Genomic DNA, 129,267 nt, shown 5'->3' with positions numbered 1-129,267 from the left:
TGAGCTAATTATGCTCAGGTGTTGTCCTTTATTTGGGCTGACCTACAAAGAACTTCATGTTAGTTTCCCCCTGAGAACTACTGTATGTCTACTACCAAAGCAAATGTCACAAGCCATTTTATAATTATAAACCAGCCCCCTAACCAGTGTTTCTGCCTCTCTTCATCCCTTCACATCCTTCAGGAGCTCTCCACGAGGAGTCTTCTAAATGCATCACCAAAAAGATCCCTTGTCCCCAAAGTCCCTGTCATTGTGTACTGCCTTTGCATGACCACACAGTCCTACTGCACTCCTGACATCAAAGGCAAACCCAAGCCAGCTCCACAGATTCTGCCTCCTTACCCCTAGCTGTTTTTCATGCCATGGTAGCACCTTCCTGTCCAGTTTGGAGCACAGTCTGGAGGGCAGCTGTGCTGTGAGGACACAGGACTGGGCTGCCTGGGGTTAATTAACCTGTGCAGGCAGCACAGGGCTCTGTATCCAGGTGGGTGCTGTTAGGAAGGCAATGACAACATCAATACTGCTCCAGTGACTACACCTTCCCTTTTTTATTTGGTGCTAGGTGCATTACAGGGAAAAAAAGGAAAGGAAGTGAGAGACAGAGAGATGCAGGGAAGGTAAGGGAAGGATCAATTGTGATCTGCTTTGCAAGCAGCCAGACTGAAAATGTTCCCTAGTCAGCCTAGTGATGAGAAATGGCAAGCTGAGAGCTACCCACACCATGGGACTATTTTAACACACATGACCTGACTGTTAACTGATCTAACTCTGGTTTGACTTAGCAAAGTCTTGGATTTAGGAGAACAATACCTATATTCAACTGAAAAAACAATTTGTGTTAAAAATATATCTACTAATTCTGGTCCAAAAGGTCAGATCCCCAAGCCATGCCATGTTTGGAGTATGCAGTGAATGCACCTGGTCCTGCTGATTTCAGCTTTTCAGTCCAGGACAGCAGCAAGGAGCAGTTCAGAAGGGAGATTTAAGAATAAACAGACAATTGTCAGCCAGTATTTGGAGTTTAGCAGTCAGCAAGCAGAAAGCCTCCAAATAAAAGAATTAACTGCTGCTTAAGGATTTTGCACTCTATCTGCTAGCTGACAACCAAATTTGTGCTGAGTCTGATGCAGCAAACTTTAATCCTGCTATGTTATCAATACTGTGCATTTCCAGGTTTAAACACTCCCAGTAGATAAAATGCCCTTGAAAACTCACTGTCTCTTTAATTCCCAACACTTTACTTGAAAATATAATCCTAAATATCTCATTAACCAATGGCCACAATGCCCTTCATCCACTCCAAGATCCTTTTCTATTTGGTATCTACCACATTATCACCATCCACTGAAGCAGGCCCAGAAGTGCTGTTAAGAGACTCTGTGTAACACTGCTGAAGCCACATGACAGATTGCCCTAAAACTACATATTCTGACATTCAAGGAGACAACTAAAGTAGAAATACTGCAGAAAAGGCAGTCTTCCAGAAGAGAAAAAAGATGACAAGGTACAGTAAAGACATTGTCACACGCCCTCACTTGATCACAAACTGAGACTGCCTGTAAATGAATCCCCAGAGAGTAATTGCATTTCATGGTTTTAAGCTCATGCAAATCTCAGGGTTCAGCCACACACTCAGCCCACTACCTTTTAATGTTATTGCACATCAGCTGAACCATGCCAGCTCACTGTGCCCTCTGCTCCCAGTGCCGGAGAGCACACACAGCTACACTGACCTAAACTGCAGCCATAGGTAGGTCAGCACCCTTCACCTAGGACAGGTCAGGCTGGAAATGCCAAGTCCATACTGTATCCCCTTCTGAATGGATGGGTCTAATCTGTCTCATCCTGTGCTTTAAAAGTTTAAATGTGTTTTGCAGCGCAGGAAAGAGGCCTAAAACAATGAGATAACCATCAACAAAGTAGTGAAAGGATTTCCATCAGATGTGCTGGGAGATTATATAAAAAGTGGGCATGATGGCCTGCTGTCAGCTTATTAGGTGGGAGGACCCTGCTCTCTGGAACTGGTGGATGACAGAGTGACACACTAACACATCAGGGTTCTGTTCTATCCTTGCACAAACCCAGACTGTGTAATCTCTCTTTGTAATTCTCCATATCCCTCACTGCCACATAAAATGGCTGCCTCCCCCCTCCCATTTATTATGACAATAAAAGGATATTTCAACTGTAGTTTCACATCCACTTCTGCCAGAAGTATAAAGGGGAATTTGAAATCCTCAGTGGCAGAGAATGAGAATATGACCCTACCTTGCACACAGATCAATTTGCTCTTCTCTCCTCCCTAAAGCAGGGAGCCTGTTTCATCAGATTTTGCCTCTGACTGCATTGGAGTATTCCCAGGAACACTTGTACATAGTGCTGTCCATTTCTGTTTTGCAAGTCTGGTGAATTTATCACCAGCAATCTGACAGTAATCTGTAACCTGCTGATCCAAGAAACTGCACTATTTGTGCATCAGTGGTAGTGAAGGTAACCAGACTTACAATGTGACTCACAGACTTTGTGCATTTGTATTAAATACAACCAGACTTACCAGAAACTAAGCCCAGCCATACCCAATCCCTCTGATCTTTGAGGATCAGCTGGACAGCAGGGGGGTTAATTTTTTTGCCAGATTTCTATACTTTTAACACAACCAGCTCTTCAGCTAATTTCAACTAGCTAGTTGCTAGTTCAGCTAGCAGCTTCAACTAGAAGAGGATTCACAGGAGATGGACCCACTCAAGCATCCAGTCACCTGCTTTGCAAGTTTTCTGAACACACCCCCTGAACCCACCTTTGCAACCCGTGTGTGCTCTAATGGCCAGCTTGGCTCAGAGCTCTGCAGTGCTCAAGAGAAGAATAAATGGAGTGTAATTCTGTAGTATGACCCACCAAGTTCTCTTACCAGTAGTAACTGAGGCTCCCTGAGCAATCTCTTCAGTGATGAATCAGAGATGTGGCTCACAAGCACACCCTGTCCCTCTCAGAAGATTTGAGGCTCTGTGAGCCTCATCTACAGCTCTTGCCCTGCAGACAGGCAGCAGCCTGGAATGATAATTGGGGATCATAACCTCAGCAAGCAGATCGCCATGGCTTTCATCTCTGGCTGTTGTGCCTTCAGCATTATCAGGAGTCAAAGAAAATCAGATGTGATGGCATCAGCATTTAGGGCAGGAAAGGACAAAAGAGTTTTTAGGAATCTGGAATAGGAAGGTTGGTGTTTGGTATTTAGATAATGAGACTACCAGTTTCAAGATAAATTCTCATGGGTTGCCAAAGGCCTCTTATTAATTCCAACTCTCCTCTTTTTCTCATCAGCTTACTTTTCCATCTGCTCCTTCACCCCAATGCACTGTAGTCTCCATTGCTTAGGAACCCTAATGGGGATGCTGGAGGAGGGAGGTCAGTCCCCTTATGCAACTCCTGCTGACAGAGACAGCATCCAAAGTGCGCAGGTGGCCTTGCTGTAAATAAGTGTTTGAAACAACCCCTTCCAGCTTTGTATATAAATGAATTGTATGCTACTGAGCAAAGTAATGCTCAGTCATGATCCTGGATTCATAGAATAAGACTGACCACAGTCAACATCAGCAGGGAAGCAGAAGATTCACACCTACTTATGACATGATCAACAGGATGGGCTGATGCTGGGATTTTCAGCTCTGCCTGCAGGAGCTCCCACCAGTCACATGGATAAACAGGATCTGATGGTCCAAATAGCATGTCTCTCCCTCCTCTCAACTGCTCACTTGTAGGTACTTGACAGTGAAAGGGTTAACTTGGAGAGAGTCTCTCGATACCTGTGTGATGGATATATCAAGTGACCCCTCTGGTCAAACACGTTCACTCAGACCAGAGCTTGCTTCCTCATTAGTAACAATAAATTCAAAGCAGATGGAAAAACTGCTCGATTCTCTGATCCAGCTTTCAAAGCCCTTTGATTTCAGAATCCCTTGGCTGCTCTTTGACTTTTCTTGCCTGTCAAGTTCCCTGGCAAGATTGATAGAAGGGTATCAGTGCAAATTCTGGTTCTGGTCACCTCCCTGTCAAATTTTCCACATCTGACCATGTTAATTGCTTCTCTCCTCCTTTGATTTTTTCCCTATCCTTTCTCCATCGGTGGGTTATTACAATGCTTTGAAAGGGTCAGTGGTTAACTCTTTACTAGGGCTGCATTACTTCTCCCATACACTGTTGCCTGCATCTCACCAGGTCAGGCTGGGAACTGCCCAAGGCTAGGAAATGTTTCTTTAGAGACCACGCTGTTTTTTCCCACACCACTGGCTGAAAGCACTTGAACTAAGTGGACATCTGGAAAAGACACCAAGATAACAACCTAAACACTGATGTGTGGAGAAGACTCCACAGCAAGCGTAACACCAGGACAGGATCAATGACTAAGCAGCAGTCAGAGCCATACCACAGCTCGCAAGGCAGGCAGCAGCTGCTGCAGAGTGACTTGGGCAGAAGGCACCTGAAGGACTCAGAGGACTCTCCCTCAGCTGGCACAAGACATTTCCTGCAGCCCAACCCATGCGTTGCTGACTTTTTCACAAAGGTATTTTTTTCCATTCCCCAGCCTGGATGCGATTTTTCAGCCAACTGCTTCTCATCCCATCCAGGTGAGATGAAGGGACCCTCCTCTTCCTGCAGCCACTGGAGTCTCCTCTCAGCTCCTGAGGCTGCTTGAGAGGGCCCTGTGAAATGAGCAGGCACTGACACACTGAATTCCTCAAGGTCACCTCAGGGAGCAATCCTGACCTTGACACCTCACCATCCATCTGGAGGCTAAGAGTCATCTGCCTTCCCCCTGCCCCTTGCCAGAATCTCATTTTAGCTGCTGCCATCCTACTGTAGCCATCCCACGCTGCCTCCTGTCTCACCAAAATCCCCTGAGCAATGATCACCCCTAAGAAAGGAGCCATTTCCACAGGTAGAAACAATGGGGAGCCCCAGTGGTAGGGCTGCCCTGGAAGCTCATTTGGCCAAGGCAACACAGACCAATGAGGCCTGGCAGGCACCCCATGCACCATCCCAGTCCCACTGCAGAGGGAGACCAGCTCTGCCAGTTAAGCCAGCTGCTATATTTTAATACATCACTGCTATCATTGATAAGCAGACTCCTGTTTCCCCATGGATCTGTGATCTTGGCCACAGAGGTTTGTGGTGCCTATTCTCCACTCGCCTTCTGGGCACTGCAGACACTGCTCCTCACCTGCAATCCAGCTCAGGGAGTCACTTGCCATCAGATGTTGTGAAGAAGTGCTTTGAAAAACTGGGCAGGTCTCTGCCATCCTGGAGATGTCCTGTCAGGCCCTGGCTCTTCAGGAAGACCATAGAAAAGTTTGTCTAAGAAGGTAAACTGAAATGAGGTTAAAAAGCAGCAGCATTGCACAGAAACCTCTAGGAAAGTGTAAGTAATAAATCCAACCTCAAATCACATTAGTCTGAGGTTTTGACCTTGGCTACTGGCCTGAGAGTCTTCCAAAGTACAGCAAAATTCACTTTTCAACATCACTGGAATGACTCTCTACTCCTTGCAGAAAGACAACAACACAGAGAGCTAGAACTAGTGAATGGCTGGTGGGATGCTTTGGCTATCAGAGCATGTGGCAGGCAGTGAACACAGGAGGAAAACTGAGACATTTCCTTTGCTAAAAGCAGCTCTCTAGGCACTGTCAGCAGGACTGAGCTTATAATGCCCAACCCAGCAAAAAGCTGATTCCATGTAATGAAAAATAACCACATGCTGATCAGGTTTTTGACTAGACACTCACTTATGTCCAGTGTTTGATAATCCACCTTCAGACCTCAAAACTATTGTGAGCAATGTATGTTTTTACACATCCTGTAGTAACACAGAGCTGCGCTAGTGGCATACTGAACATGCATGAAGTGCTACATTTTGGAGTACATAATGCACTACTAAATCCCTCAGATGCTTTCAAAAATATCTCCACCATCATGCCTTTAAGCTGAAGCCAGTGGACACAATCCAAATGCTAAAAGAGCAAGCCAGGATCCAGGGGTCCTGTCCTGACTCTCACAGCAAGCCTTGTGCTCAGGCTGTTTCACTATCCCTGACGATGAGGCACACCAGAGTAAAAGCAGGATCATAATTTCCTGCTAGCTTACACACAGAAGCTGAAAAGCTTTAGTTCTCTGCAAGAGACTGTATAATAGCCTGCATAAGGATTTTGAGGCAGACTGACTTAAGGATGTTTCAGTTTCCCTCCAGAGAGACAGGAGTGGGTGCATGCACACAGAACTGATGTGTGTCTGCATGAGAGGAATCTGCTTTTGCCTAACTTACATATTTATTATTCACTAAATCTAGTAAAAGGCACAAAGTGACACTATAAGTTTGTCTCTGAGACTGAGCAGCTGCCACAGCTGTTTTGGAGTAGCAGCAAGCCAGGCCATCAGGGTACCCACAGCTCCTTCTTGTTTCTGCTGCAGGAAATGATCATTACAATTTTAATAATCAGACAGAAGGAAGCTGGAGGGAACCAGAGAACTTGCCATAGAACCAGAGAACAGCAAAGGAAGGTGCAAGTTGATGCTCAAAGACTGCAAAACTGTTGTTTGATGATTATGGAGAGACTGAAGGCTGTTTTGCCTTCCTTCTTTCAGGATGCAACTGCAGGTACAGTAGAAATAAGGAAGCAAAAAAAATCCTAGCCAAGCAAAAAAAACTGATTTCTACTTTCTTCAAGTTGGAAGAGAGAAACCTTTGGCCGTGTGTTAATGAGGCTGCTGTGGAAACTTGGGTCAACAGAAGAGCACAATTAATTTTTACTGAAAGTATTGGAACATCCAACACTGAAATATCAAAGCTTTAGAGATGTGTGATGCTTGGATATTGATTTACTTGTCCTCTCCATGTAGTCAGAGCAGATGAGGTAGGGGTTATTTCTCCCAGCTTTGGTAGCTGGGCCCAAAAGAAGGAGCCACCTTCCCTCTTCCCACCCTAAGGGACTTCATCTTAGTTTAAATGAATCAATTCCAACTTCCCTAATTGTTCCACATCTAGGTAACTTCCTCCAGTGCCACGGTAAGGACCAACAAAGCAGGCTGTGATGAACCAGGGCAGGGAAAACATGTGTAAAGGGGAGACACTCCATTGCTTCAGAACCAGAAGCCTTTGAGAAGAGCAGAAATAAAAATCAGTTTAGGGTTTTCCCTCAGCCTGCAGTCTCTTAGGGCAGATTTTATTACCTTTTTTACTTTGAGCTTGAAGTAAGTAAATTAATTGGTTTTGTCATTCCCTCTCCTCACAGCAGCTTAAAAATTCTAAGTCATAGTGTTTGCAAAGCAGTCAGCAATTCCCAGAGAGAAAGTACCAATGAAAGGCCAACAAGCAGCCTCAGCCAGTGCTGTCATGAAGCACAAGGAGTTCAGGCACATGGCAAAGGCAGCAGAAAGAGGGGAGTGATGAAGCAACCAGCCCAAGGGCCATCTTCCCCAGCCCCTTCCCTGACTGAGGGATGCTCAGCTTGCCATGATACAGTTTAATATTCAGAAGGTCACAGTTTCAACTTTTGCCTCAGGCCTTCCAGACTCCTTGGCATAGCGTTTCAAATTGCATCAGTCTGGGAGACAGGCAAACAAAAAAACTTAGTTTTCTCCCAGGCATTGCTTAAAATAGAAAGCAAACAAATGTCATTGCTGACACGCACAGCCCTGGAGACAGCAGTGAGATGCACAGACAGAGACAGATGCCTGTGACTGGCCTCCACACTTGATCAAGACTACAACTCTTTAACTATCAGCCCAACATTTTCTGCAGAGAAAATGCTTTTTTCATATCAGATCATGGAAGATAATTAAACAGCTTTCCATTCACATGCTGAGCCATTTGGTGAACTATATGAATACTGTGGTGGTTTGCTCTCAGTTTTCCACTACTTTCTTTTCTAGCATCTCCTGCGTAATTTGTTCTGTCTGGCTGTTTCAAAGCACATCCTTATGATGTCCTTTTACTCTATTCAAATCACCATCTGTTTGTTTCATTAGCAGTCTCATTTTGGGGGTGGGGTGTGTTGAGGAGGTCATTCAACATTTCAAAATTAAAAGCTCGGAACTAATATTCTTCAACTAGAAAATGATAAAGTGCTTCTCTCTGGCATTTTCCAGAAGCTTGTCTAAAAGCAACCCAGTGCCAATTTCTTGATACTTCACCCTTTTCTTTTACCTTAACTGAGACTCACTGCTTTACTTGCAGACTAAAGACTAAATGCTTCACACAGTTCAAGGAGAGGTTGCTAAATAATCAGGCTAATACTCCCCAGGTCCACTTATTTATCTGAGCACAACAGCTCTCAGCAAAGAAATGTGATGTTACTGGACGCCCAGCCCCCAGAACCACCAGCTCCTTCTACTCTGCTTTCAGTGGGGTCAAATCCAGCTGGGAGTGCTCTAGGGCTGCAGATCATGGGCCAGCACCATGTTTGATTGACGAGAGGGCTGCCACACAGCTTATCTAGAAAAATGCACAACGCCAAAACATAAGCAGGCATAAGGAGGGAAGCGTTTGTCACCCACAGTGCCAGTGTCACATGAGAGACAAAGGATCATTTTTCATGTCTCTACCAGGGAGTGCAAGCTTGTTGGGACATGATGGCAACTCATTGATCTTGGAAAAAAATCTGAGTAATTTCTTGCTGAACCAGAGGGGGTACAACAAATTCAGCTTCATGTCTTCATGCCTGCCTTGTTCTATAGCACAGGATGAAAAACAAGCCTTGCCAGAGAAGGAAAAGTTGACTATTGCATTGTATTTGATTATATTGCCTTGTGTTTGATTTTTGGGTGATGTAGGTAGGCTTCAGGGGGAAAAGGAAGATCAGGCAGACTAGAAACAAGAAGGACCACACAGTGATTTGTTTATTCACCGAGTCATTAAGTCAGCAGTAGCCACCTGAGATGTTTTATTGATTTGGAACCTGGTTTTGAAAGGTTCTTTAAGTTGTGACTCCTAGACTCACCAGACTACAGCTGAAGCTATTAATTTCCCACTGGAAAAAACAAGACACTTGAAAATGACAAACACATCATAACTAATGCACTGCTCATCTTTCTGAATGCAGAGTACTTCTTACAGAGAAGTACAGTACCCCTTGCATGGGCTGCTGGATGAAAATATGGCTGCATTAGGATGAGTGGTACCTCAAATGCCAGGCAAGTCTTGAATTACCAAACCATCACCAGACTGCTGCTAGGAAGAGGATTTCTCAACCTGCCACTCCAGAAGAGGGCTGCTTAGTTGCTTCTTCCCACTGGCTGCCTAAAGACAGTGAGCAGAGACCCAAGAAGTTGGTCAAGCCACACAGTACAGCCAGTGCCTCCATGCTGGCAAGCTCTGGGACAACTAGTTTCAGCAATAGTGTGGCCAGCTGGACCAGGGCAGTGACTGCCCCCTGTACTGGGCACTGGTGAGGCCAAACTTCAAGTTCTATGCCCAGTTCTGGGACCCTCACTACAACAAAGATATTGAGGTGCTGAAGTGTGTCCAGAGAAGAGCAACAGGAAAGGGTCTGGAGCACAAGTCCTGTGAAGAGCAGCTGAGAGAGCTGGGATTGTTCAGCCTGGGGAAAAGAAGGGTCAAGGGGGACATTATCACTCTATAAGTGCCTGAAAGGAGATTGTAGCCGGGTGGGAGTTGGCCTCTTCTCCCAACTAACATGTGACATGGATGAGAGGAAATGGCCTCACGTTGTGCCAGGGAGGTTTAGATTGGATATTAGGCAAATGTTGGGCTGTGAAAATATCCCATAAAAGCTCAGAGGTTACTTTAATTCCTTGAATTACACTTCATCAGCAGGGCACTGTAAAGCAGTCATGTAAGCTGAAGAGAAAGCAAGGGCAGAAGGCAGCCTACAGACAGAGCATGCACAGGAGAACCAGATCTTCACTAAATGGACATGTAATACCAAGCTGACAGAAGAGTTCTAACCACAGACACAAATAAAATTCAAAATTCTTTAGGGCAGCTTAATAAACTCTCAGGTTAAACAGAGATAAAGGCATACATCCTCTAGCATTTTCCTAACAGTACATAGTGGTGAGGGGAAGCCTCCCCACAGTCTCAGGGATCCTTCATAGGTGTCTGATGGTGTGAAGTCAGACACTCACCAAAGAGTGCAGCACAAACCTGTTTCCAGATGACAGTTCATGCTCCTATACCCTCTTCCCCTTCAGACCTGTTACAGTCCATGGGGTAAAAATGATGTGTGCTGTTTCTTTTAAAAGAGATACTTGAATCCCATAATGTGCTTTAAGGGCTTTCAGACAGTTAGTCCTGGGGCTACCACAGAGGTTCAGCTACTGTACTCAGTCACTGTAAGAAGGCTGAAGTCCAAAGCCCCTGTACTGAGCATATCTAGCAATCCAAGATCTCTCCTCACATGGATCCCAGAACCATTGGCTACAGGTGATTGCAGAATGCCAGATCACATTGCATCTGCTGAAAGAAGTGCCTGTTTCTTCAAAGGAATGTGAAACCCTCAGGTATGCCTGTGCAGGCATGCCCTGTGCACTAAGAGGTAATGAACAGCCTCAGGAGTTGCTGGTGCCACCAGCCCACCATGCAGCAGGACTAACTTCTGCTTACAAGGGGTTATAAGACTCATTACCCAGGAGCTGAAGGGAGGCTCACCCTGACACAGCGGTATTACCTTCAACTCTTACCTGACCTGGGATTTCACCGGACATGTGGCATATACACACACTCCAGGGAAAAACCCAAGAGCAGGGCTGCCCTGATGGGACTAGCATGCAGCAACGCTATTAGCACTCCAGCTCCCTCTCTGCCTTTTCCTCCCCTGCCAGAGCACCATCCCCTTAGGGTTTTGCATTTGGTCCTCTGTTTTGGTGACATATCACACCTTCCCTTTCCAGCCCAGAACAGCTCAAAGCCCATTCGGCTGAGTGCAGCAAGTGCTTCCCTATGCTGCACCTGGCCTGCGCTGGGAACAGCTCCTCTGCTTACTTCATCACATTAACACAAAACATGCTATCAGCACATTGGCAGGCTCTTAATATCTTTCCTGGCAGGTTTTAATGGCCTCAAGTCTTCTAAGGCATTTCATTCATCTGGTGACTGTCAGGCTGCAAGAGCACCAGGGTGCTCTTCCCCCACACCCCCTTCCTCAAAGCAGAGATAAGAGCACAGCTATTTTACAAGCAGGAGGTGAGATGAAAGCACTCACTTTAGTTAGGATGCTGCTGCCATTCCATAATTAACTTCACCTAAATTTTCAAAGGAAGAAAAAAAAAACCATCCAAAAATCATTTTGAATCACTCTCGCCCACGTTAGCCATCTCATTCTTGGTATCAGTATCAAGAAAAGAAAGTAGGAACTTCTTTTCTTTTTTTACTAATATTACCCTTCAAAGTACTATCTTGAGCTAATTTTTCAAAAGCCTGCATGAAAGGCAGCCAGGTCACACTCTTCTCTCTGTAGTTCCTTGTATCTCTTTGGGCTACCTATAAACTCAGGGTCAAAATGACATTCCTCCCTCCCACCTCCTCCCCCTTCTTTTCCCAGTTCCGTACAGCAGAAAATGTCGGTGCCAGCCACCTGACAAATTGTTCCTTCAGGGCCTCTAGTACCTGTGGCCCTTCCCTCCACACACTGTAATTCCAATGTGCATCTTTAAACCAGCATTATTTACAGCAACCCATTTCCAGTACACTCTCCCAGCTTCCTTCTGGAGTCCACATATTTAAGCTACAAGCTTCCTTTGTGAAAACCTACAGAAATACCCACTCTAGGTTAAGACCTAGCCTAGAATCCTGTTCTAGAGCAAAATCTTCCTCCATGTGAAATAGAGTAACTGTTTCAATGAGTCTACAGAAATAACAGAGCTAACAAATACCTAGAAGATAGATGCAAATAAGGAATTCAAATATTTGTTCATGCTTTTTTGATGACTATGTGAATTTTCACAAAAAGAACTTAAAACAGTTACCTGCACATCCAGACTTACCTTTTTTTTTTTCCCCTTCCATAAATCTGCAAAAACTTCTGTTTAATGGAATGGATTTAAAAGATTTTAAATACATGGATAAGACAACACTATCCAGTGGTCAGGAATCTGGATCTTGGAAGATGCAGGTTCTGTTATTCCTGAAATTCATTTTGATGTCTCTCCCTGTCTCAGCTGTCCCTACTTAAACAGCTCAAATCTTCCTCCCATCTCTGCAATGGATAAAAAGGGAGAGAGAGAGGTTAGTTGTTTGAGAAACATGATGTAAAAAAAGCAGCCAAACAATTTCCACATGGCTTCCTGAAGTAAGCTGACAACTGGTCTAGAATGATTTTCACGTTTCAGGTATGAGATACTGGAGAGACCAACTCATGCTACCAAACCTAAAACAACCATTGGTTTTTCCTGTGAGTGCTGCACTTGCAGCTTCACTCAGGGTCACAATGCAGGAATTTCTAACCCTGACCTGCAGCCAGCTCCTAGACTGACTTTGCTGATGAAGATGTACTGCATCTCTCAGAGTCACAGGTTTGCTGCCATTTTTTTTTTTTCCTATAGAAGCTCAGGTACGATTTTATTTTATGTAACTCATGTCTTAACCAGCATATCTAACATGACACCTTGCAAGTGGATATGTAAGCCAGCTCCTTTATTTCTGAAGCAAAGCACTCTCCAAATCCACTTTGGGTAATTCATGGGTTCTGCTAACTCCTCTGCTCTGCACAGACTACCAAGGGAGAACAATAAACACAGCAACAGATGCATGGAGAATTTTAGCTCTTGACTATACATCATATTTGAGTAAACTGAAATTAGCAAAAGAGCAGCCAAGTATCAACCATACTTCCTTAGTCTGCAAATTCACTTATTGTGCAGCACTTAAATATTTTTTATTCAGGTACAAGAGCTGGAACACATAAAAAAATATCTGAAGCAGTAATATATATACATATACATTAAACAGCCAACCTTACTGTCCTCCCCTTGTCCCACACCTCTGTGAGATAGTGCTACTTTGGATGCAGTGTTGGGCCAGAAGCAATTGGAGCATTTTCTGAAAGACCTCTGTCACCAACAAATGAGAAGAAAAATCTACTCTGTCAAACACAACATCGTACTTCTTCATCACTGTGCCACTACAGGACCCGCATCTGTCAAGGAAATAACAGGTGTTGCAAATAAATGTAAGAGACTCAGATTTGTTCAGTCAAAATGAGGCTGCCAGGGTGCTCCTGGAGAAGTGAGAGGTTTGGGGGAAGCTGAGCTGTTACTCCCCTTGTTCCTGCACAGGTGAAGGTTATTGTACTTTTGTGTGCTGAAAAATGACAGTGGTTTAAAACTGCAGGCATTTCAGGCTGTGGTATCAAATAATGAGAGATTAAAGGTTTTACCTCAGGGTAACTGATAGGAATTAACCTTAGGTAAGAAAAAACTAGGAGGGAAAAAAAAGAAAAGCCACCTGTACAGTGGTTATTGGGAAGCATACAGGAAGTGATGGTCCCAAATAAATTCTCAGTGAATGGGGGTCTTTGGCACAGTGTCCAGCATCAAAGCAACTGCACCTACTGAAACACTTTGTCCCCATTCTCACAAAAATGCTAAGGGTCAGATCAGCCCCAAAACTGCTCTATTTCTTCTTCTCCAGTGGTCCCCACAATAAGGCTGTAAGGAATACTACTGAGATTTTTGGGGAGCAGAGAATCACATTTCAGTTTATCTATTCACAGTATGTTTGGCAGATAAACAGAAAAGTTAATTCCCTAGAGAGATCCATCCAGTACTTTTCCAAAGTGCTTTATGCAATATGCATACCGTCAACTTTGCTTTGAAAAGCAAAGAAGAGCTGTGAATTTACATGTGAAGATGTCTTTGCTTCAGTTAATAACAACACATCATTTTGGACTAAAGCTCCCCAAACAGTGAAAAGCTGCTCAGCTCTCTCTCCAACAGATAACTGAGGCTGACTGAATAACAAACTGCTTACAAACCAGCAAGAAAAGACGTTGCACTCGGAAATCACTGCTGCCTATTTCATTTTTAAGGTGTAAAACATAGGATCTTTAAACAAATCAAAGCAGAGAGAATGAAAAAGATTAATTAGGGAGCTTAGCTGGAAACTATAGTACTCATCATCAACATTTCTCAAGCACAGATTTTGCTGGGGTTTGACTGATTGAGCCAGCCCTGAGACTCCAGCATTCCCTCTCCTGCAGAGAGTCCCATTGTGGCAGCCTCAACAGCTCCATCTCCCTTGTGCTGCTGGTGTGAATTCTGTACCCACAGCAATTTTGGGGCAGCTTGCCATCACCAAAGAAAGATTTCCATCTGAAAATCTGAATCTGACTCAGGGTATGTGATTCAATTAATGAGGATAACAATAAAACTGGCAGGCCTCTGTGAAGTTAGCAAGTGGAGAAGAATCATGGAAGTGGAATATGTCAACTTCTGTATACTTACAGAGATTCAACTATTTAGACATAACATTTGAATTCTCCTTAGTCTGGGAAAAATTACTTTGTAACATCGGGGTATTCTTACAGCAATCCTTTCAGTGAGAGGACTTTAGACAAGAAGTGGGTCTGGGCTTTGATGGTTGCCCTGATAGTGGTGGTGCCTGCACAAGGCATCTGTCAGGGGCTGATCCTGACCCAGGACCACAGGCAGACACGCTGCCTCCCCAGAGCATCTGCACTTGAATCTGCCTCACGCAGCCGGCACGTGGATCACAGACCTGGAGATAAACAGGGACATTGTGCTGGGCACGAGTGCTGGGGAAGTGGCAGGCACAAAGGGGGAGGTAGAGGCTAATGCTGACAGCCCCTGAGCTCTGCTGCTAAATCCATATACAGCAGCCAGCACAGAGCTCCAACCTCTGCTGCGGCTTTGCAGCAAAAACGCTGTACCATCTGTACAACAAAACTCATTCTGATGCCTCATCTTTGAGAGCACAAACAGGACAGCAAAATGAGAAATTATGATATTAAGCAATTTTCATCTGTATAAATATGATCAGTAGTTTTTTATACACACAGGTACATGTGATTTCCAATATTGCTTTGTTTAAAAACTATACTTAAAACCCACAAAGAACTAACAAAACCTAACATGGAATGTAAATGAAATTGTAAGAAGCCTCATGTAGGAGGCTATAAAACTAGAACGATTGCGACTTTATGAGACAGGGGACATGCCCACTTGTGAACACTATTAAAACACCAATTTTATTCAGGAATACAGAATACATTTTTGAAGATTTCCAGTTTACAAAAGTTTAAGACAAGGTTGGCTTTCAACATACAACCTCTTTTAAAGCATTTAAGTAATTCTCCATTTCAAGTTAACAAAACCCCTCAAACCAGGGGAAAAAAATAAAAGACAAATGAAGGCCACAGTTCTGTACTGGGATACATTCAGGCAGAATCCAGCACAGTATTGAAATTATTCCTGCAGTCCATATTTTAGTCCACGGGTGTAATATAACCTTGTGTTAATAAAAAAATACTGCAGAACTAGTAAGAACTGCAAGAAAAGCCCTTGTCTTACCATTTTAGTTCCAGGCATTATATGCAAATAGCTTCAAATAAGCAACGGTTAAAAACAGTACTTGTCATTTGACCACCACATTAAAAATACAGTATTAACTTTTTTCTTCATTTATACAGTTTTAAATATTAATTAAAAATCAAAATCAGTGTTCCTCCATCCTTTTCATTATTAATAGTTTTGCTTATCTACTAAAACCATTTGTCTTGGCTACGATGTCTAAAAGGAAAGAGCACAAGATTAACAAGCTGCAGCTTTAATTACAGTGAGAGTCATCTCTTTCCTCCACTCAGTTTCTAAATCTATCACAAGGGCCCTATTAGCTGTATCAAAGTGAAGTGGTGTAAATAAAAGTGATTTGGTTTAAAAGTAGAGGAAGAAGGAATGCAGTTATTTAAAAATTGAATTCAATCAGTGTTTTTGTATATGTCACTGCAGACAAGAGCCAAGAGAATTATTCACAAGCTCTCTTTTAAAAGCATCAGTGCCAATTTTCCATTTCCAATACCAGAGATGTAAATGGTAATTTGCCTTACAAGGAATTGCTATCAAGAAGAATCACTAATGGCTTCATTTTAAATACACAGCACACTGATTTCAGCAGAGGTTACAGTTGAAGCTCCTGAATTTTACTTATTTGTTTGTATTTAAATTATCTTCTTTCTGACATGCCTTCACTTATTTCAAGTAGTCATTTCTTCAAAATCTTTTGTTCAAATATATTAGTAGCTGCACTGAGAAGTACTCAATACAGTGGTCACCATTCAGTACAGATGTGGAAACAATTTGGCTCTTGAAAAGAGCTTTAATTGATTTGAAATAACACCAATTTGTTTAAATATTAAGTAGAAAGGGAAAATCTTGGATGACTAACATAAAACTAAAAGATTAAGAACAATTGCAAACAATAGGATGATCAATTTCAATTTTACCTGCTACCATAAAAAAATCCTACCACATGGTATTGGATGAACATTTAACTTCAGCCTTACAAGCTGCAGGATTTTCAATATTCCATTTCATCAGCACATTTCCCAAAGATTCCACTGAATAATGCAGCGTAATGCTGTATTAACACACTAGAAATGAGACATCATAAACAACTTCTGTGTGATACTACAGCAATTTTCAAAGAAACCAGCCTAGCAAACCTGTTCTACAACCAGAAAACTGGAGTAAGATGAGCCACCCCAAGTTTTAGCACACCTTTTTGGAACAAGATACTGAATTGCTGTAGTCCTTGAAGTTCAGTGGTCCCCATAAGTAACAATGAAGAGGAGGACAAGACTTGTGGTTCTTTCTGGATCTCTAGACAATGATACATAACAACACCCAGAAATGCAGGTAACAGTTTTTCCAATCAACATTCAAATAGAAAGGCACAATCTCCTTTTTAAGATGTGTTCTCAAAAAACTAGACAATTCCTATACAAAGATAAATACACCCTTAGCTGGAAGGGAAAACATCACACCATTAAGAATGTTTTTTCTTTTTTTTCTTTTTGGTAAAGTCCAAATGTATTATCTTAATGCAAAAGTTACATGAATATATACATCCTGAAAGTATTTTTTTAATATATATATGTACATATATGACAGTGACTGACACAGAAGACAGAAGAAACAAGATATATTCACTCTTTTCCAACTTCTTAGCAATGTGAGGCAATATTTTTCAGATGCCATAGGCACATAGTATTTGGGCTGCACAACCTCTGGTGTCTCAGAATAAACATGGTGAAATGCAATACCCTGTGGAAGGCTTGTTTAAGGGGTAGTGGACACAAAGATTTAGTTTCACTAATACAGCTTTAGGCAACTTTAAAATTAAAAAGATAACTAATTACAATGAAACTACAGCAAACTCTTCAATGGTGTGTTTTCAAGACTAATAAAATTTCTAAAACTGCAACAGAAAACCAATAAGGTTAATTATGATACAGTCTAACACAGCTCTTACAGCGGCCAAGCAGAACCTTATTCAAAGGCAAGAGAGACAGCAGGGTCCAGTGATCACAGGAGATGTCCCTGCACCCATCTGTACTATTAACTCATTCACATAGCTGAGTCTGACCTACCCGTAAAATAAAGAATAGCTGTCTGCTCTGTGCAATGACAACAGTCTGCCTATGACCTTGGTCAGTCAGTAATAAAGCTAAATCCTGCTTTGTGCAGGACAGCATAATTACATTGCTCAAGTTCTCAGCAAAGATGAAATCTGAGCCACTCTTTTACATTACTTTGCAAGGACCTAGGAGCATCTTCACCAATGCACTTTACCACAGGCTGCCTAAGCCTGTAATGAAAGCTGCCCTTAATCTGCTTCCAAAGTCAGCCTAGCCCATCAGCATTAGAATTCTCCAGGACTCCCCACCATGTCCTCAGTCCTGGCATGACCTGTGCTTGTGTATCTATCTGGTCCCTGCCTCTTGCATAGTGTGGCAACAGACTCCAAAGCTGGAAATGGAAAAAAACCCCAAAAACCAATAACCCAAAAAACAACAACACCCTAACCCCCCTTCCCTAAAAATTCAGGTGTATTTATGAGAACTGAGACTGAATTTAAGTTGTTGCCTTACCTACACTCCAAATTCTTGGGCTCTGAGCATGTAACCTTTGGGCAAAAGAATCTACCTCACAAAGATGGGAGGAAGAAAGCAGAAGTCGTGGGCAGTCAGCTTCCTTCACTTCCTTTAAACAGAAAGGTCTGTTTAATGACACTGCTCTTTTTTATATAGAAAATGTGGGAAATGTGGGATAGACAAACATAAATCATTTTTCAAGGCAAATTTTCCCCCAGACAAGAGGAAGACGCTACACTTTTCTGTATACTGAGCACAAGTACAGCACTGCAGTGGCATATCAATTCACAGCTTCTTCCCTCTTGCCTCTCTAAATACCTTTAACCTCAGAGGTGCTTTCACAGGGTGATCCAACAAGGTGCACTGAAACATTTGACAGGAGACCATTACAAGACTTACGACAGAACAGACATAAATAATTCTGCTGCAGAAGCTAGAATTTCAACCAAATGAATGTGAATAATGCAAACTCTGTGAAAACCAATGAGTTTATCAAAACCAAAACTTTGACATTAGAGTTCTTGTGGTTGTAGCAGAACTAAACCAAGTGATACACTATGTACATACCTACACACAGTATTACACGTGTATCCATGCATGTACACACACATGCTGCAGATGGGATGCCAAGCCCACACCTTTCACTGCATGACCTACTTTCAGGTATTTTACAAACATAACAAACTACTCATAGACATTAAAGCTTTCTGTGCTGGGTGTTTGCCTCACCACAGTTTTGCTGTTGAAAATTTTTCTAGAACAATATGGGGGTTTGTTTAGTTGTGGGTTTTTGGTTTTTTTTTTTTAAGGGAATACATGTAGTAATGTTATGCCACACAGGAAAAAAAAGTCTTGCTCTGTTGTTTTGAGAAGCTTCAGTACTCAGCCTTGACATTTGACAGATAAGCCAACCTTTGTGGTGTTGCTGAGATAACCCATGCAAATTTGGCCTAGATATTGGCATCTGGGGAGAAAAAAAAAAACCTTGCTTATTTAGTTGTTGCATCCTCATAAGCTTAAACCTCCTTTCCAGTGAGAATGTTCCAGGCCACACAGAGATGGGTCAAGTAGGAGATTTTCTGCAATTTAGACACTGCCAGGAGGTTGGCATGGGGCACCAGACTTCCAAGCAGCACGAGTGCCTCTCATGTGCTTCAGTGACCACCAGTTGGCACCAGACGGTAAGAAGAAATAGCTCCCACGTTGAAAGGATGGAAGGCAATCTGAAAACAAGAGTCCTTCTGGCAGAGCTCTCATGTGCAACTTCTGTAAATATTATACACACGCATATATACATTCATATACAGTAAGCAGTCCAATAAATACACCGCATCAGTTCTTTTGACAAAGCACTGATGTTTCTCTTACTTGTCTGAACCAGAACTTGCTCACAGAAATACTGTGGAGAGTTGATGTGACTCTAGGTTTAGCTCTCCTTGCTCTGCCTTTGATGAACCCAAAATGCTGAATTCAAATATTAACTCAGTGTGAATTCAAAGCAAGTTATTGTTCAGGCACATGTCCCCCTGAAACCTATTAGCCACTGCAGATTAACCCACACAGACACAGTAAACGCCTTCTGACCATGCCAACTACTGGAGCAGTTACACTTCTCTTTCAGCAGTGTGGCTGACCAGAGGATCACTCTGATCCACTGTCCTCTCCAGCAGAGTTCTGTGCCCATCCATGCTGCCATGGACGTCTCTCGTCCAGCTGTCGGATGTGCCCACAGGACTTTCTGCCACAGGGGTGTCTGTGCTGGCCAAGCTCCCCGAGCGGGAGCGGTAAGGAGGAAGGTCTGGCTGATTAGGGGATTCCGATTCGGAACAATAAGGTGGTGGAGGAAGGTCAAACCAAGGTGGTCTGCTGTAAGACACACAACAGAGTAAGAAGTTACTGAAAACAGTGGGACACAAGATAGTACATGGTATTCCAATGATGAAAAAAACAGTACTTCTTAGCTTTTCAATTATGGTGTATATCAAGAGATCTCAGACCTGCTCACATTATTCAGGTCATTTCAAATTATCCACACACCACTGGGAAGCAAGGTTTCTGGCTAAGGTGCAATATAGTAATGACAACCTGTTTAACAATCCACATGCTGAATTAGATGGCTATGGACTTCCAACAAAGCTGGCTCAAAGACAACTGTGCAAGAGGTAAGAAACTTCTGTTTAACATTTACACCAGAGAAAACACTAAAAGAAGTAACATTAAGTGGTGGATTTACACCTATAGATAATGACATAAGCAGAAGAAAGCTCCAATGAAACCTCCACTAAGTGACAGAGATTAATGGCTTACAGTCTACAAATAAATAACAAACTGAATTCTCCACACTGACAAATCACTTTGGCTGTCATGGGATCACATGCAGAGCAACTGTTACATAGGCACAGGCAAGATGAGCACTGCATTCAGGAAAACTGTTCTGATAGCAAGCAAGGGTTGAGCAGATTGGTAACAGGCACTGGGAGCAATTTGCTCCAAAACTGCTGATGGTTTTATCAGCTCAGGTGAGAAGTGATTACAATCTGGACACCTGCTCATTTAGTTGTCCTTAATAACAAAAAGATATCATTATTATGAAAGTCCACATTAAGACAAGGGACCTACACCCAAAAGCAGAAGAGAATAGGAATTCACAATTACTCTTAAATCCCACAATTCGTACTGTAAGTACCAACAGATAGTGAGCAATCTGAACTGTTGTAGCTTGTACCATATCCCTTTTAGGTAGGGAGGTGTCTGCTTACAAGTTTTACTTGGAAAGACTTTACAGAGAGGTTAAAATGAAGGTTAATCATGTACAAATAAAACCAGTGTCATAACTACATAACCACAAAAACATCACATACAAGCCACACCCACACTGAACTTCAAAGCACTCTCAGCTACTTAAATTACGAAGAGTCCTTTCCATTCCAAAGTTCTGTTCTTTTCTTCTCTTGGTAAAAGGTAAAGCAGTGCAGAGCAGAAGAATGATACGGTTTCTTTATAAAAGAATTGAAGAACACTCTCACCTTTACAGACTTACCATAAATGAACAGGGCTGTATGTTTTCAGTGCTATGACCTACAACTTACCTGGGTTTTTTTGGTCAAACTCCAAATTCAGTTTTCACATTTTGATTTCAGACTAGCACAGGTTATCACTACTAGACAAGTGATACATTCTCTTGCCATTCTTAAAATCTGTGCTAAGAGATTTGAGTTTGCCTCAAATCTCTTTTAATACCAGTAGCAGTAAACAGACCTGAGAACCATGAATTTTTCATACACAGAATGAGCTCAGATTTACTTAAATTTCATCCTGTGCAGGCGATAGAAGTGCTGTACTGGACTTCTGTCAAAGCAGCAGAAAGTGAGGAGCAGCAGCACAGACCACAAGAGCTGTGACCAGCAGAGGGATGCTTTGGTGAGCCCAGAATCAGGTCCTGCACGTACCTTTGGTCGAGCACGGCCTCTGAATAGGACGGCGGGGAGTCCAGCTCCACTGGCCTGTGGTAGGGCTGGCTGGCCATGTACTGGATGCCATTGTTGACGTTGTAGGTGACGCTGCAGTGGTGCGGGTGGTCAAGGACCACCAGGCGAGACAGCAGCACGGGGTGCTGCAGGCGATGCACCGGCAGCGTCATCAGATTGTTGCGCTTGCGCTGGTGGTGCAGCACCAAGGCAAGGAAGGCCACCACGAGGACAAAAATGACAGAGCTGCCAATAATGGCATAGGTAATACTGGGGTAGTAAAGCAGCTGATTTTCGGAGGTCACGTAATCTTGGCCACTCCCTGCCTCTGCAAGACAAAAGGAAAAAGGAAGCCTGAGATCGGTTGAAATATAAAACTGCTTTTGACCTATGCTGTGTTTTCTGCTAACACACTGTGTGGCAAGAGAAAGTTTTCCCTTCAGATTCTGAAAAATGAGCTTATTAAAAGCACATGCATGCAAACTGGAGATTGGCAGAGTATCCCTCAGTCCATCCCCACCCACAGTAGTGCCAGCAAGTAAACTATAGAGAGAGACAAGCTGAGAAAGAGGAAAATACACTCTGTAGTAGCATGAGTATCTCCCCCACCCCACCTAACAGTCACAGCTTTTGTTTCCAGAGGTGAGATACCCAGTTCCAAGCCATAACAGCAATATCTCAGCTGTATCTGGCAAAGCTCACTAGAATCAGAGATGTACAAGGTGCAACACTTTTTTTTTTTTAACTTTACATTTCCCTGACACCATTTAAGCCTCGTGTCCACAAGGTCTTGCAGACATTGAGCAATATCTTTCTGTGCAGCCTGTAATTCCTTACAGCCTCAAACAAGCTATTCTGACATTCATCCACCTCAAGAAAAATATGAGGCTCAGTAAAAACCAAACCAAACCAAACCAAACAAACAGAACCTCAAATCCACACAATTACAAGAGCATGATCCATCCAAATTTGTAATTTCCTACTGCAGAAGGTTGGCACAGTAAGTCCTAGCATATGATTTTCTTTTTTTTTCCTTATCAAGCAAAACATCTTTTCAGTCATTCAGAATTGCAACAGAGCCACTAACATATTTCTCTAACAACAGATAATGAAATACACACTGACTGTGCCCAGCATAATGGAAGACCTTTACTCACGCACCCAATTGCTTCCATCCAAGATGCGTTAGGTATCTCTCTCAATATTTGATTTTGGTAGTTCACTTAAATGTTTAAACACCAAGCCACAATTTCCAGCATCACTAAAAATAGCTTCTGCATTTGTCAGTAAGATAATACAACATAAAATGGCTAATCCTTTAAACATCTTCATTTTAAAGCATAGATACTTTCATAAGAAGATATGAGATGGGGGGGGAAAAAAGACTGTAACAGAACAAAGAAAACATAATTTCTTCATTATGAGAGTAGTGAGGCACTGGAACAAGTTGCTCAGAGGTGTGGATGCCCCATCCCTGGAAATGTTCAAGGCCAAGGTGGATGGGGCTTCGAGAAATCTGCTCCACAGCAGGGAGGTTGGAATGAGATGGTCTTTATGGTTCATTCCAACCCAAGCCATTCTGTGATTATTGGTCCTGCCACCAACTATGAAAACTACCACTCAGAACTGCTTTACTGATGATGCCACTACAACCACAGACCAGAGTTTTGCAGGCAAGCTGCAAGCCAGACTTTTCTGATATTTAGTGTAACACCTCAGGGGGGGATCTTTGCTAACTTTATTTCCCTGTGCAACTGTGCTAGAGAAAGCAGAAATCACTGTTTCCAGTCAACAATTGGTCTATGGCTCACTCAGCAAAGTAAACCAAGTCTGCAAGAGAAATGTAAATGAGAACAGAAGGAAGGAAAGGAATTGACATGCATTAGTAATTTTAATTACAGCTCATCACGTATTACTCTGGCTCCTTTCATACACTCCCTAAATTCAACAGCTGAGAAATGAATTCATGTCACACATCACAGACAAGGGCCAGTGCAGGGAATATAATGACAAGCAGACCATTTTTATGCAAGCATCAAGAAGTTTATTTTCAAGGACTGACCGTGGATGAACACTACTACCTGCAGCAAGTGCGAGGAAGGTAAATCTATTATGACATCCCAGTAAAATACCACAAGACTCTCATTCAACTTGGCTCACTGGTTACAGTGCATTGGCATAAGGCTGCAAACAGGATGCTTTTGCAGATCAGATGAGACCTAATTATTTACCACAGGGTCATTCTGCAGCAGCACAGTCTCTTCTCTGTATAATCCCCATATTACTAAAAGGGGAGAAAAATGAGAAGTGAATTATCCATCAACTTTTTTCCCAAACTTTTAAAGTTATCCACCTGTTTAGGATAACATCTAGGTCCTACAAGAACCAGTTCTATAAATCCAAACAAGTTAACTAGATTGCTGAAGAAAAACTCCGTTGTCAAAATTCAGATGGGATCTGATGATCAACTTCAAAACAGTGTGAAACAAAACATCTCTTATCTGGTTTTACAATCCTTTTAATACGACAATCATAGACATACTTTGCAGAGATTTGGGATAACTTTGCAGTTAACACGCTCTTTTGGAGATTTGGGATTACTGTGGCATCATTTATTTACCAGTAACTCTATTCCTTTTCGGGTGTTTAGATCTGTTTCTCGTATTCCCATTTAGTTCACGGTCTTTCTGCAACCTAGAGCAATCTAAAGGCATGCCTAGGGATCTGTATAGAGGTCTCTGAATCAAAAGCAGAGCTATTAGGGTATTGTTTTGAACAGTCTTGTCTGGTGCAACCTTTGAACCAGCCAACACAGCAATATTGCATTAAAAATTGTAATTAGCATCTCTGTCAGTTCAGCTAATTCTAGCCCACATGTCTCTAACATGAAGCAGCAGCACAGAGGAGTACACACATATCCTGTGAAGAGGAGGCACCCTCCCCATACAAATAATCCAGCTCCCTAAACACACGTAGTCTTTATATCTGTCCAGGAAAAGACTGTACATGAGATGGAGTTCTAAATAGGAAGCTTCAGCTACGACTGAATTTAAGTCTTCTTTCACCACAATAACAACATTATTCTTGCCTTATTGGTGGGTTTTCTGGGTGAAGAAGACAATCTGAAGTTCTCTTAGCAATCCACACTCACAAGTGAAGTCCAGTGGCATTTCACTTTGGCTGTGATATAATTTATTCCACGAAAGATCAATATCTTTACCTAATCTCTCTTTCTAGCAAGGCCAGTAAATCCAATCCTGAAAAAGATGAAAGTAACATTACCTGAGCCTCTCAACACAGCATGGCTTGCAGTCCTAGAGAGGTGAACTGCCCTTAAGGGTCTTCTAAAGTAACACTTTGACAAGAAAATTGCTCTATGGTGCTGCTAAAACAAAACATAGTAGAGAACTATGAGACAGCTTTGCATATAGGAGACTTTTAAATCAAGTTTTTGCTTTGTCTTCCTATATAGCTGATCATGTTGAAATAAGCAACTTTCTAGAACTCCTTGATAACATTCTGGGTTTTTTTTGTAGAGCTTGGTGAATATTCAGAGGTTTGGAAGGGAATGAGGGGCACTGAGCTGAGACTGCCTGATGAACCTCTATCCATTTTGCACTCGATGTAAAAGGGAGGAAGTGAGATACAGAGAACACCTGAAAACTGTCTCTTGGACATGCACAACTACTTAAGGAAACAAAATCCATGACTCTTTAGCTCTGCTCTAATAACTTTCAGCAAATGTTTACACATCACAGAAGTCATTTAACTGAATTTCTTGGTAATTCAGTTATCATCTCCCAGGAGAAGCAGGCATTATCCAGGTAGGCTTAAAACGTTCTGTCTGCTCTGCTACTAAGTGCAAAGGCATGAAAAAGAGTGAGAGGGCAAACAAATTTCATTTAAATTCATGGAGTATTTACTATTTAATGCCTTTTTTTTTCCCTTAAGAAGATCCATTTTCTATCATGCCACATATAAACAGTTTATCAATGCCACTTATGCCTATTAAACCCCAGTATCGGGAATACTGAATTCACAGATTAGAGATTTTTGGAGTGTAAAAAGCCTTGTGAATATTTAGGAAAACACTGATAAAGGAAACATAGCAGGTTGTGCTTAGAGGTCTATTTTATTGACTGTGAACAAATTTGCTGTCTTGAAGTTTAAAAAAGATCTGAGAGAAACTGCATTAAGTCTGCCAGACATAGGGATGAGAGGCTATTATTTTATCTTTCACAATCCTCTGCTCAAGCCTGGCTTTTCACAGTTCATTGGAGAAAAAGCTTTTGAAATACATAATCTGAGCAGACATCTGTAGCCTTAATGAGCACGAGTCATGGTCCATCTCCAACAAAGATGCTACTGTAACAACACATTTAAATTCCAACTGGTTAAAGTGCAGAGCTGCAGCTTGGAAGGTTAAAGACTACAAAAATCAAATGCAGACAGGCAGAGCCTCTGCACATTATTTACTTTCTGTGTTTGGAGTTCTTAGGGCATCCAGCTAAGTCTCCCAAAACCCTTATTAAATTTTTCATCCTTGATGATTTTATTGCCCTTAAAACAAATCTTTCATAGATTTTGTGCACTGAACTCTTAGAATGTTCTTTATTCTCATAATGTTTTTCTAACTGACTTATCTTTTTTCCCTATTGCCCTTCTCAGTGTTACAAACAAGATCTCTCACGGACAACACAGCACCTTGACCTCATGAAACCTCCTGCTAGGTTACCACTGTTCCCCTCCTGAACAGCTTCACAGTTCCCATAGACACCAGAGACAAGGATTTGTTTTCAACTGCATTCAAAGCGTGTTTTTGCCTTGCTATGGCTTTCTCCTTTTCAGGCACAGAAGAGAGATTCACTAATGGAAGTGTTACACATACTAAGCAGGCCTTATCTATGGGAATTGGCCAGAGGAATACAATATGATTCCATTTTTGCTTAACAGGTATTCGGTAAATGGGGAAGATTTCTGGGAAGGCACCAGGATGAAACTCCTTCCAGGTATGTCTATAACAGTGATGGCTTCACAGACAAAGACAGACAATGGGCATCTGCACAGATGTTGTGGCTTCAAATGGTACCAACGTTATCCTGTGTTTAACTCCCTGCCAATCACACAGACAGAACCACAGCAAACAGAACCATCTTGATCTAAGAAGCTGGAACAAAGGGTGGATCTATTCCCAGCTCTTGAAATTACCCATCAGGTAATTTTTGCCACCTCTGCCTGGTTCCTTGCCCGGCTAGCCCCACCTGAAAACTAGATAGTGATGGTCCCACATTCTCAGGACATTCTCCAAAATTTTAATACAAGAACTACATTTTCCTGAAAAGTCCAAGTGTTTCAAATATCAATCAGAAGCCTTAAATACCACTGGATGCCCTGTCTTTACCTATTCCTTCAGATGACTGGAAAGACAGTCATGACCTTGCCTGCACAAACACAGTAGGATCTCTTGATATGAATAATTTGTTAGCTGTACATAGATATATGTATATATATATATATATATATATATTTACATCACTATTGGTATTAGTGTAACAACTTGAGCTCTGAGCAATGAAACAGAATTGCTCTGTATAATGCACTTTAGAGGTTCTGAGCAAAACAATGGTTATTGCTCCCAAGAATGTAAAACTAAGTGTAAGACTTGGAACTATATATAGTTATAAAAGTAGCTAGCAAGACACAGATAAACCTAAGGACAGTACCAGTCAGCAGAATTAGAAGCAGTGCCAGCATGTCTCATTCAGTGCACCAGAATGGGTGCATTACCAGTGCCTTCCTCCCTCCCTAGACTTAAATCCTCATCCTGACCACGCTCTACAAGAGCTGTGCTTTCAAGTCTTTGCAGCTGCTCTAAATGAGCAGCTGAGTCAGCCTGAAGATCAAGAGCCTCACCTCTCACATGCCATCCTGTTTTATCTTCTGCAGGGCAGGATAATTACTCCATGCACTTCACACACACACACAAAGAAAAGAAAATCAGCAAACTGAGCAAATAAGTGGAGAACTAAGAAATACTTAGCAGTAGTCATAGCAACCAAAGTTCTAAAATTAACTTGGCAGCAATGTAAAAACCTGCAAAGCCAAAACCTGCCATAAAGCACAGAAACAAAAGGTCCAGACTTGTCAGCTGGAGGGAGCCCAAGGAGGAAATTAAAGTGTTACTCATAATTTAGGACTACTCCAGCATTGATCTATGCAGCAGTTCCTAGACACATGATCGGACAGTGGTGTACTTTGATTAAATCACAGTCACTACAAAAAACAGGCCCAAATCAGGGGTAAAACATAAACAGGAAGAACTTTGTCCTGTCAGTCGCCTCTATCTAGTTTGTCAATGTAGGGTCACCATCAAGAAGGCTACCACAAAATTAGTTACTATGGACTTCTTGTAACATTTTATGACAGGAAGAGTCTGGGGCACTAAAAGCTTTTGGGGCTTGTGCTACTATTGGCCACTCCCAAGCACTAAATTAAACCTGCTCTGCAGAAGGAAAATCTCTAACTGCACACACCAGAAGGCTCTTTGGTAGACCAAGTTTATAAAATAAATCAAAAATCTGCTTCAAAGAAAGAGCAGTATAATCTTCATAGCATAAACATGCTCTGGTGCTCTTGCTGAGACACACAACAACTACACACCACCCAGGCTCTAGTGCCATTACACGAGAGGTGCCTAAGTTGGAGATAATAGCCACTGATCCTAAAGCATAGCCTGCTCCTCCCTCCAATCTCCTGAGAGATATTCCAGTCTCACACAGTATTCCCCAACTGCATAAACGTCCAAGTTTGAGGTCTTTGGTTGCTGTGTAATCTCTTGTGTACCATTAGTGAGTAATACAGGATAGTCTTGAAAGTTAAAACAGTATCGTGTTCTAATGGAGAAGTTAACAGAACTGTGAAATCCAGCCAGCAAGACCCAGGCATACTCATTCTCCAATATCTAAGGAATAATGGAAATACACTAAAATACAGTAAGTTCCACCTCATCATGAGAAAGAACTCCATTACATTGAGGCTGTCCAAGGAAATCATGGCATCTCCCTCTCTGGAGACATTCAAGAGGTCCCTTCCAAGCCTATCTGTAACATCAACTTCATCTTCAGTTCTCTGACTAAAGCATACTATCTTCTATCAAATAACCTTGGCATCACTGGCAAATGTATGTGCAAATGCACTGCCCTGTCTTCTGCCAAAGTTAATTGTAGCTCTGAGCCAGGTAAGAGCCTGGAATAGTATCAGCGCCCTGCCAGTGCAAAGGCATGCCCTACCTTGATTAATTTTGAAAGGTCATCAGTACAATTCCAAGTCAAAAGTATGACAGAAAACAGGCTTAGCAAAGGCCATGGGTGGCTTTGCTTTTCCTATTCCCTAAGTGTTTAGAATCCAAGTTGCCATGACATACTCCACTAACATTCCTTGGAATCATGTGAATATCTAGGAGGCAGAAAAACCCAACAAATAAAAACAAAAAGTAAACTAATTAAAATGAAAATTTGTGGATTAAATGCTTGTGTTTTTATCATCTATCAACTCTGAAAAGAGATTACACCCATTGCTAAACTGTTATCAATTTATCTTGAGTGATCTACATGCCTGAAAAAAAAAAAGCATGTTATTTCAAGAGAATGTCTGGAAAAAGCCGAATGTAGGATGCTGTGCAGGACAGCTGAATTGCATTTTTACAGCTGGCAAGAAGAGACACACAGTGCTCAGCTAGAATGTGCACATTAACTTTTTCCTGGGTGCTGATTAGTGCTATGAACAGCTGGAGCGTAAGAAGGATAATAAGCCTTGAAGAAATGCAGTGCAGGATTTATGGAGCCTGCAGTCAGGTATACGTGGCAAGAAATACTGCTCAAATGTGATTTAAATCTATTGTAGAGTAAGTTTATAATCAGTTTATAAATTTAGTCTAATCGTTCAAGAACTGTATTTTAATGGCTCTGATTTTTGAAAAAGTGTTAGTACAACATCCATGTCCTGCTTTACATAACATTATTGTCAATTCTACTTATTTTCAAGAATTGCGAAGAAGATATGTTGCCAGATACACAGTACACATAGCTTCACTTGTTCAAGAAGCTACTACCAATCTAGAAACCTTGAGCAGGTGTGATCCTGAGTAAAAAAAGAAACAGATCCACAGAGACAGACAATACCTTCCAGGTCACCTAATCCCTTTCCATCACCCATTCAGTCATACCTACTCAATGCCCCTTCAGTGACTGCCTCCTCCAGGATGCCACAGAAGGAACCAGCAGCAAATCCACTCTAGCAAGACCCTGCAGGACACCCTCTGGCTCTAGGAATCAAGAGAAGACTGGAGAGGAAAGCAAGACTACAACAACTGAGCAATGTGGGTATACAGTTCAAACCAAGATAAGCTCAGTGCTTGGTTCCAACAAACAATACACCCGTGTGAAGTTCCATTATGAGATGCTTTCCCTGTTAAAATTATCCTGACTTTGCATTACATTTGTTTTGACATACAAACTAATGTTTCCTTTTAGCTGCAAGATTTCTAAACTCAAGAAACTCTTGCCAAACAGTGGCCTCAGTAGCTTCACTGTGTTCAAAGTTCCACCTTTAGGAAGGTCTTCACGAACACTGTACTTGGCTGCAAATCAAATTCTAAATATTTCCTTAAATATTATATGTACATATAAAAAACAGAAAAAAAGGAGCAAAACACAAAAGCAGATAAGACAGCAATTGGCTGGGAAAGCAGCTATTTTGCACAGCCCTTTTTGGCCTTTCTGATCACAAGACTCAGACTGTCAAATGCCAGAGAAAGAGAGAGGGAGGAAGAAAGAACAGAGACGCAAATGACGCAGAGAGAAGAAAAACAAAAAAGCTGCATTTGAAAGGTAGTGTACACAAATGGGACACTAACAAGCATCTGGAAGGCATTAACACAAGGAAGAAGATAAACATGTGCTTTTCACCCTCTGATAAAAATCTCACTTGATCAGAAAAGATGACACTGAAAATAAGGAGTTGGGAGGGAAACATTCAAAGACTGTGGCTGCTGTGGCTCATTAGAAAACTGAAAGTTTTTCAGGGGGGTCCAAAAGCCTCTGCTCTGAACCTGAAACTATTCAGTAATTACCTGAATGACAGAGAATGCTTATTCAGCTTGCTCTTAGGCAACAACAACCCTGCTAGATGAGATCAAAATTAAAAATTATTTTAAAATAGCAGGAACGGTCAGGATCACATGTAGTCAGGTGTCAGCAGGGAACAGCATGTTCACTAGCAGTGAAAAATATACCACCAACAGAATCCAGCAAGGTGTGCGCTTGAGTATATACCTAGCTCAGGACATCACACTTTAAAAAAAAAAAAAAAAAAAAAAAAAAAAAAAAAATAGCAAAGGTGAATCAGAGCTTGATGGAGAAAAACATGAAGTATCAGATGCCCACACAGACACAAACTACCAAAAAGAGATTGTTTAGGCTGAAGAAAATATTGCAGAGAAACTCTAAATATTTTTAAATACAGAAGTTTGAAATTAATGAGAATCAAAACCAGGCCTGCTCTAACAATGTAAGTGCAGGGCTTTCAAACACTGCAGGGAAGTGTCCCAAATGACTAATGTGAGAAATCACAGCTTTATTTCACACATCTAATTGATTAGAGTTGTCACCTCTGCCAGTGAATAAACAGTAGTAGCACCAAGTGCCTCCATGCCTATAGACTTCCACTTACACAGACCACTCCAATGGTTTTACCACAGGGACTATCATTCCTGTATGTCCTCAGGAGAGTTTCACAAAGTTTTCCTACCTTATACAAAATATCCTACAAATTTTAAGTATGGCAATCTTGGTTGAATTTGAACCACTTGCTTCCAAAGGCAAAGCACCACAGTAACTTACTACTCTACATGTGTAGCTCTGGTGTGAAGTGCAACTTGGAGAAGTGGCAAGGAGAATGCAGCACTGGAACAGATCCCCTCGAACTAGCAATGGTCTAGCTGTGCTTTGGGAATATCCTGAAACCTCTGAATGTATACAATGACTTGCAGTCAGAAATAACACCACTCTCACCCTGCCAATCAAATAACCCAAAACACCCTATAAAGTCTAAATTTGGGTTATTTCTCCTAGTGAGCTGACAAACCTATGTTTGTTTCACCAAACCTGTCTTCAGATAAACAGAAAAAAAGACAAAAACCACCTCCTAACAATGAGGATGAAGGTCCTCCTATAAAGAATTTTATATCCCTTGTTACTTGATCCCATTATTCTCCCAAGTTCAGTAGGAGTTCATACTTCATTGACAAATCAATAAATTTGATAAACCTTAGAAGCTAAGCATGCATTCAGAAAGGAAGAAGGAGCTCATCTCCTCCTTTAGAGTGCAGAGGACACTTGGATACCTTTACCCCGTGGATGGACCTAGCATAACATTTCAGACACTTAATCAAGATATTATAGTACCTGGGACTTGATCCAGAATATGTTTTTGAAACATGCATTATAAAAATTTTGGTCTCACTTCAGCAAGTTTTCATATAAATAAATTAAGCAAAAAAAAAAAAATCTTTAATTACAGAACAGAAAATTGCTGCACTTGATGAAAGGCTGTTTATTCAGCACTGACAAATGCAGTCTAATGAACGTGAGAGTGCCAGATTTTATTCTTGCTGAAGATGTAGTCTTGCTTTTTGTTTCCAGAGATTGTGGAAACATTTATTTTCCCTTTGACCCTGGCTGACTGACTAAACTAGTCATACTGAATTGTGCAATTCTTGATATGAAAAGCATGTGTACAATGCAAGAAAGAAAAATGTATTTTAAAATTTGTTTTAAGAGGCAAGAATCATAACTATTAATCACTTTGTCAAGATAATTACTGTATGCAAGGGCAAATAAAGAGATTTTTGGTGGCATACTTATAGTTCTCGTTCTGCGTGAAAAGACTGGAGGCAAATAATAATGATTAGTACAGCTTAGCATAGTTTAAAAGGCACTGAATTAGCTAATGTGTCACATGAGAACGAGCCTTTATTGACAGAAACTTCAGCTAATGCATAGCAGTGGTAAAGAAGGTTAATAGAAAACTGGCTTATCACAAGGAAAGGATATTAACTGTATTATGGCATGATTCTGCAAAACCCCAATGAAACCATGTTTGAACACTGGCAGCCTATTTTGGCCAGCTTACTTGAAGACAGAATTAGGTTGATGGAGAGTGCAGCATGAGAAACAAAGATGATGAATGGGGGAAACAGAGCTTAAATATCAAGAGAGAAAAAAGCATGCTTTATTTAGTATTGAGAAAATATTATTAAGAGGAGATATGACTGAAGTATTTATAATAGCCACTGGTTATAAAAAATAAGCTCAGTGACTAATTCTTAGATAATTGGACAGATTAGAACTAAAGGTGAAGGAGAGCAAAAGGGAAAAGATGAAAGAAATTTAATGAAACACTTCTCAGAAAGAAGAGAAAATAGGTAAAATTATGCTTCATGACTAAATTTAAACGCTGGGGGACTGTGTGGGCTGGATAAAAGCTTCTAGGGAGCATAATTTGTAATAGCTGAGACATGTTTCCATTTACACACACAAGCATCTGCTGCAATTTTAAAAATCATTCTTAAAGGTTAAGAGTTTATGTAATTTGAAAGAGGGAGAAACAAAACCATTTACTACTACTCCTTTATATACAGATGCAAATGGCCAACTATAGTATATTTTTAGTACTATTCCTTTAAGTATTTAAAGGCAAATCACGTAAATGTTACCGTAATCCAACAAGATAGGTAAACCTATTCCTTACCTAAAAAACAAGACCTAAATTAATAAAACTATTCACTTCAAGTTGCTGAGCTAAAGATTGCCAGCCAGGATCAGAAATTGGGAGTGCTCAGCTTCCATCAGCCATACCCTGCTCTCCAAACACACAGAGACTTTAATGAATTATTTACTTTTTCTTTACTATCAAAGAGAAGGCAGCTTTATTACTTTACTCTTAAGGTGCATTTAATTATCCTTGAGCAACCCAGTCCTGTCCTCCCCAGCACTCTGTGGTATTTTAACAAGCTGTCCACATACAGTGTTCACATGTTAAAGATGGAGGCTGATTTAATATGCTTATATCTCAGCTTAAAAACTTGTCTAAACACAAATTAGGAAAGAAAATTTAAATAAAAACAACCAAATCACACTGGATTCTAGTCTAAGTGGAACATACCAAGTACCTAAAAAATACTGAATAAAAATGCAAAACAAACCACAGACACACACTGGTCTGCATGACTCCTTGCTCCCTTTACGAATAGCTTCAATTTTTCTGCTAATTTTGTTCCTGTAGATAAGCACCCCCTAAACAAAGACCTCTGGATGCTGAAGGCCTGACTGATCTTCACATCACTCTGTTTAGCACTCACTCTTACCTTGTGCTTGATGGTTCCTCTGCATCATGCTCACCTGTGCAATTCTACATCCTCTTTGAACATTTTAAATACACAAACAACAAATGGTGCAATTTGCTCTCATCAGGCTTTTCACAAAAGTTTCAAGAGCTGTAAAATTGGAACATAGTGGTTACCTGTGATTCATAAAGTGACAGATGACCTGGGATATCTCTGCCTAGGAAAAATAAATCCTAAAATGCAATTTTCACACTCTGGGGTGTAACTACCCTGCATTGGGAGTGTCACTGCAGTTTTGAAGGGATTAAAACAAAGAGCAGGCTCCATAACTAAGCCAGCTAAAAGTTTAATTAAATACAATTGCTTGCTGTGCTTCCCTTCCCCAAACAGCCTCATACATATTTATCACTGTAATTACAGCAGTAAAAACCTCCACAACTAATTATGCCATGCTTCTCATCTTCTATATGCCTGGAATTTTTTACATAATTACTACTGAAATTAATTGCAAGTTAGTTAATATTGCACTTTGTCCTTTCAAGCTTAATTGAAAATTAAAATTTTTCAAACCAGTCATTCTTGAAAGCATGGTGCTTTTACCTCAGATGGTGCCATAGCCAAAATGTTATTTTAATGGCTTTTAGTAATACAGCATAGGGGAGTAGTATAAATGTTATCATTTAAAATAAGAGAGAGTTGCTCTAATGCATATATACCATATGCTTGGTAGTGCTACATTTTCCAGAGAATATTCAGCCTGCCCAGTGCCACTTGGCCTCTCATGCAGTGCATTAGCATGTCATCCCTTGAGACAGAGACTGCTATCAGCCACAGTCAGCTTAGATAAAGCTCAAACCTGGAATTTTATGTGACTGTGGTTTAAGCATTGTGCCTAATAATTTCAAGGGTGACCAATGATTTTGGATGTCCAGTTCTACAACTGATTTTGAAAAAGTAACAAATATTTCCTCCTTTAAGAGATAGGGGAAGAGCCAAAATTTGACTTGGTCTAGAAAAATAATTGCCTGAAAAATTTTGACTTAGCCCAGGAAGCACACAGTGTCCTCATTTTCTATGGCAGTTTCTGTAATCAAGTGTGATTTATTGATTTGGGGGTGCCTTTAATCAAGGACATTGTACAATACAAAATCTTCCTCTCAAATAAAGTAGTATCTAAATGCCATGCTGTGACCACAGACAGAAGATGCAGAACCCCTGGATGGCAATCCCAGCAATTTCCAAAACACAACTGGCACTCAGTGACACATCTCTGCAAACCAGAGGACATTTCAGGAGCCCACGCCATACAGCCTCATGTAACTCAATCTACTATTTTTATTATTTCACTATTATTTTCATTTAAATCTATGTCCTTAGGATCTTACAACAGTGGCAATGTTAGTGGGTTTTACCCATTAAAATAATTCATTATTGTTTTAAACAAAACAAAGTGTATTTAAAAGACCTTTTCAATCTTAATTTCAAAGCTTCAATCTTGCTGTGTTTGTTTTTTTCCATCTGTCAAGAAATCTTGCAAATTTCTAATCAGAAGATTTTCAAAAGCACAAGAGAACTTTGCTAGGAGAACACTTGTTCCTTATTCCTTCACTATAAGTCTCCATAAACCAATGACTCAATGGGTAATTTTTCTCTTACAATATTTAAATTTCTGTAGATTAGTTCAGCATCTTGTTGCAACAAAAATCAGGGCAGTTGTGAGTAATTAAAAAGGTAATTAATAAGAAAAAGCACTGAAAGTCAAGAGTCCAAGAATGCCAAGAAAGCTCTTTCAGCAATGTCATAAAGACCTATGACAAGTGATCCCTTACGAGTAAAGCAAATGAATGCAGCATTTGTTCTGCCTCGATAGAGTAAGAGCTGCCTGTGAGTAGCTGTGAACCTGTGAGCCACATGTGTATTATTAGCTAAGAGGTTCTGAACAAACTAGATTGGTACAGTCAGAAACCAATGATTTCTGTTTTATAGATAATTTGCAATTCAATGAGGAAAAATCCCTGCTTGTTTCCCATGTCCAGTTTAAAAGTGAACCAAACACAAATTCACTTGTGCATTTTTACAGACTGACTATAATTAAATACTTCTACCTACATAAAATTGCAAAGTTCTTTGTAAACCAGTCTCATATTTTCTTAACCAAAGAAACTTCCATTGTGCTAATGGCTACCAAGTGTTACACAGATGTATACACAAAAATAAAACTAATGATTTGGTGTGAAATTATTTTCTTTTTTGTACTCTGCGCCTTTATCTGATGAATGTCTTCTATGCTCTTATTTGAACCTCAGAAAACACGGTTCAAAAATTTCATGCTAGTTCAGATGTTCTAAGGGTTTCTCAGTGCATACCTACATGCTACACTAAGAAGCATTTTTTAAAACCAAAAAAGAACATAAAAAAAAGATTCTGTCAGCGTTACAAATGTTGACAGTCATTTATTTCAACTACCCCACCACAATATTTCTGCTTTAATTAAACACTAAATCAGTCAAGTAGGCATGCAGATTTAATTATTGCTGTGGTTTAAAATGAGCTTATTTTCCCTTGAAGCCAGTGAAGGTTAGCAGGATGACCTCAGTATAATGGAAAATCCTCAGTCTGGCAGGATGCTGGCCACGAATTTGTCCCTTATGGCACAGTTTAAATATCTTTCTCAGTAATACAATGCTCACAAAGAAGTACTGGTTTTACAAGTTTAATCCAAACATACCTGAGGTCTATAGCAACTGAATATTTGATGGAAATAAATCAACCCATTTTAGGAAAATGGCCTATTCAACATTAACTTTATCAGCTCAATAAGAATGGACCTGATGCAGAAGTCCCCAAACATCTACACGTTTGATTGATACTTTTCTCCTCTAACTCATCACTGTGACCATTTCACTCAGCCACCTCGGTACAGGAGTCAGGGTCAGGTCACTTCAAGTGAAATGGTCAGAGCTCTCATAGGGGACAAGGGGTGGTACAGGGAAGGGGAAAGAAAAGAGGAGTCTTTCACCACATGGTATCAGTTCAAAGCATTTCCCCTCAGACATGAGCATGAGGATTGTCACCTTGAGCAGAGTCTCCTCCTGTTCACAACAGGGGCTTGGAAGATACCAAGAACACACCCACCACAATGATGGCAAAAAGTTCTATTCTCTCCTGAGTTATGTCCTACAGGGACTTCTGGGATAGCTGTCAGCAATCTGAAACCCACCCACTGATTTCCAGACCTCTATGAGGGAAAATTTGTCTTCATCCTTTTTCTGTACTGAGATTTTTGACCAAGAATCTCAAAGGCTTTATGTCAGATGCAGACAGGGATTCTTGTTCTGGGCAAAACCCAAGCAATGAAAGCAATTACCTGCTTAGTGATAGATCTGAGTAGCTGAAAACAGGGCAAAGCTGTTTAGTAGGACACAACTACAGATGTTTGTATTTATTAAAAAACCTAAGTATGCAGTGAAAAGCAACTGGCAGCTGAGAAGGTACTTAGTAATACAGTCCTCTTGCATTTAAAAATTGCAGATGTTCCCGAGTATCTCTTAGACTGTACTCTAATACTCTGTCTAGACAAAAACACTATAGAATGTATAACATATGACACTTGCTATATCCTCTGTGGGGATTAAGCAATAAATCAGGTTTTCAGACTCAGAAAAATTGCATTCTTTGGAAAGTGACTTGCCAAATTTCAGTAAAGGAAAGGTTTTCTGCCCTTGGGAATAAACCCATGATGCTTTAAGGATGAGTACCAAGAGATATATCCAGGAAAATAATTGAACCAGTTTTGAAGTAAGACCTGTAGAGATCAAGGAGAAAACAATGACATTCTACGCTGCACACCCTCTTTTTAATGCTGCATCTTACACAAACACTCCAAACTTGACACTCATTGTACAGAACAAATATTATGCATGTTCTTCATTGCATGCTAATTCTGTAACAGAACTGCAGCATTATGACATTCAACAAAATCAGTATTCTTCTATTCTCCTTCTTCACCGGCATCTGATAACAAAGGCAACTGGGGCTGTGCGATTCTTTCATCTCCCCCAAGTTACTGAACCTAGCCTTTAGGTTGTGGCCTAACAATTACAGAGTTCATCCAGGAAACAGGAGATACCAAGTCTCATCTCTTCTGCAAGGACTGCTTTTTCTTTCCTATACAGTGCAACATATAAATACATGAACCCTACTTATGGAAAATGGAACACAAGGCTACCTCCTCCCACGCCTCTTTTGGATCATCCTTCCTCTTTCTCTCCCTTACCGGCCCAAGGACTCTCCAAGTCTCTCCTACAGAGCAATAAAATTTCATAAAAGGAGTGTTTCCACCCATACACCCTGAAGCTATAGAGCTCAAGGTTCTCTCTTAAGATGTTTTGCTCATAAACATTTTAGGATGAGGGCAGTAAGGTGTTCCATTCTCCAACAAACATTTAACTAACCATGATAGAGGATGAAAGGGAAAATGAGCTTATCCTGGGTATTTCCGGGGTAAGTGAATGCAAATGTTACATTTCTGGTGGAAATTAATCCTGTTTGGGCATGTGAGCCCTCCACCTTGGAGGTCTTTGATAAATGAACTCCAGCTGAGAGCATCTCAGTCAGATACATGTGTGAAACCAAAGTCAAACTGCTTTGCTCCACCCAAACAGAAGCAGATACAGAACACTTCAGCTGTATTAATCTAGGTCCCTCTTTGGACTGCTTGCTATGCAGTGGCACAGATCTTTCAAAACCACATCCTTCTCATGCCATTGTCTCCATCATTACCATCAGTGTACAGCAGATAGATTACCAATAAACTTTCTATGTCTTTGGCAGTTTCTTTATTGAAACCCTAATGTAATTATTCATTTGTTTACTAGTTGCTTGTTGTTTCACTGCTAACAGGATATAGAGCATTTCACTCAATTAACTGTACATCCTTATTTAACAATCCTTTATACTGCACTGCTTTTAAATAAGGGACTGAGTGAAAAATCTTCTGCATTACATCATACAAGGCAAACACTTTCTTAAATAAGGAATATTTCCTTTCATCTGAAGCCTACAGACCAACTTCATTGGTTCTATTTACTTATACTTGGTGAATGCATGCCACAAAGCATAAGTATTTGCATGGCAATACATGGTGTGTGATAAACATCTTAAATACTTCATGCAAATTCCTTCTTTTCCAGCACAGGAAAGCTCCTATCCATCCTATACCATGAATTTTTAACACTTCAAGGGGTGACAAATAAAACGTAACTCAGACTGAATTGTATGGAAATAGCCCAAGGCTCTTTCTCTTGTAACTAATGACACCCTTATAAAACACATAGAACATGCTCTTAACTATTTTTCTTGATACCCTATAAGTAAACCAAGTATCCTGGAATTTTCCTTTCACCCCTCCATGCTGACAAACTCCTGATCACTAAAATATCAGAAAAAGATGCAAGCAAGTGCTTTCATCTCTCTAGAAGAATATTTTGAACTAGGTTGAAAAATCAAGAAACAGATTATACAGACCTCCACTATTCAAGCCACAACATGTTCATGGATGAAGTCTGCTGTTCATTACCAAAAGTTTTTTGGCAGGAAGAAAGCATGCCAGGAACCTGTTCTCCAGTAATATATGTACATGCATATGAAAAAAAATGACATCTGTTAAGACTGCATTAATATTCACATTTGATTGCTCTGGACAAAGACTTAATAATTAACCTGTACTGCTGACTAAAAAAAATTACTTTCTACCCCTTCTAGTTAATACAGATGCTTTCTCCTCAGGAAGAAAAACACATTTTTCTGTAGTACCCAGAATTGTGAGTGCTAGTTTGCTGTTCTGCCTCATGGTTATACGGTGCATTTAAATCATACACAATTTAATATAAAATAATACGAAATTTATGATTCTGTTGGTTTTTAAAAGCTAATGATATGTGCTACTTAAAGCAAACTGCAAGCCCAGTGGGAGGCATTATAATTAATACAGTTTGTTCAAAGAAAAACAAATGCAATTCTCCCTCATCTGTCAGCCAGCTGCACTGCAACCTGAATGCAAGGAACAAGGAACAATAAAGCAAGAGTGTGAGAAAATCAGACAGAATTGGGGCTCAACAAAAACAGTAATATAAGCCAACTGCATCAAAATCAGGCAGAAATATTTGAGTTTGCAACATCTATTTAATAAATATAAATTTTCACCATCTGTTCTGATTTCAGGTTTATCTTTCTTAGCAGAGATCACAATGCAATTTTGAAATGTTCTCTCCTAAGGAGAGCTCTTCAATTGTACTTATAAATTATCAGAACTTGCAAATTCAAGCATAGAGAAAAAGCACAGTAGAAAACAAGGGAAAGAACAAAGAAAAGTTTACACAGCAGAATAGGCCGTAGGAATTTCTCCCCAGTCCCTGAAACACCATTAGCCACTAATCCAATATTGATTTTAATCTCATTTACACCAGATTAATTGCTACATTTGAAATGGTGTATGTTATACTCAGATCAGGTCCTTAACATTTTGAAAATCTTAATATTGATTCCCCCACAGCATCTAGTCTTGCAGAATTCCTCTCAGTGACATCTACAAAGCCATTACTTTAAAAAAAAAAAAATAAAAAAAAAAAATAAAGCAATACCACCAACAAAATTTCAAGACTGGCTGTCAAGCACTCACAACAAATTTGATCAGTACTTGGTAACATTTTCATGCCCTAGTACTAGTATGGTACTTTTTCCAAGCACTTCCTGAGGCTTGAAACAACAGAGAGATTTCATTTTTTGCACTGACGCAAATGTAAATTTTTTAACGTGCTGTGCTGCTGAAGTTAGACAGCCTTCATCTGAGTGAAAAACCAGTCTTGTGGACTGCAGGTTAGCCAACAGCTTCCAGCTAGGACATGTGAACAGGTATCCTTGGTAGAAATCTACCTAGACAACAGTAGGGACACAGCCCCCTCCCCTCCTACTGAGCCCAAGTGATCCAAGAGCTGTCAGCTGAATATTGAAGTTGAGGTGTACATAAATGTATGGCTGAGATTAAATTACTGTGTCAGTAACAATGTATTGTTGGGCAGCTCTTCATACACATAAATGTGCACAGCTTCATTTTCCTTCATCACTGGGCTCTATTTATGGCCAACAGCTGTTTCTGTCTTTAAATTATTAATATTTCATTTTCAAAGACAAGGAAAATAGTCAGCCAGGTCTTCTCTACACTATTATAAAATTCACCTGGCCTGTGAGAGGAGTAACTGCAAAAGGGTAACACCAAGAGCCTTCCTCTTAGCACATTTCCCCTTAAAGCACAAGGTATGTGTTTCTTTTAATTGTATTAAAAGGACATGGGTGGATAATGGCATGCACTGTAGATCTACTTAGAAAGAAAACCACTCAAAATTTGGTATTCATGAAGTTTTAAATAAATTAATTTTTTCTTGCTCTGTTTTTTCTCCTTCCCTTCCCTCACACCTCTAAAGATGTATAAATTAGATTTAGGTTTTTTTTTTTCACAAGTCCAAACATTTATCTTGGTACAAAACTTGTAACAATATACTCTTTTTCAAGCAAAAAGGCAATTCTGAGACCACACAACTCAGAGGAACTCAGGATGGCTTCCCTCAGCACCCAAGTAGGTAACTGAAAAACCACTGTCACCACCAGCATCCGATCTCCTCCTCAGAGCTGATTATTGCATTGCTCTAATTTTTGCTTAGCTCAGTATCATAGAGTTGTGCATATGATATATGCATCACACTTGTTTGGAAAATAGAAAACTGTTTTATTGCACATTGACTACTATAAATGTTAATAATTGTTCCAGCCTCTATTCTTTTCACTGCTTTCATACTCTTGAAGGGAACAGTGCTTTTGCCTCACACAACATACATTTGCTGGTTTTCAGCTTGACTAGTCATTCTTTGAACTGATGATTTAACGTGGTAAACACTGTATTTCTACCACACTTATTTCTGAAAGAATTAATGATATCTTTTAAATTTGGGTAACCTGAGGACTATTCCACTTAGCTATGCAGAGAAACTGAGCAGAAGCAGCTGAATGAGCAGCACTGAACACAGAATTCACATCAATGAACTGCATAACCCACTCAGTATTTTATGTGATGTGGGGTTTACATTAATTTTCTTCACTATGTACAGAATCGTATAAAATTCACAATTGACTTCCGAATAGTAAATTATTTTAAATTTTAATGGCTTAGAAGTATCCTTTCAGACTCCACTTCTGAAGATGCCAAAACAAAACAGTGTCTCCTCACATATTGATTATAAGCAATTAACAAACAAGAGCTGTTCCTTGCTGAGCTGAGGGGGCACAGAAGCGTGCCAGGTTTGGATTGTCAATAAATCAAGAACCAATGAGTCTCCTCTCCCTAGCACCTCCAGAGCACTTGTGTCATCCCCCAAACTCCATGGGGGCTCTATGTTGTAACTTCAGGGGAATGGAGGCCACCATATACACAGACAGTGTGAGCATGATCATTATGAAGATACCAACAAAAACTACTTTCCAAGTAAAAAGCTTCAACAGAACACCAGATGCTTCTTCCTGCAGTTAATTAGTAACAGCAAAAATTCTCCCCCACCTCTGCAATAGAAAAAAAGGCCTCAGTGCCTTCCCTGTTCTCATGTTTTTTTCATGTTTGGGCCTTCAGCACTGATCTGCAACAAAAATTCCTCTTTCTCTATTTCCATGAAGAGCAGATCTGAATGAGCATAAACTTATCTTTTGAGGAAGCACTCTCTGGAAACACTTTTAATTGCACTGTTTTAATGAGAAGGTATTAACCTCTTCCTGATAATTAGTAGATTTAATTAATAAGGACAGTCTTTCAAAGAACTAAAATCTGACTTTCTAATGCACACCAAGCTTATGGAAAAAAAAAAAAACTACATAAAATCAGAAGCAGGGATAACATACCTAGAGTCATTAAAAAAATATGTCAAGACTACAAAAAGGCTATCCAAGCCCTTTATTTTCGAGACAAAAATTACCTGTGTAAGCAAAAACTACCCCAACAAAAAACTCCAAAACAAAACAGAAAATAAGAGACAAATTACAAACTTCAATTCATCATTATTTAGTTACACAGACAAAGTAAAAGAGTGACCTCATCATATTCTGATACTTCCATTTAATAACTGGACTAATTTCAAATGGAAATATAAAAATATGAAAAGGGATAAAAACATTTGATAGAGAGATTTAGAGGCCAGAGTTTTTCGAGATCATAATGTAAATGCTTATTTTGCAAATATCCTCTTGTCACCACATCATTTTTTACACAGCTCTAAAGTGTTCTTATAGAAATTTCTAGGTGAAATGGATCTTCAGTAATAAACTCTTCTTGCTGCTCAAGAGGAATAACAAGGCATAAAAGAGTCACGCTAAAAAACAAAGACTAATGTCTACAATCAGACTGTATTGATCAGAAGGGGAACTACATTTTTCCTATTGCACTTCAAATTGCTGATTGATACAAGCATTTTCCACATTGAAAAATGCCCATTTCAGCCATGCAGAGTTCACACAGCAGTTCTGCTGGCAGTCAGCATAATAAAGTATTAAAAGCTTTTTTGGGAAACTCCACATACAGGAGCTCCACATTGCCTGAAGTGAAATAATCTACTGGGAGAAACGTGATTTGAATTGAACTGCAAACATACAGCAGGATCCAATCAAGATCACCCTATTCCAAAACACCTTGTTGGAGGTGCCCTGGGGAAATGCATGAATTAACTCCCAACCTTCCCAAGGGAATGTCCAAAGGAGAAATGGATTCCCAACTTCTTCCTGAACAACGTTCTCAAGTGAACTTGTGACAGTGTTTCTGTCCTGCTGGCTATAAAAGACAAGACACCAATGGTTACTGTCTTTTAACAAGGGTAGTGGCAGGACAAAGGGGGTGGCTCTGAAGTGAGAGCAGATTCAAATTACATATTAGGTAGAAATTCTTTACAGTGAAGGAGGTGAGGCACTGCAAGAGGTTGTCCAGAGAAGTAATGGATGCACCATCCTGTCCTTTGCAATATTTTTCCAATAGAAAGTGTCCCTAGGCCTGGCGGAGAACTTGAAACTAGATGATCTTTAAAGTTCCAACCCAAACTGGTGTTAATGATTCTATGTTTAAGTAAGCAATCAACAAATAGTTTACATAAATCTCTAACTATACCCTTTGAAAATAAAGGAAGTGCTATTCCTATCTTAAAAAATTTGGGGAAAAATTATAACAACAGAAACTCACTAAGTCACACAGTAGGATCACAGATGATCAAGGAACTAAATCCATTCTCTCAATTCTTTGATTAGATGGCCCAATTGTCAAGGATGCCCTGTTTCATCTTTATGATCTCTGGTGATGATTACAGTGTGTCAGGAATCTCTAGCTAAAAACAGAGTAGGAATAGAAAGAAAGTATTTTTTAAAATAAAAACTGTATCTTCCCTGATTTGCAAAACCAGTTGCCAACAATGCAGATCCTCTTAGTAAGACTAAGAAGGATCAAGAGCAAGGAATACCTTCACATATTCAGCAAGTAAGCACTCTGAATTGCACTGTCAAATGCGTGACTAAATGTCCAACTCCCTCCAGCAGCTCTCTTCCTTCTCTAGAGGATGCATTCAAAAGGCTAAGCTCCACAAATATATCTAGAAAATCCTTCTTCTTAGGAAGATGCTCTGTTATAGAGGAATCATTATGATATCAATAAAACAGCAGATTAGACCACAAGACTTATCAGCAGTATCCTGCTCCCAAGTCTGTCAATGGCTACATCAGCACAAGCAGCTAGGATGTTCTCATTTACTCTGCAATTGGTCTGGAGTACAAATAACAGTAAATTCTGAAGCCACAATGGACTGGAAGATGCATGATAAAGAAATGACATTTAAACATCCCTCTTTATATCTCTGAAGATTAAGACAGCTCCTGCTGCTTTTAGGTGAAATCTGTTTAGCATAAGATGGCTAAACAGTAAATGAAGCATGCAGTGGGTATCTGCTCACAGATGGGGCTTCAATACCTTTCCTAGATTAGCAACTTTCTGCTGAGCCACTGCATCCCCAGCACAAGTCTGCAGTCTAAGATCAAAAAATACCTGGGCCATAATGCAAAGTGCTACTCTCAGTTAAGAAATTTCTTAAAAACAAGTGCCTGCATCTGAAAACATGGTGCTGATAGGCATCATCATCAGTCTTTCTTCAGCTGACCTAAACTCAATGCTAGAGTTAACAACAAAAATATTGGCCAAATCTCTACCTCTGAGTGACAGAACAGCAAACACTCCCAGGATTAACGATTCTGGAAGCATGGTCTCATACCGATCCTATCCTCTGGTACAAGGCAGTTTGAAGGAAGACAGTATTGATCATCAATGCCTTATCCATGGACATACATTTTAATTCTTTGGGGTTGAAAAATAGGGTGTTTGTATGAGTGCTTTAGGTTTGTTCATTTTTACAGTTACTGGCTACTATTAGAAATTCTGCTATTGTTCAGGGGCAATATTATTCCCATGGATCAGGGAACAAAAGAAACGGAGGGCAGAGAAACAATCAGAGTCATAAGGTTTGCATAGACAGTTATAACAAAGAAGGCAAAAAATATATAGTACAAAAGGATGCAAACACAAAAAGCTTAATGTTAATCTGATGTTATGCCAAAGAAATAAAATGGACTGAAAAGAAAATATTTGACAGTACATTCTCTGGATCATTAACAATGTCTAAAAATATCCTTGGTCAGCAGCTTTCCTTGACACAAGCAATCTGTTCAGAAAGGCAAGTCAGCCTCCCACTAAATCCTGATCAATAAAAAAATCCACAGGATACAGCAAGATCTTCTCTTGGCAAGTTAAATAACCAGTACTTTGAACATCTGACTAAGCATGGTAGTGAGAGAACTAACAATTAAAGCAGCAGAAAGCTGTGGAGGTACATGAGGGAGAAGTGCAGAGGACAAAAGCTGGAAATACCAGTGTTCAAGCTGCACATCAAAATGCCACTCATAAGCACTTGATTTACATAGCTGATCTGAAAACTCATGTAAATAAGTATTTCCTTTGGAAAAAATATCTACTTGGCATACAAGAATCAATCACATGATTACATGTTAATAGACAGAAACAGAATGCTCAGAATGCATTTAATTATAGTAATGGGAACCAGAAGGGAAAACATTACCCACTGGAGTGACAGAGGCTCTGGCAAGCTATTCTGATAGAAAATTCAAACATGTTATTCCAGAGTTTTCTATGTGTAGCCCAGAGAAAAAAATTATCTTCCCTTTGCTCTAACACAAAACAAACTCAGCACTTGCATGATACCATTAACAGGAAAACAGAAACTAAAATATAAACAGCATAACCCTGGCATGGCTGAAAGGCTGATAATCCCTCTCGAGTGATTGTAACACACCAGAAAAGCTCAGCCACAACACAACCTAGAGCTGGACTTCTTTATCTGCCACAGAGGCACAGCAGCTCTTTAAACAGGCACAAACTTACTTAGCAACAGCTCAAGACATTTCACTCATCCATGACAGCGGCAATGTAGTTGTCAACACAGGAAATTATACACAACTCTGACATCCAAGTGTGAAGTTTCTAATTTTAAAGGCTCATCTTGAGAAAGGTCTAGCTCAATTTTTACACAGGAAAGTGTCTGAAGTGGCCTATTTTCAAGTCTTAAAAATGTGATGAAACAGGAATATCCACAACAAAATATCTGGGGCAAAATATGGCAAGCATGCCAATATTATTTCAGCTTTCAAATCAATCTCTGTATTGGACAAGGAGCAAAACAAAAGCTTTGACTGTTAAAGCCCACGATGATGAGTTGAATATACATGAATCAGATCAGGGAAAATGAGCCCACAAGTAGCAGAGATGCTCTGGATCTGCTGCTTTCTGGAAGCCAAGACCACGCTCACTGCAGAGGGTGACAGGTTTCATTAGTGAACACTCACACTGTAGCCCAAGAGCCTCTCCCAACAGCGAGACAGCACTTGGGGTGTGACAGAAGCTGTGACGGTTCACAGCTTCAGAATGAAGCCTTATCTTCATCCCTACCCGGCTGCAGATGGCAAGGCAACAAAAAATGCAACTGATTTACCTTACTGGTATGAGGATGAAGAGCAGTGTTCAAACCAGACTGTGCTATAAAGACATTACAGAGGTTATGTTGAATAATTATCAAGTTACTGCTTTTCAGTCTAAGCTTAAAACCACATGGAAGTGATCAGATTTCACAGTTTAAAAAACTGACCCTCACCTCTAGCTATATAATTTATTAAATATTGTGCAGGAATCCAACTACAATTCTAGCAGTGCTAAGCAGCTGCATTGTCCATGCTCTCCACATAACACAGAGCTATGGAGGAAAGTTCTTTGCCAAACATAAAAACTCTCGATTCAACAGGTGAAATTCACTTCCATCCTGAGCAGCAATCCCAACTTCATCCATTGCAAGCTTCAAAGTCAGAATTCATGGACTGACAACCTTTTAAGGTTAAAGACACGTTAACTAATGTGCCTTGAAGTATGGTCTTGAACTATCTGCCTATTGAATCCCCTTCCCAACTGTGAAAAGCTAGAAGGAATTTGTTTTCACAGAAGGGTGGAATAATTTGTGAATGCTATTTATAATAGCACTTGACAGCACTCACAAAAAGTAATTTTGGTACCACACATTGTACCTTCACAGAAGAACACTATTCTCCCAGTGTAAATAAATCCTCCCATGCACATCACCCGTCCCTACCAGTACATGACTAACACCCACAACTAGACTCTAATGAACCTTCTAATTCTACTTTTTTGGTAGGTGAACTACCTGACATGGGAACTCCCAGAGCTGCCCTCCAGCCAGGAAGGTTCCGAGCAGTAGGATGTTCCATGGGATGGTCTCATTCCCCTCATGTTGGATCAGACATACAATCAAAACCAAATACAGCAGGTCTCCAGATAGAACAGGAATAAGGCTTTGTCAAACCTCATTTCCCTGGTCAAGCACTTCCTGTATTGTACTAGAAAAAATTAGGGACCCAACACTATTTTTTTTTTTAACCAAACAGCCAGAAGTTTTTTTTCTATATATTTTCACACAGCCTCACAACACATCCTTTTCCTTAAAGAAAGCCAGCAAATATGCAGCAGTAACCCCCCAAGCCTTAGTGGGATGCACACAATACCATGCAGGACATACTCTCATTTGGCAAACACTGCCATCACACTGTTAGATTTGTTCGATTTATATTGTCAAAATGCTTTAAACTTTTAAAGATTAGTTATAAATTAGAGCAACATGACTCTTTTTCAACAGAGCAGAGAGTCCTACCCAGCTTTTGCGAATGAATCTCATGCAGCTCTATAGACAGACACTAATTCTCCTGGCAGCTGCACAAGTTAACAAAACCACATTTACATAATAGGATTGTGTAATAAACTCCTGGAAACCAAGAATCTCAAAGTTAACAGTCGGCTCTTTGTCAATGTTAATGATGTGCATACTTGTGTGCATGTGAGTGGGCAACAATCATCTGCAAAAAGAAAAAAACAGCATTAGCATTAGGTTTTGAATTTTCTGTGTCTTGCTTGGGTTGCAGATTTAATTACTTTTTAATACAGGCTTCTTGTCCATTTTCTGAAAAGGGAAATAAATAGAGGGTTGTGAAAAATGAAATGCATCCACAGAATGTTATTGCTTTAGCCAAATGATTATTTTAAACAGTTTTAATGTTTTGAAAGCTTTGTCTCAAGTAATCAAACACCACTTTAAGGAGGCTGCTCATGATATTTACGAATGCAATTGCTACAGTAATTTATTCTTAAGCTCTTAGCTCATTGAGTCTCATGAGTCAAACACAGGATTAGGGTAAATAAGTTTTCTGAGATGCCTGTGACAGTGCAAGACAAAGAAAGGGAATCAAAAAGCTACGGCCAACAGTAGAAATAGGAATTCAGCAAGTTAAATGCTCACTTTCATCAGGAATACTGCCACACCACCATGCTAAAAGTGTCACAATATTAAAGGTTTTGTCTCAGATGAAAGCACAAGATCCTCATTGAAATACAGTCCTGCATTTAAAGTGTCAATACCTGATTTGCAGTTTATTGGCACTTTTCAGAGGACCCAGATTACAACTTCCCTTAGTCTGTGCCCCATCATTCTCAATGCAATTCCTCTGGAAAACAAAAAAAACCCCAGGACTGCCACTACCACAGCACGAAGTGCTCACAGAGAGCAAAGCACTTCTTTGCAAGCTCTCAGGATTCCCACTTTGCCTTCTGGACTTCTATGAACATGCCTCTTCTGAGCAAGCTCATGTAATGAATTTAGCTGCTGGTAGTTTGCAAGTTAAAACTGACATTAGGATGTACCTAACAGAAGACAGACTGAAAAACTTGAGCTTTGGAAGCCCATTTGGAAGCATTTTAAAAATGTAGTGGTAAGTTGTAAGAAATGATGGTGAGTCTGTAGAGTGGGAATTTTCACTCTCTCCTGTGGGAATGAGAGCTACGTCAACACTATGGACTCCTGCTGCAGTGACAGCTGTACCTCAATGAACCAAATGTGCTTCATTTAAAGCCCACTTGGGTAGAACATAGGTGGCATCATAATTCATAATAGTAAATGTTTTTAAATGACAACAGACAGGAGTTTTGTCCTTGCAAGGAATGAACCTTCACAACCTTGGTTAAGCAAGTGAAACTAGAGAAAGCAGCAGCTTTCTCCAGGGCTGACAGAACAGATGGCTAAGGTGCAGCATGAAATCAAGAGGGAAAAGACAGGTTGATAATCTCTTCTGAAAATGCTCCCACTCACATGTTACTGCCAGAGAACAGACCTCTCCCTCTCATTTCTTAGCCTACATAGTGGTAAAGGACCTTGTCTCCCACTTATATCTATCTACTTTTGCACCTTTCCCACTACTTCTTCAACAACAGAACGAAAACACATCAGCCAAACTGCAGCCATACCACACACCATTTATCACCAGAGGGGGAAAACTGCCAAGGGGAAGAGTGACACCAAACTGCCAAGCCCACAAGGCCCAGCAGAAAACCTAGAGCTTCTCATGTCACCAAGAAACACTGTGCATCAGTCAGCATTCCTTTCATATTAATCAGAAAACTATAAATAAGCAGGAGTAGAGGACACCAGAGAATTTTTCCCAGTTAGAGAAGAGAGTCAAGCCCTCAGAACGACCATTACCAACAATAACCACTCCTTTTTGTGTTCTGCACTGGGTGATATACTCCCATATTTCAGCAGAGCAGCCCTGTCTCAGCAAATGAAGACCACTGAACATCCAGCTGCACTTCCAGACATTCTGCCCAAAGGGCAGAGGAAAGGATTTTCACCAGCAGTGGTGAGACAGGGGCTGGTACAGCACTGCCAGTGAATGAATGTGAGATGGAGCAAGGAATGACAAAAGGAAAGCCTTTCAACAAGCAGCAGCAACAATTGGAAGTTTTAAGAGATACTGGTAGGACGGAAGAAAGGAAAAGTAGGACTCACAGATTTCACTATTATGGCCAAAGACATCTCCCTTTCTACCTCACTGAATTCCCTCTGAAAGTTTCTATTATTTTCTTCCTCTTCTCTTTCTACCCTCCCATGGAAGGTCTCCTAACCAGATTATTTTCTGGATGTTTCATGCAATACTTGGCTAGTATAAATGCTTTTCTGCGGCCTGAAATAATTTTCATGCAGCCTGAAAGTGCCTAAGAAAACAGACACTGTTGAGCACTTGCTGAGGCTGCAGCCACAGCAAGTGGACACCAGGCAGAGCTCCTTCCCTGCAACAAACCCTGGCCATTTTCCTGGGCCAGGTAGGGGACAAGGGCTTAGAACTGGATCTTACCCAAGGAACCAGCTAAATAGGGAGGAGGAAACACACAAGCATTTATCCCCAGGCTCGCAAGATCCGCTTTCAGTCTGGAACACTAAACGTCAACAATGTAGGGCAAAACTAAGGTTTAGAAATTGAGATCCAACAAAAAAAAAAAAAATAGGTAATAAATTCAGCAGGACTGAGGATGGATTAACATGATTTACCAGCCACTGAATGTAAAAATCAACCTCAGTTACTTCCATCCATGGAGAGAGACGCTAGTCCAAGAAAAATGAAAGAGAATCCTTTTTTGATCATTGTTTTGAGTTACAGAGATCAAAAAAGCCCAAACAGTATCATAAAAAATAAAAAATTAAGTCATAACATCTTTTCCCTCCTGTACTCCTCTGAAATGAAGCACCTATGCAAACACATGAGACTTGCAGGAAAAAAAAAACCCTCGTAAAAGATAGAATGCAGAAGACAGAATGAGATCAAGCCAGGTTGAACCATGCACAAAATGTCAACAGAAAGGTCAGTGTTTGAAGATGAAGCTATAGGGCAGCAATTTAATAACTTCCTAATGACTAAAATGGGCCTAAATGCAGCTGATCTAACCACTGGAAAAGTAACAAGCTAAAAGACAAGCTCAGCGCTACATGATCCTACCTCTGGACAATGAGAATCTTCTTGCAAGAGTAATTCAGCAAGACTCAGCAAGAACTGGTCCACAAAACCTTAATATTAAAAAAAAAAAAAATGCAGCTGGGATGGAGTGTTCATTAAAAGCAGGAAGCACATTTAATGTACATTTCACAGAAAGAGTGGAAGCAGCCCAGTGAAGGGCAAACCTCACTTATCTAAGCAATTTTCACCCAAAACCACTAAGGTAAAGTCATTACCCTATTCAGGATTAATCTAAGACCTAGAGAGTTTGTTGTGGATGCAAAAGACAAAGGAAAGGTAAAAATTAAGAGCCATTCTGCACTACAAGTTTGTAGAGGCCCTGAAACCACACAGGCTATATAACACTTCAGTTTTCCTTGGCTTTAGAGCAGAGGTGAGAGCTGCAGTTACAATAATCCCCCAGAAACAGTAATTAAATCTTCACAGCCTGAGGCCTTGAAACTTAGACTGAACAAAGCATAGCAGAGTGGTATAGGACAGGGCAAACTGAATTGTCAAGATTTGGTGATCCTTTTTTAAGCCTTTAACAAGGAAATAAGTGGAAACTTATTTCCACTTTTATTAACATATTATAGACTCTGTGATATCTGCTCCAGTCAGAATACTTTCAAGCAGGGAGAAGCCTTATTTGTATTAAGTTATCTTTGGTGCTTCATTATTTAGGTCCTTTAAAGAAAACCCCCACTGACATTATATAGGAGGGTGATCTTTTCAAATCTGCCTAAAAGTACAGAAGCTACTAGAAGTTGACCTTATTTGTGCATCTAAACATATGTTTTGGAAAAAAAAAAAATCCACTTCATTATTTTTGGCTTTCTTGTTAGGACAGAGCCATAGCACATGTAAAAGAGACACATTCCTTTCTCAATGTGAAAAGGGCAGAGGTGTGCAGCAACCTCTTCATTTCCTTGGCTTTCTCATTGCATAGTAAAAGTAGAAGGGAAAAGGGTATGGAAAAGAAAAGGAAGAAAAGGCAAAAAGCTAAATAAGTCTGTCCTAACTATCAGGAGAAGAGACAGAATATGATGTGATTTCAATTCCAGAGACAACTGCAATAAGAGTAAAGTAATGGTTTTGGAGAGGCAGTCCTGCAGCCCCTGGAAAGGAAGAAATCTGTTTTTTTCCCCTTCCCTATCTCCCACAACTGAAAAACTTGGGGAAGAGCATAGCAAAGAACTCCACCCTGTTACACATGACAAAGACTTGTGGTTGAAAAAAGCCAAGGGAGATTTTTCTCTGAAGCATAGCTCACAGATTCATGAGGAATGCTTCTGGACAGCTGCTGGCAGCAGCCTGCACTCAACCCAGCAGCAAAGGCTTCCTCCTCCCTCTTAATGTATGAGTGAGCAACAGTTCCTGCTCTGCACCCCAACCTCTGCAAAGCCACACTTGCTGCTGTGCACTAAACATGGCTGGGGTTGGCCAAAGGCTTGCCCCCAGCTTACACTCCAGAAGAGGACTATTAACCCAGTTCTTGTGGAAACTTCCTCCTCTAGCAGATGTTTAATGCGGTAACTTCTTTCAAGACTCCCTCCCCACCACCTCCTTCCACTGCAAGGGTTTGGTTCTGGTGTCCAATGGGAAGGTACTGCAGCCAACAAACACACCTCATGTCAAAAGCATCAGGACACTGCCCCCACCTAGAAAACCACAGGCAGGGAACTGCTAGCAGCATCAGAGAAACTAGTGACTTATGCTATAAATCATGGCCATAAAATGTAAGCAGTACAAATAATATGGTTAAAAAGGCAAAAAGGAAATTCCTGCACTAACAGTTACAGCACAGCCAGAGCAGAAACCGACTCCTTTTCTCACCTGATTGTGAACTGCAGACACCACTAAACTTACATTAAATCTCTGCTGAAAGAAACACACAATTGCTATCAATACTGCCAGCTAGCAATGTTCTTGTAGAGGGCCATGGTCTGGCAATCACATCGGATAGAAGAGAAAAGAACTTATACCCAGTCTTCTCAGGGAGATGTGTGATTGATCCTGCCTGTGGGTTTCAAAGGTTTTCTTATATTTATGTTCTAAACCTAGATGCTCTCCTGCCCCACCAAGGTGACACTAAAATAGGAGAACAGTGATTGTGTAGGAGATTTACCTGAATATGGTAACAAAACTTTGTGATGTTTTAAGTAGAGGTAGCAGAGTTAAGTCTGGATATGGCTTAGTGCAGAGGTCCCCTTTCTAAGACATTCAGAAAAGGCAAAAACAAACATGTGACAGAAAAGCAAGATGCAAAATCTGAGAACAGAAAGAAACCAAAGCAAACAAACAGAAACAAGTGAGGAAAAGCCCCTGATGTCTTACAGGAAAGAAGGCAATTAAAAAAAAAAAAAAAAAAGTGGGGGGGAAGCAGCATAAATTTGACTTAATTTCTTTACTTGAAGAGTTTTTTCCAACAAAGGAAAGAATATGGTGAGGGTGAAATGATGAATGAAAGAGCACAGAAACTGGAGAAACAGATTCAGTATGTTTCCTCTACTCTGTATTTACACCATGCTTTCTGGAAAGATTGACCATGTTGATGACGTACAGGTAAGAAAGAAACTAACCAAAGGCATTCCAGTACCTTGCTGGGAAATTCATTATTCAAAGGTTAACTCATTGCACAGTGCTTTTCCATGTGCTTTGTTTCCACCTCAGACAGGCCATATAGCTTGCAGAGGCATCTGCTGGGATCTGTCTCCAAAACGTTTCCTCAGGCACTTCCAGCCAGCTCTCCTTCACATACAGAGTCTTGAATTACATCCACCTTGGCCAGGAAGGCACTCCCTGAATATTTTCTTGCAATTATCAGTCATAGCTAGAACCTGATCTCATATGGCTGCCAACTAACCATCAACTGGGATTTACACATCAAGAGGTGCAAAAGGTAATCTGGAAAACAAGCAAGAGGCCAGAAGTGGCTTCCACAGACACTCAGTGATTCAATCACATGTGCTGTGAACCCAATGAAAAAAGCAAGAATTTGGGCTCAGAATTGTAAATCTTGGCAGCTAATTCATCACAAAACTGATTGTGTGCATACAAAGAGCACATTGCTACCACCTCAGTCTTAATTGTATGAGCTGCCTCTCACACAATTGGCAAGACTATGGGCAACTGACCCTTTCCCAAAATGCAATAAAATAAAAAAGTAGGAGCATGGTTTAAGCCTCTCTGATGTGCAGCTGCTATTTGCACAGTAAGCTCTGCTCACTGGACCAGGCCTCATCTTTTATCACAACATCTGCTTCCATCCTCTTATTCCTGCTGTCACCTCTCTGCTGTCTGAGCCCATCTCTGAAGAATCTCTCTATCAAACCTATCCCAAACACACCTGTTCCAATCTGGTCAGACAAATTCTGCTTTAATAGCAAGTAAAAACAACAAAGAAAATCAGCCTGGAATTTGTTCAGTTTTGAATTGAACATATGGTCTTCTCAACCCCTTTTTGTGGTTGATCACAGTTGACCAGTTTCTAAGCAAGGACACAACTTCGCTCACAGCATTGCTTCCCTGAAGTCACATACTTATTGTTTTCTAATTCTAGAGTATGAAGAAAAAAAATTAACTTTGATGGCCATTTACTGTAAGGACCCATACAATATTCCCTTGCAGTACTCCCACAACTATTGTTTCTTAAAGTATCAGCACAAGATGCCTTGCAGAGCTTCCATTTTAATTGCACATAATGTTCCTTTTCCCTCTAACTCCAAACCACATATTCACAAACCAGTCAGCCAGGCTCCAGCCACCACAGGCTTCCAAGTTGACTGACAGAACAGTTCAAGTTTTAGTTCAGAAAACCTCTGAGGTCTAGAACTTGTGCTGCAGCACAGTCCTTAGTCTTCTGTAGAGAGCCATAAACAATATTTGCCATGGAAAAACCGTCCCAAAAAGTTTTAAAGTGTTTTCCTGACAGCCATCAACCATCACTAAATCAAGAATGGTGTTTGCTTGCTATTCAGCATGAAGGCGGCAGAGGGAAATGACAATCTACAAAAAAATACTTGAACAAATGGAACAAATTAGGTTTTAATTCCCACAGGTTTTAGTGCAGTGTAACACATTTCCTACCCCTTAACAACAACACCAGATCCTCAAAATTATGTCCACTTCAGAGCTTGATAATAATTGCATTTACTGTAGTGCATAAATGCTGTTAGAAGCTTTGAAAGCCTCTAATTTGAAGCCTCGGAGAATGTACTTCAGTACCAATAACTACATGAAACATTGGCTGGTGCACTGCAACTGACTGAAAATATTCAGAAATTATTAATAATTTCTTTTCTTCAGATGACTTAACAATATTGTACACATCTTTTAAAAGGTAAAAGTTTGGTATTTTCCCCATACAAAATAGAGATGAGGCACACCACCCAGGATTATTTACCACATGGGTAGTGGTGACCATCAGATGGCTCCAGCTGCTGCCACCTCTGTGCTCAGGACATGTGAATAGGCACTCCCAAGCGTCCCTGCCTTCAGCCACATTAATGGAAACACTATTTATTCATAGTGTGCCACAGCATATGTCACAGTTGAGATGACCACAATATACAGAGTATCACCCTACAATTTCAGAAAGCTTCAACCCATACAGAATAACTCCATACCACTCCAGAAGGCTTCAGGTGTCCACCCATGGAGAGTAACATCACATCACTTCAGAAGGCTGCAAGCATCTGCCCCTCTTGTTCTTTAGCCCAACCTTTTATACCCCTCATGTTAATGCAGTACACCTGTGTGCCCTCTGCTCCCTTTGGTGGTTGGTCAGTGCCCTGGGCTCTCCATGGCTCATTGCTGTCAGTGCTGCTCACCTGCTGCTCACAGCTGTGCCCACTGGGGATGAGGCTCTGTCGCAGTCCCATCCCCAGTTACCACAAACTGTGTGCCTACACCAGGGCATACAAACCAACAGGAGTTCTGAAGCCAATGTTTCCCACTCAGCAGGTCATGACCTCCCTTAATAGCCCATACCTATTTTGACATCTGAACTGAACAGAGATGCTAAAAGCACTTTATGGTACCATGCCCTTAGCACTTCTCCCCATGTTCGTTCTCCAGGTTTTACTGTTTGCATAGACTCTATATAACAAATAAACAGAAAATTAATTATTCAGCTTCTAATTTGCATTGCACATTGATGTTTATGTAATTGAAAACCATATAATTACTTCATGTTTCAACATCCCTCATAAATATGGATTTTTAAACACAATGCTTTAGAGCATTAGCACCAAAAATCCGGTAACATGAGATGGGAGCATGAGTTACTTTGGCAATCTCAGGGAACAACACGAACACTAAATACTGGTGTAATGTCTCTCATCACTTCACAATTTTCAGCAGGCAGAAGAAAATCTGCTGCAGTTCCCAGCTTTGCTAGGAAGCCTGATCAGACTCTGGGACACAAGTTTGAATGCAAGAGCAGCAAAGAAGAAAAATCTAGAATTCAACAGCCTTATCCTTCACACATTTACAGGTATTGAAATGCTTGGCTGAGGATGAATCTTAGCTTAATCTAAAGCCTGGCAAGAAACTTCCTTTTTCATGATAATCTACTTACTCATCAAGTTTCATTTGCTAGTTTTAGATCAGGCAGTATGAAATACCTTTCTCTGGAACCCTTACTGGCAACTGGCTTGAGTTTTAACATCATCCTCAAGCAATGTGTGCTTCACAGTCTGTGAATACAGCATGCTGGCATAGCAAGTTAAGGGTGATCTACACTAAAGAAACAAAATGTCTTCAGCTGCAGAAAGTTAATGCTTCCATTGAGCTGGCTGGGACCAGCATTTGGAGGGAGTGGGCATGAAGATCAGTAAGGTCTGGTAGATACACTTTGACATTAATATCACCTCAGTGATTTGGTATCCCCCACAATTCAGTTTTCCATACCTTTATTTGTCCTATAGGATGATATAAAATCATATGTTCTGTGTGGCAGAATAAAACTGCAGCTAGGCTACCACAGTGAAGTGAAACCACTTAGAGAAAAACAAGAACCACCCTAAACAAGGATTTCTCAAAGTAATAGACACAAACTACCAAGGAATGTTGAGGTCCTGCACTCATGGGATCACCTGGACTTCTGGGGACAATCTGCATTTCTATATGTTCTCCTTCCTACAAAAGAAGTGCATTGCAGCAGCACAGATTCTAGCTAAAGGGACATCTGGCTAACCTTCAGTCACTGAAATTGTTGTTGAGCAAGTATCAGTAAAACTTCTCAGTTGGTAACCTTGCTCTAGGGGACTGTCTACGCTGAAAACACACTGTTTTAGGTCAATCACATAATTGGCTATGTACTAAACTGCTACAAAATCTGAATGGAGTCCTTTTTACATCTGGCCATGTTGGCTCTGCTTGTGGCATTAGCTTTGTGTAAGAACACATATACAAGCTCTGACAGAGCTCCCATGCTACAAATTATTCCCAGATACAACTGAAGTAGTGAAAAGATACAGATTTTAACCACATGCAAAACTAGTTACAGCTGGGGACAGAATTTTAGGACATTTTAGGATTCATATCTTCCAATTTTACTGTTAGCAGCTGCAGACAGAAAAATCCAAACCAAAATTAAAAATCTACCTCAAATTCTGATGCTCAAGTAGCTGAGATCTGTTCCCCCCCCCCCCCCCCCCCCAATATATTAAACAAAACTGGTCTTGCCAATTCCACTGCTGCACAAAAAAACAGTCCAAGTCCTAAAAAGAAAGAAAGGGACAGTGGTACTCTCTGCCCAAGTCCCAGGGCAAAGTGCTGAATGCAGCCACATTCCTCAGTAACTCATCTTGGGAAATCATTTCTAACCAGTGGTTACAGACATGACAATGCCAGACCAAGATTAACAAAGGCACTGAAGCATAAATTAACTTCACATCTTTTTCTGACCTGGTTAATACACACAGGCCTCAAAGCTAGATTTAGGCTAAAGCATTATTACTTACTGGAGATTAATGCAAATAATCAGGCTAAACAGTAAAGTTTAACTAGAAGTGCAGGGTTGATAGGGCCAGACCTGATGGGAGAGTCATGCAGACCAGCTCCCAGCTGGGCTTGAAAGTAGAATTACAGGTTGGGTCAGGCCAGTCTGATGAATGAGGGTTAGAACATGAAACAGAAGACACAGCCAAGCTAACTCCCACTCTGCTAGTGAGAGTGTCTCCTCAGTATTTAACCCAGGAAACCTCGTTGAGGCTCTTGCATGACATGTGTTTGCTATAACTCCCATTTTCCAACAAAAAACAGGTTATCCCAGTACAGAAACTGCACTAACAGAAGGTTTCATTTTAAATACAAATGCTATAATAATTTTCTACAGTAACTGTAGAAAATACACTTGGTCACCTTACCTGGAACTGATTTTGTTTCACAGCAAATCAAAGATTAACATCTGTGCCTTTTATTTGGATTCCCCCCAGTGACAGCAAAAAGACTTGGGTCTGGCACCTACAGTCAGGAGCCTCTTGCACAATTAAATCCCACTGACATAATGAAAAGTTAATTCAATTCAGCAGCCAGGGCATGGCATGACATGCTAATACATACAGTCTATTTCAAACACCAACATATTGTTATAAACTTGTGGAAAATGTATTTCACAGGAGTTTATTTATTTTTACTAATGAGAGCTCAAGAGATAATTTAATGAGCCTCAGGATCAATGGGGGAAAATATCCTTTATTTCACACTTGTTTTCCTCAAGTGTAACATTTTATAACCTGTTTTTGAAGTTTTGAAGCACAGGCAATGAAACTGGATATCCATGTCATCACCTCTTTCTGTAACTTTTAATTAGACATAAATGCCACAAAATGAAGGTAAGAAAGAATATCTGGACACAAGCGTTCAGACCTCACATTTCATCTCTACACAGGGAAAAGACCCCATGCCTTTTCAGGATCAGTTCCCAGCTCTTCTCATCAGCCATTTGATGAAAGAAAAGTATCCCTGCACCTCCTGTTTTTGTAAGTAGCCTGAGAACCTGAGAACCTCAATTGCAATTGCAGCAACAACAACAGAAAAAAAAAAAAAAAAAAAAAACCACAAAACAAAACAAAAACCCAACCAACCAAAATTAAAAATCATAGTATTACAATAAAAGTCCTCCTGTAAGGCACCCCAGTGAGACTGGCACTTCCATGAGAGGGTAAGCTGTGCCTTAAGGGAAAGCATTTTGAAGTACATCTGTCTACAGAACATACTACACACAAGCTGTAGGCACAATGGTAGTTCTCCATCCTTACTATCTTCAAGGAATTGCTTTCAGGTCAAGGTTGCCAGATCCTACTTTTCTTCCCTATTATCCCTGATAAAACTGTTGGTAAACATGGTGACTCCTGGTGACGCAAAAACCCCATTCAAGATTTGACCTAGATCATAAAACTGACTTTTACAGTAGTCAAGTCATCATCTGCTGGTAACTTTGAGCTTGAAGTCATCAAAGGTGAGCTGAGCAGGAGATTAGGTGAAGAGTCTGGACATCTCCCAGACCTAGAAACACCTTTTAAAGTAAGTTTGTTGTCCATTTGAAGACTTGAAGTCATTGTTTGTCTATTGCCACATCACAGTTACTCTTAATAGAATATCTGAACTCCAAGCAGGGGCAGCGTAACATTTTGGCAGCATGTCTTATTATTCTGCCAAAATGACAGGCCTGTAGAAGCAACATGCTGGTCTACAAGGAGACTATTTCTCATCTACATTTGCCTGTTCTGCAATGAAACCGTCATACTCACAAGCTCAGGGAGCTGAGAGACATAGCAACTCAAATCCACTTGTACCCACTGTCTGGACCTCTCCCTGAGATCCCCACATCTGTTTAAAACTGTTAATTCCAAAGCCTCCATGCACAGTGAAGTAAGAGTTCCTCTCTCAATCCCACTCCGAAGATGTTTCTGAATGAGTCTGGGCCCACCTATATAATGTCTGGGTTATTATCAGCTGTTCTTATCAAGTGATCAACAATCCATTTTACAAATGATGGCCTGCCCTGGGAGGCAGCACAGAGCACAGAGTCCACATGCTTATTAATTAACAAATTGACAAATTAACACAGAGATGAACTCGTCTGTCACCTAAAAGATCAGTACCAGCCACATGAACACCTGCCTCCCATAGTTCACTTTATCTGTTAGATCCCATGTTAGTCCCCAATGGATGGATACAATTTTTTTTCTTGACAAGAACCCTCTCAAAAAAATAAACTTTTAAGGAGAAAAAAGGGAAAGAAAAGGAAGCAGGGATTCAGGGAATGGAGAAACATAGGAAAGAAAAAATTCACAGCTAACAAAACCATTTCCATTAGTAAGTATTACAAAAGAAGGATATTAGAGAGCTAAGATGGTCAGGGAAAGCCTTCATTTAATAAAACATTCAGTGGCATTTTATTTGTGTCCTTTATGTTTCTGCTTCTATTCAGTCTGCGTCTGAGTACTAAATTCCTGCTGCAGGCTGAATCTGGGCTAAGATTATCCACAATAATTGCAAGTTGAGCTTCATTTTACAGACTGAGACAATAATGAGTCAGAGAGACTCAATAAAACCCTGTATACAGACAGGATCAGACTACAAAGCCTTGGGATGTCTAAGTGTTACCACAGCATTTTGGAATTTCAGAATTTCAATTCATCAAGTGCTAAGGGCTGGTTACAAGCTCCATACAGAGTGGGATGTTCTGGGAGCTATTTGTGTTTCATAAACTAGTTTTCGTGGTATTTCATTGAAATTTAGAGTATGTGTGTTCCACTTAGGTGTCAGTTCTAAAACCCACTTTGCATTGCAACTCAATCATGCAAACATTAGCAATGGCCTTAGTGCTTACCTCTACAGCCAGCCCACTTCCAGCTTTGCTTATAACTTGATCCACAGAAATTATCATCACAGAATTCATATTATCATGTGAATATTAATTTTAGGAAGTCAACATTTTCAATTATTTTCCTCTCATTCAACACAGGGTTAGATTTTTTGTTTTTTACTACATTGACAAGTTTTATATAAGCAGTTTATAAATGCCCCAGAGAAAAGAATGGAGACTTTGAAACTGTGTAAGCTTCTAAATGTGTCTTAGAATCATAATGCAAATTAAATGAAAAGATACACAAAAATAAAAGGAGGAGGTATCCACATGGACAGTAGTGGACATTACCAAATTTACAGGACAAGAATTAACATCCAAATGTTTGCAAAACATTTAGTTTTTAAGTTGACCACAATGGTACTGTTTACAAACAACTGCAGAGCTAGAATTTCAGGAATATTACTGAAGTCAAAAGCCTCTTTTTACAGCAGCAGACAGAGTGAACACAGACTAGCAGCAATAAAACTCCCTTTCCTAGGCAACAGTGTTAAAGCTAGTAAAGATATTTAGCAACTTAAGAGAGAAAAAAGAAGGGCTGTGAAAGAAAAATTGGTTTGAATTAAACTACCCAGTATGCTTTTGTTAGCATTGAAGTCTTCTAAACTAAAAGTACAAAATAGAGGAGAACTGTGAGAACACATTTAGATTAAAAAAAATCCCAAACAAATTAAGAGAATAAATTAAACACCATCCTAGAGTTGAACACATTTATATGGTTGCTGGAAGATACCAAGAAGGAGTAATTCCTTCTGAATTTAGTGGATGCCTGTCACAGAACAGGAAATCCCCCCAGCAGCAGACAGACCTGAGGAGTACACCCAGAGTAGATGCTATGAATGATTAAGATTAACACTGTCAGCTAAATACGTGGGAAAGAGAAACTTTCCTCTGAATTGAGAACAGTTAAACAGAGAACACAAGCAAAAGTTTCTAATTGCTGCTGGTGTTGTTAAACCTGGAGTAATACCCTAGAAAGAACAGTTCTTAACAGTTCTTATATTAAGTAATTAATATATTTGACTGGTATGAATAATTCAAGCAATTATATCCTCCATCCAATCCCAAGATTCAAGCACATTCTTTGATGAATACATCACATTCCAGATTAAGGCAAATATTTTGCCATGCTACTTCACTGCTGGAAAACTGAGATGACCAAAGTATACCTGGGAGGGACTAAAAGAATTGCTCTGAAGTTTATCATGGCAGTGACAAGAGCTACAGATAACTTCTGTGAGGAATTAGAGAATTCTTTGACTTGCTGCAAAATTGGCACTTTTTAATCTGACACTCTCCTCATGACATACAAACCTTTATAAAATACACAACACTCAGTTACAAGTGTTAGGGAGAAAGGAGAGCAGGAACACCCTCCAAAATTTGATCTTCTCATTTTCACAACTAAATATAGGGCCCTCCCTCCTGTCAAATTAATCTACTCTTATTTGTGACTAAAATTAATCTTTCTAAATGCATGTCTTCAGGTTCATCTCAAATTACAGCATGTTAGCAAAGCTGTCATTCATTGAGGATGGCACATTTTAAAGTGTTCCATGTCAAAGATGGGTCAGTATGTTTTTCAGTAGGAGGCCACATTCCTGTTTTCCTTGTCTGCAGAGTGACCCTTCTTGACTGAAAAGATCCTTATGCACGGAGGAGGAGTATCTGACAAAACCAAACTGATATACTGCTGAAGCTTTGCAGCAATGACAGCAGGATACAGGAGGCCTTTGAAGATCATGGAAGAGCAGGAAGAGGTGATAATTTAAAAAGCTTGTCAGTATACCCAAGAGCAGAAGGAGAGCAAAGTAGCAATTAATAATTCACACTTCTATTTCCCATGTTGTCCTAGAATCTCAAAACAGTTTGCAAACATTGATTAAGTCTAATGGCATGCCCCTGAAGCAGACAAGCACAGCTGAGGCTCTATTCCTACCAGCCAGGATGGCACTTTGGGAGCATTTCCTTTAGCTGATCTATGCCCTCTCTTCCCCATCTGTTAAACGGTGATAACGACACTATCATGTAGTGGTTCAGAAGCTTAGTGACTTCTAAATCAACACATTTACAGTTAGAAAAACACAGCACACAAGGAAAATCTCGTATGTCAGATTACACTCAATTACACTGAACTAAAGCTACCACATATGATATTACACAGCCAGTGTGTATCTTCATTTTATAACACCCTACAGATTTGCCTTGCCCTGTCCCTAAGTACCCAAAGCACTTGAGTTCTAGTTAATGACCAGGATTCATGGCTACTGTGTGAATGTGAACACATCGTAATTACAGTAATTACATCTGCTGTGGAAAGAATTGTGAGAAATTAAAGACTGTCCACAGCAGTGTCTAATTCCCAATTAACACAAAGTAGTTGCTGTGCTTGCAAGCCAGAACAGACATACCAATAGTTGCAAGCTCCAGAGGGAATTGTAATTTATATTCAGATGGGAAGTTGAACACATCACACTGTTTTAATCCTAGCTTTGAAAGACAGGTACCCACACATTGTCCACTTACAGATGGTGAAACAGCAATTCAGGGAGGCTGTGAGTTGCCAAAAAGAAAAGCCAATTACACAGGTTCCCCACAACCAGCATTTCACTTTGGGAACTCCTCATTCCCAACCCCATACTTGGACCATTTGTTTTTTAAATTAGCCCACAACCATGGCTGTTCTTGTCCTAGTGGAGAGAGTTTCTTCTTCCTGGTTTGGGCCTCTTTCGCATATATAATCAGAAAGAATTACTTTGCTTACCGTCTTACTAATCTAACATTTCCAGAAGGACCAAATATGAAGACAAAAGTAACAGCTGCATGAAATACAGCTCTTTTCTTCTCTTAAGCCTGACAGTCAGTTCCAAAAGCAGATTGTCATGACAACAAACAACCTGGAGGCAATCCAGCCAATTAATCTGCAGAGGAAGCAACCATCCCAATCTAAAAGAATAGCACTGCTGCTTTAAGCTTCAGAAGCCAAAAAAAAAAAAAGAAAGCAAAAGAAACCTTACCACCCAGATTAATGTGATTAGGCTGCTTTAGAGCCATAGTGAGGAGCAACCCAGCCCTGAGCACACACTGGGCCCTCGGCAGCCCTTTCATCCCGCTCCCAACAGAGAGCAGGGGCAGGCCAGACCCTCTCCCAGGCTCTGACCTGAGCACAGCTACGTTCCCAGGCTGTGATGTAGTTCAGTACACAGAAGAGACAGCAAGATGACTCCTCCAACCTTTACATGTGGAGCCAAGGAAAGAGCTCATAGGTTAGGCAAAGGTATGACACAGAAGAGACTGTCACACACCACTGCTATAAAACCCTGTTTTGTCAGCATTGCTTTTGTGTGTTCTTCCTCTTCATCTGTGAGTTGTCAAGAATATTTATCAGCATCTTAAGCTCAGGATTATTTTATTTTCCACAAAGGACAAATTCACCAGTGCAGGTAGATAGTAAAGTAATTCTCTTTCAATTTCACTAATTACATCTTCCCTCTTTATCTCTCTTCCTGCTTTATCTCTCTTCATCTGTCCTGCTTTCTACAGAATAAAGCACACCACACCTCCCCTGAAAATATCCACCGCTTCCCATATTTTTTATACTTTGGTAGGAACTCAGACATTAAATGTCTAACAGCAGATGCCCAATACATACTGTTTGTTAACCTTGAGTCATTAATATATACTTCTTGTTTTATAAAATACTGTGGTATTAAGTTACAGAAAACAAAACTGAAAAACATTACCTGTAGTTTTATATGATAGGTTAAAAAGAATAAAAATGTCACTGTGTTTTGAGATCCTCCCAAGCCTCAATACACAAGAATTTTCAAATAAAAATTTTCTTCCCTGCCTTCAGGAGAAGGGTAGGAATAAATGTCTTCATTGTAGACCTGTCCTGCAGTTAAACATGTCTTTCAGAACATAACTGAGCAATGAAGATCTAAAGCTTTAAGCATACACAAGATTTACTCATCTGGTAAACAGACAGATTCACTTTCAACTCAGGTTTTACTATCAATCCCCCCAGGTCCAATCCATCTCACAGAAGTACTAAACAGATTCCCAGCAACTTCAGTGAGCATTGGATCACAGATTACAAGTGCTTCCTTGCAAAACTGTGTTTTTACTAACCTGAAAAAGATACCACTCTTCTGAGAATGCAATGTATACATGTGCACACTCTCCACACATTTCACTCTCACTATCTGCAGTGCTAGCCAACACAGAGCAAGCCAATAGAATTGTATTTTCTGCTGAGCCTGTTGTGTGTTGAGTTGGTAGAATATTGCAGAAGAGAATAAAACCCCTGTGCCTACCTTGAGGGCTTTCGCAGCTTTCTTCATCGCTGTTGTCCTGGCAGTTATTTTGACTGTCGCACACAAAGCTTTTATCAATGCAAAGACCATTTTTACAGTGGAATCGGGCAGTAGAGCAAAGCAAGGGATTTGCTGCTGCAGAAAGAGAAAGTGAGACCTTTCATTAGGAATTCTCTTGCTCAGGCAGTTAAATAGCTGATAAGCATCAACCACAGGTCACAACTCAACAGCTGGTCAATTTGTTGGGTATGTGGGAGTAACTTGGCAATCAAACCAGTCCTGGCCCTCTAACCAGGGAGAGCTGAAATTTCTAATTTATGCAAAACTCATTACAATTAGCAGAGATTTAGCCCACCCACAGTTGTGATAAGCCTTCTGTTCATTTTCATGAGAGCCCAATCATGATCACTGCTCCACATTTGCTCACACTGAAGACATATGGAGGGTAGAAGTGCCTACCATAAACACTGCCTGTTGATTCCCATTACAGAAGGCTCAGTTTAGCTGAAGTTTCCTATTATAAGACAACAATTTTGACTGAGAACTGCCAGGCAGTGGTTTATTTACCTCTGATTCTCTTGCCATTCTCCTCACTATTTTAAATTGATGTAACAGCAGTGTTGAAATCTCTCAGCCTCTCACTGTTTGAATTTCAATTCCTTTTTAAAGAACAATATTTGCACCCTTCATATATGTCATATATAACCATATCCTTCAACACAGTCATCACTTAGCTGAGACATGCATAATTTAGCTGGTTTTAATATCTACTCATAAATCAATCTCTGTCCTTTAATACTTTTTGGCACTTTTCTCTGAACTCCAAACAGTTTTTGTTAATGGAGTGAATGAAAAAGAATGCAGTTTTCCAACTGAAAATCTTTAAAAGGCTGCTTAGATGCCCTGTCTACTTCAAACTGCTTCTTCACCACAATAACAAAGGGGATTAGTTTCCAAATACTAACTGGCTTCCATTTTTCGTCTTTAAAGTCAGAGCTACATTTAGAGCTTAAATAAATAAATAAAACTTTAAAGTCTACCCTGCATATAGCTTGCAGGACAAAAATACTCCCAATTTTTCCAGCTCCCCAAGAGTTTGTTTAGCAAAAACATGCTAAAGTCCTTTAGTTTGAAACTGCTGCACACTTGCATACTACACTGATTTTTGAGGTCACCTCAGAACCTAAATGGTTGTTCCTCTTCATAAGCAGTAACTAGACATTTAGACATGTTAAAACCACCAAGTGCCTCACTGCCATAGAATAATGGGGAGGTCAATAGCATGTTATCATCAGCTGTAAGGTCCCATTAGAGCTACACACTACAAGCTCACAGGAAATTGTGTCATTCCTAATGAACTCCATAAGCTGGTGCACTTTGAGTTGAGACCTGCCACTTGTCAGTCCACCACCTTAAGGATATTCAAAGCCCTTTTGTCAAATCTTATTTTTAGTCCACTTGTTCAAGTGTAACTCAGAGTTATTTCCTTAGCCTTCAATGCTTCTCTGGCTTCACTTTCTCCATAGAAGTGCTGACTCCCTCCCACAGCCACATAGTCCTTGCAGGGCCCAGACCAGACTCTACAGGACAACAACAGATGCCAGCTTAAGAGAGATTCATGCTGTGGAACTGCACCAACCACCAACAAGCACCAACCACCAACAAGAAAGCCAAGTCCTCCATGAAGCAGACAGTGACAGATCACTCTAAAGATTGCCCCTTTTGTTATCTTTGAAAGCTGCTGTCTGCTGTCCTCCTCATGACCTTTAAAAGTCATTGAAAACAAAATCTCAGCATGCCTCTGACAGGAGAATGAGCAAGTATTTTGCCAAAAGCTTTCACCTAGACACCTGTGCTTTTACCAGCTCTTGATAGTAACAACAGAGCTGCTGGATTCAACGTAACATTCCCCTACTGCTATGATATATCCCTGCTAGTCTTACAGATACAAATAGATCTGTGTAGCCACATGCAGAGGGTTTAGCCCAAAAGAAACAGTACTTCAAATGATCTCTCTGCTACAGCTTCCCCGCTGCTGTGCATTGGCAGGCATGTCTGGCTTCAAGAATCTGCCTCTCCTTCCAAGAACCTGTTTCACTCAATATACCATTATTTGCTTTTCACTAAATATACAATTTTGTTTCACTAAATATACCATTATTTACTTTTTTGTTGTTTGAGAACACGCATAAACAGAGAAACTCAGATGTGCTGATGACCATAAATACATCATATTCTTCAGTGACAAAAACCAGGCAAATAAAAATGGAACAATTCAAATTATATTTAATATTTGTCCAATCTGAGTTACATCTGAGTACAGAGAATATGTTCAAAGCAAACATTCAGCTTAAAACTAATTTCAGGGGCTTGGAGTATCACACAGGCATTATATACAAAGCAAGACTGTGATGGACCTTAAAAAAAAGGCAGACTCATTTTCATGAAGTGAAAAGCCAAGGATCATCTGGGTTGTAAACGACAGGGAGAATATTTGACTCAGAAACAGAAGGCTACCGAATGTTTCCTTTCTAAGTAGCACCAATGAGTTGAAATAAGCTGCAGTGCCCTCACTTGCAAGCAGGCTCACACTTACTGCAGTTCTCCTCATCGCTGCCGTCGGGACAGTCCTCGAAGCCGTTGCACCGGAAGCGGCCAATGATGCAGTGGATCCCGCTGGCGCAGGGGAAGAACGTGGCACCACATTTGGATTTGGCTTTTGCTGCGAGAAGAGACAGAAGTGGGTCAAGGTCAGGGAAACAATTTACCAGGGTTAGAGATCCTGTTGTAGAAGTACAGTTAAAAGGGTGCTCTATGCAGTGCTTTTGGCACTGATGTTAGGTGCCTTCCAAGCAAATTAGTGGCTTTGTGAGACTAAGAAACACAAGAAATCCTCATAAAAATATTTTTCATGCTGCAAACACAAATAACACTGCCTTTATTCCACATGATGTATATAAAACTGGGTGCAAAAGGACCACTGTATCTCCTGCTGCATAGCACAGCTATTCATAAAATATTAAATCCTAACAATAGCATCAAAATGTGTTTAACACATAATTACAGAATCTTATTATGAGCTCAAGTACTACACATTTCTTATTTTACTGCACAGCCACTCTTCATAGCAAGAGAACACTGCCCTCAGCCATAGTAATGCAGACGGTTCCACCATGATGCTCAAGGCAGACACCAGTTATGTACTGTTATTGTATCACCAGCCTAGAACAAAACAACTCCCAACAAAAAATGCAATTTTACAAGACAAATGGTTACATTTTTGCTTTTTCAAATTATCTCATGACTTGATGGACCACGCCACAGGACACTGAAGACTTCAGACAGTCCACTCTAAAGCAAAGGCAGTTTCTGCAGGAGTATGCTGGTAACTGCAGGGAGGTGAGTACAGTGCAATGTGGTAAGGCCACTGATGGGAGAACATCAGGAAAGAAGCCAGATCCAGAGCTTGCTGGCCTTTTAAGCAAATGTTTCCTATTCCTACACCAAATCTACCAAATCTAAGATGTGCTTTCAACTCACAGGTTTTGAACTATGACAGACTGGGTACCACAGCAAGAGCCAAGTTTTTTAATGTGGCCTTATGGCACATCAATACACTAACCTGCACAGTTTTACAAGGCCAGGACAAGGCCAGGGACTATCAGTGTACAGACAAAAAAAAAAAAAAAGTATATCTAATAGGAATAAACAGTATTAATTTGGAAGGAATCATCTCTTCCAGGATTAACTAAGTACAGCTGTAGCAAGGCCTTTTTCCATCACTCAACAGAGTACATATAAATTGTTTTAAACCACAACTACAGTAATTCTCACTTGCCTTAGTGTCCTCCAAAATCAAATTCTTTCAGTTGCTTTCTTACATGTTTTTCTTCATTTTATAACCAGTTTTCAATTAGAATTATGAAATACAAAGTAAGAGGTATCACTGAATTTCATATATTCAACTACCACTTTTTCTGAAGAGTATCCATGGTCCACTTGGGGAAAAGACAGTGAGCCATTACTTCACAGAAAAAGATAAATTACCTGTGCTTTAGACCTCTGGCAATAGAAAACCATCAGCAGAGACATTTGAAATATGCAATTCTTCATACAACTTCAAAGAGCAGCTTCTGTGTTAGAGTTCTGACACAGACAGATCTCAGCTAAATAATTCAGTAACCATAAGGTATGAGGCACCATCATACCCCCAAAGTCTTTAAACAAAGGCACCAAAACCGACTCCGTGTCATCAAGGCAAACAGTCTGTATTAATGCACTAACAAGCCAGCCAAGATGCTGCTGGAAGAGACTGATAATAGCACATGTATGTGAAGAGGTGCCCAGTGTTTCAATGTTGTGCTTTTGTTTTTGTTTTCCTTTCTATAAGAGCTAACATCTTTCTGAAACCCTACAGTGAACGCTCCCCAAATGCTTCTGGACAACTTATATTAGAGATGTATTTTGAGCCACAATAGTTCCAGAGGGAACAAAAGGAAGAAGTTCCAAGAGTTTCAAGAAGGAGAATAAATAAGTAAAGGGGGAAGCAACTGTACTTTTGCCTCTGTTAACATTTACTGGATCCCATTTCTCCAAGCAGGTTTACTATTGTCACTTGGGGCCTGAATTCAGAGGCTATCAATTTTCTGGCAAATCATACTCAATGATGCTCTTTGTCCTCTCTGAAAATCTTGACAAATTAAGGCTTCAAAATTAGTTACTTCTAACATTTCTAGCATGGACCATTCTCTTACTCTTGTAGCCTATTCTTCCTGACAGATTTCAGACTGTGAACCATCAAAACCAGAGCCTCTAGCCCTCTGAAGAGGTCACGTGGCTGCATGTTCCTAAGCAGAGTGAAAATGCAGCAAGAAGTGGCAGTGAGCATTGCAAGAGCCCCATTCCAGATGTCACAACATCCTGGCCTGCTCTGGCCCCAAAGGGTACAAAGCACATCTGGGACATTTCCTTGAGTTATCACAGTAAAGCCATAAATAGTATTTAATGTTTGGCCACACCTGGAAGAAAACAATGCTGGAATGGCCAGGATCAAAGTCAAGAACTCTTTCTTCTATATAAAGCATAGAGATACCCCACCAAAAAAGAATGAGAAACCATTCAGGACAATTATCTAATATAAGTATTACTTAGATAGTTGTATAATGTTTAGTTAAACATTTTATCCCCAGACATCCTTCTATCTTCTCCTCCTCCTCTGAAGACAGCAGCCAGAGAACAAGAAAATTCTGTCTTAGAAAAACTGTTCATAAAAAAAACACATACTAGTAACCACAGACCAAAAATAAACAAGGAACCTTCAACACCTTCAAATTATCTCTATTTTTTATCTCTAAGTTTTCCTTTTCTATAGTCCACTGATTTTATTTTTTTTAACTGGAGATGAGGAAAAAATAACAAAGAAAACTAAAATTCAATTCTCTATATTTGTAACAGACATGATATATAAACCAATCCCAGTTCAAACTCACACTTATATTAGAGACCCTAGGAATATAAAAGAGCATTTCAGCCACCAAGGTGATTCACAAGTAAGTCAGTCACTAACTAGACTCAAGTCTTGCTCCCAGACAGAACTTAGTTTTCCAAGTTCCAATTCCAGACATAAAATGCATTTTTCATATGCTGTACGCAAATGCAGGAAAAATTAGAAACCAGGAAAGGCTTAGTCCAAGTCATATCCCCTGACTCTGGAGAACTCCACAGAAGAATTTCAGCTTTATTTTCAATTTGACATCCTTCTTGTCCCTGCCATAGTTTCCCAAGATTTTCAAGCAAGTGTTTTTTTGTCACTGCTGATAAAGTTCCTATGGAAATGACAAGCATTTCTTCCAGAGCAGAAACCTACCTTCCCATTCCACAGCATCTCTGCAAATACTCTAAATATGAAGGGCAATCATTTTCTTCAGGTCTTTGGCACCCTAACAAGTAACAGATACATATACCAGGATCATGACAGCCTACAGAATATTCAAGTCATGTGCTGCACTATCCCAGCATTCCTTTGCAATTTCAACTCCCATTACATGACTGTTACAAAGAGTTTTCTTCTCCTTTGCCTATCATTGTGTCTCCTACTGCACAGGTTAAGAGTTTTCAGGCAAATCTGTATGTGAGAAGCTTTATGTTTATCTAACAGGAGAAATCTATTTGGCTATTTCAGTGATTTCAGCCTCAATAAGCTTTCAAGGACAGCACTGTCTTTGCAATCTGCATTCTTCTCTGCTACGCTTGGTTGCAACAGGCTCAGGGTAATCAAGAATTACAGGGATATCAGGAAATGACAGACCAGAAGTGAAAAAATGAACAGGCACATGTGGATTGTTTGACCTTATTTATCCAAGGTATTACAACCAGCTAAAGGAAAGGGAAGGGAGGAAATTGGTTGTTTTTAAAGGAACTTGCAGGCAAGTCTCCCTGAACCCATGTCTCCAGAAAGAAGAAACCCAGAGACCACACACTGGACAGGAAGGGGTGAAATACAGCACGAAACCACAGAGCAACTTACAAAACTGTCACTAAAGAAAGGCTATTCAAATTCAGATCCTGTGTTGATTCAATACAGCAAGTACAAAAAATAGCCCAAAAAACTGCCATTCAACCAATTTGTAAGCCTGTGGCAGAAAGGATCAATTCACTCCAGTTCCACTCTTCATTTGTTACTTACTCACTCGGCAGAAGCGACCCAGGACTGGAAGATTAATGTGAATCTGTATTTACATTACACAAAAGGGAATTGCCGCGGTATTTAAAAAGAGGTGTCACTGAACCACCATGAACTTGAGGAGCCTCCTATGACTCCATCACCCATGAGAAGAAATTGCTTTTCACTATAATACTCTTTTTCTTCTCTTAAAATTCAAACATGAAGCAAATGGCAAAGATGGTGGCAGAGAGTTGCTGGCCACAGTACAAGTTTGCCAAATGTTCCCTCCAGGTTGCTTCACTTAAGCTCAAAAAACTATTTTGGCAGTTGTATGTGTGAGTGCGTGAAGTCGCTCCTTATGCTACACAGAACCTAATCCTCCCACCCTGTACTTTCAAAGCTCTAAAAAAAATACTAACTTCCCATCAGGACCAGTAGTACACTCCACTGACGATGTGACAGTTTGCAGGCACAGCTCTGCAGCAGTAACAGAAAAACATTTTGCTATCTTTAGGATCCCAAGTGTGAAACTGTACTATTTTTAAAAAAGCGTAATCCGTTTTATTATTTCTCAGCAGAGATTCACAATAGCAGAGGAAAAGAAAACAGATTTGGCAATACTCTGTAAATCCTTATGCTGTACATAGATAACACTTTTCAATAAAATCAATTTTGATACTCCATACTACAATGACTTGGAACCTGAATAGAAGGTTACAACTGATCTACAATGGGCAGATGATTTTTATTTTCATAGATAAAGCAGCAAAGACATCAAATGCATTTTATAATTAACAGTATTAACTATAAGTTTAACAAGATCAAGTGTGAGGTGCTGCACCTGGGTCAAGGAAAACCCTGATGTGAAGACAGGCTGGAGGGTGAATGGACTGAGAGCAGCCCTGCCAAAAGGGACGTGGGGATTCTGGTGGATGAGACTGGACATGACCCGGCAATATCCACCTGCAGCCCAGAACATCAAATGCATCCTGGGTAGCATCCAAAGTAGTGTGGCCAGCAGGGCAGTGAAGGGCATTGTGCCTCTTTACTCTGTCCTTGTGAGACCCTTGGAGTGCTGCATCCAGCTCTGGGGTTCTCAGCAGAGGAGGGACATTGACCTGTTAGAGGGAGGCTGGAGAATGGATCACAGGGCTGGCACCTCTCCTGTGAGACAAGGCTGACAGAGTCGGGGTTGTTCAGCCTGACAAAGCGAAGGCTCTGGGCTGACTTTACTGTGACCCTTCTGTAGCTGAAGAGGATCTACAAGAAAGCTGGAGAGGGACTATTTACAAGTGTATGTGGTGACAGGACTTAAGCTGAAGGGAGTAGTAAATTTAGACTGGATATAAGGAATAAATTCTTTAATGTGAGGGGGGGGTGAAGCACTGGAACAGGGTGCTCAGGGAATGCTGAGCAGATGCTTCATCCCTGGAAGTGTTCAAGGCCATGTTGGATGGGTACTAAGCAAGCCAGTCTAGTGAAAGATATCCCTGCTCATGGCAGGACTGGAACCAGATGATCTTTAAGATCCTTTCCAACCCAAACCTTTCTGTGATACAATGACTGTTACAGTTGAGCCAGCTTATTTACACCTCAAGCATTTCACAGGTAGTTATAGTGAACTGCACACTAATTACTGCATGCAACATGCAAAGAGCACATAGCAGGCACCCCACACGATGTGGCCAGCAGAGAAGCCTATTTCCTTCTTTTAACTTTACAAACATTTCTGTTTTAAAATGTTTGTCAATTATTTTGTAATTGAAAGTGAGGAAACAGGACACAGCAGATACAACGTACAGATTGAAGTAAACTGCACAGAACTTGAGCGTCTTTGAACTACATTGTTGCCTTAGAACTTCTCCAAGAAGCAATCAAGCAAAGTAACTTTCTGCTGCTTCACAGCTACACATCTCAACAATGGATAATGATTTATTCAGCTAATCAAAACTTGATTGCTTGCATTCAACAACAGCAACTCTCCAGACAGAAACCACTGCGTGCAGATGCTGCATTATTGCACAGCCATTAGTATTTTCCTGACTTTGATAATAAACCACCTTAAACTTCTCTGCTGTGGTTAATTTTGGTAAGGGATGCTACAGCCACATCAGACAGCACTGTAAAACCAGATTCTTTTGATGAATGTGTGGTGAGATGCAGCATTTCAGTAAAGCTTTACATGAACGAGATAAAGGTTTCAACTTCAATTTACAAAGGATTGATTTGGTAACAATATGTAACACAAGCTGGATGGCATTAGGATATGATTCCTTTATATAAACCCTAACCCTGTTAACAGTTATTTTGCATCAGTTAACTGCTGTTTGGACTCTACAGTATTTTCAGTTCTGTTCCCAACAGGAAAGACACTGCTACCTGCAGTCACTCAGCTGCCTCAGCACTGAAGGCAAATGCATCATTTGTTGGTTCAGAGAGCTCTGGAACAGGGCTGCCTTGCAGAACAACACAGAAGTTTCACTTTCTCTGCTTGCTTTTTTCCTATCTAGAAAAAAGCTAGCACCTGAGTAATATTGTCAGTATAAAATGCAATTGACAGTCCACTATGCCAGAACTTCTCCAATTCAAAACTAAACAACTATTTAAGTCACTGAGTTATGATACAAAACACAGGCAACTGCAGAGCATTCATTGCACCCACAAAAAGCCCTTGGGTCACTCTTACTTTTTCTCACTGTTTAACAAGGCAGGTGAAAGAGTTGCTATTCTTAAACTGCTAAAGGAAACACAGAGAAAAAGAGCCTAAAATATGCTTTATTTTAAAGGAAGCAATTTTATGGGATTTTAAGTAGTGAAATTAGCCCAGTAGGAAGCATCAGAAGTTGCCTCCGATATAGTAAACTATCAACCACTTACATGAGCAATATCTACAATGTAGTTAGCAGTGAGACAGAAAGGACAATGCTAAAGCAAAAAAAAGCCAAGTAGTCTCCTGCCATGAAGAGTAAATGGTTTCCTTCTAAAAGAAAGCACTTCAGAGTTGAATTACTATGGTTCGGCAGCCTTTAGTTCTTGCAGACAATAAGGCCCTAAAATAATCTTTCATGGTCTAGGAATCTATGTTTTAGTTCTTCAAAATCATCACAAAGCAGAGATGTCAGAAGAGAGCACAAACAAAAACCTTGGTTTTCAGACATTCAGTAAAGCAGTTTCTCACTAAGAGAAGTATTTCAGAAGTTACTATTCACTAAACAACCCAAACAATAACATCATACTAAAGGATAAAGCACAATTTCGGAGCTGTTAAGTTACTCAGGATGCAAACAGGCAGGACAGAACATCACCCTTAAGGCACTTTAACAGCAGTACTTCTCAGGAACATCTATGTGTCTGATGGGCTACAATCCCTCACTCCATTCTGGGATACTACCTACTTGCTCTTTTTCTTTCAGTTCTGCCACTGATTCCATTCAACTGTTAAACTTGTCCAATTCCAAGTTCTCCAACTAGACTATTTAGTGACCTCCATCAAGAGGATTAAATAATTAGCATCACAAACCCTCTTGATCTCCCTGTATAAAAAGCTATCAAACATAAGCAGCTATTGCACTTCCCCTACTCATGTGTAATTGAGCTTCAAATGAAACATTTACCATGGTCACTTAATTACAAATCTTATTATAACTACTAAGTATTTGGTTGCTTAATCATGAGTAAAAAAAGAGCTAATTCCAGTTTGATATTCCAAGTTTGAGAGCCATCTGAGTAAGTGGCAAAAAGATCAGCAGCTGCATTACAGCATCTTCCCAATTAATGCTGATGCTCATTTCATGTGTTGTTTAATATCCAGCTTTGCTTAAGAATTCTGATGTTTTTTACCTACCTGCAAGAAATATTCCAGGTCAACCAGGAGATGACAGGAAGCAGCAAGAAACACAGGAGACTTAAAAGCACTCAGTGATTTTGAGATGTGACTAGAAGTCCAGAGGTCTTCCATGTGTGCATATGTGCACCTACTACAAAACATAAAACTACCTTTATTGAGAAATTCCTAGCTTTCTGCTATATATTCTAGCTGTCTGGAAAAAGAGGAGTTAATTTCATTAGATTTTTACACAAATTATTACTGGGTTCTAAGTAACTATGAGACAACAGAAGATTGATTTGCTGGAATCCTAGCATATAACAATGCTTATTCCACTAACATTAATACACAAAATCCACTGACAGCAGCTTTTCATTGCCATGATCCTTTCAGGATGCTAATTAGCATCTGGCTTCTCTCTTCCTAAGTTCAGACCCTGCTGTTAGATTTTCTCCTTCCATATATTAACACAATCCCTCCCGAAAGGTGTCAATATAAAAAGTAATCCCTATTTATCACCCTGTAAGGGATCCACCTGTCTAGAAGAGGCATGGGGATCTTTGGCCAACTCAGTGAGCAGGCATTAAACTGAAGGACTCAGGGTGTGAGCTCCATAGTGGCAACACTCCCTACATCACATCCAGCTGGGGAGTAAGACAGGCCAACTACAGCAGCAAATGTTCCTTATCTGGTTACCAACGTGAGAAACAGAAGGAAAAGCACCTCAAGGGTGTCTGTGGCTTTGGTGGATTCTCCCGCATCCCTACCTTCAGGAAGATGTGCAGGAACTATTTACCTGTCTGAAATGCCTGTACACGCACACACACAGCACGGGGAAAAAAACAGGCAGAATTAGAGATCTGTGTGCACATTCCCACTGCAGTTACAGAGACATGGTGGGATAGCTCACATGACTGGAATGCTGTCACGGATGGCTACATCCTTTCTAGGAAATTAGGCTATTTTCTTCTCACAGACCAGCAATGTGGGGTGGTGGAACTGCTCTTCATGTGAGAGAGCAACTGGAATGTCTAGAGCTCTGCCTCAGGCTGGGTGAAGAACCAGACAAGAGCTCACAGGTAAGAAGTCAACATGTAAGGGACAAGCTGGGTGACACCTCTGTGGGTGTTTGCTACAGGCCACCCTGTCAGGAAGGGGAAGTCAATGAAAAATTCTCCAGCGAGCTGCAAGAAGCCTCACAGTCACAGGCTCTGGTGCTCATAGGGAACTTCTGCCACCCTGATCTCTGCTGGAGATCTGGGCACATGGGAGCCCAGGAGGCTCCTGCAGAGCACTGATGGCAACATTTGGACACGGGTGGTGGAGGAGCCACCAAGGAGATGTGGGCTGCTGGAGAGGTGTGCTGACAAACAAGGAAGGACTGGCTGGAGATGTGAAGACTGGGGGCAGCCTTGACTGCAGCGACCATGAGATGGTGGAATTCAAGATCCTGAGTGGAGGAAGCCAGGCAGTAACTGGAATTACAGCCTGGACTACATGAGAGTTAACTTTGGCATCCTCAAGGCCAAAGGAATCTGAAGGAGAATCCTATGAGTTATGGCCCTAGAAGGTAGGAGGGTCCAAGAGAACAGGCTAATACTCAAGTAGTGCTTCCTCCTACCTCCAGATTGTTTAATTTCTTATTCATAGGGATGCACCAAAGAGGGCAGGTACATCCCTAAGAGTAAGAAATCAAGTGAAGAGGGCAAAAGACAGGTATGAATAAATAAGGAGTTTCTGGCGACCAAAGTTCACAACCATCTAACCCTCTGGTAAGTACTTGGAACCTTATCACAGCCACTCCACACTTCCCAAAGTAGCAGACAGAGGTTTGATGAACTAAAGACTACAAGTTCAGCTGTAATACTTTTTGTGTTACAATCATAAGGTTGTAACAAAATCCTCACATGTGAAAAAGTGGTTTCAATGCTGGAGTTCCCCTTTTAAGATTTTTTGAGTTTACTTAGTTTTTTTTAAGTGCCAGGTCACTAAAACACTTACTTGTAAATAAGCAACTAATGAACACTTATCTTCTCCAAAATGCAGTGAGCCTTGATATAAGACCACTTCACAGCAATTTAGCTCACACTTGCCTATAAGCTGTTCACTAGCAAGACAGAATACAACTTATCAGCAATGGTAACTTCTCCAAGCTAAAAAATGCACCTGGCTAGCAGCTATGGACTGCAGCAGCTGAGATGCCTTCACCTTTATACATGATGGGGCAGTGCAAAAACTTGTTGCAGGCATGCAAGGCTGGATCTTAATCCCAGGAATCTGTAAGGATCTCTTTAAAATATCACCCTGCATCTCATCTTCTGTAGAATTACTCTTAGTCTACACCTGGCTTTAATTGATGCTTTAAGAATAATTTTCTGGGGCTACTGAATATTAAGTCAAAGTCAGTAATCTTTACGGATGGGTAAAGTCCTGGCCCACTGCTGTATTTCTAGATCTCAACTGGTTTAGACAATCCCCTCTGAATGAGGCAGACATTTCTTTTTAACAAAACACCACATCTCTTCAGTGCACTGAGTTCTGCTTGTCTAACTGAAAACCTAATACTTAAAAGGATAGGAGCCAGAGTTACTTTGTGCCCTTTGTTCCTGTACATGAAAGCCATTCATTAGAATGACCCTGTTAAGTGGTTAAATCCAAGCAAAATATCTTCAGCTGTAATAGCTAGACTATCATAATAAGCACTTATTAAATACCTTATAAAGACTGTAGCACTCATTGTCTCTACAAGTTTTTTTTTCTCCCAGCTTTTAAAGTGGCTATTAAAGCTGGTTACTTGTTCTTAACAGTGTGGAAGTCATGATTTTGACTGCTCTCAGAGCAAACCTTAACAAGGTGAGGACACACATCTAAATTCAGAATGTTGCCAGAATTATGAATTATTTGAACTGTTAGTAATGGCCATTTAGCACTAAATTTTGCCTTTGTAGTAATTTTGAAACTTACAAAGGGAAAAGCATACATAATATGACTTAGTATATCAACTTGTGAACTTCCTATAGAGCAGACTCAAAGCGTGCTCTTGACTGAGGGCAAACTCCATGATTTACCCTTTTTTTTTTTTAAAAGCAGTGAACAGCAGCGAATCTAAAGGCCACCTCCTGAAATACACCCTACATCAAAGAGGGCAGAACAAGGCAGTTTGACAGTCCTCATTTGAGGCTTCCAAGCATATGACATGGCTTTGAAGCTGTTGCAGCACCCACTCAAACCACCTTCTTCCTACTGCAGCCTGTGCCAGCAAGTGTAGGAGTTATTGCACTCAAGAGCTTCTCCAATGACAGACCAACTTCCTCAGACGTGAATTTGGCTCCAGTGGGATTTTTTCTTTTTTAAATACTTTCCAGCCCTCAGATGCAGCTGTTAAAAAAATAACTCTTTTGTAGAAACTGAATGCAATTAAGCTAGTCAAAATTCACCTGAAGAAAACCTAGCTAATCTGCCTTTGTTCTCCAAGAGTTTCAGTTTCCCAAATGAAAGGGTTTAGAGCACAGTAAAATATTCTTCCCATGATCTAGGAAACCCGGGCTACTAATTGCAGAGCGCGGATTTCACGTGGCATTGCTGTGAAAGACTCTCTGTCTCTCCCCCAGGGCCGTGTGTAGCTGTTCATGACGAACCCGTGGCCTCGCTGCTCCTCAGCGTAGGGAGCTCCAACACCTGTTGCAAGTGAACACCAGAGGGAGCAGTAAACACTTGTCTGGTAAGAAAGAGTCATACTGGGGATGGAAAAAACAAGGAAAATAAGGTACAGCAAACCTCGGGGAAACTCTGAAATAGTTACTGTGTGCTGCACTTTCAAACTACAAGATACTGCTAATCAGGTTTAAGTCCCCACCAGAGCAGAGACAACGAAGATTTTAGAGCAAGTGTGCAGATACAAACACTGAATGATGTAGGCTTACTTGTGCAACGTCTCCCACCCCAGCACTCCACACCCCGATGACACCAGATCTATAAAATCTTCTGAGACTATAAAGCATTATACAAAACCCTGTGTGCATTTAGATATATTAAATGGAAATGCAAACATACTCAGCATAGAAAAGATACACACAGAATGGAATGTGACAAAAAAGGTCATGTTATACATAAACACACAGTTACAACTCTACGGGGTAAAAGCAAGAACATAGTTAAGAGACACACAAGAGACAATAAAATCAAAGATTAATATGCTAACATCAGCAATGAACAAGTAATTACAGGACTACCTCAAATGTAATTCCACTTACCTGACAAAGACAGTTAAAAGTGCTTGCAAAACCAGCAAAAGAAGCATGGTCAAAACTGTAACAAGAACACATTCCCACCTCATACCTTCATCCTTGCACTACTGTATGCAGCCTACCAGGTGTAGGAGTTCCTACAGTGTTTGTCACCAGACCCTGGGTTCAGCAGGGGTCCCAAGGGCTTCCGTTTTCTGACACAGAAACAGAAATGTCCTTACTGGATCTACTGGACACTTGGATTAAACTGTTTACTCAGACTGCCCAAATAGAAGTCACAGTGCTCAGGACCTTGAGAGTTAGCCTGCTACTGTGAAACTGCAGAAAAACTTGGCTCACCACACCATGCTGAGTGCAACCCAGGACTGCAGGTATTACAAAACCTTTAGTTCTGATTGCACTGGGCTCCCTGCAAGCACATGTGTCTCAAGAAAAGAGACAAAACTGACCTTTAGCAGAAGCCTGCTTGGCAGGTGGTTTCAATACCTGTCTGGGGAATCCTAATTATAATGGACCATTTTCATGCAGCACTTCATTTAATAAAGACATTCTCCCCCATGGAGGAGACTTGCTCTGTCTGAAGGACGATCAGAGACCAAGGTTTGATGACGATGGATTGCTGGTGATGAAATGAGCTTTTTATTACCACAGTTCCGGATGTTCCTACAGACCAGCTCTTGCTAGCCAGCCCAGTAGTGTGTTGGCAGCACATCCTTACAAGCGTGGATGATGCCCCATTGTTCAGACATCTATACAATCCAGTCACAGCTTTTAGCATTGACTCAGAAACCTGCTTTACCTTTATGTTTGTTTTGAATGAGCAACAGCACCAACCAGAAACAGAAACAGTGAGACATAGGTTTCAAACATGAGAACATGCTGCCCCAAGGCTATCCTTGCACACAGTTTTCTTCTAGCCCACAGCCTACACTCTTTAGCCCTTGGATTAACACAGATAGTCACTGATTAACTGTGTGCCACTATTTGCTCATAGCTAAACATATGAATTTGGCATCTCTCAGAAGAGCAACAAAGGAAAATCTAGACTCCTGGGTATTTGGTATGTCTCTAATTCTGGCTGCTGTCATGCCAGGCACTTAGCGTGGATGATGTGCCATGCTCTGAATCCCCACCATCTGCTGCTCGTTAGCTGACAAAGGCAGCACATGCCATCTCCCCACTAGCTGCTGCTCATTACTGACAAAAGCCATTCTGTGTTCACAATGTTCTCTCTGTAATAATCTAATACAAAGATGTACAAAGAGCAAAGAAAGAGGAAACAGAGATGACAGAGTAAATTATGAGCTTAACTAAGAATATTAGTGCACTCTTAAATCTCAAGATGAAAATCCTTTCAAGAGAGAGAAACAGGTGTTGGCTCCAAAGGAATAGGTCAGCAGGCAGATATAAAAGTCAACACTAGAGATAACCCATTTACCTCAAAAAGTTTCAAAACATGCAAGCACACATTTCTAGGCTCCTTCCATTCAGGGTCTTTTATTTTGCAAAGTTTTGTATCTTCCATACCTGATAAAAGAAAGATCTGAGTGCTGACAGCATTCAGCTCCCAACCTGACCAGGGCAAGCATTAACCCCAGGTATCTATAATGCTTGGGATGCAACCAGAGGAGGATTGAGGATCTATGCAATCAATCCCTCCAAGTTTCACAGGAAAGTCCTGTTGGCAAAAATTCTGCATTTGTTAAGAAGACCCTCAGCTTCTTTTATAAATCATCTACACAGGTAAAAAGCAGTAGTAATAGCAACACTTCAAAGAAATGTGTGTGACATATACTGGACAACAGGCTGAGGAGCAATCCAACTGATGAGAACCAGAAGATGGGGATGGACTAAAAAACAATTCTCCACTGGGAGATACACTGATGATAGCAGTTTACTCAAACTACAGAGAACTAGAAGTACTCACAAAACATTCACACTGATGTGGTAAATTAATCTTTTTCAAGCTCAATTAGTTGCTTGGAGGAAAAAACAAAGCAGGGTTGTCCCTCAAGTAATAGTTCTTATGAACAACAATGAGAAGTCTCAGCTTATTCCCTCTGTTCCATGGTTTTCCTCAACTCTCTTCCCCAGATAAAACCAGGTTACATTTTTCAGTCATCACAGAAGGCAAGAGTATGAGAAATGTTCTGGGCACTAAACAGCACAAAGTCAGCTGGCATGGGACGTGTTAATGTAACAGGTAAGGGCACAGAGGAAGCATGGAAGATGACAGATGGTATATGGGTATGGGGGTTCTGGCAAGTGTGGGAGATGAAGGAAAGGCCATAAGTGACATGGTTAACAGAGATGGTCCTGCAGAAGAGGAGACAGAAAAGGGACAAAAGGAAGAGACGGAAGAGACAAGACATGAATGGACAACAAGACATGAATGGACAACGTGCAGGTAATTCTGCTTTGCATCTTATTTCCTCCTCACATCCAGACCACTTTTCCACTTCCTGGCCAAAAAAATCCCGGACCAGACCTGGAGTTCAAAGCTTTCCTGTTGAAAGGGGGACAGACAGGAGGAGATGCTACAGCAACAGAATTGATAAAATATTGTTGGATATCCACATTCAACTGTAAGACAAATCAGAAGAGAAAGACTTTCCACATAACCACACCTGTGTGCATGACTGCTCCCTCATGGTCATGCCACAACACAGCATACTCATCTTCACAACAAATGAAGCCTGTAACCAAGCTCTTATTCACACACAGACATTTTTAAGCAAGGTTAACACTTTTCAGTGTGAAATAGTTACTTGATGAGGAATCACAGAAAAAGCAGCTTAAAGTACAGCTGTGAGTAGTAACACACTGGGAACTCAGCCATCTCATGCTGCAAATGCAACTCCTATGGCTTTGTGCTCACCATTGACAGCTCAGCTACTGCAAAGCAAAATCACAGCAGAAAACAAAGAACTCTAATTTCGCTGCAAGGTAGGTTTTAGGAAGTAGAGCCCCGTTCTGATGGAAGGAAACTAAAAAACTGTAGGCTAAAATGATGAAAAAAAAATTGTATCCATAAGGCTGCTTTTCAATACCTTATCTCCGAGCTAGGAACAAATTTAACACCAGATTTGGTCTGTATAAGCCCATCCAACTTCTGATTACTTTATATTGTAAAATACTGGTTGGAAATACTACAAATGTGGAGATTCAAATGAGCACTACTTCCATTCTGTTTTGGCTTATCTGACCTGTTAACAGCAGGCCAGCATAGGATTCACATTGATTCACATCCCTGCAAGTCTCTTTTGTATGCTAGTTTTACATTTGTGAGGGTGATCCAATAGCAGATAGATGTATGGCAAGAGGAAAGAACAGTCTAATTATCTCCATCAATTTGTGCAGCATCAAAAGGATGCTCATCCAGGAAGCTGTCAGCCAATCAAGCCGGATAAAAGTATTTGAAAAAAACCCAGGAAGGACAGTTCTGCAGCAATTTAAAATGCATAGCTGCAGCATAGCCTACATCATTGAGGTTTATTTGAGTCTGTGGTGACATGAACAGCTTTTATGAACTGCCATTTTACAGCTATTTATATTTTATTGTCAGTTACTATGTTTATTACTGTCTGCAATTCACCAGACCCAACTGATTTTGGTAAGGAAATTTTTGAACAGAGAGTCACAAAGCGTATTTTCTTTTTACTGATTCCTGAGTAAATACCCAGTCCAGCCTTCATTAAGAAAATCTTCATAAACATAATCTAATTGTATCAAATGAAAAAAATTATGCAAGGCAGACAACGACAACATTCTTAGACACAAAAACTCCTGGTGTACATCCTATAAATACAAAGAAGTACTGCCATTCAGCTTGTTTTAAAAAGTAGAAGCAGCACACCAAAAGTGATGCCAGCAGTCTCTTTGGGAGCCAAGTAATGAGGAACCTGAGTCACACAGCTGTTGTTATCAGGAACATCTCACTGAAAGGTATAGGTTGAACTTTAGGTATTTTTATTCTTGCCAAAGCTCCCACTGACAAAGCTTCTGCTAGGCTTTAAACAGATATGCACGACACTGATCAATCCTTGCAACAGGCCTATTCTTTAATATTAACATTTGTTAAGTGGGGAAAAAAAAAATAACCTGTCTTCAATGTTACAATACAAGTCTGATGCATTACAAAGACTGAAAAGCATTAGATACTTCATAGAGATAGTTTTAATTCTTTAGAAAGTGAGCAAAGCTCAATGGCTTAAAGCAAAACTATGTATGGAGATTTACACTGCACAGGTATTAAAGCCCCATTATTTAAAAGGGATGGATTACTGGGGTTAAAGAAGAGGAATGAAGTTTAAAAAAGCAGGAGTATTTAACAACTCAAGTATTTCCAGTCAGGTAATTTGAAAGAATCTATTCTTTTTTCCTTCTGCTCTATCAGCAAAGCTAATGCAGTCTTGGAAATGTCCTGGGAAAGGTAAGCTTCTTATAAATTCAGTTTAAGTGTAATGAAAACCCCTTTAAAGTATACACATAGAGAAACTACATTTGCTACGTGAAAATCAGTAATGCCTCAGAAATTTATCAGTTGCTCAAAAATCATATGAAATTTGATTTTTTGCGCTGTCAAGTGAATTTCAGATCACAGCATTATGCTACAGCATAATTTTGCTGTCTGGTTAGCACATGTAGGCTAGAAAGTTTCATGTTGTGGCTGAGTAACATCAACTAAATCTTCCTTAATGCTAAGAAAAAGAAGAAATCACGGACAAGAACCAGATCAGACTTTTTTAGCTCTCTAGAACTAGAAGTTCTTTAGGAAGGATTAAAACTTAAAAACACCTATTAGCAAATTAATTTAGCAAATTTTTTAGAAAGCTATTGTTAAAGTTCATAAAGAATTGGATTTTGATTGGAGAGAACAAAAATTGCAGGGTACAGTCAACAATTTTGAAATGGAAAGAACTAGCTTTGATGGTAGTGAAGGTCAACTTACAGCACTGCATCAGTGTGCTGAAGCAGTACATGCAGGATCCCTAAAAATCACAGAGCATCATGGAAGAAGTGTAAGTCAAGTCAATCTCAATTTAGCCATCAGTTCAGGTACCTCCCCAAGTGCTGTGTTAAAACTGGACACTGAAGAACATTAAAGACCTTAAAGATTAAAGCCTGCATGTTTTTTCCAACAAGATCTAAATGAGGAAAGTGAGAGCAGCTTTGTTCCTTCTCTAACACAGAACACAGCAGTAACACTAGTTAGCCAAGCCCTGTGATAAAAAGCATGATAAGGTCACAGCAGCAGTCACTTACGGCATTCCTTCTCATCACTGTCATCAAAGCAGTCTGGCAGCCCATCACACTGCCAGGCCCCTGGGATACAGCGTCCATTGCTGCACATGAAGTTTCCAGGAATGTTGCATTCATTCGTGAAGTTATTCCCAGGCAACAGTTGGCTGTCTGCGGCAAATGAGAAAGAGGTAAATTCATTGAGGATTTAACAAAGGCAGCAAAAGCAGTCACTGAGCAAGCTGTTTATCAGTGGTTGAATGAAGATGAAACAAATAGACCCTGATCCTGGTTATTTTGCAATTATCCTATCAGTATCCTGTGCCTGCTACTTGGTAGCACTTTATTTTTCTTAAATTCTCATTTTATCTGTTCTCCATTCTCACATACTATTTTGCAGATTTCCTCTTGCTATTTTCTTTCTAGGAACATACATGCAGCCTCTATGCTGGTCAAAGCAATGTTTGTTTAAAAAAAATTCTCTCTTCTTCACAGGGTCAGTCCAAAGAGAATTAAAAAAACGAGTCTACATGAACTCAGTTCTATCCTCCCATGCTTTTGTCAGATTAGTACTTAGCTTGCAGAGTATTTTGTTGTTGCTGTTATTAGTCAAGGGCTATGCACAAGGTAACACACTGACTAATTCATACTAGATTTTCAATTGAGTTTTAAATATAGTGCTTCTGATTGAAGTTAGAATTGAGCTTCTTAGTGTCAGTACAGTCCCTTGGCACACACTTTTCCAAAGGCTAAGAAGGCGGCTGGCACACTGAGTCTGCTAGGTGAAGGGAGCACAGTAGCAGGATACTGGAGATCAAGAGAAGAGTGTGAGAAAGAAACCTAGAGAACTGCTGTCAGGAGTCAGCCATTTGAATCTACCATTTTCCTCATTTGTGCATTTTTTTTGAAAGTAGGTATCACAGAAACATGAACGAACGAACTTGAGTGAAGGAAGGATAATGACACTCAGTGGCTTTAATAAGCATAAAAATGGCATGACCTGTCACAGAGTTCAGGGAAGCTGCAAGACAAAGCTGAAAGAGGAAAAAAAAATATCCTTCCCCTTGTCTTCCTGTTATATTGTAGACTAGTCCCAGGCAACATACTGGTAGGTAAAAACCCTAGAAATACAAACCTTCCCATGTCACAAAAACATGTCCCCCTTGCCAACCTGCATACCTTCATGGTTCAGAACCAGGAAGAACAAACTAAGTTGACAGTGAGCTTAACCACTCACCTGTCATTCATCTATTTTGAGGATAACCATGTTATTTGTGGAACTCTGGAGAAATGGCAGAGCTGTAGTTGGTTCCCTCCACTGCCCATCCCTACACCATCTTGCTTCCTGTTGTTCTTGGAGTCCAACTCCTTCCTCTCCCAGGAAGGCCTGAACACCAAGGGCAAGAAAAACTAATACAACATGGTGAGTGCCCCATTCTTCAGTGCTGCACAGAGCAGATCACAACTGCCAGCACAAGAAGTTTCAGGTAAGACCTTTTGCCTAGCTCATTCCTAAAGCCCCAGGAAGGAATCTGCTTTGGAGAACACATCTACCAAAATAATAAGTTTTATAGCATGAAACTTAGTGCATGAGGCTTTTCAGAAACTTCTGAATCAGCCAAATGTAGATTGTTCCCTTCCTCCCCCACAATGTATCACAATGCTCCATCCATGACACAAGCAAAACTACTAAGTTTCACATCACTATTTCAAAAGACACCAGAGGAACACTTCAGGGAGGCAGTCTCTTTAAGCCTATGTCTGTCTCAAACAATGTATTTCCTTTCAAATGTTACTTCTTGCAAATGGCTGACTTTCCTGGGGAGTTACAAGAATCTGCCAGCAACACAGCAGATGCCTTAATGGAAATTTACTCTGAGCTGTTAAATACAATGTAGTTCAGAAAAAAAAGGTAGAAATAGTGTCTCCAGAGCCACCTGTAACTCTCATGCTGTATGTATCACCTTAAAGAGAGTGACAGCCACCAAAAAGCATGTCCAGACATGCAGTTGGCAATTAGACATCTTTTAGCAGTGTCATCCAAACCTCAGTTTCATTCCCTGGATCACTGCTCTTCCCATGGAGAAACAGCAGGTTTGCTCTCTACACTGCTGCAGCCTGCAGTGGAACAGGCTCATCTCCAGCCCAGTCAGGCAGGGCCCTCACTGCTCCCAGCAGCTCCTGGGGAAATGCTACACCCAACTTTGCCTCATGCCCGAAACCCTGACTTTAAATCAGCAATGGCAACAGTTTGTCCTTGGCTACACCTGCCGTGAAACACTGAACAGATACCAGCCTGTCAATCAGCACCCCCAGCTAGTGCAGCTTTACAGCATCCCTGTTAACTGAGCTCTGCACTTCTGTGTTCAACCAGCAGGACTTTGATGTTGTTTATGGTGGTTTTGCCCCTTACAACAGTAACCAAACACACTGAGCTCAATCTTTGTATCACTGACGTGTACCTGCTAAGTAATGACCAAATGAAAATCACCACACTCAAAGAGCTGTAGGGTGAAGCTCTCAGCATTTACACAACACAACCTCTGCCTGCAACTGGCAGAGAAAATCTACCACAGTAATACAAAATTACAGGATGGCATTGTCAGATCAAGATAGGAAAGAAATAGCTTGGTATTCTTTGCAATGCAGAAGTTCAGTCAATGTACTCTTACATGCTGTATAAGGCATGTAAGAGCTTCAACAATAGAATCTAACTCCCTTCTACACAGTCCCCCTTAAAAGCAGTTTTAGGTCAGTATGGTACTACTGGGAGACTTTCCTGGTCATTTTCATAACTTTCATTAGAATTTACAAGTTCTCAGATGTTACAGAACAGAAATGTCCTGGCTAAGAATAAATCTCTGATATAAAACAGAGTTTATTCAAGCTTGACAACAGAACTAGAAATGACCAAGGCTTTTGCTCTTTCAGAACCTAAGCAACTAAGGCAGTACATTTAGGCAGCAACATCAAAAAGGTGCCAACCTCATGGTATCTCTCTCCATTGTCCTACACTACCTTCTTATTGAACCTCATATATCTCTCATCCAGCCTGCTCCGCCTTCCACATGGAAGAAACACCTATTTAAAATAAGAAGTCCTTCTGTGAATATTTTAAGCGAGATTTCTTTGTGACTTGGGCAGGTTGCTAGTTAAGAACCAACACAGGTCTCACAGCCACCTGTCCCAGCTACAGAACTGCTTTTGCTCCATGAAGCATCCTGATTTTCCCAACAGAAAACATTAACTGGATGCATCTCAAGCACTGTAACACCTTCTGTGCAGAATAACCAAACATCAACTCCTGTGAGATCTACTGCTGTTATCCTGCTGAAAAGTTTCAGCCATTATCTCCACACTCCTTAAATGAAAAAATTTTGACCAAGCTAAATAATTTTAGGAATTTTTAGAATTTCAAAAAGCAAAAAGCGCAAACAAAAAACAACTTCCCTACAAAAGCATTACCAAGTCCTTGTTCCTTTAAACAAATAAATACCATACTTCTACCCTATTAGAATGAAGCAGCATTCCAGGAACAGATATCAAATTTTGTTACCCAGTAAGTTGTTTACAGGATTTCCTCTGTCATATAACAACCTCATCCTCAATATTCTTTCAAAGCAAGGATGTATTACTAACTCTTTCACTGAACAAACAAAAGGTAGTGACAGATGAAGATACTTGCAGACAGCCCTGCTCAAGCTTTGCTGTGGAATGGGAACATGGGAACTCTGACTCGATCTGATTTCAAAGCAACCAATACTTCTCTTAAAACATGACCTTCATCAGCTCCTAGGAGAGTTGCATGTTACAGAGGGCAATTTGAGAGTCACAACCAATGCATCTAGAAACTTGTTTCATGCATTACTCCATGCCCAAAAAATTCATTGGTGGATAAAAAAACTATCAAAATAATGGCACATGTGGAACTGTTTTAAATGGTATTACTCCTTCTGCATCCCTCACACTTTGCAAGTCTCCCCTAATGGATTAAAAAAAAAACCAAAAAACTCAAAGAAATCCTCAGTGCAGTCCTCAGCTCCCAGCCCTCAGGAATGTGATGCTCCTGCCCACTCAGTACACAGCCCAGTGCAGGAGTGCACAGGCACAAGGAGAAGCAGTGTCACAGATACACTCAGAACAGGCATGGAAAGGACCAAACCACATCATCATGTCCATTTTTCTAACAAGGTCCATAAAAATGTCAGGTTTTGTGCAGCCAACTTGCTGCACTGCCTGTTGGCAGGGGCAAAAACTCCTTCAATCTGGCAGAGCTGGCATTCCGAAGTTGACATATTTACCCTGCAGCCTCTTTGATTAATTTTGAATCCAACCCAAATAGGAGCTACACGGATGTGTTCAGTTAAGCAAAGGAGGAAGGAAAGAAGGGGAAAGGAGTCCATTTTCACTGCAACACATTGCTCACTTTAAGCAGCATACCATCTGGGCTGAATATAAAAAAATGGACTCATGTTTCAATCTGAAGGGGACTGAGTAAAGAAAATCAATCTGTTTTAGCAGCCACTTGCAAAAATGTTGGTATCTAAATATTTAATATTCCCCAAAAAAGAATCAGGGAAAAGTAAATGAAAGGACAAGTCCTACTGAGCAAGCACTTCACACTGTATTAAGAAAGCAAGTCAAGGCTATCCTTTACAAAACTACCTTTACCTGAAAGCACTCCAGGGAATTGTGCACATAACAGAACAGATCATTACTAATCACACAGTCCCGTGTCATGAAGAGCAGGCAAACAGCTTGGCCAAGGAGGTTTTGAGGAAGAAATACTGGACACTTATGTGTTCATTGTTCTCATGAACAATGCCAGTAATGTCAGCCTCATGGCAAAAGGGATCTATCACCAAGGATGAAGCATGAACTCTTCACTGCCAAAGCTTTGGCATGTCTTTTGTGGGAATCATGGGATCTTCACAAGATACTTTCAACGGATTGCTGCTTAAAGCTTTACATATGTGAAGAGAATTATTTTGATCAGGATGGTATGTAGCTGTGAGCCTGAGGGTTACTGATGATACTTTCCTGTCACACCATGCACACATTATACTCCATACTCATTTTTAAATTCTGCTTAAAACCCTCCCAGGTATAAATCCACACCAGGTTTGAATTAAGCACATCAGAAATACATTTTATCTCTACTGATATCTGCAACATGTTATGAAAACAAATGAGAGATACTACAGCAAGTCAGTAACTGGAATTTGCAGCAAGATGGCATCCAAAAGACATACCTTCAACACCTGCAAATATTTGATCATCAGCAAAATACATCACAAATAAAGAAAAGCCAGCAATATTAGCAGACCTGAACAAACATTATTTGATCTTCCTTCTGTCATCTTAAAAGACTGCAAATGAACACTGTCAAGTGGCTGGTACGCTATTACAAGATTTGATTCCTCCGAGAACACAAAACCACTTCCAAGCGCTTACATTCAGGTCCAGTTGCTTCTTCAAATTTAGCCCCACAGGATAGATGTTTCTTTTCATACCTCTTTATATTGACATGAAGCATGTGACTCACTCCATGTCTACTTTACAGAGATCTACTAATGCAGGTGATGCGCTCAGAGGAGGAATTCAAAAGCTGAGCACGAAGAAAGTGCTTTGCCTATAAACTTCAGTTTAACATGTGTATGCACAAGCTCCACTGGCAATAGAAGTATGTTGTCAGCAAGGTAACACCAGTGGCATTAAGGCAGACTTGGATTAATGCTCACTGCACTGAAACAAAAGGCAGAGGCAATTTGAGCTTATGGGAGCAAGTCAGGACTCATGCAGTCACCCAGAGAGACTGTGGGACAAACATGCTCAATCTCTTTATTACACTTCACCCCTTGTTAAAATGAAAACAAGGCACTCTAGTTTTGAAGAAGGCACCCATACTGAATTCAAGCATGCAGGGTATAAAAAGATTGTTCATTAACAGCACCAAAAAGCTAAGGAAAATACATCAATGAGTGTGAAGTTTACTTTCCATCTCTCAAACAAACACCTTTGGGATTACCCAAAATGTTTGCAGCTCACTGTTCCCAAGTGTATCATGTAAATGAGCAAAAATGCCAGTCTTCAGTTTAATCTGCTTTCCTGTGCACTGCTGCAAAGATCCTTGCCAGAGCAGAAGAAAAGCATGCCTGTGCACATTCAGGCTGGCTTTGGGATGCAAAGAATAAGACAAGCACTCTCTTGCTCTGCAGTGAAACCTCAGACAATACCTAAGCCATCTGCCACAAGTAAAGGACACCTGCCATTAATTATCTGACAACTCCAATCCCCTTGAATAGTTTTAATCCCTATACTCCCCTATCCTCATTTAAACTGCCTGATAATTAGAGTGCTTATGCTATGTTAGAAGTTATGAGGGTTATTTATACAGGCAGATTGACAGTCCCACTGCAATACAAGTGTTCAAAAATGTTTCTTCATTGAAGCAACAGGTAATTAGTGATTACTCAAGGAACTCCTCATTGATCAGATTCAACTTGGTCTCCTTCAGTTTTACATGTGACGTGGTATATTTGGTATCTGGTATTTTCAAGATTTAAAATGAATCAGTCCTAGCCAAAAGATCAGAAACGCCTATGGTAACTTCAAATTAAATGCTAAATATTACTGAAGTCAAAGACAATGGGAAAATCATCCCTCTCAGAGCACTAAAATGGATAGCTTCTTTTAATTTAGACAGAAAAACTACTGCGGCAAGGAACACTGACTAATATCCAATGCCCATCATTCACCCATTAATTCCTCACTTCAAAATCTGACTTTGTCAAACTATATAGATCAATTAACCCATCACGGTCCCCACCATAAATAACACAATATGCATTGAACACAGTATCTTCTTTCAGTATCTTACAGCATTAGTTGAAGCAGCTGACACATTCCCTGTAGTAGGTGGCTGCATTTCAGCACTTAGCCATGGAAGCACCTTAATTAAATATGATCTTCTAAACCATTCCCTATCAAACAACCATTTGCTTTTTCCTTGCAACAACACATGCAGGAAGTCAGCAGAGGTGAACAGGCTTACTTTAATCCTGCACCCTTCATGGCTGGATTCTATATTTGGGGGACTGGGCATTTCACTAAAGCTTCCCCATTTGCTTGTCTCAGCAGCAGTGCAGCTGCTCAAGTGCACACCAAAAATAAATCCCCCAAGTCTGCGGGCTCTCGGCACACTCAGCGTGGTGGAAGGGAAACGGGCTGTGGGCCATTAACAGCGCAGAGTGAACACAGCTCCAAACTAGCACACATTTAAATAGAAAAAGGAAGCAGAAATAAGTAGGGAGGAAGGAATACTTTCGATTACTGAACTGGGTGTACCTCAAAAGACAAGCATTCTCCAGCAAGAAGGTCAAATGGAGATTTTATGCTGCTCTTACCCAAGCTAGAGCTACCCACACCACTTCCTTAAAGAAGCGGCAAAGATAAAAACATTTTATTTTTAATACCTTTAAAGGACACCAATTATGTGAAGTCTAACAAGGGCAACTGCCAGATTCTGCAGCTGGGACAGGGCAACCCTGGTTGTGTGCACAGATTAGGAAATGAGAGGCTGCAGAGCAGTGCCACAGGAAAGGGCCCTGGGGTCCTGGTCCATGCGAAGTTGGATCTGAGTCTGCAGTGCCCTGGCAGCCAGGAGGGCCAAGCCTGTCCTGGGGACATCAGGCACAGCTGGGCAAGGGAGGGGACTGTCCCCTCTGCTCTGCACTGGGGCAGCCTCACCTCCAGTGCTGGGGGCAGTTTTGGGTGCCACAATATAAAAATGAGCTGAAGCTATTAGAGATTGTCCAAAGGAGGGCCATGAGGATGGTGAAGGCCTTGAGGGGAAGCTGTGTGAGGAGCAGCTGAGGTCACTTGGTTCAGCATGGAGGAGACAGGGGAGACCTCATTGCAATCTGCAATTTTCTCCTGAAGGGAAGAGGAGAGGCAGGCACTGATCTCTTCTCTCTGGTGCACAGGGCCAGGACTCAAGGGAATGGCCTGAAGCTGTGTTAGAGCAGGTTTAGGCTGGATATTAGAAAAAGATTTTTCACCCAGAGGTGGCTGGGCATTGGAACAGGCTCCCCAGGGAAGTGGTCACAGCACCAAACCTGACAGAGCTCAAGAAGTGTTTGGACAATGCTCTCAGGCCCAGGGTGGGATTCTTGGAGTGTTCTGTGCTGGGCCAGGAGTTGAACTTGATGATCCTGACGTGTCCCTTCCAACTCAGCATGTTCTACGATTCTATGGCATGTTGCTCTAACACCACCCTGAGGAAAACATTATCTTTGTCTTCACAAAAACAAAAGACTAAAGGATTTATACACAGTTATGAAAAAAAACCTACAACAGATCTTAGGGCAGAATTTAGATTTCATTATTCCTGTCTTTCATTTAACAATACACTTGCAATTACTCAGCATCAGTTTTTGTATCCAACAGATGTACCTATGAGAAATAAAATGGAGAGCAGGGGTAAACAAGGAGATAATAAGCTCATGTGATCCATCACATTATTACAATTTCCCAAAAATCAGGCAAAGCTCTGCATTCTGCCCAGAGAATACTGAGATCATGCCTGAAATATGATAGCAGCAAGACTTGAATCTGATTCATTCAGCATCAAATTTAAAGGAGTGCAACAGAAGAACAACAGAAGTGTTTAAATAAACCCTTCAATTTAACAAGAAGCACCCTGGGTTCTATTGTTTATCTAATAATTGGGAGGGGCTAGGTTTAAATTTTCTCATATGATATTCTACGCCAGTAAAAAACTACCTACCACAACTAAGTTTATGTTTCCCAATCAGAATCAGAACATTAGCTTTCAAAGATCAAAAGCTTATAATTGCCCTTTGAGACTTGTTTCTGCAAGGACTTTTTTTGTGGTGTACAGATGCAAGAGATCTTAAAAGGCTGCTGTTAACCACATTTTCTTGCTTAAAAACATGTATTGAATTACCTGCATTTCAGGACCTTCAGAGAAGATAGTTAGGTGTGCAAATTCTGGGATGTTCCGCCTTACTAGCTGGGCAAATTCATCTAGGCCTTGCATATGATGTAAGAAAACCCCCACATGTGTTCTGTCTGGAGAAAACAAACAACTGAATTCACTATTAGGTTATTTCCTCACAGACAAGTGGTACTTCAAGATGTTCTGTTGTGTGACATGACAATCACTCAAAGCACTGCTCTAATGAGAAGTAATCACAAGGACTGGCAGAAGTTAACTGTGAGGCTGTAAAAGTGATAATTCTCTGGGAAAAAAAAAAAATCTCCATTATGTCAGGTGCTTTAGGAGCATTTTACTATGGCAGTGGTTAAAGTATGCTCAAACTTACAGGCATAAAACCCACTGAAGTCCTTTAGAATTGGTAGCTGATACTGAACACACGCCCCCATCTTTTACATCCCAGCATACAAAAACAACAATGCCCAAATATGCAGCAGTACAAAAATACAGAAGGAGAAAGAGTGCTTCAACAGGATGCTAACAAAGTATCATCTTGCCTCTTCTTCAGTGAGTAGTCACTCAGCACTTTTAACAATATTTAATATTTCCATAGTCTTATGTCTCACCACACGGACCAGACATAGAATCAACTTTTGCAAGTGAATGCAGTTTAAGCAAAAGCTACATGTTACAGGAAAAACAAACAAACAAATTGATATCATTGACTAGTAGGCAAAAGACTGTTTCAGCCAGAAAGGAAAAAAAAATATCCAACCATACAAAATGACAACCCATCTTTCTTGAATCCTGGTCATAAATTCCTGTCTTCCTCCTACTCCACAACAGGTGAGCAGCAAGCTTTAAAAGTAAGTTAACCTGGAGCCTTATGCCATCACAAAAGAGAGAGAAAGGAACGTGCATGCCCCCTCCAGATCAAGAACACAACAAGGACTGTAGCCTTTTCTCAGGCTAGGTCAGGTAACCTAAAGCAAATACTTCTGCTATTTTCAATTGCAATCTTACAAAGTTGCTCATCTTTAACAACTATGCCACGATTGCTTCTTTAAGCAGCAAAGTTTTCAAGAGCACTAATTTCCTATTGGTAGCTGTATATCACTCTTCTTCAGCAAGGAAAGCTGCCTGTCAGAACCAAAGAACCAAACATGTCACTCTGTGTCCCAGCAAACATGTAAATGGTGAAGGCTGGTTTCCCACACTGACATCTTACTGGTGTCACAGGAACCTCCCTGTCCGATTACCAGGGAGTCACCCTGGCAGTTGCATTCCTACTACCAGCCACTGTCACTGCTGGGACTGAAACCCCTACACAGTGGGTGGCTCAGTGACCCAGTGGGTGCACTTGACTCTCTGGACACCCCACACTCACATCATCAGACAAGGTATTCTTACTGCATTAACCCTGGTTTCTCATAGTGCAGTCTCAAATCTCTGGTTTCTTTAAGTAATTTAATCATGGTGCATAACACAAAACCAGCTAAAGCTGGTGCCTCTGGAGAGGAAGCCTGAACAAAGGAATTCCCATGCTCTCATACCCTCAGTCTGTGCTGCCAATAGTCTGGGGTCTTCTTACTGAGTCCTTGGCTCCTGCTGTGTCCCAGTGTCTGGTCACCTGGCCACTGCCACAGGATGCTGTGCGCTCTGCTGTGCAAAGGTCAGCACCAGGTCACAGCCCCTTCCTTGTCTGGGGCTCCCAACATTTCTCCCACCCAGGCACAACCTGCAGCTCTCACTGCAGCTGCACACCCAGTGCCTGCTCCAAGTGGATCCCTCAGCACTGGTCACTGACAATTTCAAAGGTGTGCTAGACACACAAAGTGCAGGGCTCTGAAAGCAAACTCACTGGGGAATAATGGTGGAGAAGGCAAACCAAGATGAAGCTGTGGTAATGATGATCTTCCTGATGATAGACATTGGCAGAGGGACCTTCCCCTCTGCAGAGTTTGCATTTAAGATGTGACAGCACATCAGGAGGGGAAGATAAGCTGTGCTACTGGTCATGAGGGGAGAACTTGGGCTCTAACACTGCATGAAAAGGTCACACCTCAAAAAGAGCCTGGAAGAGACAGATGCATGTGAGGCTCCACAGAGGAACCAAGCCCAAGAAGGGCCAGGATGCAGGACAGAATAACAAAACAAAACATTAACACTGTCCTTAACAATAAAGAAAAAACTCATAACCCTTCACTCAACAACACTGAGCTAATTTCCAAGTGTGAGGAGATTGCTGACAGATAATCATGATTTTAATCTAGACAAGAGACAGATCTGCAGACTTCCCTACCCTAGGAAGGCAACTCAGCTCCTGCTTTGAAGTCTTGCTGTAAGAAAAGAAAACAAGGAGACCAGAAACCTCTCTCCTGAGACTTCTAAAAAAATCTGGAAGAGGGACAAGAATATTTTTCTAAATACACTGAATCAACAGTTAAAATTAGAAGAACTACCAGAGGACAATCAGAGTCAAGGAAAACCCATAGTTTAAGAAAGGGGAAAGACTGTAACAGGTAGTAGTGATAGCACACCGATGGCGAATATAGGATAGTATTCCTAAACCAAAGCATCACCTGGAAATAGATGATAACCTCTTCATACACATGCAAATCCAACACAGAGGTAAGAGTGAGACTGAAAAGAGGGCATACATGAAGACCATGTGTACTGGGTGACAAAAATTGATGCAAAGTGAACTTAGAACATGCCTGAATTTTTAAGGAGAAAGGCAACTCATTGCTCACCAGCTGCAGAATCTGTAACTGGACCCAGTTAGAAAGAAACAATTTTAACAAAACAAGCCAAAACAGAGCCTTGATTTTCAGGCTCGGTTATGATCAGCTGATTTTCATCTACCCTATACATATGAAACCATGACAAGCCATGGGGCAGCCACAGCAACACCCTGCAGACTGACAAGGAGCTCTCACCACTCTCACAGTATTTTGGAGACCCCTGCTAACATACTAGTCTAATCTGACCACAGGATACAAGCTTCTTCAAATGTCATGCTCCAGGTCCACTTGAAGAGATTTTGACATTATTTTAGAGCTGAGAGGTTTCTTTTTATAGAAGACTGTGTATTTGCCCTTTACCTCTGGTCACATGTCCTTCACTAGGTAAGCCTCAGAGTTAAGTGGGAGCAGAAGATGGGGCACAGGAATGACACAAGTATACAAGTAATGGTTATTTATTTGATGTTAGAAATTTTCTATCATCACTACCAGAGACCTAGAAAATAATCATTTCAAGTGAGAAATAACAGCTTTTATGACCATTTACTCAAAGTATGATTTTCTCCCATTCCAACTGAGCTCTTTGACGTGATTTGCCCAGCAATAATAAAAATTTATCCAGAAGATAAAGTTACTTGGTGTTTGTTGATGCTTTCTGTAAGCAAAACCAGAAAAATAAATGTCATTTGCATTTTGTCAGTAGGAAGCATGGTCTTAGACAGATATATGGCAGGGATTATACTGAAGTGAGGGTCTCACTCTTTTCACTGGAGTTTAGTTTCACCTTATGTCTTTCACTTATTGCAACAGAAGCCGTAGCCAAGAGCAATGATGTTGTTTCCCTATAGAGGAATGAACAGAGTGCCTCCACACAACAGGACATTAACATGGGGAGCACTGTGCAATCTTCCTGCAAGGCACTGGTGACCGATTCTTTCCAGCAAATATTGCCACAGCAAGATACCATTCCACATACCACGTACCCCAAACTGCTTCTGAGCTAGCAGTAAAATCAGGGGGTTGAATGCAACATAGACAATCTTGGAATTTGGCTTTTTCAACAGTTGCTGTGTTTAACAGCACAGTAAAGAGTGAAGAATACTGGAATGAAGGTAGACAGAGGAAGATTTAGCAAAAAGCAGAAAAGCTTTTCTCAAGAGCGTGAGAAAAATGAACTTTCCCTGGGGGCAGTGGATCCAATTGTAGACAAGTAACTCTGGAAAGGGCCACAAAATAAAAAGACCAAGATTCGGTGTGTGTAGTATAATAACTTTCTTCTTTTTCCCACTTTTTGCTTCCTGACAGTTCTGTTTCCTATATTTCCTAAAATCCTCTGCAAAGCTTCTCAAAAGAAAATGAAAAAAAAAGGTACCTTTTATAGGTACTATAGATAGGTATCCTGGTCTCAGAAGAAAAAAATATCCTATCTACCCTACTCAAAAGTACCTGTGAGACAAAAAATCTCAGAAAAAAAGCTTCCCAGTATGCTCTCATTAAGAAAGATCACATATTTCAGCCCCTAATCCAAATATTTTGAGCATCTCACTTGAGCCCTCTTGCAGCTTCCAAACCTGGATGTGTTTCATTCAGAGGAGTCAACCCAGGGGACAACTCAGCTATCAAAAATGAATACATTTCCGGTTAACTACAAAACCATTCTCACCTTTTAAGGCTTCATCCAACAATTTTTGCATCAGGTATTCTCCACTGAGCCAAATCAAAACTCAGGAGATCTCTAAAACCCAATGCTGTAACTCCACACATCATTTTCCTGGCTAAACAAACTGAAAGATCCACATTCCTCCTGGCACCCATCATATTTTTGTATGCCACAAAGTGTACATTCTATAGAAGCTGGGGTGAAGACATGTCCAGACAGATCATGCCAAGCTGGCAAACACTGAGGGCTGCAGAGCAAACCCATGAGCTGGGGAATCACCTACAGAGCTGCACAGACTGGGGTCAGAAGAAACACACAAGATCTCGGGAACCTTATGAAAATTTTAAACAAAACAACAAGCTTAATATATCAGTAAGCCAGAGAACTGAAATTGCATAGACAAAAGACATGGATTCTACAAACTCAGTAACAAATTTTTGATTCTCAAGTGCATAGTACTTGGTTCCAAGGCAGAATATATTGTTTACACAAAAAATCCGAACTGGAATTTAGGGTGTGCAAAGCTCATAAATTTGCCAGTCTTTTCTTCAAGCTTCTTGGAAAGTAAGCATTATCACTGCAGTGGCACCTGAGGCTGGCCAGAACAGAGGTTCTTCAACACCTTGCTCAAAACAGTAATGAACAGCAGTTTCAGCATGCTGCCATAAGGGTTAATTTTAATTTTGATTCTTGTTGGCCTGGTTGGCTATTTCCATAAATACCAACCCAGCAGATATAATTGCAAAGCAGGTATATTTGGTTCCAGTCACTCTGCCAATTTAGTGGCAACTAATGTTTGAAAATTGCAGGGTGTAAATTTAGCATAGTGGGTCTCACATCATGTTTTTACTACCGGAGATTGTATTTGATTAATGAGAATTAAAAGAAATACTACACTTTATGAAAGCTTTTCTAGTTTTCCCCCAAATCTCTGGAAAGAAAGAAGCAAGAGAAATCAAACTGTATTGACTTGGTAATGATGAAAAAAGTACAGCTCAAAACTGTGCATTTCTGAGTTTCAGCAGTCATTTTTTTCAAGTTGATGAGCAGAGAATTACTAGTGCCAGGCAATGCCAAGACTTCTGCCAAGCAGCTATCAAATCTTGGTAAGACAAAACAAGCAGCAGGAGATGTCTTTGGAATACAAGGACAACCTGAACATATTTTCTCTGTAACAACAATGTTCAATTTTCTTTCACAGCCCCAAGAAATCAGCGAATGGCTAGCTCTAATTGTGGCTCTCCCAGTACTACTCACACACACATTTGCACCTTCCTGTCCTTCTCACTCACTGCAAGTTCAAAAGACAATGAAAACTGTACATAATAGGTATTTTTAAGGACACTTTGTTAAGTAATACATAGTGCCCGACTTGACAACCACTGCCATCAAAGAGACCATCAGTGAAATGCACACACAGACACTGGGTGAGGTTTCTCCTACTTAACAGAAGTGTGCAACAGAAGCATCAAAAGCAAAGCAAGAGTCAGCGTGGCAGTGCATCACTGCTGTTATGACAACTGATTCTTTCTTGGCAGAACAATGTCTCAACCCACTCGCAGTCCTTACTTGCTTCTGCTCATTTGGGGTTGAATTTTCCAACCAAATACCTAAGCAGACTTAACTCCAGACTTACTGAGGTTTTCAGTTTTTCAGCACCAGAGCCTCTGTCACACATACCCTCCCTTTATAAACACAGACCTTCATTTAAAAGAACAGGAATTTTGCAGAACATTGAAAACTCACTTTTCTCCTGAGGAAACCTGAATTAAAGACACTTGGGAGCAATAAAGCTCTTAAAAAGGCACCTGAGAGTCTTCATGGACTCATTTCTCTAATTTTGATTCCCAGGTACTGCAGTAATTTTCTTAAAAGTCAAGGTGACACATTCTGCTCAGATCTTCTGAAGTGTTGCAGTCAGAGCTCCCTCCTTCACTGCTGGAAAGCCCAGTAAACTCCAACCATCCATACACTGAGGTTTTGCCTATTCTCTGAAGCTACTGCATTAGCATCAGAAAAACAGGCCTCACAGGTGACATACAAAGCTCCGAGGTTAACAGACCCTGCTATAACTTTGGAAAATTAGTTAAATGCTTCAGAAAGGTTTCACACACTTTGCATCAGACAGGATGTAAAGCGAATGGCAAAAAAAAGATTAAAGAGAGCACAGACTTTCTTCCAAGAGAAGTAGGAGGGGGCTTTCATTTAACACAATTATCTCCCTAAATTTTCCCTTCAGTTTTATTTCCCAATACTGGCCAAGTTACTGAAGTATGTGGAGATCAGCACCTAAACAAACAAACAAAAAAAAAATCACTCTAACAAAAAAGCAAAAATATTTAGCCAAGAAGACAAATCCTGTGCTTATATCATAAAGACTATGAACTTGGGACCACTTTCAATATTCTTTTTATTACACACAACAAAAATCACTATGTTTCAAGATGCTTCCAAAAAAAGGATGCTTTCATTGTTATTATCACTAATGCTCAATTTAACAGGTCAGCTGTGCCATCCTGTTAGCAGGAGACATTACACAACACAAAGACAATAAGCCATACTGTCTAGGACACGGGCTAAGCAACATGACAAGAATGGTGATGTCACTGGCTAACCTGTGACCTCATATATTATACAAGACATCAGGCTGCTCTGTTTTTAGAGACCCCCAAGCAAGCGCCTCGCAGCCCCAGTCATTCCAGACACACCTTTGTTCATCAGTCTGCACGAGGACGCTGCTCAGTCATTGCACCAGAACATAAACTCCTTGCATTCAAGACCCAGAAGAACTGAGTTTTGTGAATGACGCTCGGCCACATTCTCTTCAAGTCTGGAAGAAAGCCTGTCAGCATCTCCTACTGCTCCATGTGGAATGAGACTCCTGTGACCCTGGTAACCAACCCAAACAAAAGAAGATGCTGAGAGTCAGGAGAGGCTTCCTTCAGAATACCTCATTCATAATTTAACTGTTAACAGCCATGTAACTGGAGTGGCTGCAGGAAAAATTAACTGTATAGCTGTCTGTTATACTGAAAGCACTTCAATTGTGTTTGCCTTCTACTTAAGCAATGGGGCTTCACATTATTTCAAGGGTTAGTCCCTTTGGAAAAAAGAAAAAAAGGGAAGAAACTCAACTAATAAATAGAATTAATTTAACTTCATTTTTAATCACTCAAGAAAGACTATAGTAATCATATTTGGCCTTTCACATTCTCCTCATCTCCTAGGCAATTAATTTTCACATATTCAATCACAATATAGTCCATAACATAGAAAGGAAATAGTTATGCACTTGTTGCTTCGCTGTAAGTTTTGTGTATGGATATTTCTGATTCAGGGGGTTAACACAAACATAGCATTCCTTTTGACCACGTACACTGACCCATACTCTGTGAACAATCTGAAAGTATAAAGGGAAAACTAACACAGAAAATATAATGGAGTGTTAAGATTCACCCAGGATTAAGAAATTTTGTTCAAGCTGTGTCCTAGATCATATTGTTGTGTTTCACACACAAAGCAGATAATATGGCTCAACCAGAAGCACTTCATATTATCTATTAGCTCTTTGAACTATGGCTGTGTTTTCTACAGATTTTCCATAATATAAATTTAGAAGTAATATGCTAAGTATTGACTGCATTACAGCTGATGATTGCACAAACAAACTTAACTGAAGTGCTACCTCCATCAAACAACATCTGTTCATTATATGTGTGAACTCAAAAGAGTATGAAAATGTCTATGATACAACACCCCTAACACAGACATGCTTAAGACGAGGATAGAAGTTCTTGCTTCCTTTCGCCTTATCTGATCACCAAGTTCATTCATATGATCAGAAATGGTACGGAGTATCCTTCAGAGTCTGGAAGCTTCATCCAAAAAGCAGGAAGATGTTCTCACAGAGACTGCTACCACAAGGTAACTTCGCAGCTTTGTCACAGCCATCATCTGAATGGTGATTATGAATTTTTCAGTGTATTGCAGATTACCCCCTACCTGGCTGATATTCTTCATCGCATTCAGACACAACAGACCACCAATCACAGCGACTGCCAGAGAAGGGTGGTGACACAACTTTTCCAGTATGTCCACGTACCTTCTGTGTTTCAGAAGCATCTTGACAACACAAAGCACAAGCTGACAGAGATGCTTTGTGGTCAAACACTTACTCAGCACTTAAATTTTGATCTTATGGTAAGATCAAAACCACAGTAAAACTTTAAATGTATGACAGAAAAAGTTTCCTTCCCATACCAAACCAAAAGCACAAATTTCACTGTGCCACTGGAAACCAGAAACTAATTACTCCTTCCCCAAGTCTTAATTCTTCCTTCTGCTGCACCTTTATATCAGAGCTTCTCCACTGAAGATGTTAAAATCTCACTTGAGAAAAGCACCGATTTGAGGATATTTTTGCTTGTAAGTGAAGTTTTAAGCAATTGCACAGACTTAAAAATACTCTTTTCCCTTTCTCAGTTTGGTGCCTAAGAAGGTCAACAATAAATATTCCTTTTAATACATGGAAGAACAGATTTAGAAACATAAAGCAGACACATTGCTGTGCAAAACACCCTTGCTGCAACACATTCAAGTCAAAACTCAGTTTGACAACTCCTCCATGGAAAACTATTTACTCAAAGTAGCAGGATCATTTGTGTCCTCTTTCCCTGAAGAGAGGCAAGAGTGACTACAGACAGAACAAAGTGCAGCAGGCTGAAAATACTAACTTTTTCATTTTAATTAAATATCATTATTTGAAATTTCTTTTTGAAACCAACACTTTTTAAGGGAATCTTGGTAAATGGAAACTGAAACAAGAATGCAGTAGGTCTTTAAGTAATCCCACAAGGCAGATGATTGACACTGATATTGTTTCCAGCCCAGTCCCTTTACTGAAGTTTAAAGACATCAGAACACATTAAAACAAAACCAATAAAGGATGTTTGGGCACTGGAAGAGGTTCTCCAGGGAAGTGGTCACAGTTCCAGCCTAAGAGAGTTCAAGAAGCATTTGGACAATGTTCTCAGGCATAGGCTGTGATTCTTCAGGATGTCCTGTGCAGGGCTGAGATTTGGATGTGGTGATCCTTGTGGGCTCCTTCCAAATCAGGATATTCTGTCATCTCTGAGAACTGAGATATCAATTCATTTTTATTCCCACAGCAGTTGAAGGCAAAAAGTTAAAGCACTGAAACAAACCCATTGAGGTTCTTTTAAAGAATCATGATGCAAATTCTCAAGAATGTATAAAAATAGTAACAAAATCATTCTTCATGTGTGTTTAAGATAGAACTGAATCAATTTGGAAGCTATGTATGTTTATACAAAAAAACCCCAAAAAACAAACTATTTATTTCCCTTTAATGCCTCCTTGGCAAACCAGACTCAGATGAAAAACATACTCCAACAGACTGCACTGGTTTTTAGGAAGCAGCATAGTGTCTGAAACCATTCAGCACTGCCAAACACTGCACAAGTGTTAAAGAGTTCAGATTCTGCAAGGTAAGGCAATATCCCAAATTTTAAGAAAGTGATCAGAAAACATACGAATAAAGCCCAGTTGTAGCTATTTATCTTTGGACCTTCATCCAGGAAAACAGATGAAAGATGCTTGCAGCATCCTAGGGGATAAGCTATATAGATAAATTAGTATTTTCCCCCCATCTCTCATTTCTACATATTGGAGAGCGTGATCCTGCCCTGCTTCCTTATTTGTATTTTAGCTTATACCTTACATAGAACAGAGACTACCCTATGCTAATAAAAAGAAGCACCACATATTTTTCAGGACATCTATTTAAATGTTCCCCTCTCTGCCATCCAGGAAAGAAATCTGCCATTGCTCCACCCTAGTAGATTGGAGGCACGACCTTCTTGCTATCAGGAAACACTGGAAGGAGAACCTGCACAATTCCAAATGACTGCTCACATAAAAAAGCAATACATATACAACTGTTATCCACTCCCAAACTACATATTCTAATTATAATGAAAAACTATCAGAAATAACTCACATATGATTCAAAGTACAGATATAAAAGGGATAACTGAAATAGCCTTCTTAGAGAAGGTTAAGAGACAAGCTTAGAGACAACTCCACTAGATAAAAGAAGCAGACCTCTAAGCAGTTTGAGCACCAGCAAGAGGAAAAGACAGCAGTCCAGAAGTAGCCTACTTGAACAAATTAAAAGAAGCAAAAGTAACAGTGACAGTCACACATGCAGGGGTGAGTCCTCCAAGTTCAGCCCGAGTTTCAGCCCTTGCTGGACCTGCTGCTTTACTGATGCAAAAAGAAATCCACCATCTCATCTGAGGCTGTTTGCCACATTCTTTTTGTAAGCTGCTCCAATTTTATTGTGGCTCGAGGGCAAAGCATTCATGGAGGAGAAGGGAAAATGCATGTGCACAACAACCTCATAAAACATTGGGAAAAGCAGAGAAGTGGAACTGACAGTGGCAAGTACCGCTTCCTAGTGTCTTACTTAGCAAATCAATCGGAAATCAGCTCCAGCAATTAAGTGATAATGAATTATTGATGACACTCACTTTGGGGAACGGAGCACTTAACCAGCATTTATGAAACTAAAGAAACTGAGGTGGGTAAGTGCTATCCCCGTTTTGCAGACGGCACAAAGCCAGGCAGACAGCAAACAATTTCACGACATTATGCCTTGCCGAGGATCACTTATCTCTAGCATATTATCTCAGTTCTGTTTGTACATGGTCACACATCTCCTTGATTTGTAACATATTCCTGCTTCAGAGAGGCACAGTGAATCTCCAGCTACAAAATTCAATCATTTCAGTAACCACATCCTATTACCTTTTCAGAGGCGGGGAGAAAAAGGCTGCTTAAAGTAAAGGGCAGTAATATTGGAGCCAGTGAAAAACTACTTTAAAATGTGATCTACAACATATGTTCAGTGGCAAAATCTGCCCTTGAGAAAGCCAAGAAGGTATTCAAGCCCTACTATTTCAAGATACTTTAAGTCTGTGCTTAACATGTGTTTAAGTCAGTCAACTTTTTTTTGCCAATGCAAATATATTCAACTAGAAACTCAGAAGAAAGCCAAGAATTCAGTCTTGGATTTAAAACACTTGCCAGCCACTCAAGGCTGTCACTAATGCCATACAGGAACATTTCCTATAACTAACACATAAAAGGGATCTAGAAAAGAGAACTCTACTCCCACCATACTCCACACCTGAGCTTTCCAACTGATGTCATTATCTATTTATACCATTAAAAACCAAACAGACAAAGGAAGATGTGAACATTCACAGCACATTATCTTTCCTACACCTTCACAATTTTTCATCGGACTTAGCAAGCAGAGGCTATTGTCTACATGCACTTAAAGGTAAGTCTCTCACACTTCAGCTTTCACCCTCAACAGCAGCTGCCAGAGCTGAGGCAGACACAGATGCAGCTTTACAAATTAGCAGCCACATGCCATCCAACTGGTGTGAAACACCACGACGTCCCTTCAAACACCACAATGGTTACACACATGCGAGTGTGCTGACTCACAGTCAGCTCTGACAAGAACACTGGTGACATAAGCTTCAGGAGGAGGAAGATGAATGTCAGTACCTGCAACATAGTCCAGCCTTGCAGACAGGATGCCTTTCAGGGAAGGGCAGCTTTCTGTGTGGAATTTGAGATGACCGGATATCAGGGTTCAGCCCTGCCACAGAGGTCTTACATGACCATATTATTCTGCTTTCCTTGGCTTCAGTTTTCCTTTTCTGTTAATGACTACTAATGCTCTCCTATCCCATGGGAATACTGCCAGCATCCATAATTTATCATTCCACCCTCCTTGGATGCTGAGAAGATGGGTACCTGAAGATACATACTGATCAGTTGTTTGCCAAATATATAAACTGTTTTTAAAGACGCATAATAAAAAATGCAAACTATTAATATTAAAGCCCATCTGTGTATCATATAACCATTAAGGAGGGAAAAGGCCTCAGTAATCACCGAGTCCAAGCATTAACCCAGCACTGACAAGTTCACTACTACACCATGTCTCTAAGGACCACATCTACATGTTTTTTGAACACATCCAGGGATTGTGATTTCACCATTTGCTGGGCAATCTGTTCCAATGCCTGATCACCCCTTCGGTGAAGGATTTTTTCCTTATTCCCAGGTTTATACCTGGCCTGGCAAAACTTCAGGCCGTTTCCTCTTGTCCTATTGCTTGTTACTCTGTCTACCTCACCTCACTAACAATGTTTTTTCAGGGTGTTGTAGAGATCAGTAAGATTTCCCCACAAGCCTCCTTTTCTGCAGGTTAAACAACCCCAGCTCCTTCAGCTGCTCTTCACAAGACTTGTGCTCCAGACCCTTCACCAGTTCTGTTGTCCTACTGTAGACTCATTCCACTACCTCCATGTCTTTTGTGCAGTGAGGAGCCCAAAACTGAACACAGGATTCAAGGTGTGGCCTCACTGTGCAGAGTACAGGGGACAATCATTGCTCTGGTCCTGCTGGCCACACTATTGCTTATTCAGGCCAGGATGCCATTGGCCTTCTTGGCCATTTGGGCACTGCTGGCTCATGTTCAGCTGCTGTCAACCAGCACCCCCAGGTCCTTTCCTACAGGGCATCTTTCCAGCCACTTTCCCCCAAGCCTACAGTATTGCATGGGGTTGCTGTGACCCAAGCCCCTCAGGACCCAGCACCTTGCCTTGCTGAACTTCACACAATTGGCTTTGTCCCATTGATCCAGCCTGCCCAGATCCCCCTGCCTTCCTACCCTCCAGCAGATCAAGACTCCCACCCAGCTTGGTGTTGTCTGCAAACTCCATTTATTCCTCAACAGTAAACAGGCATTTTTATATTTTTATATCCAAAAATCTTTGAGGTATGCAGCTGATACACAGTTCTGGCATTCTAACTAAAATAGGTAGGACCACCCTGTATCAGATAGGCAGGAAGGAGTTTAGGAAATTGCAGCTTCAACTACCAACTAGACTCAGTTCACATAGTAACTCTCTAGAGAAAAGTGATCCCCTAGACTTAACAAACTCAAATAATTTTAGATACACAAATTAATTGCACTGTTATTTACACTTACAGGTTATTTAAACAACAAGAACACCTGGTATGGTTCAATTTGTGTTTTTCTTTTGCATCTACCCTTTACTTCATTTAATGCTGGGGTTTGATTAGTGGGAAAAGGAAACAACATGGGAAGCTTGTTTGAAAACAGATTATGAATCCCTATGTTTCAAAGTATCCAAAAACCACTCCGCCCTGGAAACATGCAATGACTAGCTCTTGGTATAGCCGTTTACACCTAGGGTTTAATTTTGCCAGTTGAGCTCAAACTGCTCTCTAACCAAAACATTTACTACAGCATTTCAGTAACGCATTTTTTCCAACACAACAGGCCAACAGTCCTTCTAAACCAAAGCAAACAACACTGGAACAGTAACTAAATCTGTGCCAAGTTAGTTTTCTTACAGGAATGTGCAAAGTAGCTTGGAAGGCTTGTGTTTGCAAACACCCAACTTATTCCATCTTCAAAGGCCAGACTGGCAAAGGTGCAAAGACCATTCCATTTCCTCAATGAGACATCCCTTATCAGACATGCTTCCTTTCCAAATGGAGATAACCACCTGGTATTTTAGAAGTCTAAATCACGCACTCTTTACTGGGCTAAAAACTGGTTGGATAGCGAGGCCCAGCGAGGAATGAACATACATCCAGCTGGCAGCCAGCCACAAATGATGTTCCCCAGAGCTCACTGTTGGGCCAGTCCTTTTAATACCTCTATCAATGACCTGAGTGAGAGGACCAAGTGTCCGGTCAGTCAGTTTGCAGACAGTGCTAAGCTGGGTAGGAGTGTTGATCTGCTGGACAGGCTGGATCAATGTGCCAAAGCCAGCTGTGTGAGGCTCAACAAGGTGAGGTGATGGGTCCTGAGGGAGCTGGTGTTGTTTAGCCTGGAGAAAAGGAGACTCATGAGGACCTTATCACTCTCTACAAGTGCCTGAAAAGAGGTTGTAGCCAGGTGGGGTTTGGGCTCTTCTCTCAGGCACCCAGCAACAGAACAAGAGGACACAGCCTCAAGGTGCATCAGGGGACATTCAGGTTGGACATTAGGAAGAATTTTTTCACTGAATGGGATGCCAAAGGAGATGGTGGAGTCACCACCCCTGAAGTATTCAAGAAGTGACTGGACATGACACTTAGTGCTACAGTGACATGGTGGTGTTTGGTCAAAAGCTGGACTCAATCTTGGAAGGCTTTCCCAACCTTGATGAGTCTATGATTGTATGTGGGCTTAATTTTAACAAGATCTAATGAGCCTTACAGAGGTCTCCAACACAGGCCCAAAGGAAGCTACACTAATTGCTTCTTCAACTGGAAAGTTTGCACACAATTGAGATCTGCCTAATTTTGCAACTACTGATGAAAAAACAAAGTACCAACAGTGCAGGGAAAATTTAACTAAACCATGGTTGAACAGTTTCCCCATGAGACTACTCACAAGGAGCAGTGGCAGTCAGCAGATCAGCAACTCTGGATTCAACCTCAGTTAGGACACAAATATCCTGCCAAGGAGCAGCACTGTTTCTTGTGTTTCCAGGTTTTATTTGACTCAGCTAATTGGCCATTAAGCTCCAATGAGGTGGACATTTATCTACAGATAACACAAGGAAATTGGAAAGTAAGCAGCCTGAGGCTACCCTGAAGACTGTTAACCAAATAGTAAGGCAGAGCTCAATTAAAACAATTCATCAGAAAACCTATACAGTTCATTGGCAGATTTTCAAGGATCCCATTAGAAATTTTAAGGATATTCAATCTGATTAGACACTGAAGTCTATCTCATGTAGAAACCATTAATAAATAAAGAGCCTTTAACTTTGAAAGCCTGAACATTATCAAAGCCACAGCAGGAAGAGACACTGGGCCTTTCCTGTGTAACTAACATGCACAATTTTCCATAATAATGGCAACCTCTTTCTGAAAAATGAGACTGATGAAAAGGTACAGCTGTGCAAACCAATGTCATCAAGTACCCATCACTTCTGGGTAGAGTCTGTTGATGTAACTAAGAGACAGACACTCTTTACATGCTACCTCAAAAAAGCCTACATGCAGGACCTCTGAATCACAAGCATTCCATGAAATGTCTTATGTCAGTTGTTGAAAAGGGCAGGCATTTCAATCACTTGAAATTGCAGTGCAAATAGGAAATTACACTGCAAAACATTTTGTCACTCATTTTATGAAAACTTGAAGAAGAAAAATGGCTATTGTGCTCTTAACCTTAATGGACATATAATTCAAGTACAAAGTACAGTCACTGAAACTATTCTGGACTCATTTTTTGAAAAGAAAGGTTGCAATGAAAAATATTTCAAAAAACACAATGCTGTCAGTAATCACTATAGCGCAAAAAATCTGACAACACTCTACTTCAAAATTGCAATTTAGAAGCTCACATTCCTAATGGGAGATTTTCAGAGTACAACTGGTACTGCCAACTTGTATTGTTTAAAAATACTCTTAGGAACTCTACTATTAATGTCCTTTTTATCTTCCAAGTACTCTGTTAATGTTCTAGACAGACCACTTTGATCTCCGATTTCTATACTGCACGTGGTAGCTCCATTTTCAGAGGAGATAAAAAGAAAAGGTTCCTGAAATTTAAATACTGCTTGCAGATAACAGAGGGAAGTCCTTCATCTGACTGCAAAAGGACAAATACCTGTGGTTTGATTAAGAACGTGTAAGCTGAAAAATATCACAGGGATTCATTTTTCTCCTACCTTCACACTTGCTGATATTCAAAGCCAGTATATTCACAAGATTGAAAATGCCTAAAAAGAGTAGGTAGATCTCACCTTTTAAGACAGGGCTACCAAATACTTCTTAGAGAACATAAAATCAGAATTCCAACAGGATTCAATTCAATTAATGACAAGTTTAACATCTAGAACCCTGGTTACATAGTAAAATGAATGATCTGTTCATTTAAAAGTTCACAATGTTTTGGGTTGGATTTTTTCACAATTCTACCTGTAACTCCATTTATGCTTTCATTTCACTCACAATTAGGTACTGAAATTCAGCCATATGGATTGTTTTCCTCCCTCTCCACCTTCTTTTTACCTTTCAAAAACTTGCTGAAAAGAAGCCTTTTTTGAAAGACAGCAATCACCACAAACACCATTTTCTTCCTTCGCCAATTCTGAATTATGCCACTTAGTTTAACAACTTGGTCTTTTTGAAAGTGACTGAGCAGTAAGTTCTTCCAGACTCCAGGATTTCACAAGTGCAGCCTGCTTTCTGCCAGACTAAGCAGATCTTGATCTCAGCATCTGTACTGTGCCTTTCCAGTTACAAAAACAAGCAAAGATGTTCAGATTTTACATTATGCCAAGGCCTTGAGAAGACATGTTTCTCGCCATTGATCAGACCATGGAAAATTTAGCTTGGCATCTGCAAGATCACCATCAGAGCCACAAACTCTTCTGGCAGACAGCCATTCTCCTCAAGACAAAAAACATCCACTTCAGGTTCCAGAAAACCATATATTCAGTTTAGGAGTGTGCAGTTCCACCCAGCTTTCAAGACTTCAGTTTTAGGCCCAGCCATAAGAGCAACTTGTGCCATTGGCAGGAGGCTGGCTAACAAGTTAGGACTTATTTGGCCCTTGAAACTCTTTGATTGCAGTGTGTTTCCTCAGAAGGTTACACATGCTGAGTCTACCAATTTATGTGTTTATGAAGAACTGATGCACTTTGGCAGATGAAGCAGATGAAGTATTTAACTCTCTAGTCTATGACTGCACATATTTAACAATACATATTCACTAATGATTTAGCAATTTATAAATCATGCCTTGCATTGTGTCAAGTAAATCCTAACTGTCCTTCATAAATGCCTGAGAAACGGCTCATTTGCTTAAGATGCACAATTCACTAATAAACTGTACCAGAAACTGAGTAAGACCAAGTCCCAAGTAGTCTGCTCTTACTAAACTCCACCTCCCAAACTCAGCAGCAAAGTCCTACACAGCCTAAAGCTTAGCCTTATAAACAGCACAGCTAAGCAATCGACAGGGAGGACAGGGCGAAGAAAAGCATGCACAGCACTAGTGTCAGAGTGAAGCAGAGCACTTGCAATAGGTAGATGCAACGGAAAAATTACAATTCCTAACTGCAGGTTTGGCACAGATATAGTAAGTATACATAACAGCATCTTTCTTTTTAAGTACAGAGGCATGATGAGGAAATCCATGGCTATCTCTATGCATCAATGGGTACAATTTGGTGAGGTCATGAGGCACAAAGGAAAAAAAGAGAAAAGGATACTGAGAGGAGGAAGGAAGTGACACAAATCATCTATGAAAAGAAGCATGTAAGCACGATGTCATCAGCATGCAGCTTCACAAAAAGAGAACAACGATGCAGGCAAAGAGAGAAAAAGAAAGGAGTTTAACAAGAAAGGGATTCACAATCTGAGAAATAATGGCTAACTTTAAATGCAGGATTTTAGCTAAGCTTATACAAAGAGCACCAGAAACATTTATTAATCCTTAACGTAACTTCTTATTGCATTGGGAGCAGCAGAATATCAGCCCTGAGACTGAATTAGCAGCCTCGAAATTCAAAAGTGTAAACTCAAGTATTCCCTTGAGTGTGTGTGAGCCATGTGTGAGCAATGACTGCATTCCCTGTCAAGCAGCCACTATTTGGCAGGTTTGACACGGTCCTGAACCACAGGTTACCTAAGCAGAGCACCCCAAACAGACAAGCAACAGTACTTCAAGTTGTCAACTCTTGCTCTGCCTTGCAAAAGGGAGAGAAAGTGCAACTTGACAAATGCATGGATTTTCCTAAGTATATCAATTTGTGTGTCTCTATCATGCTTCACATCTTTGTACACCTAACACTTCTGCGTTTGAGGAATCTTAATGCCTTTACCCTAACAACAAATTAAAAAAAAAACAGGAATACTTGACTAAAAATTATCATATCAAGAAAAATCTACTTACCTCACATCAAATCCATACCAGTCAAGGCAGAACATCTCTTAAAGGCAAAAAACCACTACTTTTAACTATAAAAACATATGCCTGATATATGTGGCATATATCTCTTTACTAAAACCAGGGTAGCATTAACAGCATCAGAAAAAGATGGTAAGAGACCTGGTGTCAAAAAAAAAAAAAGTTTAAATGGATAAAAGGGGAGAGAATACAGTGAGAAAATAATTATATCTTGCCCAAAGTCATACTGCTGATCAGTAACACAACCTGGAGTAGATCCTGCAGCACTAAGACCATGAACAGCTTTGCCCAGAAGGACACAAGTCTTCAGTTGATGCAGATACGTGTGGTTGGCAATGGTGTTCTGTCTGGAGCTATAAGCATAACTGACTCATTAACAATTGAAGTGATAAATTCATTCAAAATACATAAAGCAAGAGAAATCACTCCAAGGAAGGACAGAATATGAGCATAAAGTGATACTGAGTAGTCAGAATTCACATCTAAATTTTTAATAGAACCACAACCTACTTGCTGCAGTAACATGATTACATTTTATCAAAACAGATAAATTCTCACATGGAAATGTTATCTAAAAATCAAACTTTTCATCCAACAAACTGAACAGTTTCAAAACAGACCAACATAGGCCATCTCATGTGATGTAAATGGCTTCCATCTAAAATTTTCAATAAGAGAACACTGAAGGAGAAATTTCCCCCATCACATTCCCTAGGAGCCATCTGGAATCTGTCTAAGCAGATGAAAGATAACAACACAACACCAGAAACCCATATCAAGGTGTGGCACTTAGAGATTTCTCCTTTAATCTACAAGGAAAAAACTAATCAGAATTCATACTTAAAGAACAAAAATAGCACTAAAACCTGAAAAATTGTATTTTTTGCCCCTATTGAAACAAGCTATTTCATAACACAACAGCATACTTCAACCATATTAAACGTATACACTTCCTAATTTTTAATAAATTAAATCTCACAGGCTCCTTGAGAGACACCAAAGCCATTTTAAAATGAAATCTTTTGGCTAAGAAGACATAGTATCAGGACCTTGGAATTCATTAGCTCCCAATCCTAAATGATCCCAGATTTTAGCAGAGTTTCACACCCACATCACCTTCCATTCATTACCTCAGCTCCCTGTTCACTCTGACATGTGACACAGCAACTTACTCAACCATTTACACATTGACAAAGAGCAGCTTTGCTTGATATGTTTTAATTGTGACAAGTTCACAGCTGTCCAGTCCACGGCTGGAAGAAGGTTTAACAAACACGCAGGAAAAAGGCATCAGCAGCCACCCCACCCCCCTAAATTGCTTCCATTTTTATTTTGTTCATCTGGGGCCTTTTGATTATCCACCCATATGATTCCCCAATCCTTCAGCACATTTCTCACACTAACAGGAGCTACCTATTATTTCTCTCCAGCTTCCAAAGAGTACACATTTCTATAAGCTGCAACGAAAATAAGTATGTGATTCCACAAATTCCTTTGCAACCAAGAAGTGGGTAAGTGGGGATCTGCATAAGCAGCTGAGAACAAGAACAAGGAGAGACCAATGGCTCCATTTAGGAATCTCTCTGCCTCAGCATTTCCCATGTGCAAATTAAAACACACCCACACACCAAGCCAGCTACTATTACACCATCTTCTCCCCTAAAAGGATTTTTCTGTCCTGATAGACAACACTGCATGCAAGGTGAGGTTGGCCCAAAATGCCTTTTAGTTTGCCAGTTTCACTAGCACAAGATTGCAAGAAAGAAACGAAACATCTGGTCAGGTTACTGCAGTTTACAAGATTCTACATGTCAAATAACCTGGATACAGATAGGGTCCTTGCAAACGCAAAACCTCATTGATCATATAAATCACAAGTTTCACTATCAGAGGTAACTAATTTAGATAAATGCTTTCTGCATGGTGTTTTGTTTGCTTGTTTTTCTTAAGCTATTTGTTTAATTTTCAATCTTTGTTGTTGTTTTTTTTTTTTTTTGTTTCTTAATATGAGCTCCTCCTCAAAAATTCTATAGCAGCCAGTAAATGTATGATAAACTAATTATCCTAATGGTTGACTATACAATTACCTCCAGCCCTTATCTATTTACATTTCAAGCAAAGGACAATCTGTCATTCTATGTTTCACATGAGAGCTACCTTAAAATACACACTTAAAACTGTTTTCACTTGAAATATTCCATTTTGCATTTTAGATATAGCCCATTATGAGGTCCTGCTAGAGTAGAAGAGTTATGTTTTAATACTTGAAAAGGCAAAAATGCCAAAACCCTACTATTGAGACCCAGGATGTTTTTCCTTCCTCATCTTTGAAACCTGCCAGCTGATAATGCAGCTGTTTTCAAATTCAGACCCTGAAAATGCCAGTTGAAACAGTTATCACAGAGTGCCTTGTACCAAAGGTAGAAGAATATCCTCAGCTCCAGTCTGCAGCAGGCAGGACAACTGAACAGCCTACCAGGCTTTCTAGCAATTCATAAAACTCATCAGCTTCTACAACAGACAAGACATTGAAATGGAGAGCACTGCTACCATCACAGCTACAGATTTTTCAAGCCTACTCCATTATTGCATTTCTGCTCACATAGACAGAGAGAGTAATCACAGAACAGGATATATGACAGACTACTCTGGTAAAATGTACCAGTTTGGAAAAATAAATTAAATTTTAAAAAACACAAACAAAAACCAAAGCAAATTCTTCAGGTGATAAATTAATTTTTAATTAGGCCTTCCCACATTGCCCTGAAACACAGAGATACTTGAATCTCAGCTCAATTCATCACTGCTACCTAACAAATCAACACAACCCTGTAACAGTCTAGAGGATTTACAGCAAAGGGAGCCATTTTATTCCTTACCCAGTAGGTAAACGGCATAAAAATGAAAGCAGGATGCAGGTTTCTATTGTCACAATAAAAGTATTACAGTACCACCAGGAATTTTTTTTCTCTAAAGAGGTATGGAGCTTGCTGGTCTCAGTGTATCAGGCACTACAGACTGCATGCTTGTAACAATTTATTTTACATTTGTACAAAAGATGCATTTTTACTACCTATTTTCTTTCTAACAATCTTCACTTCCTATCACAACATGTGACTGCAACATTGCAGTCATGCTTCCACCCTCTCAGCCTGGCAACTGCAGACTCTGCAGCAATCATCTGATGGCATGGTTGGAAGTTCCTGGGCTCTGCAACTCCCCATATTCAGTGAGTAAGAGAAATCTGTTTAAATCTAGCCAAGGACACACCTCCCCCAAATCATCCTCTGCTTATTTCAGTCCCTGCACAAAAAATGTACTTGCAAGAGTAAAGTCTGACAACAGCCTCAAACATCAAATGTTGAATAACCAGAAACTGATTCATGACAACTTGTGAGTGGGCACAGGCTCCTGTGAGAAATCCCAGATTCTCCTCAGCATGGCTGTGGAGCTTTGCATTGGAGTGGGTACTCCTGGCTGCTCTCATTACAACCAGTGGCAGACTCACATCCTCAGCATATATCCAGTGCTTGTTATTACTGTCCCAAGCTGGAAGTTTCTTGACTTACCAACTATAGGAATCTTTCTCCATCTCTCTCCCACACTGATGTGCTCCCCATACTCACAGCTGGCTTATGTACCAGGAAAGACAAACACTGGTTATGAAGCACTAGACTCAGCTTAAGAGTTTGTAAGAAGACTGCTTGAAAAACACAGAACAGACCTCCTGAATACACAATACAGACATGAGTCTTCAAGTAGAGTGTAGCATTTTTTTCTCTCTGCTTATCTAACAGTGGAGACTGCTAGTCAGCAGTGCTGATTACTACTGCCATGCAGTACATAAGGTTTTCAACAAAGAAATTCTGCTATTAGCAATACCTCTGAATGTCAGTACAAATGAAGACCCATGTAAGGAAATAATGATTATTTACCTAACACCATGTGGAAGTTTTAAGTTACCAGATATTACACAATGCAGACTAATGTGGTAACGTGACTCTTCAAATAGTCCTACCTCTGCTTGATTTTAGGGATGGTCTGGTTTTTTGCAAGATTTTGAGGTACAGTTGCAAAATGCAATGAAAGCACATGTGTGGCCCTTCATGTTTATGCTGTCTGTGGGATGGGTCCTGACTGTAACAATCTTAGACCAAAAGACTAGAGGGATTAAGACAAAACGCCTCCCCTTAGTACAGAGCAAGCTGAGCATATTTTAAAAGGCATAATATCTACCTTACGTATTTGACTAAGGTATCAGAAAGGCCCTTATATTGAACTGTGACATCTGGGGATGATACTTGGAAATCCCAGCTGTGCATTGCATTTTGATCCCCCAGTCATTTTAAACATTTTAAAACCTTCTTCAGTTAAAACAGGAAGGTCTGTAACTGTCAGGAAAAAAGTGTCCCTTTTTTGCTCACTTTGTAATCATACTTCTAAAAGCAGTTAACTTACCTGAATGTTTGTGATTCCTGCTATAATTTCTCTTCTTAATGGATGATTGAAGAAAAAAATACATAAATCTATGTTCAAAACACGTTCCATAGATTTAGGTTTCTTTAAATTAAAAAAAAATTGTCTTGAATACACAGTACAGTGGCAGTCAGGATTACAGAACTCATTTTTCTGTTAGGGATTGTTTACATGTTATTGGTTTTTCAGCTGTAGTGTACTTGCAATTCTCTGAAACAATTATTTCCAAAACTCACTGCAACTGAGTGTAGATCAGCTTGCATTACTTCATACAAGAAGATACACATAGATGTCTGTTTTCTAACTAACAGACATTCTTCTATATTAACTTAACCCGATAATGTTGTTACAGTCTGAGCTGGAAATAGGAATCCTTGCAGGACATAACCTACATCCAGGAACTCCTGGGCTGACACTGAGCCAAAGTAAAGTGCTGGAAACTGGGTCACACCATGACATGTACAGGGCAGCAGGAGGGGATCGGAGCCGAGCCTGACCTGCTTACTCTGGCAAGAGCACGAGAGATGAAAGAAACTGGGTGCATGCTGCCCAAGAGCTTGATGAGACTTGAAATGAGATGGGGACTAGAAGAGGAAAGGAAGGTAACCAAGAAGCTCAGGGAACAGAGGCTGAAACTTCAGATCCATAGTCTCTTTCTGATCGATTACCATTAAGTTACCAACTGAAATTAACAAGCCTGGCGTAAGTGCAAACTCGAGTATCATAACAAAATAAAACCTTTCCCATGCAGATAGGCTCTTTCAGGATGAAAAGCACTATTCGATACAACTACAATATTATGAGTCAAGACAAAAATAAAAGATCAACTTTGCCTTGCAAATATTCACTGCTAATGCAAGTCAACAGTTACCTCTGCACGCTAGCAGAACAACTGTTTAGACAGGACACTTACACTGTTTATCTTCTGTTAACTGAAATTCATCCCTGGGGTTTCAAGGTTTCCCATCTGTACCCAAAAAAGATTCAATAGGAAAAGAAGTATTTATATTTTATATCAGGAGTTACCAGAAGTAAAATTCAAAACAGAGTGAAGGCCAGGCAGAGACAAACTTATGCTCCCTGTGGGAAGCTTGCAGGGGTGCCAAAATATACAGAGGAAGCAACACCTAAAAAACAAATCCCTGAAGACCCCCTACTTTATTTTGCAAAAGAAAAACAGAACACATGAAAAAAGAAGTTTTAGAAATTTCTTTGAATCTGCCCCAAAGTAAACCAGAGTATCTGGTTAAGTAACTGCAAGAATGTTGTGCAAGAACGGCAGCCAGCAGTCAAAAAGCTGAAGTACCAACTTCCACACAAGAAACAGGTCTTTGTCACTGCCCCCAAGCCAAGGTGGAGCAGGAACATGGGGTGTGGGTGGCTGGGAAACCTTCATATGTAAAGATCAGTATCTTGTCGATGGGAACCCTCCGTGTTAATCTAAGATTGGTATTACAAGCAAATACATTCAACATATGGAAGCACAGAACTTGCTGTTAATAATTAGATGAAATTCTGGCAGCAGTAGAATGGAAATTAATAAGGAAGAAGGCAACACAATCCAGGTAAACAAACCTGAGCTTTGTCTGAAGCCTCCCAAAAATGGAACAGCGGAAATAGTTTTGCAAAGACACCTAAACCTCCAAAGACTTACGAATGTCACAAAGTTTGTAGCTGTCTAATTCCAAAAGGGTGCAAGTCCTGTAGCTCTTCACCTCCTTCCTACCCATCTACAACAGACTCGAACTCTTACCATAGAAGTCGTGAAACTTAAAAGCTCTTCATGACAACAAATACTCTAAAATGACAAGAAAAGAAAATAATTTGAGCTTGATAATCTGAGTTTTACACACTGTGTGTCATCACTTTATCGCCAAGGCGTGATTCGGAAACAGACCCAGCAGCATGCAGCCAGGCTACTTACACTGTCTGGAAAAGAGCCCGCTAAGATCATGTTGCAGAAATAATTCACACCTGCAGCAAAGCTGCACAAAACATCATCAACTCGCCAATTCTGACAGGCATATGCCGACCGTGACGGGGAGAAAGAGTATAGACGAATATGAACAAGAAGTAAGAAATGCGCTTTCGCACGCCAAGCGAAGCCGGGCAGGACCCGAGCGCTTCGCTTGGCCGCATCCCGCCGCGGGCCCACCGGCGCAGGGTCGCCCACACCCGCCACGGCCCCGCAGAGGAGAAGGGGCCCGCAGCAGCGGAGCCGCGGCCGCTTCGGCCCGGCGGCGACTTCGACGCCCGGTTCGGCCCAAGGGCGCCCGACCCCAGAGGCAGCCCGGCCCCGCTGCCCTTCCACGCTCCTCGCCCCACGCCAGCCCCGCTCAGCCCCGCCGGGGCCGGGACCACGCCGAGCACGCCCCGAGGGGCGGAGGGGCCGAAACGCACCCGCCGCGGGCATCCCGGCCCGGCCCGGCGGGGAGGGGCGGCCGAGCGGCCAGAGCGGCCCGGGGAGGGGCGGCCGGCGGCGCCCCCGGCCCGCCACGAGCCGCCCGGGGAGGCGGGGGCGGCGAGGAGGCCCCGGCGCCCTCCCCCGCCGAGCGGAGCCGCCCCCTCGCTCCCGGGCGGCGCTGCGGGGCGCCGCCCCCGCCCGCACTCACCCGCCGAGCCCAGCAGCAGCCACAGCAGCCACATGGCCCCGCGCCGGCCGCCCCGCAAACTTCGGGGCTGCTCCGCCAGTGCGGCCCCACGGAGCTGCGGCGGAGCGGCGGTGCGGGGCCGGCCCGGGGGAGGGCCGGGGGCGGTGCCGCCGCCGCCCCGCCCCGCCGGCCGGCCGTGCCCACCCGCGGCTGCCGCCGCCCCGGCCGCGCGGGCGAGGGGCCGCCTTGTCTTCCTTGCCGCCGGTGCCCATCGGACGCCTCCGGCCGGTGCCGGCGGCCGGGTTGCGGTGGCGTTAGCGTGTCTTAGAACAAACTCTCCGCTTGCAGCGGCGGGCAGGAGCCCTTTAGGAGCACCTGGAAGAGTTTGGGTCAGAGCTGCACCCCTGCGGACATGCAGGGGCATAAATGCTCGCTCAACACCTTCTGCAACAACAAAGGGATAGATTGCTTTCAAAAAGCCTCCCTTTACATCTTCTCATGCATGCTCCTCTAAACTTCATTCCCTAACTAGAAGACAGGTATTTCTATAACAAGTCAGAATCACATTGGAAAGGACTTCTGACATCATCATAAAATCCAGTTTATGACCAGACACCACCTTGTCTAGACCTTTGCACTGAGTGCCATGTACAGTCTTTTCTTAAACACTTCCAGGGACAGTGACTCCACCACCTCCCTGGACAGTTCATTCCAATACCTAATGACCCTTCTGTGAAGAAATTCCTCCTACAATCCAACCTCAATCTCACCTGGCTCAGTTGAAGACCATGTCCTCTCATCCTGTTACTGGCTGCCTAGGAGAAGAGGCCAACTGACTACAGCCTCCTTTCAGCACTTTGTAGAGAGCAATAAGGTCATCCCTGAGCCTCCTTCTTTCCAGGCTAAACAATCTCAGCTCTCTCAGCCACTCCTCACAGGACTTGTGCTCCAGACCCTTCACCTCCTCCCTTGCCCTTCTCTGGACACACTCCAGCACCTCAGTGTCCTTCCTGAATTGAGAGGGACAGAACTGGACACAGTACTCAAAGTTTGGCCTCACCTGTGCCCAATACAGGGGGAAGTGCCAAGTACAAAGGGAAATCAGAGCCTGTGGAGTTTATTATCCTAGTAAAACTCTGAGACACAGGATTTGGGAAATTTATATTGCATTTTCAATCTAGGGGCCCAATCCTGACCCTACTTGGCTTCAGTGGGAGCAGGAGTGGGCCTTGTTTTAGGGAACAACATTTTTCAGCATGTGATGACCAGGAAGAAGTCCTGTGTGCCATTCTGCCTTCATGCAAAAATCATGAATGCTTCATTAAGTGGTACCTTTTGGTTGTAAAGTATTCCCCTGTGTGTCAAGTACATAAGTAGATCTGCATGTGTACAGAATAAAGTTTAACTCTCTAAAAAGCTTGCAGCATATATTTAAGAGCTGAAGAGGAAGGCTTAGTGCAGAAGGTATTTTAGCTAAGAATTAAAGCCAGTTTATAGCAGTAAAAAGCTGCCAAATGATTTCTAAAACTGTGCTCAGCTAATCTGCGCAATAATAACGTTTCAAGCAGAATTCTTACAATTCATGTTTAACATACTCAGAGGAGCTTGTGGAGATTTACTGATACGGATTTCACAGCATTTTGAAAGATTAATTTAATTTTTTATTTAAAATAAGGTTTTTATTTAAGTACTTAGATGTAGCTTCTCTTAGTTTTTCAGTGGTATTTTAACCACTGATAGCTAATTCCCGCATAGAAGTCAGCTTGGGAACTCATTTCCAGAAGGAGGTATGAGAAGGAGGAGTGATTTCTGACTCCTGAGAGATGTGGCTGTGGGAATTTCCTCTGCCTGCCAGGACACAGATCCCCAGCTACTGCCCTTCCTTCCTGGGGTCCAAGTGTGACACCCCAGTGTGAACATCTCACCACCACCAGCCAACTCACCCTGACTACATGCAGCAATTGGGGTTCAGAGGCAAAGCAAGGGGGATGGGAGCCTCTGTAGCCATTCCCAAAAAGCAAGACCTTCTAGTTTGCTGAGAGATTAAGTGGGAAGCTCTTTGCCTGTAAAAGCATTTTGTACACCTCTGCTTCTTAGCCAACACAGAATAGAAGGTCCAGTGTGATTACTCGTTACCTTTTGGATGCTGGGCTATGTGAAAATGTCTGTTAACACAAAGATGCAGGGAGAACAAAGACAGGCAGAGAAACCTCAGTAACTTCATCAGGGAAAATGGACCAGACAACACTGGCTGCTCCCAAGAACATCAGAGAAAACTGATTAAACCTTGGTAGATGGTGTGAAGTCTACCAAGAAACTGTCTCCCAGATGCCTTGCAAACTAAAGGTGATTATTGCCTATGGTATAGGATACGTGAAGGGATGCAATGGGAACAGAATTTTAGGAACTTGCAATATTTACTGTGCAATGTTTAGGGCAAGGAACACAGGAAGGAATAAAGGTGGATCGAGGAGGAAAAAATGTGGGAAAATAAAGGAAAAAGGGACGAAAGGGACTGGCCAGATCTAGCTGAGCCCTGTGTTTGATCACCACAGCTATCCTATATTCTAATTAAATCCTGTTTCTATCTATCTTACATGTAGGTAAACTATCACTTCTGAGGGGATATGTGTGAACACTAGCAAACTTCCAACTAGATTAGCCAACAAACAAACAGTCTGAGTATGTGTAAGTGAATAGGACCACAGGCTTCGGGTCAAAAATGCACACTCTGATTCTCTTTATCCTCACATGAACTGCCTTCTTCCCCCTCACCAGGGAAGATCACTGGGTTTGTCCCTCAAAGCAAGATGTGATCTCAGCTCTGCTGCAGACTTTGTGTGCCCTCAAGCAAGTCACTCTTGTCAACCTATGCTTTGGCTCTCGATGAAACTACCAGCTATCTACACCACAAAGATAAAGGATAAATAAATGATTTCAGGTTGCTCAGAGTGTGGCTAAATTCTGAATGGCTACTAGTAATGCAGGATACCAGCGTATAATCAGGACAAACAAGGAATATTCTCTGAAAAAGAGATTAACTTCATAGTAAATTATGCTGAAGTAATTACAAGTTGTCATAGGATCCGTTATGAGAAAGCCACATCTTTTGGCTTTGTGCACTGTGGTTAAAGGCTAGAAGGGGAAATTTTCTTCAAACTAGCTTATCACAGAAGACTCATTGGTATTCCTACAAGATCACAGAGTTACAGAATCACAACATGGGTAAGGTTCAAAAGGACAACTGGTAGGTCCACATGGTCCAAATTCTCTGCTCAAGTAGGATTTCCCTAGAAGACATCACTTGGGGTTGTGTCCAGACAGCTTTTGAGTATCTGGCATGAGAGAGACTCCAGAACTTCTCTGGGAAATCTGTTCCAGTACTCAGACACCCACACAGTAAAATTCTTCCATATATTTGGGTGAAACTTGCAGTGCATAAGATTCTGCCAGCTGCCCCTCATCCCAATGCTTGGAGCCAGCAAGGAGAGCCTGGTTCCATTCTTTTGGCGATCCCCTTCAGATACCTAAGTACAGATATCCTGATGAAATACCCTCTCAGCCTTCTCCGGATGAACAGGCCCTGTTCCCTCCTCCAACCCTTGTAAGAGAAATACTCCAGTGCCCAGATGATCCTTGTAGCCCTCCACTGGACCTGCTCAAGGAGCTCCATGGCCCTCTTGTACTATGGAGCCCAGACTGGATGCAGTGCTCCAGATGTAGCAGCAGCAAGCCTGGTTTAGGTTTTGCAGGCCATGGAGTGTCTCCAACTCACATTGGTAGACCTGACAGCTCTTATCTAGGGGGACAAATGATTATTCCTAAGTACATTGCAGAGCATCTGCATCCCCAAGAGAACCTGACTTCTCTAGGAAGTACCAATTCTCAGCATGTTGTAAGCTGAAGCTCAAATTTTTCATTTCTTGTTTCTAATCAGCTCAGTATACAACCCATATTTAATTTCACAATCATTATTTTAAGGTAGAAGTTGATTTTTTAGGGAGCTGATGTTGGTTTGAGGCAAAAGAGCAAAATGCAATAATAATCTCTAGGTACAATCTAAATTTGCTGACTTCAATCTGTAAATAGTACTCTGAACAAAATTAATACTAGTGGTTTATATGTGTCATGCTCAGTGACAGGATTGATAATGATGAAAAGTCATGACTGTTGTAATTAAGGATAAAAAATTGTTATAATGTATTGCAATATTTTGTATGTGACAGAACTGCCACTTAGTAAGCCTGGGAGTTTGGAGCTGTGGTTTTAGCAACAGCTTTTTGAAGGATTCAATATAATAATAATCAAATTTTTAACACATTGCAACAAAATGATAAATGCAGATCCAAAAATATTTATTAACTTGTCATCAGCATTAACATCTATCAAGTTAAACAGGTATATTAGCATATCAGCCTATATCCATCTATCCATTAGAATTAATCTTCATTATGGCTTTAAAATGTTTTGATCTCTAGTTCTCCTGGCTGTTGAAGCAATATTCTCTCTGCAAAACAGAGTTGAAGATCAGTTTTTAAAGGAGGAGTCATACCAGGCATTCAGAGTCCCTGAAATTACTCATTTGCTTCTCTCATCTTGAGAGAAGAGCTATTAACGTTTGCATTGGTCCTCATCATTGTGCCAGTTTAAAACATAAGGATTAAACCAAAAGCAAGGGACAATTCTCAGATACGTGCAATTACATTGGCAGAAGTGTAATCGAACTCAAAGAAAACAAATTGAACTAGGATGGAGCTCAGAGTGAGGCAAGCCCCTCCTGCCTCCTGCGTACTCTGGTCTCGAGAGCCTATGGTGACAGGAAGCACCTGGGCAAACCCATGCATCTTCCCTTGAGCTCCAGCAGTACGAGGCTTGGATTCAGGGATCCACCCAACCTCCTTGGCCTGCCTCTGTGCTCCCAGGAGCACACTCCTCACTGCTTCCTCACGCATGCAAATGGTAATTCTAGGACTGGTCTCTAGAGATGTGAGCTGGTCCATTCGCTGTGCGCACAAAAGGATTTAATGAGCCTCCAGAAAGAGTATGTTATGACGGACCAAATCTGTGATGTTCTGCTGGTATGAATGAGGTTATCTTAAGTGTGGAACCCTCTTCCTCCTCTCCTGCCAGGCTCTGGGGTCAGCAAGTTAGAGACTCATAGCTCTCAATAACCCCTGGCCTTTCTGCTCTAGTGCTATGAAAAGGGGAGGTCCCAAAGCTTTGGCCCATTCATTTAAATTTCTTTCTTTGCCCAGCCTGCAAAGGGCCCTCTGCTGTGCAGCTCCTGGTTGGCCTGAGCTGCTGCTCTAACAATACTCCCTGTTTGGGACTTGGAAAACAGAGATGAAAAGTCTTGTGAGGTCAGTATGTCCTTAAGCTGAGCAGTGTAGGACTGATAGAGCAATGCTTTTGTTGTGCTTTTGAGCTGTCCCATACTGCCATGGTAAGAAGCTGGAATGCCTTGGCAGTAGCAGCATTTCCTGACAGCATGCAAGGGCCTTAGCTCACAACTTTGCCTACCATGATGGCAACTTGGGAGTATTACTGAGTGATGTCTCCTGCACAAAAGGTGCAGGATACCATCCCTAATTTTTATCACTCAGGTGGCACACAGCTGTTTCTCCTCATCCTTATTTTACTCTGAGCTATGTTAAATTTCAGCTGGGTCATTTTCAAAGCAGTTTTCCCTCTTCTAGCCACCCACACACAAACACACAGCCCCCCATACTTGCCAGCACCTTTCTCATCTTTTCTCTTACAGACCAGTCTGTCTATACTATCCCACATAACTTGCTCAAGCCAAGTAATTCCCAGTTCCAACTACTCTGATACAAAGGACAGTGTTCAAAATCAGAAATGCTAGTGGAAGGTTCTGATGCCTGTTCTATCATTTAATACTATTCTGTGGAGTGACAGGGGGCTACACTAGCAGAATCAATTGCAAAATAAAAACATTTTCCAAACTATTGCATCCTTTCTATTTTACCTGTTGTGCTGGCTTTGGATGAGGTGGAGGTAATTTTCTTCACAGTGCTAGCATGGGTCTATGTCTTGGATTTGTGCTGAAAACCTTGATAACAGAGAGATGTTTTTGTTACTTCTGAGCAGTGCTTACACAGTTTCAAGGCCTTTTCTGCTTAGTGCATCACCCCACCAGCAAGTAGGCTGAGGTTGCTCCGCTGGAACAGCTGACCCCAGTTGACACAGGGTAGCCCAGACCATATGGCATCATGCTGAGCACAAAAAGCTGGGGACGATGGAAGGGGGACATTCAGAGTGATGACATTTATCTTCCCAAGTCACCGTTACGTGTGAGGAGGCCCTGCTCTCCTGGGGATGGTTGAGCTCTGCCTGCTCTTGGGAACTGATGAATAAAATCCTTGTTATGCCTTGCTCACGTGTGTGGCTTTTGCTTTGCCTATTGAACTGTCTTTATTTCAACCCATGAGTTTTCCCTCATTTACTCTTCTGATTCTTTCCCCCATCCCACTGGAGGGATGGGAGTGAGTGGCTGTGTGGGGCTTGGTTGGTGTCTGTGGTCAAACCAAGACACCTATTTATAAATATGGAGATCAATTAGAAAGTTCAATAGTCACAATTCTCTAGGTACAAAGCAAGACAGAGTTCTTGTTTACAAGCTCCTGACCTCCTACCTCTCATCCACTCAGGTCACAGTTTTATTATACCTGATCTTCTGAGTACTTGTGTTTTCTGGAGGGACTCATTAGAAATCTACTGCATTTGAGGGGGAAATGGGTGGGTTTAATTCAAAATGTGAGTTTTAGTCATTACCTAATGTCAATATTTTCAGCCAATAACTTAGAAAGAAATAATCATAAACAGCATGTAGAACAGCAAGATGATTATGCTGTTACCAAGTCATCCAGTCACTCTTGGACAATCAGCGTATCAATACTTTCCACTGAGGTAATGGGCAGTGTGTGAAATTCCTAGACTGCTTCTGGAATCTAAAGTAGATGAAGACAAGTAAATAGGGGGGATTATTTGGCAGTAAAGTAGCTAATCAATAAATGAATGGATCAATGCATATCTCCTAGTTGTTTAGCTCCAGCTGTCCCTTAAAGAGAATCTAGCAAATAAATAATAAAAGTCAAATTGATTTGATTAGATAACAAAAATTTGCTGTTATTTGCAGCAAAATGACCTAAAACTACGTTATGCATGTTACACCTCCCATGGTGTCTATGTCACCTGAAGGTCTGGAAGTTTAACTCCTGCCTCTGGTTAAACAGCTATTTTAGAAGTAGAGTGCCTGTCTTTTGCTCCAGGTCATAAAAAAATCACATTGTGAAAGCTGCCTTTTAAGTGTATATGTGGGAATCCTTTTCTAAATATTTTCACAAAATACTTGGTGCTATCTCACACTGATGCCTTTGTATACAGGGCAGAGGAGATGTAACCAGAAGCAGGCAAGTAATTAAAAACACAAGGTGGGAGGCAATGGAGTAGTCAGGATCCTAAAAACTTCATAGGAAAATAAGCCTTAAGCTAAAACTGAATTTTCTGAGTGCCAGATCTTAAATGAATTCTTTTGGAATTGAACCCTGAGGTTCTAAATCAGTCTTTTAAAATGGTCTTGACCACAAAATTATTTTGTGATAAGGTAAGAAGTGAAGGAAGGAACACATCTTATCTCTTTGAAGCTCTCCTGAAATACAAGGCAACAAGATGTCAGAAGAGGATAACCTACATGGTGCTTGCAGTTCTTAACAGGGAACATGGCTGTATTGGAAAAAATGTGAATTAAGTAATTCTATGTTTGCTAACAAGGGTAAATTGAATAGGGTTTTTACATAAAATGTGTGTTTAAAACATTTTGTTTTTAAATTATAATTTGAAATTTGGGGTTTGTCCAATATTCAGTCTTTTCAATGGCTAATGTTCCTCAAGCTGTTCATGGATAAAGTCCTCTTAAGCACTTCTAGGGTTCATCTGGCTTTTTAAATGTCTGCTTCAGGATGAGCTAAATGCCCAGAAATGCCTAGTTCTCTCAATTAAATATGAAAGAAGCCCACAATGTCTGGCTCCAGTGGAAACAACTGCATTGGAAATGTCTGGAGCTTATACAGATGCACAGCCAAGACCCTGGGAGCTGCAGCCCTCCTGGGGCAAGAGGGGCTGCTTAAACTGGGGCTCAGATCCCTTCTCCCACCCCCAAGGTACAATCATCAGTACTGACTACAGAAAGAAGTTTGCACCCTGGGAAGCACAGGAGGCTCAGCAGAAATTTACAACCCACACAGGAAATTGTCCAGGTTTCTCTAATTTTCTGAAGGATGAAAAACTCAGTGGTTATTGCAAGTAATATAATATATTATATTATATTATATTATAATATTATTATAATATATAATAAAATATAATTTTGGGTCCACTCCCTTTTGGGAAAAAGGAAATCTTCAGTATATGCAGCATTCTCAGTGTGGTGGTTCTAGCAGCCATGATTTGAGGAAAGTGCATCTTCCATTTCCTTGCCACAGCTTCTGAACACTTGGATGCTTCCTAACTGAGAAATGTAATGGCTAAATCATGTTTAATATAACAGATTGCAGCACAAACTTATATCACCCAAGGTTTGATGCAGGGGCCAGAAACACTGCATCTCTATTTCCTAGAGAGGAACCTTTAGAGGAAGAGAAGCAGCAACTGAATGAATGTGTCCCACCAGCTCAGTCTTCTCAGCTTTACTGCACACAGCATAGACACAGGTGTGCTATGGATTTAGACATGTGTTGTGGTTTGACCTCAGCCAGCAGCTCAGCCCCACACAGCCACTTACTCACTCACTCACTCACTCACTCACTCACTCACTCACTCACTCACTCACTCTCCCTTGGTGGGTGGGAGAGAGAATCAGAATGATAAAAATGAGAAAAGTTCTATGTTAAGATAAAATTGTATCTGTAAAGCAAAAGCCATGCACACAAGCAAAGCAAAACAAGGAATTAATTTACCACTTTCCATGGGCAGCTGTCCAGCTATCCCCAGGAAAGCAGGGCTCTGTCACGCATAACAGTGACTTGGGAAGACAAACACCATCACTCCGAATGTACGCCCTTCCTTCTGCTTCCCCAGCTTTGTAT

At 40.9% G+C, this 129,267-nt stretch overlaps 1 protein-coding gene across 4 annotated transcripts; it reads right to left on the bottom strand.

Moving 5' to 3' along the window:
• Positions 1 to 15,189: 15,189 nt before the first annotated feature.
• On the bottom strand, positions 15,190 to 120,326 carry LDLRAD3 (low density lipoprotein receptor class A domain containing 3). 4 transcript variants are annotated; one of them, XM_031505051.3, is made up of 6 exons: positions 120,185 to 120,326; positions 85,711 to 85,857; positions 68,305 to 68,430; positions 65,709 to 65,843; positions 21,569 to 21,914; positions 15,190 to 19,985 (listed from the first exon to the last, which is right to left on the bottom strand). In XM_031505051.3, exons 1-6 carry the CDS (start codon positions 120,216 to 120,218, stop codon positions 19,724 to 19,726), a joined length of 1,050 nt encoding a protein of 349 aa, XP_031360911.1. In that variant the 5' UTR covers positions 120,219 to 120,326; the 3' UTR covers positions 15,190 to 19,723. The 4 variants fall into 4 exon arrangements, with proteins under 4 accessions (XP_031360911.1, XP_085436323.1, XP_085436322.1 ...); XM_085580197.1 differs by having other exon boundaries at positions 15,190 to 19,982; positions 120,185 to 120,309; XM_085580196.1 differs by lacking the exon at positions 120,185 to 120,326 and adding an exon at positions 117,555 to 119,883 and having other exon boundaries at positions 15,190 to 19,982.
• Positions 120,327 to 129,267: the final 8,941 nt, after the last annotated feature.

The sequence above is a fragment of the Lonchura striata genome, chromosome 5 (assembly GCF_050655825.1).
Source record: "Lonchura striata isolate lonStrDom1 chromosome 5, ASM5065582v1, whole genome shotgun sequence".
Taxonomy (NCBI): Eukaryota; Metazoa; Chordata; class Aves; order Passeriformes; family Estrildidae; genus Lonchura; species Lonchura striata.
This window is presented reverse-complemented; position numbering and strand designations above follow the sequence as displayed.

What these genes read in the sequence shown, in the direction of transcription:
- LDLRAD3 (XM_085580196.1), bottom strand. Translation starts at nt 117,618, where the DNA reads ATGTATTTTTTTCTTCAATCATCCATTAAGAAGAGAAATTATAGCAGG. An exon ending in CAGCGATGAGGAGAACTGCA is followed by an intron (nt 65,844 to 68,304) that starts GTAAGTGTGAGC and finishes CTCTTTCTGCAG; the next exon opens with CAGCAAATCCCTTGCTTTGC. An exon ending in GAGGCCGTGCTCGACCAAAG is followed by an intron (nt 19,983 to 21,568) that starts GTACGTGCAGGA and finishes GTCTTACAGCAG; the next exon opens with ACCACCTTGGTTTGACCTTC.